Source organism: Eleutherodactylus coqui, chromosome 13 (genome assembly GCF_035609145.1).
Source record: "Eleutherodactylus coqui strain aEleCoq1 chromosome 13, aEleCoq1.hap1, whole genome shotgun sequence".
In the NCBI taxonomy this organism is placed as follows: Eukaryota; Metazoa; Chordata; class Amphibia; order Anura; family Eleutherodactylidae; genus Eleutherodactylus; species Eleutherodactylus coqui.
In genome coordinates, this window is record NC_089849.1 from 13,308,593 (window position 1) to 13,452,771 (window position 144,179).

A 144,179-nucleotide genomic window follows, 5' to 3' on the forward strand; every position below is an offset into this window, starting at 1 on the left:
ATACACTTTCTGCCATCCACGACCGGACCTGCTCACACTGCTCAGTTTCTAATAAGGGTCTACCGCGTGGACCCATTAATTGTGAGATGAATGTGGGGACCCCAGAAACTTGCCTCTCTCCTAATCCCGCAGCAGTCGGCTGCGATACACCTGGACCAGGAGCTCGGCCTGTGCCCACACCCTGACTTGGGCCTCCGCGTCCTCTCCCCCGTCCACGTCCTCTAGGCCTACACAGAACGCTGTAATTAAATGTGCCGCTTATTGGCCTGTGGTTGGAGGCTGACTTTGCTTACGGAACGCACAGCAGAGCCAGGAAACAATTATGCGCAAGGCTGGGTATTAATCACCGACTTCTCCCCCCAGCAGACACGCAGTAAACTGAAGACAGTCACAGGCAGGCCAAATATAGTATTTTTTTCCACTTTTTGGGAAAAAGCCCACTGCCTCTGATATATACTGTATTTGGATTTCCCTGTTGGAGGATGACTGTGGTTACTGAAAGCCCAGTGCAGCCAGGAAACAATTATGCGCAAGGCTGGGTATTAATCACCGACTACTCCCCCTAGCAGACACGCAGTAAACTGAAGACAGTCACAGGCAGGCCAAATATAGTATTTTTTCCACTTTTTGGGAAAAAGCCCACTGCCTATATAGCCAGTATACCTCTTTCCCTGCCTCACCAGTACTGCCCTTTACTCTGTAAAATGACTGCAGACTGAGGACGCTATGGTCTGCACGCCCGATATACAAAAAAAAAATAATTGTGCAACACTGCTAAAAGCAGCCTTAACAGTACTGCACATGGTCAGATGTGGCCCTAAGAAGGACCGTTGGGGTTCTTGAAGACGAATATAACACCTAACACTCTCCCTATAGCAGCTACAGCAAGACCGCACTTTCCCTGATCTCTCTCATCTGTGGCGAGCCGCGGGCGGGGCAGATTTAAATACTTGGGTGTCATCTGATCTCCCCAGCCACTCACTGCAAGGGGGTTTGATAGGCCTGGAATGTCACAGGAGGAAGTTGTAATGCCTTCCCTGTGTTTCTATTGGCCAGAAAAGCGCGCAAATTTCTTGGGGAAGGAAATGTAATGGAGTCGAGCACCGCGTGGTGCTCGCCTCGAGTAACGAGCATCTCGAACACCCTAATACTCGAACGAGTATCAAGCTCGGACGAGTACGCTCGCTCATCTCTAATAGTAATCCTTTCACAGCAATGGTGCCTGATTGTGACCCCCTAACTATAATAGTGCCCATTAGTGATGCGCTGATGTTTCTGGGTATCGCTAAAAAAGCCTTTGTGTCTCCTCACAGTAATAGCATCTGTAAGCAACCTTCTCACAGTACTAATGCCCGTAAGAGATCTCATAGTAACAGTGTCTGTTAGGGACCTCCTCACAGTAGTAGTGCCTGATAGTGATATCATACGTGTAATAGTGCTCATCAGTGCCATCCTCTCAATAATAGTGACCATTAGGGACCTCCTCAGAGTAATAGCATCCATTAGTTACACCCTCACCGTAATAGTGCCCATTACTGGCCACCTTAGTGTTGGTGGCGACTACTCAGTAATCCACACCAATTGTGTCTCCTCACAGTACTAATGCCCGTTAGTGACCTCTTCACAATAATAGTGGCCATAAGTAAATCACTAACAGTAACAGTATCCGTTAGTGAGCCCCTAGCAGTAATGATGCACATTAGTGACCCTCTCACAGCTAAAGTGTCCATTAATGAAATCATCAGTATCACTTCTCCATGTTGGGAAGGAATGCTCAGTACTACTTCTCCATGTTGGGCAGGAATGCTCAGTGCCACTTCTCTATGTTGGGCAGGAATGCTCAGTACCACTTCTCCATGTTGGGGAGGAATGCTCAGTGCTACTTCTCCATGTTGAGGAGGAACGCTCAGTATCACTTCTCCATGTTGGGCAGGAATTCCCAGTACCATTTCTCCATGTTGAGGAGGAATGCTCAGTACCACTTCTCCATGTTGGGCAGGAATGCTCAGTGCCACGTTTCCATGTTGGGCAGGAATGCTCAGTGCTACTTCTCCATGTTGGGGAGGAATGCTCAGTACCACTTCTCCATGTTGGGCAGGAATGCTCAGTGCTACTTCTCCATGTTGGGCAGGCATGCTCACTGCCACTTCTCCATGTTGGGAAGGAATGCTCAGTGCCACGTCTCCATGTTGGGCAGGAATGCTCAGTACTACTTCTGCATGGTGGATAAATGCTCAGTGCCACTTTTCCATGTTGGGGAGGAATGCTCAGTACCACTTCTCCATGTTGGGCAAGAATGCTCAGTACTACTTCTCCATGTTGGAGGAACGCTCAGTACTACTTCTCCATGTTGGGCAGGAATGCTCAGTACCACTTCTCTATGTTGGGGAGGAATGCTCAGTACCACTTCTCCATGTTAAAAAGGAAAGCTCAGTACCACTTTTCCATGTTGGACGAACGCTCAGTACTACTTCACCATATTGGGCAGGTATGCTCAGTACCACTTTTCCATGTTGAGCAGGAATGCTCAGTACCACTTCTCCATGTTGGGCAGGAATGCTCAGTACCACTTCTCTATGTTGGGGAGGAATGCTCAGTACCACTTCTCTATGTTGGGGAGGAATGCTCAGTGCTACTTCTCCATGTTGAGGAGGAACGCTCAGTTCCACTTCTCTATGTTGGGCAGGAATTCCCAGTACCATTTCTCCATGTTGAGGAGGAATGCTCAGTACCACTTCTCAATGTAGGGCAGGAATGCTCAGTGCCACGTCTCCATGTTGGGCAGGAATGCTCAGTGCTACTTCTCCATGTTGGGGAGGAATGCTCAGTACCACTTCTCCATGTTGGGCAGGAATGCTCAGTGCTACTTCTCCATGTTGGGCAGGCATGCTCACTGCCACTTCTCCATGTTGGGGAGGAATGCTCAGTGCCACGTCTCCATGTTGGGCAGGAATGCTCAGTACTACTTCTGCATGGTGGATAAATGCTCAGTGCCACTTTTCCATGTTGGGGAGGAATGCTCAGTACCACTTCTCCATGTTGGGCAAGAATGCTCAGTACTACTTCTCCATGTTGGAGGAACGCTCAGTACTACTTCTCCATGTTGGGCAGGAATGCTCAGTACCACTTCTCTATGTTGGGGAGGAATGCTCAGTACCACTTCTCCATGTTAAAAAGGAAAGCTCAGTACCACTTTTCCATGTTGGACGAACGCTCAGTACTACTTCACCATATTGGGCAGGTATGCTCAGTACCACTTTTCCATGTTGAGCAGGAATGCTCAGTACCACTTCTCCATGTTGGGCAGGAATGCTCAGTACCACTTCTCTATGTTGGGGATGAATGCTCAGTACCACTTCTCTATGTTGGGGAGGAATGCTCAGTGCTACTTCTCCATGTTGAGGAGGAACGCTCAGTTCCACTTCTCTATGTTGGGCAGGAATTCCCAGTACCATTTCTCCATGTTGAGGAGGAATGCTCAGTACCACTTCTCAATGTAGGGCAGGAATGCTCAGTGCCACGTCTCCATGTTGGGCAGGAATGCTCAGTGCTACTTCTCCATGTTGGGGAGGAATACTCAGTACCACTTCTCCATGTTGGGCAAGAATGCTCAGTACCACTTCTCCATGTTAGGGAGGAATGCTCAGTACTACTTCTCCATGTTGGAGGAACGCTCAGTACTACTTCTCCATGTTGGGCAGGAATGCTCAGTACCACTTCTCTATGTTGGAGAGGAATGCTCAGTACCACTTCTCTATGTTGGAGAGGAATGCTCAGTACCACTTCTCCATGTTAAAAAGGAAAGCTCAGTACCACTTTTCCATGTTGGAGGAACGCTCAGTACTACTTCACCATATTGGGCAGGTATGCTCAGTACCACTTCTCTATGTTGGGCAGGAATGCTCAGTACCACTTCTCTATGTTGGGGAGGAATGCTCAGTACCACTTCTCTATGTTGGGGAGGAATGCTCAGTACCACTTCTCCATGTTGGAGATGAATGCTCAGTACCACTTCTCCATATTGGGCAGGAATGCTCAGTGCCACGTCTCCATGTTGGGCAGGAATGCTCAGTACTACTTCTCCAGGGTGGATAAATGCTCAGTGTCACTTTTCCATGTTGGGGAGGAATGTTTAGTACCACTTCTCCGTGTTGGGCAAGAATGCTAAGTACCACTTCTCCATGCTGGGCAGAAATGCTCAGTGCCACTTCTCCATGCTGGGCAGGAATGCTCAGTGCCATGTATGCATGTTAGGCAGGAATGCTCAGTACTACTTCTGCATGGTGGATAAATGCTCAGTACTACTTCTCCATGTTGGGCAGGTATGCTCAGTACCACTTTTCCATGTTGAGCAGGAATGCTCAGTACTACTTCCCCATGTTGGGCAGGTATGCTCAGTACCACTTTTCATGTTGAGCAGGAATGCTCAGTACCACTTCTCCATGTTGGGCAGGAATGCTCAGTACCACTTCTCTATGTTGGGTAGGAATGCTCAGTACCACTTCTCTATGTTGGGGAGGAATGCTCAGTACCACTTCTCCATGTTGGGGAGGAATGCTCAGTACCACTTCTCCATGTTGGGCAGGAATGCTCAGTACTACTTCTGCAGGGTGGATAAATGCTCGGTGTCACTTTTCCATGTTGGGGAGGAATGCTTAGTACCACTTCTCCGTGTTGGGCAAGAATGCTCAGTACCACTTCTCCATGCTGGGCAGAAATGCTCAGTGCCACTTCTCTATGTTGGGCAGGAATGCTCAGTGCCATGTATGCATGTTAGGCAGGAATGCTCAGTACTACTTCTGCATGGTGGATAAATGCTCAGTACTACTTCTCCATGTTGGGCAGGTATGCTCAGTACCACTTTTTCATGTTGGGCAGGTATGCTCAGTACCACTTTTTCATATTGGGCAGGAATGCTAAGTACCACTTCTCCATGTTGGAGGAACGCTCAGTACTACTTCTCCATGTTGGGCAGGAATGCTCAGTACCACTTCTCCATGTTGGGCAGGAATGCTCAGTGCCACGTCTCCATGTTGGGCAGGAATGCTCAGTACCACTTCTCCATGTTGGGGAGGAATGCTAAATACCACTTCTCCATGTTGGGCAGGAATGCTCAGTATCACTTCTTCATGGTGGGCAGGAATGCTCAGTGCCACGTCTCCATGTTGGGCAGGAATGCTCAGTACTATTTCTGCAGGGTGGATAAATGCTCAGTGCCACTTTTCCATGTTGGGGAGGAATGCTTAGTACCACTTCTCCATGTTGGGCAGGAATGCTCAGTGCCACGTCTCCATGTTGGGCAGGAATGCTCAGTACCATCTCTCCATGTTGGGGAGGAATGCTCAGTACCACTTCTCCATGTTGGGCAGGAATGCTCAGTGCCACTTCTCCATGTTGGGCAGGAATGCTCAGTGCCACGTCTCCATGTTGGGCAGGAATGCTCAGTGCTACTTCTGCATGGTGGATAAATGCTCAGTGCCACTTTTCCATGTTGGGCAGGAATGCTCAGTATCACGTCTCCATGTTGGGCAGGAATGCTCAGTGCCACGTCTCCATGTTGGGCAGGAATGCTCAGTGCTACTTCTGCATGGTGGATAAATGCTCAGTGCCACTTTTCCATGTTGGGGAGGAATGCTCAGTACCACTTCTCCATGTTGGGCAAGAATGCTCAGTACCACTTCTCCATGCTGGGCAGAAATGCTCAGTGCCACTTCTCTATGTTGGGCAGGAATGCTCAGTGCCATGTATGCATGTTAGGCAGGAATGCTCAGTACTACTTCTGCATGGTGGATAAATGCTCAGTACTACTTCTCTATGTTGGGGAGCAATGCTCAGTATTACTTCTCTATGTTGGGGAGGAATGCTCAGTACCACTTCTCTATGTTGGGGAGCAATGCTCAGTATTACTTCTCTATGTTGGGGAGGAATGCTCAGTACCACTTCTCTATGTTGGGGAGGAATGCTCAGTAGTACCACTTCTCCGTGTTAGAGAGGAAAGCTCAGTACCACTTTTCCATGTTGGAGGAACGCTCAGTACTACTTCTCCATGTTGGGCAGGTATATGCTCAGTACCACTTTTTCATGTAGAGCAGGAATGCTCAGTACCACTTCTCCATGTTGGTCAGGAATGCTCAGTACCACTTCTCTATGTTGTGGAGGAATGCTCAGTACCACTTCTCTATGTTGGGGAGGAATGCTCAGTACCACTTCTCCATGTTGGTCAGGAATGCTCAGTACTACTTCTCCATGTTGGGCAGGTATGCTCAGTACCACTTTTTTCATGTTGGGCAGGAATGCTCAGTGCCACGTCTCCATGTTGGGCAGGAATGCTCAGTACTACTTCTTCATGTTGGGCAGGTATGCTCAGTACCACTTTTCCATGTTGTGCAGGAATGCTCAGTGCCACGTCTCCATGTTGGGCAGGAATGCTCAGTACTACTTCTTCATGTTGGGCAGGTATGCTCAGTACCACTTTTTCATGTTGGGCAGGAATGCTCAGTACCACTTTTCCATGTTGGGCAGGAATGCTCAGTGCCACGTCTCCATGTTGGGCAGGAATGCTCAGTACCACTTCTCCATGTTGGAGAGGAATGCTCAGTATCGCTTCTCCTTGTTGGGCAGGAATGCTCAGTACTACTTCTCCATGTTGGGCAGGAATGCTCAGTACCACTTCTCCATGCTGGGCAGGAATGCTCAGTGCCACTTCTCCATGTTGGGGAGGAATGCTCAGTACCACTTCTCCATGTTGGGGAGGAATGCTCAGTGCCACTTCTCCATGTTGGGCAGGAATGCTCAGTACCACTTCTCCATGCTGGGCAGGAATGCTCAGTGCCACTTCTCCATGTTGGGGAGGAATGCTCAGTACCACTTCTCCATGCTGGGCAGGAATGCTCAGTGCCACTTCTCCATGTTGGGGAGGAATGCTCAGTACCACTTCTCCATGTTGGGGAGGAATGCTCAGTACCACTTCTCCATGTTGGGGAGGAATGCTCAGTGCCACTTCTCCATGTTGGGGAGGAATGCTCAGTGCCACTTCTCCATGTTGGGCAGGAATGCTCAGTACCACGCGGGGATCAAAGAAACTCCTGCCACAGCTGTCACAGCTGTGGCAGAAGTCCGCGGCATTTTCCCTATGGTTTCAATGGGGCTAGCGCTGCTATCGCTGGCCCCATTGAAAGCACTTGCGATATGCCGGTTCTATACCAGCCTCTTTCTTGCGCTGTGAGGCGAGATTTTTCTCGTGCTTTCGCAGTGCAAGAGAGAAAATATCGCCAGTGGGTGGGAGCCCTAAGTAAGGATTAATGAGAAGCAGTACTGCTAATGAGCAGTCCTCCCCTCTAGTGGACGGGTGCAGTGCTGCAGATGCTGGATGATATGAACCTTCCCGCTTGCTTTCCCTCTCACGGCACAGGTTCTCCACTCCTATGTCCCTTACAGCCAGTTTAGTGTTGATGGGTAAATTAAAGACAGCTGAGGAACATGAACTTGTATGAAATAGCGGATATTTTACACCATGAGCTATAAACGACCCTTTAAGCACTAGATGTGTTGGGGAGTATGCAGCTGGTGCCACAATGATCTCTGAGAACAAGACTATTGTGGTGTCCTCCTTGGGTTTTACTTATGAGTAATAACATGAAGAGGAAGATATTTGTATCAGCAGATTTCATACATTAGTAAAGGAACCTCTGCCGCAGCACAATTGTGGTTTTGCCGGTGGCAGATGACGCAGCACCTTTTGCATAGGATCCCATATGGTACAGGGACTCATTAGTTGAGCTGTTGATGGCCACAATGGATTTATTCCTCACTATGCACACAGGGACAGATGGCCCCAAGGAAAAAATTAGGCTTTTGTCACCCCGTGCCAGTTTTATCTATTTTTGGCACGCTCGGTTCTCAGCCTTCCTACAATGCATTAGCTAAAAAAAGCAAAGGGAAAGCAAGAGAGAGTGAGGCAGAAGTAACAGAATTTCCCATTAAGTTGGTTTAGGACAGGTACTATTTCTCCTTGTGGAGAGTGCTAAGTCGTTGGAAGGAGACTTATGCACCGTGATGAAGTGATGAAAAAATCCATATGCATTCCAAAGTGGTACCAATAAAAACTACAACTCCTCAGGCAAAAAGCAAGCCCTCAAAGTGGTCCGTCCATGGAAAAATAAAAAGTTATGGGACTTTGAATACAAACTTTGTTTATCCGTCAGCAAGCTTTCGTATTCCCTCATTAAAAAGGTTTTACCTCGGGAGGTGGTGAGTTCTCCTTCAATGGAAGTGTTCAAACAAAGGCTGGACAGACATCTGTCTGGGATGATTTAGTGGATCCTGCACTGAGCGGGGGGTTAGACCCGATGACCCTGGAGGTCCCTTCCAACTCTACCCGTCTATGAGTCTATGGATTATTGCATAGGCAGAGCCATGGCTGATTTGAAAATGATGTGCAACCTAATTCACGGTCACTGGTCCACCCAACAGAATCAGTTCACGGGCACGTTTAATGTTGTCACCAGTCTTGGACGCGGTGTCCGGCTCCTTCTTCATGGCTTACACTTGTGCAACCTAACTTGAGCTTCTTTATCCATTCATACAAACGTCTTCACGACAAAACACTTTCTTCATACTGTGCACAAAGTCTTCTTTCGTGTAAATCACAAGTGGGGCAGCCATTTTTTATTGCGACCTACAACGGAAGGCGTTGATAAGACAGTGCGGCCAACAGTAAGTTTAATATAACTAGAGTGCAGATAATTTTTGACTCACACATGTACAGGAAGGAATAATACAGTAGTTTTCCTTCATTCTGGACCCATTTCTGGCTTTTTAAAAAAAAAACCTGCAGTGTTGTTTTTTAAAAAAGTGCTGTGTGCCCAACCATCCTCAGGGCTTATTCACAGGAGCGTATATCGGACGCCGTTTTCATGGCTGGCCAATATACGCTACAATCTGAGTTATCTTTCCCCTTACTGGCTATCTGCCTCTCTCCTCCCCTCTGGCTATTTGCAATGGGAGGGGGCAGGATGAGGGCGGAGCTTAGCTCTGCTCTAATCCTCCCATTGCTTGCTACGGACAAAAAGAGAGGGGGCTAAGCCCCGCCCCTTCCCATTGCAAACAGCTGGGGGGGAGAAGATCGGCAGAGAGCCAGTAAGGGGGAAAACAGCTCATATGGTAGTGTATATAAACAGCGGCTGATATACGCTCCTGTGAATAAGCCCTTAAAGGAAAAGAAATCCCCAGCAAACAGTCTTTAACCCCTTAACAGGACGTAAGTTAAGTCCTGGCTGCGGGGTACTTAACGCAACAGGGTATAAACTTCCACCATGTGGGTGGCGCAGGATCAGAAGCTGAATCCGCGCTAGCCTGCAGCGGATGTCGGCTGTTACTAACAGCCAGCCTCCTGCTGCAACAGCTGGGATACATAAGAGCAGCGATCCCCAATGTTAACCCCTTACATGCCGCGATCTGGCGTCCTGGCTTGCATTGCCTATGATCGCTATTGTAAGTGATAAGGCATTGCAGTACAGAAGTCCTGCAATGCATTATTGTAACGATCAGAGCTGTTATGGTTCAAGTTCTCTACATGGATATGAAAAAATGTAAAAAGAAAAACCTTTTTTATGCATTTTCCCCTATTTGTATAAAAAAAATTAAAATGTAAATAATCCCACATATTTGGTATCATCATATCCGCAACAACCTGTATAATAAATTGAAGACGCTATTTATTCCGCACGCCAAAAACCATTTTAAAAAAAGCAGATGCAAAATCGTTATTTTGTTCATTTTGCCTCCCAGAAAACGCAATAAAAGTGATCAAAGAACTCGTATGTACTCCAAAATTGTGCAAAGAGAAACTACAGCTCGACGCGCAAAACTCGAGCCCTCACAACGCTGCGTCCATGGAAAAATAAAAAAGTTATGGGATTTTAAATGCAGCAAAGTAGAAAAAATAATTTCCAAAAAGGGGGTTTTATTGAGGAAAAGTGGAAAAACCTAAAAAGATTATAATATTTTTGGTATTGTTGTTATCGTACCGACCCACAGAAAAAATGGATCATGTCATTTAGGGCTTTACACTAGCGTATATATATGCCGGCGTTTTAACGGCCGGACGATATACCCTTTCATCTGAGCATTCCCCCCCCTTCCCTCCCCCTTACCGACTCTCTGCCTCTCTCCTCCCTTCCGAGTGGTTTGCAATGAAAGTGGGCGGGGTGGGGGGGGGGGAGCTAAGCTCCTGTCACCTCGCCGCCCCTTGTCCATAACCAGCAATGGGAGTGGGCGGGACAGAGTTTGGCTTAGCTCCGCCCCTCCCATTGCAAACTCCAGAGTGGAGGAGAGAGGCACAGAGCCGGTTAGGGGGAGGGAAGGGGGGAACTGTCTAGATAGAAGCGTAGATTGGCTGGCCGTGAAAACACCAGCCGATATACGCTCGTGTAAATAAGCCTTTATGCTGTGTGATAAACACTGTAAAAAACAAAAGAATTGATGTGTTTTCTCTCCCTGCTTTGAAAAAACATAAGGCCGCTTCCACATGTGCGACTTTATCGCCCAATTTTGTAGCCTGTGACATTGCGAGACTACAAAGTCACGGCATGCTCTATACACCCGCATTTTGTTTGTAGCCCATGTTTGCCTATTAAGTCTTCCCTTCTGTTACATTGCATCACACGAAAACACGGTTTTCAAGCACTGCGATGCAACTTTTACTGGGGGAAATCCTACTGTAAAAGCCCTAAACTAAGGCTCGTTGAACCAATAACAGCTAGAGATGAGCGAACGTACTCGGATAAGCACTACTCGTCCGAGTAATGTGCCTTATCCGAGTACCGCTGTACTCGTCTTGAAAGATTCGGGGCGCTCCGCTGCTGACAGGTGAGTCGCAGCAGGGAGCGGGGCAGAGCGGGCGGGAGAGAGGGAGAGAAAGATCTCCCCTCCGTTCCTCCCCGCTCTCCCCTGCAGCTCCCCGCTCCGCAGCGCGTCCCGAATCTTTCAAGACGAGTACAGCGGTACTCGGATAAGGCACATTACTCGGACGAGTAGTGCTTATCCGAGTACGTTCGCTCATCTCTAATAACAGCCATTCAATGAAAACCAATCAGAGGCAGCGCTTCCTGGAGGCGGGGATCTTTAAATCCCTGACCAGGAAGAGATGTCTGAAGACAACTGCCAGGGACCGGAGAGAAGACGCGGCGGAGCTGACAGCGCTTCTTAGGTGATGCATGTGTTTTTGCAAATTTTTTATGCAGCTAAGGCTTAATTTTTGAGTAGGGCTTATATTTCAAGCTTCCCCTCGGAAATACTCGCAGGAGGTGCTACAAAATTACGCGACTTTGTAGCACCACGTGCGACTTTGTAGCGACACAAAACTGCAATATCGCCACGAGAAAAAGCAGGGATATTGCACAAACCACTGATACAATATTGCTGCGATTTTCTCGCGGCAATATCGTGTCGCCGTGTGGCAGCGGCCTAAAAGTTATACAATACATTATATGTACCCAAAAATGGTACAAATAAAAACTACAATTTGTCACTAAAAGAACTCGCCTTCATACGGCCGTGTCAACGGAAAAAAAACGTTATCGCTTTTGAAATGTGAAAATGAAAATCTTGCCAAAATCGTTGTGTCATCGTACCCCAAATAACTGCGTTTGGTAGCCCTCCTTCATGCAGTGTCCCAGGGTCCCTCATCGGTATCAGAAGTAACACTTGGACGGCACACTGAGGGGTCTTTAATTGTTCATGAAGTGTATTGGAACAGTCCAGATGTTCACATTAAGTACACAGTTGCAAGGTCTCGGGCCCAACGCCCTTTATCAAGCTGCATAGAAAGATACAATCATAAAAAGGAATCAGATTCATAACATGGTGAGAAAACCCCAAATCACGCCCAAAATAGGCTGTGCCACTAATGGGTGATATCTAAGCCCACTTTCGCACCGCCGAGAAAATCGTGCAAGATTTGTGTGTTGCGAGACGACCAAATCTCGCACGAATACGAACACACATGAGAAATTTTATTTTTTTCCCACATCATGGTGCTGGGAAAATCACCGCACAGCAGGTGAAGTGCGCGCCATGCAAGGCTTCCTCTGGAAAATGGCATGTTCACGAGCGCAATATTGGGCCGAGTTTCATGGCCCGATATTGCGGTCACCTATGTGAAATTAGCCTAACTCTTCTACAACTCTTAACGGCACACTTTATGCATTTTCTTCATTTATTACATTTATTAGATTACAGGACAGAGCGTAATGTCAACTGGATGAGGATGATGATGACGCATATGATGAAACTGGAGACTGAAACACATAGTATGAAACAGAAACAACAACCAGAGAAATCCTTTCTCTAACGCTAGCTCATCCTATGTCTTTCCATTAATTTCTTCTTGACACTGACCCTAACACCAGATAACACTGTCCCTAAGTAGCCCTCAGTGTAGGGTGTACCTAGGTAGGGCAGGAGGGGCATGTGTTCCCTATGCAGTCAGAACAGAGAGGAGGAGGCGTGCCAGTCTAGCAAATGCAGCAACCAAGGAACAGGCCCACGGCCGAGGAGATGGCGGGGTAAATAAGGCCTTGTCGCTCGTGATGCCACCGTTCTGTCCTCTGCGGTCAAACTAGTTGCAGGAAATAACTTGGTCCACACATAGGGATACTTTCTGGAGAAACCGGGAAAGGTCTGTAATGTCCATTTACTGTAACTTGATAATGGTATAACAGCAGAATCGGCACAGATACAACAGAAGCAGGTGGTGTGACAGGGAGGATACCCGGGGAAATCTGGCCAGTCCACGGTCTTGTTATCTGTGAGAGCCCGCTCCCGGTGACTCTCTTTCCCTCTCTCCAACTCTCTACCGGTCCACACTCACACTTTCCGTGCCATCATCCCCCAAGCAATGATCCCTTCCTCGCCCAGTGCTTAGTGGTGGCACCAGCACATCCTAGGCAGAATAATCCCGGGCCACACAAGAGGGAATCATTCAGCTTCCTCCATGCCTCCACACACGGACCGATCAGGTAGTGTCTGTGGGTGGGCAGACCCTCGCTCAAGGCTCAGACTCCTTGAAAACACATATATCTCACAAGGTCACATGATATACAACATGATACATTTCCCAGACATAACCCAGAAGTTAACCCATTCAGTGCTGCAGAAGTACAATACACATCAAATGCATACAACATAGAAGGCACTGACAATACAATTGCACAAGACAAACATCCAACGGTATGGAGGGGCCAGTGGCCACTACCAAACATTTAGCAGAACCAGCATATGTCTGTCCAAGCTCAGAGCGTCACCTTAAGAAATCTCATCCACATACAGTACTGTGCATAAATTTTAGGCAAGTGTGGAAAGCTTTTGGGTGCGCCCTTGGCTGAAGAGCTGGAGATCGGTACAATAATGAGTATCTGCAGGCAGCAGTGAAGATGGTGGAGACTCCTTGCAAGTTCGGGGCTGCATTTCAGCAAATGGAGTTAGGGATTTGGTGAGGATTAACGGGGTCCTCAAAGCTGAGAAATACAGGCAGACACTTACCCATCATGTGATATCATCAGGGTGGCCCACAGTGATTCCGCCATGTACGAAAGTGGCCTCTAGGAGTTGTACTGGAACAGGAAAAACATGGCTGCTTGCTTTCAGATATTGTGCCGCACCGTTCATGAGTTGTGTGGTATTACAGATCAGGTCCACTGAAGTGACTGAGGCTGAGCTGCAATATCACACGCAACCTGTGAACAGGGTGGCGCTGTTTTTGGAAGAAGGCAGTCATGTTTTTCTGCTTCCATAAACTGAAATTATTCATAAGACTGCATGCAGACAAATGCTTTAAAAGTTGAGCCGGAGATTCTGGACATCATGTGAGCGCCACATCCTTGTACTTTCTGATGTGCGGGACACCGCATTTGTACATGTACTCTTCTCATCTGAAAATGGACATAAAACGCTTCTGTTTGTACATCGATTCAAATGGATGGCCACTTTTGGACCAGAAAATTAGTCTGAAAATCAGACGGAAAAACCATTTGTGTGCATGTAGCTTAAGGGCTCTTTAACACAAGCGTAGTGATTTTTCGGTCGGCTGTGTCACGGCCACAGTGCGACCCGAAAACCGTGTGAACGGGCGCACAAATCTGCTGTTTGTGTGCCCCTTCAGATGGCCTGGGTCCAGTGTATATACGCTGAGCCTGGATTGCCGTTGGGCGGGGGGAGACAGTTTAACTCTGCTAAACTGCCTCCCCCTTTCCACCCCTCACCGTTTCTTGGCAAGGGAAGGAGGTGGAATAAGGCGGGAGCTAGTGTGCTAAGCTCCCGCCTCTTGTCGGCTGCCAGCAATGGGAGGGGTCAGGAGTTAGCACACTAGCTCCCGCCCCGTCCCACCCCCTCCCATTGCAAAGAGACGGCAAGGAGCAGAGAGAAGGAGGGAAGAGGGTTGGAGTTTAGCAGTCACACAACTAAACTCCCTCCCACCTCCCTTCTCCAGCAACTACCACAGGCTCCCATAAGAGTCTATGGAAGCCACTGCTGTATTCCGGCCAGGAAGATAGTTCCTGATCTATCTCTCCTGGCTGACATAAAAACGGTATCTTGGGCAGCCGCAGGAATATGCCCATCAGATGGACAGCGTATATCAGTCGGGTGTGAAAGCATGGCCGATATACGCTTGTATGCGTGAAGCCTAAAGCTTCATTCAGAAATGCGTTTTTTTGGTCACACTGTCTCCAAGAAAAAATACAATAAAAAATGGTCAAAAAGTCGTATGTATTCCAAAATGTTATTCAAAGGGGGTACTATTATTATTGGGGTCACTAAGGGGGATGCTAAACGTAAACCAAAACGGTACCAAAAAAAAGCGACAGCTGCCTCTGTAATGAATGAGCCCTCACACAGCGCCGACAGTGGAAGAAGAAGAATGTCTGGGGGTCATTATGTGGCGACAGAAAGTAGGTTTTTTCCAAGCTTTTTAGAAGGAGTACAACATAAAGTAAAACTATATAAGTTTGGTATCGTGGTAACATTTTATTTTCACCTACACCACGAATGCTGTAAAAACAAACCTGCCCCCTAATGAGGCAGCTTTTTTTTCTACTTTTTCGATGTTTCCTCCCCACTTTGAAAAAATCCTGACTCTTTTATTCACCCATCGACGTCGCTGTCCGGGTTGGTTGTTCTTTGCGGGACGAGTTGCATTTTTCAATGTTACTATATAATGTACTGAAAAAAATGTAAAAAATTTCTAAGTGGAGTGAAATTGGAAAAAAACGCAATTCTGCCATCTTTGGGAGGCTGTACACACTGCAGCAAAATGATGAGAGCTTTATTTGTGGGTCGGGACTAGAGATGAGCGACCATACTCGCTAAGGGCAATTTCTCGATTGAGCATTGCCTTTAGCGAGTACCTGCCCGCTTGGGAGCCAAGATTCGGCTGCCGGCGGCGGGCGGGGGAGAACGGGGAGGAACGGAGGGGAGATCTCACTCTCCCTCTCTCCCCTGCTGACTGCCGCAACTCACCTGTCACCCGCGCCGGCAGCCGAACCTTTTCTTCCGAGCGGGGAGATACTCACTAAGGACAATGCTCGATCGAGTAATTGTCCTTAGCGAGTATACTCGCTCATCTCTAGTTGGGACGATTACTACGATACAAAATAGGTTTTTTTTTGCTGTACTACCTTTTAAAAAATAAAATATTTTTGGAAAATCAAACTATTTTCTGCCACCATTATTTTTTTTAATTTTTCCGTCAACAAAGTTATGTGAAGACTCGTTTTTCGCAGGATGCCCTGTGGTTTCTATTGGTACCATATTGGAATTCACAAGGCTTTTTGTTATATTTTTTCTATAGATAGGGTGACTAAAAAAGCGCAATTCTGGTGCTGTGTATTTTTTGTTTCTGATGACGTTCATCGTCACCAAATATGTATTACAAATTTGGGAAAAGTTTTTTTTTTTACTTTTATTATCTTTTATTGTTTCTAATAATATATAACCCTTTTTTTTTTTACTAACTTTTACATTTTTTTGCAGTCACCTGTTCACTCATATAATATAATGTAATACCATAGTATTGCATTATGCCACATTGCAGAGGGAAGGCCATTCGAGACCACCAATCAGGGCATTGAAATTCCACGGTCAGGACTAACAGCAGCATTTAAAGGGTTAACAGTCACGATACAATCAGCGTAATCGCTGATCGCAGTTGTTGCGGGTGGGTGTTAGCCGTCAGAAAGCCAGCACCCGCCATGTATGGAGAGGGTTCGGCTCCGCCTCCATAGAAACCCTGTGCACCCAGGATGTTACTGTACTCTCTGGGGGTGAAGAGGTTAAACATTCTTCAGTACATTATAGAATATTTTTAGGGTAACACTGAAAAATACAAATCAACCCCCAACGAAAGCCCCAGATACGGTTTTGTCAACCGAAAAAGAATGAAGAAAGCCTTAGAAGAGTTCGGCTTGGTAGACCTGCGGTCACTCCATGTAAAAGCTCATGTGAATCTGACCTTGGGGTGTATGTAAACATTGCGGCTGGGCCACGGTTTTCGCTGTGTGGCCAAGAACTACATGGCAATAAACCCTTGAACAGAATTATGTACAGAAATCACTTGTTTTGCATCCAGAATTGCGCACGTGACTCTTAATTACACGTCCTCCATGTGGCCACCCCCTGGGGTCAGGCTCTACATAAAGCAGATATCAGATCTATAGATGATATCCGCGCTGCTCATTCCAGTCACCAGCTGATTCCCAAGAATCTCCGTCAATCACACTAATTGCAGCTGGATAATTAGTCTCTAAACAATCGAAAATCAAAGACAATTATCCGTTAGCGAGAACGTCTGATCAGCAAAGCCATTTACTACATCAAACTTATCTGACTGTTAAAGAAATATTACTATGTCATCATTAAGTATCACCATAAGTGGGCCTTATGTCATAGTCAGTGCAATATATACCATCATAACTCCAACATACATAATATAATAACTTTATTATACCGTATACCATTATAATACCACCATACAACATAGCCACTGGGCAGTATAGCACCGTACAACCTAGTGTTTGTACAATGTACACTATACATCCTACTGACCGTACAATGTAATACCGTACAATCCAGTAACTGTACCCCCACATAAATAAGTACACCTATAGAATCTAGTAATTGTCTAATGTACTATGATATAACATACGGACTATACAATGTGCCACCATACAACTTAAAGGGGTGGTCTCGCGAAACCAAGTGGGGTTATACACTTCCGTATGGCCATATTAATGCACTTTGTAATATACATTGTGCATTAAATATGAGCCATACAGAAGTTATTCACTTACCTGCTCCGTTGCTAGCGTCCTCGTCTCCATGGTGCCGTCTAAATTCGCTGGCAGCTTGCTTTTTTAGACGCGCTTGCGCAGTCCGGTCTTCTCCATTCAGCACGAGCCGCTTCAGTGTGCTCCCTGCTACAGCTCTTCTGCGCATGCGCAGACGAGCTGTCACTGCTCGGGAGCGCGCTGCAGCGGCCATTCTGTACCTTCCTCTGTTAGAGGAAGGTGCAGAAACTGGAGCTGCCCAGCGGAGAAGCCCAGCCCAGCCCAGCAGCCCCGAGAAGCCTCCCAGGTAAGTGATTTGTCGAGGGGGGGCTGCCGCTGCGCCGGGCTGCGCCGGGGGGGCTGTCGCTGCGCCGGGGGGGGCTGTCGCTGCGCCGGGGGGGGCTGTCGCTGCGCCGGGGGGGGCTGTCGCTGCGCCGGGGGGGGCTGCCGCTGTGATGGGGGAACTAGCGCTAGGCCGGGGGGGCTGTCGCTGCGATGGGGGGGCTGTCGCTAGGCCGGGGGGGGCTGCCGCTGCGATGGGGGGGGCTGTCGCTAGGCCGGGGGGGGGCTGCCGCTGTGATGGGGGAACTAGCGCTAGGCCGGGGGGGCTGTCGCTGCGATGGGGGGGCTGTCGCTAGGCCGGGGGGGACTGCCGCTGCGATGGGGGGGCTGTCGCTAGGCCGGGGGGGGCTGTCGCTGCGCCGGGGGGGGGCTGCCGCTGTGATGGGGGAACTAGCGCTAGGCCGGGGGGGCTGTCGCTGCGATGGGGGGGCTGTCGCTAGGCCGGGGGGGGCTGCCGCTGCGATGGGGGGGCTGTCGCTAGGCCGGGGGGGCTGCCGCTGCGATGGGGGGGCTGCCGCTAGGCCGGGGGGGGCTGCCGCTGCGATGGGGGGGCTGTCGCTAGGCCGGGGGGGGGCTGCCGCTGTGATGGGGGGGCTGTCGCTAGGCCGGGGGGGGGCTGCCGCTGCGATGGGGGGGGCTGTCGCTAGGCCGGGGGGGGCTGCCGCTAGGCCGGGGGAACTAGCGCTGGGCTCCGGAACCTAGCGCTGGGCTCCGGGGCCTTCACCTGGGCTGAGGGTCTAGCGCTGGGGAGCCGGGGGCTAGCGCCGGTTACCTGCTGCCTGGCGGTGGGCGTCTGGTCGGCGGCTGCGGGGCGTCTGGTCGGCGGCTGCGATGCGTCCGGTTGCCATGGAGACACAGCTGGCGGCATCTCGGGAGCGCGCACGTCGGGCTGCAGCGAGCGACGGGGAAAGAGCCGGCGGCCATCTTGAGGAAACTTTTATAAGTTGCTGAAACGCTGGAACGGTAAGTACGAACCAGCTAGAAATGTCATTTACAGGGGTAATTAGTAATGTATGTTTAATGGGGGGGACTGGGCAAAAAAAAAATTTAACTGCTTCCTCGAGACATCTCCTTTAACAGCTCTACAATATACAAGTGACTGTACAATGTAGCTCCATACATTTCAGTAAATGTACAGTTTGCCACCATACAACATAGTGACTGAACAATGTTCTGCCACACATCCTAGTGACTGTACCATAACCTAGCAACCAATGTACAACCACACAACCCAATAAATGCCCAATGTACCAGCCTATAGCCAAATAGCTGTACAATATACCACCACACAACCTAGCAACTCTAAAATGTAACCCCATGCAATGAATGATGAAACAATGAATACCACCATATAACCATGTAGCTGTACAATGTACCACCATACGACTTTATGACTCTACAATGTATCTCTTACCATGCAGGGCGGCGCTGGGTCCCGCGGCGCTCCGATGTCGGCTCCGGCGTCCTGGAGCTCTGCTGTCGGGGCTCTCCCGGCGGCGTGGAGCAGCCAGCGTGCAGCGGCGTGGGCGTGTCCGCCCGCAGGATGCCTCCCACTCTCCTCCACCTTCCATATGCAACAGTGGGAGAGTCGGCTCCTCCCACTCTCCGCCCCTGGGCGGAGGCTTTAAGTTAAAAGGCTGGCAGTGACCTGAGCTCACTGCCAGTTATTGGTTCGGCTAGCCTCTAGTCAGGTCTGTCTCAGTCTGCTCTAGTTGCTGGTCAGTATCCTGTCAGTTTGCCTGTGAGCTCCATCTCCAGCCTTACTCTGCTTTGTAAGTTTTGTTGGTCTGTTCCACCTGCCTCTTCTGTTGGCACTCTGTCCCCCGTTAGTGAGTTCTATCTAGGTAGTCGCCAGGTCCCTAGCCAGCGCAGGGACCGCCGCCCAGTTGTCCGCCTGGGGTTAGCCAGGGCCAAGGCAAGTAGGCAGGGACAGTGGGGTGCGGGAAGATCAGGGCACCCCACCTGGCGCTCGGGGGGCAGAGTGCCGTAACAGTATCACCACATAACCTAGTAACCATCCAATAAATACCACCATATAACCAAGTAGCTGTACAATGTACTACCATACAACCTAGTGATTATACAATGTGCCACCACATAATATAGTGACAGTACAATACACCACCATACAATCTAGTAACTATATGATGTACACCATACTTCATCCAAGTGACTGTACAATGTATCATTGCATAACCTAGTAACTATACAATGTGCATCCATGCAACCTAGTAACTGTTCAATGTACTACCACACATCCTAGTGACAGTACAATGTATCATCATATGACCTAGTAATTGTACAATGTGCCACCATACTACCCAGTAACTGTCCAATGAATACCACCATATAACCATGTAGCTGTACAATGTACCACCACACATCCTAGTGACTGTCCAATATATTACCATATAACCATGTAGCTGTACAATGTACCACCACACATCCTAGTGACTGTCCAATATATTACCATATAACCATGTAGCTGTACAACGTACCACCACACAACCTAGTGACTGTCCAATATATTACCATATAACCATGTAGCTGTACAACGTACCACCACACAACCTAGTGACTGTCCAATATATTACCATATAACCATGTAGCTGTACAACGTACCACCACACAACCTAATGACTGTCCAATATATTACCATAAAACCATGTACAACGTACCACCACGCAACGTAGTGTTGTGCCCCCACAAAGCACTATGGTGAGGGCTAACTTTATTATTTGTGGCTGGCAATTAATTGGGATTTGTTATGGTCGGACGCCGGTGCCCTTGGGCACAACTTGCAGTTGTGAGTGGTGAGGTGTGGAGTAATACACAGAGCCTGATATTTTGCTTAAATTGTTGTAACCACGATATTATTACATAAGGCAGTGAGATGAGGGGGTTTACTGCATCACATTCAGTGCATAATAACTGATACACAAGCTGCAACAATGTAGCCACCTGTGTCTAACTGATCCATACACGGGGAGCTTACTCTGGATTCCTTCTCTCTATCCTTCTTTGTATTTCTATCTCTTTCTTTCTTTATCTCCCTCTCTTCAGATTTACATCTCATTTATTTATTTTTTTATTCACTGTCAAAGCTGTCTCTCCTTCTCAGTTACTCACGGTTTCTCAGATTTCTCTCTTGTTTCTCTTCTTCTCAGTTACTTACGGTTTCTCAGATTTCTCTCTTGTTTCTCTCTTTCTCTCTCCTGCCTGACACTTTCTTTTCTCCTGCCAGGCGTTTTTTTTTCTGCCGCTCTCCCTCTGCCTGGCACCTCTCTTTTCTCCCTACTCTTTACTCTCTTTACTTATTGCTTTAACTTATTCTGCCTCTACTCTCTGGCACTTGCCTTGCCTGGTGCGTCTCACTGACTTTGGCTCCTGTGACCGTTGTCCGGCTATTTATCATCTCTGTCACCTGACCAGTTTGTCTGCAGCCAATCACAGCCTATCTGGTTGCTAGGCGACCTGCTTCACCTGAGTCTCTATGCATTTTTTCTATCTTGTGTAGCTGGATAAAAAAGTCCTAACTAGTTACTAGGTTACCTGCATCCCTTGTGTAAACTGACTGATTATTATATTACTGGTCCCAATAACAAAACAGTGCCATGTAGTGCCCATTTTCCAGGCCACTACACTAGTGACTGTCCAGTGTATCACCATATACCCATGTAGCTGTATAATGAACCACCACACAACCTAGTGACAGTACAACGTATCATCAGATAACCTAGTAACTGTACAATGTGCCACCATACTACCCAGTAACTGTCCAATGTATCACCATATAACCATGTAGCTGCACAACGTACCACCACACAACCTAATGACAGTCCAATATATCACCACATAACCATGTAACTGTGCAACTTACCACCACACAACCCTGTAACTGTTCAATGTATCACCATATAACCATGTAGCTGTACAACATACCACCACACAACCCCATAACTCTTCAACGTATGACCATACAACCATGTAGCTGTACAACTTACCTACACACAACCCCGTAACTGTCCAACGTATCACCATATAACCACGTAGCTGTGCAACATACCACCACACATCATAGTGATTGTACAACGTACCACCACACAACCCCGTAACTGTTCAACGTATCACCATATAACCATGCAGCTGTACAACATACCACCACACAACCCCATAACTCTTCAACGTACCACCATATAACCCTATAACTGTCCAACGTATGACCATATAACCATGTAGCTGTACAACGTACCTACACACAACCTAGTAACTGTCCAACGTATGACCATATAACCACGTAGCTGTGCAACGTACCACCACACATCCTAGTGATTGTACAACGTACCACCACACAACCCCGTAACTGTTCAACGTATCACCATATAACCATGCAGCTGTACAACATACCACCACACAACCCCATAACTCTTCAACGTACCACCATATAACCCTATAACTGTCCAACGTATGACCATATAACCATGTAGCTGTACAACGTACCTACACACAACCTAGTAACTGTCCAACGTATGACCATATAACCACGTAGCTGTGCAACGTACCACCACACATCCTAGTGATTGTACAACGTACCTCCACACAACCCTGTAACTGTTCAACGTATCACCATATAACCATGCAGCTGTACAACATACCTCCACACAACTGAGTAAATGTACATTTTACCACCATACAATCCAGTAACTGTTTAACCAAGGATCTGTACAATGTACCACCACACAACTTACTATTCGTACCATGTACCACCATGGAGTCTGGTCCATCGTGCCACCGGATGGGGTCTCTAATAAAGTAAGCATTCAGTGCAGCTGAAGGTCAACAAAAAAAATATTTATTTTCGGGAAATAAAATATGCAGTGAAAATGTTACCTCCATAAACCCAAGCAGGCGGCGCGGGCTTCTGAAGTGGCGCAGCATCGCCAGGAGATATTTGTGATCTGCGAGATAGAACAAGGTTATTTTTTATTAATTTGCTGGGACACGCAGCCCCCGGGGCGTCGTACCGGATTCCACAGATGTATGGAGAAGGTATAGCGATGTAACTGCTCATCGTACACAAGCAGCAATTAGCGGTGATGGGTTCAGCACAAAGTGTCTCCTCGCTGCAGTCTTATGACATGTAGACATTTCTCTATACCAGCAGAGAAGCCTGCCTTGTGCGTATTTATACAGGAGAGCAGCCAGCGTACAGAGGAGGGGAGCGGCGAATGACCCGCTGCGCAGGCTTCAGAAAAATGTTTAACATTTGAAATATAAAATTCGAAGCCGTTCAGCAGATGCCGGATGTGTATAATATCAGTATGCAATGCTAGAAGATATGTTCAGCTCCGCCATGTCCAAGAGGGACAACTATTGTCCGAAGAGTTATGTAAAATATTCGCTAAAGCGTGCGAATGACCATTGTTTGGGTGCTTTTGCGCAGAGCGAACGTTTCCTTGTTTGATTTCATGATCGCTGAATGAATTGTTGGGAACTTCTAGAGGGAGCAAAATATCATCCGACAACTACACCCATTGTAAGAAAAGGAGGCAAGCGCCTAGAAGTGGTCGGATGGATGGTGTGAATGTAACATTGATATAAGTAAGTAGCATTTACTGACCCCTTGTAGGGCGGCTCTAGTACCCTGTTGTACCGTCACTAACTTGGATACGAAATGTGATGTGGGTGTGCATGGTGTCTCTAGTACCCTGTTGTACCTCCTCTAGCTTGGATATAAGATGTGATACGGGGAGCATGGAGGCTCTAGTACCCTGTTGTACCACCTCTAGCTTGGATATAAGATGTGATACAGGCGGGCATGGAGGCTCTAGTACCCTGTTGTACCACCTCTAGCTTGGATACAAGATGTAATACGGGCATGGAGGCTCTAGTACCCTGTTGTACTGCCTCTAGCTTGGATACAAGAGGTGATACGGGCGGGCATGGAGGCTCTAGTACCCTACTGTACTGCCTCTAGCTTGGATATAAGATGTGATACAGGCGGGCATGGAGGCTCTAGTACCCTACTGTACTGCCTCTAGCTTGTATACAAGATGTGATACAGGTGGGCATGGAGGCTCTAGTACCCTGTTGTACCGCCTCTAGCTTGGATTCAAGATGTGATACAGGCGGGCATGGAGGCTCTAGTACCCTGTTGTACCGCCTCTAGTTTGGATACTAGACGTATTATGGGTGCGCATGGTGGCTCAAGTATCCTGTGGGTGGCCTTTAGCTCAAGTACAAGATGTGATACAGGCGGGCATGGAGACTCTAGTGCCCTGTTTGGCTACCTCTAGTTTGGATACAAGATGTGATACAGGCAGCATGAAGGCTCTATTACCCTGTTGGCCGTCAGGTTCCTTATTGTATCCCATGGCATATCAGGACACATTTGCTGTAACTGAGCCTCTTGATAATGCAAACTCGTAGTCTGCTGAAGTTGGCATCCCATACATGTTCATTGGCAATAAATCTGTTCACCAGGTAGCCACCAAAGTGTGACAATGTTGTGGGGGCTCCTGTGACCCCCTTGTGTGTGCGGCCGAGCATTATCCTGCTGGAAGCCTCCATGAGAGGAACACATGTGGCTGCAGGATGTCCTGAACATATCGCTGAGCTGTCATTGTCCCTCATACCACTACTAGGGGGACTGACTGTCCTATGTGATGACCCCCCAGACCATCACACCAGCAGGGGGCAGTGTGCCGCTCCACAGCAAAGGCAAGATTGAGGCGCTTACCCTGAGGTCTCCAGGGCATGAACACGGCCGTCGTCCGCATCCAAACTGAACTTGGATTCGTTGCTGAATACAACCCAGTTCCACTCCGTAGTGTCCAGTTTCATCGTTCACAACACACTGTGAACAGAGGTGATGGTGGGGGTCAGAGGCCGTACATGTAATGAGGGCTGTGAGACCCAATGTCCTTCAGCCTGGTGCCTGGAAATGGTTCTGACAGACACATGGTGTAATGATGACGCCCCCTGTCTCTGGATGGCGGACAATGAAACAGTTGGAGCTGCTGGTGCTTGTCGGTCAATTAAATGATGGTGGTCTGTCGAGGGCATCCTGAGCCCAGTCACCTTGTATGAGTGCCCCGACGCATCCACTGGTCCCAGCACCTCCTAACAGTCTGGTCAGACGCTCCTCTCTACTGGTGATCTGTAGGGGGCGTCCTGAGCCCGATCGCCTTGTGTGCCCTCACACATCCACTGGTTCCAACACTTCCTAACAGTCTGGTCAGATGCTCCTCTCTACTGGTGGTCTGTCGGGGGTCCTGAGCCCGGTCACCTTGTGTGCCCCCATCCACTGGTCCCAACACCTCCTAACAGTCTGGTCAGATGCTCCTCTCTACTGGTGGTCTGTAGGGGGCGTCCTGAGCCCAGTCACCTTGTGTCCCTTCACATATCTATGGTTCCAACACCTCCTAACAGTTGGTCTGATGCTCCTCTCTACTGGTGGTCTGTTAGGGACGTCCTGAGCCCGGCCACCTTGTGTGCCCTCACACATCCACTGGTCCCAACACTCCCTAACAGTCTGGTCAGACGCTCCTCTCTACTGGTGGTCTGTAGAGGGCATCCTGAGCCCAGTCACCCTGCGTGCCCTCACACATCCACTGGTCCCAATACCTTCTAACAGTCTGGTCAGACGCTCCTCTCTACTGGTGGTCTGTAGGAGGCGTCCTGAGCCCGGTCACCTTGTGTGCCCTCACACATCCACAGGACCCAACACCCCCTAACAGTCTGGTCAGAATGGCCGGTGGGGAACAATTCATCGATATGACCATCCAGCTTCTCACATCCCAATAATGCGCCCCCTCTGGTAACGGGGTGAAATCTCTTCTCTGTGTCATAGAGGCGTCTAGTGGCCAACAAGCTTTACACAAGCGGAAGAAGAGGTCACTGCACACAAGGAGCCTCCGAGAGCCTCTTATAGGCCAAGGGGGGAACCACTTTTAGGGCCTCCGGTGACAAGACCGTCCGTCTTATCACCACAACTCTCATCATTTACAGATCTGCCTGAGATGGAACTGCAGGACGGGTTATACCGCAAAACAACAACTTCTTCTCGGGGCGGATTGTTTTTGACAATGAGTATAGTTAGGGTGTGTGAGGTTCTTTGTGGACGTGTATTTGAAATTTCAACCCCTCTCCGTATGGCATGCTCCTTGATTACTGAATTCCCTGAATGCACATAAATACATGTGAACAGTCTTTGAGTGAACACTCACTGCATTGAGAGGTCGCTGCACCGAGTGTTCTCTTGTAGACCGAAACCAACCAGATGCCATAGCAGAGAGTGTTCTTTCGAAGACTGTTTAGTCAATGATCACGGTCATGTGTATTTGGGAGCATTAAAGGGGAGGACAAAATGTTCAAAAACAGTCAGCAGCCAATCAGCAGTCGGTAGGAGGGGCACACCGAACAAGCGCACACCTCCCTGCAAAGTTGTTGGCTAGTTGTTGAAAGACAATGATTAACTGATTACACTGGATGATAATTGATCAACCAGCCGCTGTCATTAGGTGAACTAAAACAAAGTGACTACAGAACAAATTCTAACATATCATTGGTGGCCGCGTTTACATGGAACAACCGCCGCTTTCATTTGCTCTATTGAGCAATTATTTGAACAATAGTTGTACAGTGTAAAGCCACTCTTAAGGCTGCATTCCCACGAACGTATATCGGCTCGGTTTTCACGCCGAGCCGATATACGTCGTCGTCATTTGCAGGGGGGGGGGGATGGAAGAGCAAGGAGCAGGAACTGAGCTCCCGCCCCCTCTCTGCCTCCTCTCCACCCCTCTGCACTATTTGCAATGAAAGGAGGTGGGACGGGGCGGCGCTAAGTTTTGAGAATTAGCCCCGCCCCCGTTCCGCCTCTCACCATTGCAAATAGTGCAGAGGGGCGGAGAGGAGGCAGAGAGAGGGCGGGAGCTCAGTTCCTGCTCCTGGCTCTTCCATCCTCCCCCTGCACATGAGGACAACGTATATCAGCTCGGCGTGAAAACCGAGCCGATATACGTTCGTGGGAATGCACCCTAAGGCCCATTAACACACAAAGAGGATCACTCAAAATTTTTATGTAAACTACTAATTGGTACTAATGCATATTAGTAAAAATTAGTAGCTTAAGCAATGCGTGTAAGCCACCAGGAGCTATATTCAGAGAACAGCGAGTGGGCTGTTCTCTGAATACATTCCCTTTGTTCTGCTGTGGGGATGACAGCTGAGACAATGTAGTCCATAAGTTTATGAAACAGCATCCAAGGGAATCTTCCTTGCTTTAAATCAGCTTTATTGTGCCCAGTATAATGACAACGTTTCGACCACAATAAACGTTCATTGTGGTCGAAACATTGTCATTATACTGGGCACAATAAAGTTGATTTAAAGCAAGGAAGATTCCCTTGGATGCTGTTTCATAAACTTGTGGACTATTGAGATTTACCGGTATAGGATCCATAACCGGGTGAGAAGCGTGCATCCGCTAAATACTTGGAATTCCACCCTCTTATTTGAGGTATATGTGTGTGCTGCGACCACAACCACAGATTTAGTCAGCTGAGACAATGTAATCAGTGCTCCCCGGGTAGAACACAGCATGCGGTCCTTCTTATCAGCTCTTCTGCTGAATGATGGATTTTAGGTTGAACTGAAAATCATTGTCCGGCAGAAAACTGAAAGATGGGCACATTTACACGCAACGGTTATCGCTCAAAAGATGGCTTTTGAGCGAATTTTGAGCGATAATTGTTGTGTGTAAAAGGGCCTTTAGATTCCAAGTATATAATGAGATGTGTAATCTTAGGTGAGTTGTTGGACTGAGGGAAATGTGACCTTTATTCAAAACCATTTCCGTAATTTACATGTACATGTTAGCCCAACTGGACTTCACTGGCCTCCATAGTCATGTAAATACCTCCTGCAAAGCTGAAGTTTTTTTAAGCAACCAATGTACCTGAGATGGCCTGGAGGCAATTCCAAAATCTCCAATCTCAGCAGCTCAGGTATTTATAGTACAAAAGAAATATCATGTAAGGTTTCCCCGACATAATCCATTTTCTGGGTAACGTCAGGGATAGGATTGTGCTCAGGGGAATCCAGTGAATTCCTGTGGTCCAAGCAGCAGGATTATGTGATACTGGGAACCCCCAAAACTCAATATTTATTTAATCAAGTGAGCTACTGTATGATACTTGTGGTTAGTACTGATAGATTGCTAAACTCATATACTGGAATATAACGGCCATAGAATCTTCCTACAGGAAAATTACACAATGTTGGCCCATAGAAGGGGATGAAATTCGATTTTCTTCACATTTTTCAGTCCGGTGTTGGGCCACCTTTGGCCTCCATGACTGCAGTAACCCTCCTTGGCCGCTTTCCACCAAATTCCCACAGATGTGTGGAGGAATTTTCCTCAATTCTTCGAGGAGAGCTTCAGATAGTGATGCGAGGGATGGTGGGGGTGTTGGCGCGCATGGATATGGCATTCTAGTTCATCCCAAAGATGCTCGATGGGATTGAGATCCGGACTTTGTGCAGCCAATGAAGTTTGCAGATGTTTTGCCCCTTAGACGAATCCTCAACACTGCCTGTTCTATGACATGGTGTTTGGTCATGTTGGAGACAAGGAGCTGTACCAGAGCATCGCCATGGGGCAAATGATTCTGCATTGTCCGGAATGTCTCTGTACCCATTGGTGGTGAGGGTGGACTTCACTATAACCAATGGCCCTCATCCTTCCCAGTAGAAACCCCCCATACTATAACAGAACCTCCAAACCTCTCTGTTGGGACGATGCAGTCAGGTAGAAACCACTCTCCAGGTAACTGTCACACCCAAGTGCCGCCATCCAGTTGGAAAATGGTGTCCTGTTGTTCAGCTGTTCACAACACTTGCTTTCCCTCACAGTCTGACTCTCCAAGCCCCATCGCAGGCGTTGCTGTGCATTCACTGCTGTGATGTTGTGTGCAGCCACTCGTCCATAGTAACCCTTCATATACCGTTCCTTACGGAGGGTCCTGGTGCTAATAGATGTCCCAATGTCCTGTGAGACCCCCTGAGCGAGGGCAGACGATGTGTGTGATGTCTTCACAGCTCGAACAAGGCTTCGTTGTCCACGTTCTGTCAGTTTACAAGGTCTCTCCAATGGCTGCACTGCACACACAGACCAGGATGGTCTCCATTTCCTAATAACATTGCTAAGTTAACAATTCTGTACTTGGAATTGTTCAGGGGGTATCTGCTGGTGGTTGCACTCAAGAGTGGGGAAAGCAAGAATTAGGCTCACTTGGGCCTGCCTCACTGTTGGCAATCCTCTGATTCAGAGCTAACGGCTATTGCTCCCCTTTCCCCAGGCACTTCTTCAGATAGGGCTACTAGGCAGCTCAACTCTGGAAACACTCTTGCAGGACTGCAATCACTTCACGTCTGTCATTAATTGCACATTTTTTGGACACCACTACTCCTAACTTCGCCTGTCCCTGTGAGGCTCCCATCCCTTATGTCACTCAGCTGTTAGCTACCATTACAATGTCATAGCAGAAAGTACAGCAAACATAACCAGATTGGGGAGGGAAATATGCAGCACTTAATGGGGTTTGGCATGATACCATTTGGCCAAGCATTGGGAAACGGTTTCCTAGATCTTCTGAGATCAAAGTTCAATATTACAAGTGAAGCTGCTATTACAGGAGCGTCATCAACACTTGGGTAATAGTGCTAATTGTCAGACTGGACCTGCGGTTTTAGCCTGGTAATTGTCAGGAAAATACAAGGGCTAGCAGCGGCTGCTAGTGCTCATGTAGTAGCACCCTCATGGTCACTGATATTAACCTATTGGGGACACATGAAATCACATCTACTTTCTCAAGTGTCCATAATTGTTTGCAGCCCAAATAATTGTTTTACAAATCCAAATTGAATTAGCCTGGAACAACATGGAGAAATGTGAATTCTTGCGCCTCCTATAGGTTAAAATTGGCAACCATAAAGCATGTAATATTTACCCTGGCTTTACCAACCAGCAAGAAGCTGTTCAAACGAGGAAACAATTGCTGTGTGGCTAGTTTAAGTTGAAGGGGTTGTACCAAAACAGACTTTTGTCACCTAAGTTAATCACCGCTGAGACCCTTATCAATCCCACGAATGTGCGGTCTGATGCCCCCTCCTCTCTGTGGGCTCACTGCATCACTGCACTTCCCATAATAAGGAGTTAATGGAATGGAGTGACAGTTGCACATGTGCGGTGCTGCTCCATTCATTCTCAATGGGACTGCCGGTGATAGCTGAGTGCTTACACTCGACTATTTCCATTAGTCCTATTAAAATGAATGGAGCAACTCTGTAAAGGCATGACTGTTGCACCATCCAATCTCCGCATCACTACAGGTGGGTGCAGTGAGCCCACAGAGAGAAGAGGGGTACACAGGACCCCCATTCTTGAGATTGGTGGGAGTCTCAAAGGTGAAACCCCTAAAGAATCAGACCTATCACCTATCCTTTAAATAGGTCATAAAGTTCATTCTGATACAACTTCTTTAAAGAGGACCTGTCTTGTCCTCCAGTCAGCAGAGCTGAATGCACCTCTTTGCAATCACGGCCTAGCTCACTCTTTCACAGCTTTGCTTTTCATTTTACCCCTCACCCCCTATTCCAAATCCTATTAGATTCAACTCCTGGTGATTTAAATCTGTCAAGTGGGCAGTTTTCACTCATCACTGCCAATCAAATCTGACATCACCCATTGACAATGAGCGGTGAAGACCACCCACTTGACACATTCCAAGCCGTGGGAGCTAAATCTAATGAGACCCAGTGTGAGGGGGTATAGAGTGAAAAGAAAGGTTGCAATAGAGTCAGCGGAGCTGCGGCTTCAAAGCTATACAGCCGGCCCAATGACCCAAGTACATGACAAGTCTTGTTTGAACCCGGTTTGAACTCCCAACAATCCATTGCTTCATCGTGTCCTGATATGAAAAGCATTAAAGGGGTTGTCCAGGGTTAGTAAAACATGTCTGCTTTCTTCCAAATGTGCTACAGTTGTCAATAGGGTTGTGTGTGCAGCTCAGATCCATTAAAGCGAATGGGAGCTAAGCTGCATTACCAGACACAACCCACGGACAAGGGTGGTGCTGTGTTTGGAAGAAAGGAGCCATGTTTTTCTAACCTTGGACAACCCTTTTAACTTTAGACTTCCCTGAATGCTCTAGACACGTTGGGGTCAGCATCTACGGAAAATTCAAAAATGGCTCTTGATCGTCTCATGGAAATTATGAAAAGCTACGTAAACCGCAAGTCACCGCCCACTTCGCAAAGAAAAATAAAAACAAGTGGTCAAGGTTGTTGGTAACCGTATTTTCTGACACAGTTATGCCAAAGTTCAGCGTAGAATTACTGAGAGATGAGCACAACTTTTCTATCATTAACCGTTTCTTATGCACTGAACTCCCACTCTTTGCATGACCTTTATCTCCTGCATCCTCCTCTTCCATGGCATCTTGCACCATTTTTTGCATTAACTCCTTCCTTTCCTTCATCAGTTTTTCCATGTCACCATAGCCTGAGATGCTTGATGTTGCTTCTATTCTGCCCTTGGATGGAAATCATTATAGCCAACACTATTAACCCCCTTCCCACTCAAGGGTTTAATTAACTCCTGAGCGGTCATAGAACATCATCAAGAGGTGCAGGATCCCCCCTAACAGTATCATTGACTTCACAGGTCTATGTCTATAAGGAAAGTCTCCTCTCCTCCCCTCCAGCCCAGGTCTGAGCCTGCTGCTTCCTCCTCTCCCATTGTCTGTATAGCATCAGCAGCACCGGGAGTTAATGCAGAATTCCAGCCCTGCTCTCTGCAGCCAGCACCCCCTCCCTCCCTGTGTCTGTGCTCCACTCCGTAGCATCGATGTGATTATCCCCCCTCTCCCTCCCTGGCCAGGGCTTTGCAGCTGTCTCGGTTTTGGGGAAGGAGGTATCATCATCATCATCATCATCATCATCATCAGTAGAGGCAACAGACTGAGGAGTAGGGAGACTCCAGACATCATATTACCTACCAATCAAGCCTGGGTAAGTCCCACCATCCCATAACCCCCTGAATCACCCCAGAGGTTGTGTTATCTCTGGGTACCCCTCCAACTCCCTTCTTCTGCCAGGCCTGCCTTGCTGTGGGATGCTCTGCTGTCATGCAGTCTGCACCAAGTGCAGGGATGCGTGGTGCAGTGCGAGTGCCAGGCTCTGCAGCAAAGAGACCCCAACTCTATCCCAACTTCTGCGACCAGCCAAGTGTGACCCTATACACTTCCACAGCACAGATGACCCCACATAGCATCCTCTGCATTGCATACACTCGGTCACCTATGGGGGATGCTCAGAGATTGCTTGTGCTGCTTCATAGGCTGGATTTGACAACCTGTGGCTTTGCAGCAGTTGAGGGAACTACAGGTTCCAGCAAGCTCTACCAGCAACAGGTTATTTATGTGTATGCAAATGTTGCAGAGGAGTGTGTGGATTTGTCTTCTGGAGTGTTGTGTGTAGGATTTGCTATATATAAACATTGTTGCAATTGTAGATTTGTTGCATATTGCATAATATTAGATGTAACATTGTATCCATTCTATGTAAACACTCTATTGGAGCATGTCCATAGAACTAGATATGATCCTATAGGTTTTTACAGCAGGGTTTGTACTGCAGAGTCTATGGATGTGCTGCAGATAGCAGTGTATGGAGTGTCACACAGCAACGTTCCCAACCCTGCAAAGGCCATTCACAGTACAGTGTATGTCAGTCTGCCCGTCCATCCGTCTTACCCTAGTGATACCTGGTCAGTAGAATCATTTAGTTTTCTACCACCAGACTATAGCAATGCACTGACCCCCTCCCATGTGATCACTGACCATTATTATGAAGAGATGTCTTCTGTAGAGTAACACTCAACATATGTGTGATACTGTGGGGTCTGAATGCAGATACTTTGTATGGTAGAGATACAGGAATCCCATGATGGAGAACCTATGAATCTGTTGCCAATTGATCTATCTATCTATCTATCTATCTATCTATCTACGGTATCTATCTATCTATCTATCTATCTATCTATCTATCTATCTATCTATCTATCTATCTATCTATCTCTGTTTCTCCTATCTATCTATCTCATATCTATCTATCTATCTATCTATCTATCTATCTATCTATCTATCTATCTATCTATCTATCTATCTCCTATCTATCTCCTATCTATCTATCTATCTATCTATCTATCTATCTATCTATCTATCTATCTATCTCTGTTTCTTCTATCTATCTATCTATCTCCTATCTATCTATCTATCTATCTATCTATCTATCTATCTATCTATCTATCTATCTATCTATCTATCTATCTATCCCATATCTATCTATCTATCTATCTATCTATCTATCTATCTATCTATCTATCTATCTATCTATCTATCTATCTATCTATCTATCTATCTATCTATCTATCTACTTATTGTGTGTATAAGAGCTTGCACTCTAATGAACTGCCTGGGTCACTTGCTATATGCCCCTTGTTATTGGCATCATCGGTCTAGTACATGTTGTTTTCCACCTCTTAGTGTATCCAGAGTTGCATCTTTGGACACATATTGATTGCATTTAAAAAGGTTTTACCCCCTGAGACATTTATCCCGTATCCACAGGCTAGGGGTTAAATGTCTGATTTCTGGGGATTTGAACACTGGTACCCCCAGCTATTCGAGATCTGTGCACCCTGAATGCCACATGTGAATGGAACCATGGTGCGCATGTGTGATCACCACGCCATTCGCTTCTATGGGACGAAGGAAGATTGCTGAGCGCATTGACTTCTGCCTGCCCCATAGAGGTAAATGGAGAGGTGGTCAAGCATGTGGACCGTGGTTCCATTCACATGGGGCAATCAGTTGTACTGTACTTGAGATCGCTGGGGGGGGGTTTGGAATTCCAGTGATCAGATATTCCCTATCCTGTGGATAGTAGATTAATTAATTAATTGTTTTTGGTGGTAAAGGTTGCATTTAGCAGCAGCAGGTACAACAACAAACATTTGTTGTCATGAGCTGTGAGGTTGAAGGAAACCTATTGGCCCCTCATAAGAGGCCGACCGTACTATACTGTTCTCCAATGGGATAACAGATAGGAAGTGAAGGAAACTTCCTGCCCCCTTGATCACTACTTAATGTCACATATTTCTAGTGCTGAGCGCCTCCAGCTCCATCTACATCGATATGTATGGCTGATATCAGCCGATCCTCTTATAATGCTCCTCCATAATTGTAAGCTGATGAATGTTTAGTGGCCCTTTAGCAGAAGACAATAGTATGGAAGCTTGAAAGTAACGAGGAAGGTATGGCACCGGTGAACAAAGAGGAACTGTTGGGTCCTTGTGCATGTTACACTGGAGTAGTCTGCCATCTTTAAAGCGTACATTACTTGCACTTTCAGACAAAACTTCAGTACAATCTGCTATGTGTATACATGAGGGACATTATATGACTTGCATCCTACATTCATCATCAGTTTCCCCCTCTACATATTTAAGGTCTCCGTCACACAGGCGTTTTTGTACAGTGTTTAGCGATGCGTTTTCAGCGCTGCGCTAAACGCTGTTCAAGGCTCCCATTCATTTCCCTGGGGCTGTTCACAATTGGCTGAATACGCTGCATTTCCAACGCTGCGATTTGAGAGCGTTGCATGTTCTATTTTTGTCCGCTTTCAGCTATGTGTCTCCCATTGAAATGAATGGGCTGCAGCAGCGCTGCGAACGCGTCACAACTTTGTTCTGCGTTTTTTGTAACAGTAAACGCAGGTTGCTATGCCAGCAAGTCTGAAAAAAAAGTTTCCAGCTTCCTGAAAACACAGCCAACGCTGCTGAAAATGCCGAAAACACAGTGTTTTTACAAAAGCCTGTGTGAGGGAGGCCTTAGGGCGGACAGTAATACACGCAAAAAGCGTGTCGTTCATGATGCAAGTGCGCTGTGCTTACGGGAACTTTTTTGTGCATACGCCTAAGGACTTACACAGATGAGCGCATGCACAAATACACTCGCCACTATGGAGCATATTTGTGCATGAACAAGGCAGAACTCTTCTTTTTTTACCATTTAAATTTTGCGCTATTGCACGGGAGAAGAAAAACAAAGCAGAAAGAAAGGTCCTGCCCTAACAGAAAAACTGTGTGCAAGAAAGATAGGGCAAGGCCTATCTATTATCGCGCGAGAATCGCGCTAGTCAAAACAAAACCATTGCAATAAATGGTTTAGTCTCGTCACATTTTGTGGGCGTAAAAAAAATCACGGGAAAAAGTCACGTTCATCTGGGTAAGCCCTAAGGCTGCTTGTCCACAGGCGATGCGATATCCCGCAGCGGATCTCCGCCGCCGAGGGGCAGGCGCCAGTTGACAGATCTTCACGGTGAGCCTATCTGACAGAGAATAGCGGTAATTCGCAGCATGCTATGATTCTCCGCTCGTGGACAGGGGGGCTGCGTTCACTGTGTTCCCCGCAGGTGGATTATTGCCGCGGGGAACACAGTGAAAATTCGCCCATGGAGAGGAGCCCTAAATCTCAGTTTTCCCTGAATAGATTGGTATAGACTGCTGATATGATGTCTCCTTACATTGCAGACATAGGAAAGGAGAATTTGTTCTCTATCTCTGAGCTGGTGGGTGTAGAGTGCTGCTATGATGTCTCCATACTCTGTACACACAGGAGAGCAGAATCTCTTCTCTATCTCTGAGCTGGTGGGTGTAGACTGCAGCTGTGAAGTCTCCATACTCTGTACACACAGGAGAGCAGAATCTCTTCTCTATCTCTGAGCTGGTGGGTGTAGACTGCTGCTATGATGTCTACATACACTGTACACACAGGAGAGTAGAATCTCTTCTCTATCTCTGAGCTGGTGGGTGTAGACTGCTGCTGTGATGTCTCCATATACTGTACACATAGGAGAGCAGGATCTCTTCTCTATCTCTGAGCTGGTGGGTGTAGACTGCTGCTATGATGTCTCCATACACTGAACACATAGTAGAGCAGGATCTCTTCTCTATCTCTGAGCTGGTGGGTGTAGACTGCTGCTATGATGTCTCCATACACTGCACACACAGGAGAGCAGGATCTCTTCTCTATCACTGAGCTGGTAGGTGTAGACTGCTGCTATGATGTCTACATACACTCCACACACAGGAGAGCAGGATCTCTTCTCTATCTCTGAGCTGGTGGGTGTAGACTGCTGCTATGATGTCTCCATACACTGTACACACGGGAGAGTAGAATCTCTTCTCTATTTCTGAGCTGGTGGGTGTAGACTGCTGCTGTGAAGTCTCCATACACTGCACACACAGGAGAGCAGGATCTGTTCTTTACTATCCCTAATCTGATGGGTGTAGACTGCTGCTATGATGTCTCCATGCAGTACACACATAGAAGAGCAGGATCTCTTCTCTATCTCTGAGCTGGTGGGTGTAGACTGCTGCTATTCTGTTCCCATACACTGCACACACAGGAGAGCAGGATCTGTTCTTTACTATCCCTAATCTGATGGGTGTAGACTGCTGCTATGATGTCTCCATGCAGTACACACATAGGAGCGCAGGATCTCTTCTCTATCTCTCTGTAAGTAACCACATCCTGAAGGACATTATACAGCAGTACTGAGAAGTGCATTTGTGGTTCCAGCAGCTGTGAGACACTAAACACTTACTGTTGAGAGAAAAACAGAGACTCACACAGCTGCAGCATCATTTGTGTGAGTCTCTCTCAATCTACAGCAGCTTCCTCCTCCCTTCTTCATAGAAGGATTCTTCACACTTACACAGGCAGAGAAGAAGGCCAATCGAGGGGAAGAGTCCGGTGTTACACTTTATGGCATGCTGCAGCATAAATCTCCTCTATTACTTCACTTTTGCTTAGGTTTTGTTGTAACTGAACGTGTTCTGTTAGTTTGTTGGACAGGAAATATGAGAACTTTCATGACTTGAGTATGGAGATGCAATGATATCTGACACTTAATTCAAGTTCCTTAATTCAAGTTCCTTAATGTTCTTTACAGACATTATCACATTTTAGACGCAACATCTTTGGAAGTAGCTTTTTATGATTGATTCTAAGAGACATGGTGATTTACACTGAATGATCACTGCATTAGGAACAACTCAGTAACAGGTTGGTTCACGTTTTTTGAGGTGATCACAGCTTTCAGATGTTGGGGAACGATTCCACAAGGCGGGGAACATCCCCCATACTCATCTCGCCCCATGCCCACTGCAGCGGCTCTATCAGTTGGTACCACATTTTGTGAATAAGTGGGAACAGATCTCACAGCCCTTTTCAGCAAATTCCAAACATGATCAATGGGGTTACAGCCTGGTGAGTTTGGGGACCAAGGCAGTATGGAGAATCCATTGTTGTGTTCCTCCGACCACTCCCTAGTGATCCAAGCTAAATGACACAGAGTGTTGTCTTGTTGAAATATGACGCTGTAGTCGGGAAAGACTTCTTCAAGATGTGGGTGCAGATGGTCAGCTAATAGGTCCATGTAGCGCTCACCATTAAAGATTGCAGTATGATGACTAACAATCCTAGTCCATGCCAGGAAAACACTCCCCAGACCATGACACCATCACCACTGGCCTGTCGAAGCCCAACAATGCACCCATGGGATAGGGTTTCATGCTGTTTACACCAGATGTAGGCCCGGCCACTCATATGGTTCAGCAGGAAAGGGGACTCATCACTCTAGCTGACCTTTTGCCACGTGCCTAAGGTCCATTGACGTCTTTCGCCCATGTAAATTATTGTTGGTCATGATAAATTGTCATTAGGGGCACCTTTGTTGGTCTTTGCCTACAGAGCCTCAATCGATAAAAGGTGCACCGCAAGGTCATCATAGAAATCTGTCTAACATCCTCGCTGTTGTACTGCTGGGTCAGTTGGTCCACTGTGGCACGTTGTTGTCGAGATACCAGACATGCTACCTGATGCTCACCTCTAGGATAAACCACGCATGGTCTGCCGCTGTGAGATCCTCTGCTAGATGTGTGTCAATAGTTCATCCAGTCTTGAAACTGCAGTTCGGGAACAGCCAACAAGTGTGACTGTATCAGAAGTACTGGCACCACACCTCCGAGCACCAAGAATCTACCCACAGTCCAAGTCACGCAAGTCACCACATTTACCCTGACTGCCAAATGTTGGCTTCTACTGTGCAGAGGAGAGGTCAGCACACTATCTGAGATCATTGGATGCCACACACCAGCTGTGATCATGTATAATATACTACTACTACTCATAATCTGCATACGGTATGACATGAACTCTGCATCCCTTATTGCATTTATTTGGAAAGTGGATTGGTGGTAACCTGATCATGGTGCCCGGCCCGGGACATGAAATAACCAAAACATTTACTCACACTTGTTAGTGTGTGCAGATGTGAGTTGGGAAGGGTACTTTTTCTTCGCCTACTAGGTATGAGATTTATAGGCCATGTAATGGTCCTCCAGAAAATGTCATATGCAAATGATATAATGCCTCTGCAGCGCCACCTTTTGGTGTCCCTCAATAGATGCCACTACAGAGGCATTATACTATCTCCCATTTGCACTGCAGATGTGAGGCACGGTCTAACGTTATAACGACAGCATGACACATTCAGCGCCCTTAGCACCTACTTTACATGGCAAAGATTTGTACGGCCACCTGATGGAACCGGCCAGGAAAGACTTCCACTCTAATTTTTGGTCTCTGGGCTCACTCTTCATGGCTTACCTTAGCAGATCCAACCAAGTGTCTACAGCTCTCCTTAAGGAGACACAGCATTTACAATGGACAAAATATCTATGAAGGCTGGCACTGCCCTGCAGCAACTATCTTCTCCCCTAACTTCAGCAGTGAGGCATCACTCTCCCCCCATGTGGCTTAATGCCACACTCCCCTTATATTGCTAATCTAAACTCCACCCTTCTTTGGCTACAAAGGGTGTCATCCTTGTACTGTCACCGAACTGCTAGCCTGCAAGGCGCCCCCAAAACAAAAGGAGCTGTTGGGTGAATATAGTAAAGTAAAACTTGTATGGAAGAGTGTTGTGGGCATGCTCTGTGACCTGTGCATGGAGGGGAGGAGGGGAGCTGTGACCATCATCTATAGGCTTCTATGGGGAAGTGTTGTGGACATGCTCTGTGACTTGTGCAGAGAGGAGAAGTTGAGCCTTGGACAACACTTATTGACTTCTAGGGAAGTGTTTTATGGGCATGCTTTTCGACCAGTACCGAGAGGGGAGAGGGTGAACTGTGATCATTATCTATAGACCTCTGTGGGAGAGTTTTTGAGCATGATCTGTGCAGGGAGGGGAGGAGATGAGCAGTGACCTTCACATACAACCTTTTATGGGAGAGGATTGTGGGCATGCTCTGTGATCTGTGCAGGGAGATGAGGAGGCGGGTTGTAACCATCATCTAAAGACTTCTATGGGAGAGCGCTGTGGGCATGTTCTGTGCAAGGAGGAGGTGATCTATAACCTGTCTTCTGACCGCCATAACTTCTTTATTTTTATGTCAACATAGTTGTGTGAGGGCTTGTTTTTGCGGGACGTCCTGTAGTTTCCATTCCTACCATTTTTTAATACATACAGCTTTTTGATCGCTTTGTATTAACCCTTTGCAATCCACTGTCTGACGTCTAAAGACATTCTTATTGAAGGCTGTACAGCTCCGATGTAGGAAGATGTCCGGCAGGGTATTCTCACAGTATATTACTGGTTGCTCGGTTGTCGGGGGCCTTTCCAGCATGTCCAACATCGCAGTACTGGCTCTAGCCAGTAGATGGTGCCATCGTATAATGGCAGAAAGAGAAAGCCCCCTAGGAAACCCTGAATCCAAAATTGGATTGCAAAGGGTTAAACTTTTTCTTGGAGAACGAGTGACCAAAAAAAGCGCAATTCTGGTGTCTTGCATTTCTTTTCTGACGTTCACCGTGTGGGATAAATGATACATTATTTTGATAGATTAGGCTTTTATGGACACAATGATACCAAATATCTTCTTCATTTTTATTACAAATATGGGAAAAGTTTTTTTTTAAACTTTTATTGCCTTTTATTTCATTTTTTTTTAATAATGATTGAAACTTTTTAAAACTGAGTGTTACATTTTTTTTGCCCCCTTAGGGGATCTGAACTTGTGATCGTTTGATCGCTCCTGCAGTATGATGTAATACTACAGTATTACATTACACTGCGACTTGACAGGCCCTGACAGATCAGGGCATCTGCAATGGAAGCCCTGGGAGCTTTTAGAAGGCCCCTAGCTGCTATGGCAACTCAACTGCACCCCACAATCTCATCATGGGGGGGGCTTTCGGGACTCCCAAACGCTGATCAGGGCATTTAAATGCCGCTGTCAGGGGTTAAATATAGTATAATGATTAAAGGGGTTTTATCACCAATGACATCTACCATCCACAGAATAAGGGATGAACATCTGACTGCTAGGACCCCAGTGATCCCAAGATTAGCGCACTTACAGTATCCAAGTGAATGAAGTAGTGGTACGCATGCGTGAGTATCGCTTCATTCACTTGATGCACTCAGTTACTGTATTTTCCTCTGTTCCAGCAGATGCAGAGGGGCTCCATAGACTTCCACTTGGATTTTTCAAAAGGTAAAAACTAAAAATCGCATCACATGTACATGCGAGTGTGACATGATTTTTTAACTTGCCCAAGGCAAATAATGGGTGAGTTTTCTTTGATCTCGTCAAAAATAGGACATGCTGCATTTTTTCAGGCTCACAGCATCGCTTTAAGAGAAAAACACGCATGTAAAAAGACCCATTAAAAATAATGTGTTTTGTTTCCGCGTGAATTGTTGGCATCTCATGATACACAAAGGCTGCATTCACACTGACAAGTTTCACACGCAATATCTGCCCGATTACGATATGGTCAGATACAGTGCATGAAAAGAACACATCTAATATAAAAAAGCCTGCAGGCTTTTTGTGCACCGCACTTTGGCCCCTTTGCGTGACCTTTGGTGGATGACTTTGGTGTAATTAGAGTTGTGACATTCTCACCACCACCGTAAAATCTTAAAATTTGAGTTTGATACATCGAGAGACCTGTGAGGCGAGGTCAAAGTTGCAATGTTAAGTCAAGCGGCGCGACAGAGAGAGAGATAGAGAAAGAGGGGGAGGGAGAGACTCTGTTGCACGCAGGCATATACACACTCTGCTCTGTTGCACGCAGGCATATACACACTGTGCTCTGTTGCACACAGGTATATAGTGGTCTACAGCTCAGTGACTGCATGCAGGTATATACATTCAGCTCTGCTGCATGCAGAACTAAGTAATCATGTTGTAGCGGTGTCTATGGGCTGACAGGCAGAGTACCCCGCTGTACAACCATTAAGATGCCAATATACGTATATTGATTATTTCTATGGAATAGGGAAGTCTAGTAGGCTATTCCATATAATAAAAGGTATATTATAATGTAGGAAACTCTTTTGGCCTCCCTCAGATGAAGGCCCTATGGATACAAGCAGCACGTATGTCAAGAGCTTTTCTATTATACATGCTAAGTGTAGATCATTACTGTAATATGAACAGGGCTTGAAGAGGTATTCAGGATAGGTCATCAGTAGTTAATCGCAGGCCACCCATCACTCGAGCCTTCTGGTAATTATCCGGTTGCCCAGCACTGATGTATTTATCAGAGTCGGAGCAGGAAGTCTCCAAGGCGGCTTCATTCCCATTGGAATCAATGAGAGTACTGCCTCCTATTACATTCCCTCATCTGACCCTGTAGGAGGCAGAAGTGTTGTAAGTGTAATAGGGAGCAGTGATGCCACTGATTTTAATGGGAGTGAAGCCACCTTGGAGATGCGTCAACCCCTGATGACGACGTCCAGCTTGCTGCACTGACAGCAGGCTGGCTGATCAGCTGATTATCCTCAAGATCAATAGAATTTGCCTGGAAAACCCCTTCAAAAGACAATAAAGGCAAAGAGGCAATAAGCAAACACTGCATTCTGTGCCCATTTGCCATTTATTGCTGCAGTAGTGTTCTTTGTTCCATAGCCCCACACAGTGCTGCACCGTAAGGGTGGACCCAAGAGGGGCAGTTACTCCCAACCAAAATCCACTAGTGTTTCCGCTACAGGGTGGTGGCCAGCGCCCCCTGGAACTGCATGGATTGCACATAGCTAGGGTCGGTCATGATTGTGGTGCAATCATTCAGGAAAAAGGGGGAGGTGTTAGGCGGGACTACAAGTAGAGCTGGTATCTGGAACCGCCCACTTGCCAACTAATAAGCTTATTGGATTAAACTTCATGATTTTGCGAGTGAAAAGGGTGTAAAGGACAAAAATGGTAAATCTCAATGTGCGTAAGTCCTGTGCCAAACACTGGCAGACGTTTGGGGCAGGGGGTCATAATTTGAATAACAGGCCACCCTTAAACACTTTAGGAATGCCAAACGACTATAATGTCCTGTGGTCCTGACATGTATATGGAGCGGGCTTGGGAGCCGAGTCCGCTCCATACTCAATGGCTGTAAGCCGTTTCTGATAGCTGACAGCCACCAGTAACTGCCATGGTCAGATTTAGCTATAATTGTGGCAGGTAACTGTTTAGATGCCGTGGTCAAAGCTGACCGCATAGCTAAACAGTGAGCAGGAGGGGGGGGGGGTGAACCCCCTCCTGCACCCCATCAGCAGCCCACTGCAGTGCGATTAAGGGACTGCTTATGGTCTAGCATGACAGTCCAGATCCTGGTGAGGACTTCCAGGGCTGCCACACATATATGCCTATGGCAGGGCTTGAAAGGCAACTTTAAAAATTGCTATACACTGCAATACTGTGGTATTGCAGTATATGGTACAAGTGGTCAAATGATCCCCATGGGTAGTAAATAAAAGTGTAAAAGAGAATGTAATGAAGTCTTTTAACAGGTAAAAAATATAAAAAAATTAAAAGTTCAAAAAAGTTTTTTTCCAAATTTTCCTCTTAAAAAGCTAAACAATAAAAAAAACACAACACAGATTTTGTACTGCCAAGTAGGTAAGAGTCCGAGCTACTTAAATATCACAATATTTATCCAGCACGGTGAAGGTGTAATAGAAAAGATAAAAAAAAGACAATTTAAAATTTAGATTTATTTATTTATTTTTTTTAATCCTGCCTCCCAAAAACGTGAATAAAAAGTTATCAAAAAGGTTTTTACACCAAAACTGCAATAATAAAAACTGCAGCTCACCTCACAAATAATGAGCCCTCACATAGCCCAAATGGCCAACAAAATTTAAAAAACTACAGGTCTCAGAATACGGCGACAGAAAGCGTTTTTTGGTTTAAGAAATTTTTATTTTAACTTTTTTAAAATAGAAAAACATTATAAAATTTTATACATTTTGCATGTACTTGTACCGACCCACCGAACAAAGTTCATATATCATTTTTACTGCATTGTGAATGCTGTGAAAACAAAACCTGCCAAAAAGGCGCAACGTCATTTTTTTTTTTCATTTCTCCCCGTTTAAAAATTTATAAAAACTTTTTTATTCATTATGGCCGCCTGCAGACGGCCGGGTCAGATCCCGCAGCGGGAAACGGTCCCGTGCTCCTGCACAGCCCTGCAGCTTACACGCTCCCGGGGGTACCTCTCTGCGCTGTGTGCCGGCTGCCGCCAAGCCGCCGCATGCGCAGAGAGGAGCTGGCCTGTCACCACTGACATTTCTGTGCGGGCCTCTGTGAGACCCGCAAAGAAATAGAACATGCTGCAATTTCTTTTTGTGTGTGTTTTCACGCGAACAAATCATAGGATTGCGCCGTGGAATTTCCGCCCGTGCGCAGAGGGCCTATGTAGTACAGTAAATGGTACTATTAAAAAAAATACAACTTGTCCCCGAAAAAAAAAAAAAAAAAACAAGACTCATACGGCCATATCAATGGAAAAATTAAAAAGTTATGGCTCTTGGGAGGCGGAGACAAAAAAACTAAAAAAAGGGCTAAATCTCTTGTACTACGGTGGCTGAGATGGACCTGACGATCACCGCTCTCCGTCCGACAGAGGAGCCGCATTCTTGGTGGAAGCCGGATGTAAATGATTAAGGAGCAGGTGGCACAAACTATGTGCTCAGTGACATTTCACTTTATGGCTCAGCACTTCTCCGGTGAGATGTTTTATTGCCACTCTTCCATGTTTAATGCATTAGAGCCGAGAACGGTGACAGAATCGCTTCAAGGTGATGAAATCTGTAATGTCTATCCCAGCTTAGCGGCCTCGTCCTGAACTTGTCTTCTTCTGTCCCTCAGGTCTCCGAGACAGATGGATTTCCCTCTGCCGGACTTGCCCTTCGAGGCTGCCTTTCTGAGAGAGTTCTTACGCAACACAAGCCTGAATGAAAGTTTCTTCAACGGGACCGGAGACCGCTTCCTACCGTTGGGCATCCAGGTCACCATCGTGGTGGTGTATCTGATTGTCTGTGTGGTGGGCCTGGTGGGCAACTGTGCGGTGATGTACGTCATTATTAGGTAAGATTGCAGCTGCTTGGGAGGTCGTTGGTTAATCTGTACGACTACCGATAGGATTCCAGGTTATGGCATTAATTATTCCTGTATTTTCCGTTATCGTCGGCATACAGCTGTGAAATAGAAGCTCTGCAATGAAATGACAAACATATTTGAGTCCTGGATGAAATGCATGATGGGATTACTGCAGGATGGCGAGAACCTCCAAAGAAATGTGCATTGTGTGTGTACTGAGCGCGTGACTTAGTCGTGACTTTGTTGCATGGCGATTTAACTGATATCATCATATTGTATTCCAAATGCTTTATTATATGGAATGGAGGTCCCGCCAGGAGGGGGCAGTATTCGTGTATATGGACATATACGTTGAACGGCCACTTTATTAGACCCCATCTAGTAGCGCATTGGACTTCTTTGGCCTTCAGAACGGCAGCAGTTTGTCGTGGCGTAGATCCGACTCGGTGATGGAATGGTTCTGCAGGAATATCGGCCCCTGCGGACAGGAAGCTTCTTGTAGTTGCCACAGATTAGATGGAGGTGCTGACATGTTCTGACCAGCTGACAGGTAGGGGTCAGCGATTCATGCTGCTTGTGCCAAATTCTGACCTTCCATCAGCAACAGAAATCTGGATCCATCTGTGCTAAGGAATGGCGAGTTGTGCTGCCCAACAGATTAGTTGGAGGGGCCGCTGGTATTCAGCCACTCCTGACTGTGCAGCCTGTTGGATAAACTGATTCCTGACATCCTCCTCTGACCCCTTTCAGTGATGAGTTGTTTCGGTCCACAGGATCCCCTTTTGCTGGACGTTTTCTTCGATCACGCCATTCTCGGTATACTCTCCACACCCATGTTGCCAGTGAGGCCCCAGCTAGTCTAGCACCGATGACCGGCCTCGTTGGAATCGCTCAGATCGCTGGATTTTCCCATCTAATGTGGATTCACACTGAAACTGATCCACCGAGAACTTGTGACGTGATTTTATGCCGCACTCCGGGGTCACGGGGAGAATTTCCATACAGGGGAGCGCCAATCGTGAGAGGGACAGGGACTCAAGCGGAAGCGGAAAATCACAGTTGATTTCCATTCATGGGCAGGGGAGGATCATCGACCACAGCATGTTTATGGATGGACATTGCTGCAGAATTCACGGCGGGTGTCTGACCGCCAATTCCACAGTGATAATCCGTCCGTGGGCATTGGGCTTTAGGGAAATACTATCTTTGCTGCCCATGGCAACCAATCACAGCGCGGCTTTCAGCAGTATAAGAAATGAAAGTTGTGCTGTGATTGGTAGCTATGGGCAACAGAGACAGGATTTCCTTTAGACAGCCTTCATCAGCGTGGGGTCCCGGCCCCCCTGTACACGCAACTCGTCAAGGGGGCTAAATCATCCCAGGTCCAACCATTTTTGGATGATTGTTATCAAAGTTGGTCTTTCTCATTATTTTGTGACTTCGTCCTCAGTAGGCGCGTGTGCCGTGACTTGCCCTGCTGTGGGTATCGGCCTCTCTGACATGACATGCATGCACCTAGTCCAGGATGTGTGGCGCACTCACTGTATGGGGAGCGCACTGCATCCATCCATACCCAAGGGGTGTAGTTTTGTAGCAATAGGCAGGACCAGGTTGTGAGAGCAAGGCCAAATTAAGGCTGCCCACAGTACAAAGCAGTCAATTACAATGACTCCCCCATGCCCTCCATCGTCTTACCTTCAGACATTTCAGGAAACTTGTGGCTTACATAAAGCGTTACACCTAATTTTAGGCCACGCCTTTTTACATTAAACCACGCCCTTTGTATCCCATCACAGTAATAGTGCTCACTGGTGACCCCTTCATTGTAATAGTATATCTTTAAGTAATAGTCAGTTAGCAGCTCTATATAGCTACATTTATTACAGTACAATCACCTTCAGTGATCACAGGTGACGTCATCTGCGATTAGTGTAGTTTTCTCTCCCTTTTCTTCTCTGTCCGCACCCAGACCATCACAATGACTCCTCCTGGCCACAACCTGTCTCTGCAGAGTTTTACACACACAAATCTTTGGTTTCTGCTTTTATATCACCCTTTATGTTTTCCTCAGTGCTACGCAATCCATAATGCCCTAGATAGTAATTAGGCTCCAGCAGTAAGTACCGATTTTAGTATGCTCCACAATGTAAAAGTACCCCCTTACTTGCCCTATTAGTAATAATGGTGCCTCCTCTGCCCCCATAATTAAAAATGTTCTTTTCTGGCCCCATAATAATGCCCGCCTTCTTCCCCCATAATTAGTAATGCACCTTTTCTGCCCCTGGAGGTAATAATTACAATTTTTCCACCTCCATGTTTAATAGTGCCACCTTTCTGCCCATTTTATTAATAATGCGCCTTTTTCTGCCCCCGTAATTAATAATGACACCTTCTCTGTCCATGTTATTAATAATGCCACCTTTTCTGCCCCAGGAGGTAATAATGCTGCATTTTCTGCCCCTGTTATTAATAATGCCATGTTTTCTGCCCCTGTAATTAATAATGCTGCCTTTTCTGCCCCAGAAGGTAATAATGCCACCTTTTCTGCCCCAGTTATTAATAATGCCACTTTTTTGCCCCTGTAATTAATAATACCACCTTTATCGCCCTGTTATTAATAATACCACTTTTTCTGCCCCATAATTAATAATGCCACCTTTTCTGTCCACGTAATTAATAATGCTACCTATCATGCTCCTGTTATTAATAATGCCACCTTTTCTGCCCCCGTAATTAATAATGTCACTACTTCTGTCCCTGTTATTAATAATGCTGCTTTTTCTGCCTCTGTAGCTAAAAAAAACCGCCAACTGCAATAATAAATAATGCCATCTCTTCTGTCACTACTCGTGCTAGTGAAACCCCCCCCCAAAAAACATTTTTATACGCCCCTCTCCCACAGCGCTCCCCCGAGCTGCACTGGACCGGTCTCCCATATATGCTCTTGTATATGATGACTCCATACAAAAGAATGTGGTTCATACTCGTGCGTCTCACAACGCTCAAATCCCGCACGAGTTTCTCGGCCGCGTGAAACCGGTCATAGAATAATTTTGTGGTTGAAGTTGTGATGACTGACTTCCTTTAAAGAGGTTTATCTCCTAACCACAGGATTGCTGGAGGTCTGACTGCTGGGACCCCCAGCGATCCCAATATCTGTACACCATGAGAATTGAGTGGTGGTCGCATGTGTGACCATCGGTCCGTTCACTTCTATCGGATAGAGGGAGATTGCTGATTGCATCGATCTCCGCCTGCCCCATAGAAGAGAATGGAGTGGCGGTCGCACATGTGACCGACACTCCATTCACCTGGAGAACGCGTGGTGTTCAGGTGTCAGGATGGCTGGGGTCCCCGCAGTCGGACCTGTAGATGGGGGATAAATGTCATAAATCCTAAATCTGAGATCACGTGGGGTAACTGCTGTTTTTTACCCCATGAGTCTGTTTTGAACACATACAATATAACAAGCGGCGCACTTCTGACTTTCCCGCAGTCTTCCGTTGACCATTCGCTAATAGCTAGGTATATAAATCTTAGTGTTGCTGCAATGCTGCCAATATAATTTGTCCGACTGCTTCGCTACCATGGCAACACCGACCACGAATAACTGCATCAAATCCGAGCTGAATGTAAAACGCACATTATAATGTAGATTGTGTACCCCAGGCGTCACGCGGAGGAAGGGGCGGGAAAAGGCACATAGCAACTTAGACCCATATACTCAGCAAGGCTCTAAAAAGTGATCACAAAGCAGAGAACGTACGACAAGGGCTCCCGGAGGACGCAGAAACTACTTGTTTGCTTCTAATGATGTAAAATGTGTAATTACAAACACGTTGATGGGTTTTGCCCCATAATTGCGGTTGATCTGCTGGTGCGACGTGGCGATATGCGACGAGTTTTACAGCGGACTTCACTCCCAATCCAATGATGTCACTAAGATGCAGAAGGGCGAGCGGCTCATTGGTGCAGTTTGGGCCGTCTGCCATGGCACTTTCATGTATGTTTCATGTATGTGAGAATCATACTTAGGAAAAAAACGTGTAAAAACACACGCACTTTTCGTTGTATACGACTCAAACGCTTTTTTAAATGAAGAACTTACGTGTTTTGTACTATAAGCTTGTTTTTTCTTCATAAAGTTTTATAACTTAAAGGGGTTGTCCCGCGCCGAAACGGGTTTTTTTTTTTTTCAATAGCCCCCCCGTTCGGCGCGAGACAAACCCGATGCAGGGATAAAAAAAAAAAAACAGATAGTACTTACCCGAATCCCCGCGCTCCGGTGACTTCTTACTTACCTTGTGAAGATGGCCGCCGGGATCTTCACCCTCGGTGGACCGCAGGGCTTCTGTGCGGTCCATTGCTGATTCCAGCCTCCTGATTGGCTGGAATCGGCACACGTGACGGGGCGGAGCTACGAGGACCAGCTCTCCGGCACGAGCGGCCCCATTCAGCAAAGGAGAAGACCGGACTGCGCAAGCGCGTCTAATCGGGCGATTAGACGCTGAAGATTAGACGGCACCATGGAGACGAGGACGCCAGCAACGGAACAGGTAAGTGTATAACTTCTGTATGGCTCATAATTAATGCACAATGTACATTACAAAGTGCATTAATATGGCCATACAGAAGTGCTTACCCCCACTTTGTTTCGCGGGACAACCCCTTTAACACTTTAAATTTCTTGATCACAAAAAACATCAACGTTAAACATATGGAAATGTACAATGTATTTCCATAAGTTTACCATTAACTGCAATGTTTAAAAAAGTATATGTTTCATTACAGAAAAACTTAGGGGGCGCTGTGTGAAAACATTTGTCAAGCTAAACACAGTGAAACAGATACATGCATAGTTTGAACAATTATAACCTACGTGTCCGTGAAACACTACACCTGCATCCGTTTTTTGATTATTTTTGGGGGGCAAAAGACACATGTTTCATGGATACACATATGCCAGTATACAGCGTAGATGTGCCTGGTGAGGAGTATACAGCGTAGATGTGTCTGGTGAGGAGTTTACAGTGTAGATGTGTCTAGTGAGGAGTGCAACAGACCGAAAGAACTTATTGTAGCACGTATGGCCAGAAGGCCTAGTTTTGTCACGGTGACGCCAACACTCCATTTGGTCCCTTGGGATGGTATGCCAAAGAAATAACAGAGTCGAATCCAGCAATAGTTTAGAAATCTGGGAGTGTACAGATTTACTAACTTTGATATTTGAGTTCACAGTTCTCTGTAAAAGTATTTGCAACATGCACACAAAGATGCAGCACTAAGCAGGCAAGTGAACTCTATGAGAAATGCAGTGATATTGATCTGATTAAGACCTGACTTCAACGCTCTCTTTTCCTTTGGATTTATTTGTAAGTCAATCTCCCCATTAGCTGCTTTAGATGAAGGATTGATTTAGTTTTTAGTGAAGTCTATATGAATCAGAGGGACAAGTGGCTGGAAGGCTAAACTTGGCTTTGAATTAACCGGGTAGCTATGACTCACTATTTGTAGAGGGCCGACCTCAGAAAGGCTCTCCTTCCCTTTACTGTGGGATGACAAGGGAGCGGGTTTACACCACGCTTGACCTTGTGGGAAACCGTGCTGCACTGCTGACTTGCCTCTGTACGTGTACCTCCTCCTTTCCGACATGACTCACTGCAACCTCTCCTCTTTCACGCCTGGCTGATTCTGCCTAACTGCTCACTGATTCCTCCTTTTATCTCCTCTGTTTCTTTCCCGCACTTTGTGGACTCCTCCCACTCTTGCATAGAGACTTGTGTTGTGGATTTCCTGCCCTTGGACTCTGAACCAGTAAAATTCAATCTGACAGTCAGCCAATGGGAGACCAGCTGAAATCAGTGGTAAGCTCTAGGCTTAGAAAAGAAGGGGAGACACAGGGTCTCTCCTACAGACGACACCTTCTATATCCATGGACGGCATATAGACAGGTGTGACAGGACAAATGCACTGTGAGTGCTCTGTAAGACCTGCTGGGTCACTACAGCTCCCCCCTACTTAAAAACACAGGCATCCTCGGTTCTACTGAGCTGCAAGGGACAAAAAGGTGTGTCTACCAAGTATGTGTGACAGTATATAAGTGGAGATTTTGGTATACCTGAGAGTCTGAGGGGTTTGGTTGGGTTAGGACGGAATCCTCGCTCCCAGCTTGGTACAAAGCACTTACATAGCTCTTCTCCCCAAGGGCACAGAGAAAATGCATAAACATTTAATGCAATAAAGACACAAGAGAAATGCAGTGAATGGTAGACCACCTTTAAGGAATGGAATTCGCGGTTAGACCACAATCAAGGCACAACATTACATTTTAGAGTCCTGTGCAAAGTTTGGCATGTATATTCTGGAAGAAAACATGCAGTAACAACAACAGCTTGACTCCTGGCAAACCTTCTGTTGATGGCATAACAGCGACTAGGATGTGCGAGAGTCCATGGGAAGCATAACAAGTCCATAATGCGATGGTAGCAAACTTCAAGCAGTCTCTTGGGGCAAATGTCTTAAACGTTGCAATAACTTATAACTTGGAACTGTAGGACACACTGAGTTGTCTCTCAGGGCAATGAGCTTGGTTGCTTCAAATGTTGCAATAAATAAAATAGTATTTTGAATCCATGGGATTGATAAGATGACACTTGCTTAACAAAGTCTATTGAAGAAATCTTGGGGGTGGTTGACAACATGTGCTTCTGGTAGATCTTCTGAGGATGGTGGGCAATTCAGGTAGTTCCCTTCTTGAAGTTGGTGATAGCTGGGGAAGCTGGTGTAGAGTTGGATGGGGTAGATGAAGTGGACGAACTTGCCGATGAAGATGTAACTGAAGGAGATGGTGATGCTTCTGCAGAATTGAGTGATGGTGCTTGATATACTAGACGAGAGAATGGGTTCAAATACCAGAGCAATTGGTTTTCCAGAGTAAATGAAGATGGACATTCTTTGACTGGTTGGGGAGTAGATTTGGCGATTCCTTCTTCTGTTTCTGAATCTATAGATGAAGTAGGTTGAGCAAGGCAAATTTTAAGGCGGTTCGGTGGAAAACCTGGATTTTTCATTCAGAATGGGCTATGCAGTAGAGTCCTTTTTCTGGGGATATGGCTGTGATGACTGTATAGGGGGTGAGTGCCCATCGGGTGTCCAATTTTCTGGTGAGGAGTATACAGGTTAGATGTGTCTGGTGAGGAGTATGCAGTGTAGATGTGTCTGGTGAGGAGTATACAGTGTAGATGTGTCTGGGGAGGAGTATATAGTGTAGATGTGTCTGGTGAGGAGTATACAGTGTAGATGTGTCTGGTGAGGAGTATACAGTGTAGATGTGTCTGGGCAGGAGTATACAATGTAGATGTGTCTGGTGAGGAGTATACAGGTTAGATGTGTCTGGTGAGGAGTATACAGGTTAGATGTGTCTGGTGAGGAGTATACAGGTTAGATGTGTCTGGTGAGGAGTATACAGGTTAGATGTGTCTGGGGAGGAGTATACAGGTTAGATGTGTCTGGGGAGGAGTATACAGGTTAGATGTGTCTGGGGAGGAGTATATAGCGTAGATGTGTCTGGTGAGGAGTATACAGTGTAGATGTGTCTGGGGAGGAGTATACAGCGTAGATGTGTCTGGTGAGGAGTATACAGTGTAGATGTGTCTGGGGAGGAGTATATAGCGTAGATGTGTCTGGTGAGGAGTATACAGTGTAGATGTGTCTGGGGAGGAGTATACAGCGTAGATGTGTCTGGTGAGGAGTATACAGTGTAGATGTGTCTGGGGAGGAGTATATAGCGTAGATGTGTCTGGTGAGGAGTATACAGTGTAGATGTGTCTGGGGAGGAGTATACAGCGTAGATGTGTCTGGGGAGGAGTATACAATGTAGATGTGTCTGGGGAGGAGTATACAATGTAGATGTGTCTGGGGAGGAGTATACAGTGTAGATGTGTCTGGGGAGGAGTATACAGGTTACATGTGTCTGGTGAGGAGTATACAGGTTACATGTGTCTGGTGAGGAGTATACAGGTTAGATGTGTCTGGTGAGGAGTATACAGGTTAGATGTGTCTGGTGAGGAGTATACAGTGTAGATGTGTCTGGGCAGGAGTATACAGGTTAGATGTGTCTGGGCAGGAGTATACAATGTAGAGGTGTCTGGGAGGAGTATACAGGTTAGATGTGTCTGGTGAGGAGTATACAGGTTAGATGTGTCTGGTGAGGAGTATACAGCGTAGATGTGTCTGGGGAGGAGTATACAGTGTAGATGTGCCTGGTGAGGAGTATACAGGTTAGATGTGTCTGGGGAGGAGTATACAGTGTAGATGTGTCTGGGGAGGAGTATATAGCGTAGATGTGTCTGGTGAGGAGTATACAGCGTAGATGTGTCAGGTGAGGAGTATACAGGTTAGATGTGTCTGGTGAGGAGTATACAGGTTAGATGTGTCTGGTGAGGAGTATACAGGTTAGATGTGTCTGGTGAGGAGTATACAGTGTAGATGTGTCTGGGGAGGAGTATACAGGTTAGATGTGTCTGGGGAGGAGTATACAGTGTAGATGTGTCTGGTGAGCAGTATACAATGTAGATGTGTCTGGGCAGGAGTATACAGTTTAGATGTGTCTGGTGAGGAGTATACAGCGTAGATGTGTCTGGTGAGGAGTATACAGGTTAGATGTGTCTGGGCAGGAGTATATAGTGTAGATGTGTCTGGGGAGGAGTATACAGTGTAGATGTGTCTGGGCAGGAGTATACAGCGTAGATGTGTCTGGTGAGGAGTATACAGGTTAGATGTGTCTGGGCAGGAGTATATAGTGTAGATGTGTCTGGGGAGGAGTATACAGTGTAGATGTGTCTGGGCAGGAGTATACAGTGTAGATGTGTCTGGGGAGGAGTATACAATGTAGATGTGTCTGGTGAGGAGTATACAGGTTAGATGTGTCTGGGGAGGAGTAACAGCGTAGATGTGTCTGGTGAGGAGTATACAGTGTAGATGTGTCTGGGGAGGAGTATACAGGTTAGATGTGTCTGGTGAGGAGTATACAGTGTAGATGTGTCTGGGCAGGAGTATACAGTGTAGATGTGTCTGGTGAGGAGTATACAGGTTAGATGTGTCTGGTGAGGAGTATACAGTGTAGATGTGTCTGGGGAGGAGTATATAGCGTAGATGTGTCTGGTGAGGAGTATACAGTGTAGATGTGTCTGGGGAGGAGTATACAGCGTAGATGTGTCTGGTGAGGAGTATACAGTGTAGATGTGTCTGGGGAGGAGTATATAGCGTAGATGTGTCTGGTGAGGAGTATACAGTGTAGATGTGTCTGGTGAGGAGTATACAGGTTAGATGTGTCTGGTGAGGAGTATACAGTGTAGATGTGTCTGGGCAGGAGTATACAGTGTAGATGTGTCTGGTGAGGAGTATACAGGTTAGATGTGTCTGGTGAGGAGTATACAGTGTAGATGTGTCTGGTGAGGAGTATACAGCGTAGATGTGTCTGGGGAGGAGTATACAGTGTAGATGTGTCTGGGCAGGAGTATACAGTGTAGATGTGTCTGGGGAGGAGTATACAGGTTAGATGTTTTTTGGTGAGGAGTATACAGTGTAGATGTGTCTGGTGAGGAGTATACAGTGTAGATGTGTCTGGGGAGGAGTAACAGCGTAGATGTGTCTGGTGAGGAGTATACAGTGTAGATGTGTCTGGGGAGGAGTATATAGCGTAGATGTGTCTGGTGAGGAGTATACAGTGTAGATGTGTCTGGGGAGGAGTATACAGCGTAGATGTGTCTGGTGAGGAGTATACAGTGTAGATGTGTCTGGGGAGGAGTATACAGTGTAGATGTGTCTGGGGAGGAGTATACAGGTTAGATGTGTCTGGTGAGGAGTATACAGGTTAGATGTGTCTGGGGAGGAGTATACAGGTTAGATGTGTCTGGTGAGGAGTATACAGGTTAGATGTGTCTGGGGAGGAGTATACAATGTAGATGTGTCTGGTGAGGAGTATACAGTGTAGATGTGTCTGGGGAGGAGTATACAGGTTAGATGTGTCTGGTGAGGAGTATACAGTGTAGATGTGTCTGGGGAGGAGTATACAGTGTAGATGTGTCTGGGGAGGAGTATACAGTGTAGATGTGTCTGGGGAGGAGTATACAATGTAGATGTGTCTGGGCAGGAGTATACAATGTAGATGTGTCTGGTGAGGAGTATACAGTGTAGATGTGTCTGGGGAGGAGTATACAGGTTAGATGTGTCTGGGGAGGAGTATACAGTGTAGATGTGTCTGGGGAGGAGTATACAGGTTAGATGTGTCTGGTGAGGAGTATACAGGTTAGATGTGTCTGGTGAGGAGTATACAGTGTAGATGTGTCTGGTGAGGAGTATACAGTGTAGATGTGTCTGGTGAGGAGTATACAGGTTAGATGTGTCTGGTGAGGAGTATACAGTGTAGATGTGTCTGGTGAGGAGTATACAGTGTAGATGTGTCTGGTGAGGAGTATACAGTGTAGATGTGCCTGGTGAGGAGTATACAGTGTCGATGTGTCTGGTGAGGAGTATACAGTGTCGATGTGTCTGGTGAGGAGTATACAGGTTAGATGTGTCTGGTGAGGAGTATACAATGTAGATGTGTCTGGTGAGGAGTATACAATGTAGATGTGTCTGGTGAGGAGTATACAATGTAGATGTGTCTGGTGAGGATTATACACTGTTGATGTGTCTGGTGAGGAGTATACAGTGTCGATGTGTCTGCAGGGGAGTATACAGTGTAGATATGACTTCTGCGCAGTACGCAGCTTGTATATGATGCACATCTCGCTGTGTGTTCCATTAGGCTGCGGTCTTGATATCCCATCTGGTCTTTGTTTCTCTCACTGATTGCTCAGTTTTGGGAAAACATAAGAGCCCAAGCAAATAAAACAAGCGGCGGCAGCAGAGCGCAGCGATTGGTATCATCACCTCTGCTGTCTGTCTACATTGCACCCGGCAGAGGTAGACGGCTCCGTACAACAATCTGTTCTGCGCCGGAGCAGAGCTTCACTGTACACTGATATATCATTAAACATTCAACATTACAGCAGCTCGGAGCAGTAACGGTCGTCAGTCCTTGCTGAGGTCCCTGAAAGCGAGCTATACCCACAGAGGATTTTAGGAGCATGCAGGCAGTTACACATTGCAAACGCTTCTAGGCACTTAGAACAGCAGTAATGTGTTCTTCATCTCGGGTAGACTCAGCAGAACAGAAGTATCAGGTATGATATAGAGCATTATGTCACCACCAATGTGTGTTCTGTGCAGGAATGTAACAACGTGATAGGGGGTGCAGAAGTTGCCATGCAACAGGTGGGGGCAAAAAAGAGACCCTCTGATATGAGGTGCTTTAAGGGGGTTTTCCAGCACTATTGATGACCTATCCTCAGCATAGCTGATCATGGTGAGTCTTCTGCTTGGGGTCCGCACCGGTCAGTCTCCGCTGTTTTACAGGTCAGGCATGCTCAGTGTCTGCAAGTTCTGTAATAATGACACAGTTTGTACAGTCGCAAATGCACACTCATCAGTAACTGGCAGTGGGGCATCATGGGAGATGTAGTTTTACACTCTCCGAGGCCATTCTAAATAATATTGTGCAAATCTGAAGCTAGCTGGAGTTCAGTCTGATGATTTAGATAGATGTCTGGAATAATGACAGTAAGGGCTAATGCACACGGACGGATTTATGCCATGTTCCCGGCGGCGTAATAATGCAACTAATAGCTCAGTTCTCACTTGTTGAAGTAAGGGTGGCTGGGACCTTAGGAGGCAGTGATCATGATATCCTTGAATTTTGGATAAAAAGGGAAGGAAGACCTGAGAAAACTCAGACCTCAAAGTTGGATTTCAGAAAGGCAGATTTCAATGAACTCAGAAAGAGGAAGAATCCAATGGCTGAATGTTCTTAAGGACAGAAATGTCCAAGAAGGTTGGGAAATACTGTGAAATGAGATTCTCAAAGCACAATTGTTACCAATCCCTAAAAGAAGGAAGAATGGGAAGTATTTAAAGAGACCAGGATGGATGAACACAGAACTTGCACACATGTTAAAAAGGAAGCAAAATATGTTTAGCAAATGGAAAGAGGAGGGAATAGCTAAAGAATATAATGCAGTCTTCAGAAACTGTACGGTAAGTGTCAGAAAAGCTAAAGCTAATAATGAAATGGGGCTTGCAACAAAGGCCAAAAGCAATAAAAAAGGATTTGGGGGTATGTCAAAAGCAAAAGAAAAGTCAAAGATGCTATTGGATGCTTACAAGATCAAAATGGTGAATTGGTTAAGAATGATATTGAGAAGGCCGAGCTTCTAAATTCCTATTTTGTATCTGTTTTCTCTCAGAAAGTAGATGGAACATCAACTGATCTTCCCTGTGCTATTGGGGGAATAAAAGAATGGAGACTATCTGTAAGCAGAGAGATGATGAGGGGACATTTAGCTAATTTAAATGAACTCAAGTCTCAAGGTCCAGAGGAATTACATCCTAGGATACTAAAGGAAGCAGCGGAGGTAATTGCTGAACCACTCGCCATTATCTGTAATAATTCCTGGAGAACAGAAGTCCCAGAAGATTGGAAAAGGGCAAATGTTGTCCCTATCTTCAAAAAAGGGAAGAAGGTGGATCCAGGAAACTACCGGCCTGTGAGCCTGACTTCTATACCGGGAAAGATCTTTGAATAAATTATTAAACAGTATGTATGCATGGACTTGGATAAAAATTGAGTAATTAACCAGAGGCAGCATGGGTTTGTAACAAACAAGTCATGCCAGACTAATCTAATTTCCTTCTATGATAGTATCGCTGACTGGGTTGATCAGAGAAATGTGGTGGATATAGTTTTTCTTGACCTTAGTAAAACATTTGACAAAGTATCTCATACTATACTTATTGAAAAAGGACCAGATATGGGATTGACAGGGCAACTGTAAGGTGGATTCACAACTGGCTGAGTGATCGTACACAAAGAGTGGTCATAAATGGCTGCACATCCAAGTGGAAGAATGTATCAAGTGAGGAACCACAAGGCTCTGTCCTAGGCCCAGTGTTGGTCAACATTTTTATAAATGATCTGGAGAAGGGAATTAATTGGAAACTGATCAAATTTGCTGATGACACAAAACTAGGAGGATTAGCTAACACTAGGGAAGAGAGAGGTCTCAAAAAGATCTAGAAAAGCTTGCACAGTGGGCAGCAACTAACAGAATGGTATTTAACAAGGAGAAATGCAAAGTCCTACATCTGGGCAAGAAAAATGAAAAAAGCACATACAGAATGGGAGGAATTGGGCTAAGCAGCAGCACATGTGAAAAAGACTTGAGTATACTAATAGTTCATAGACTGAACATGAGTCAACAATGTGATGCAGCAGCCAAAAAAGCAAACACAATTCTGGGATGTATTAAGAGAAGCATAGAGTCTAGATCACGTGAGGTCATTATCCCCCTCTACTCTTCCTTAGTCAGACCACATCTGGAATACTGGGTCCAGTTCTGGGCACCTCACTTTAAAAAAGACATAGAAAAACTGGAGCAAGAGAAGAGTTACCAAGATGGTGAGCGGTCTGCAAATCATGTCCTATGAGGAATGGTTAAAGGATCTGGGAAAGTTTAGCTTGCAAAAAGGCTGAGAGGAGACTTAATAGTTGTCTACAAATATATCTCTCTCCCCTTCTCTCAATTTCTCTCTCCCTCACTTTCTCTCTCAATACGGTGCAAGAAAAAAGCCCTGATGCTTCAGTGATTTGGTATACAATATAAACAGAGAGGAACTTACTTCCTAGGGGTGCCAGTAAGAATGAAACCCCTAAAATCCCGGCTGGCGTGTAGTTAAGCAGAAGATATGGTCGTAGTACTAGGATTCCAAAGAAGCAGTTTTATTTTTTATATGGACTGCAACGCGTTTCGGCTATACAATTTAGCCTTTATCAAGCATACAATATGGAAAAATATTGGAGCGCCACTAACCTCACATTCCTCACTTTCTCTCTCGCTCTCAATTTCTCTTTCCGATTCGCTCTCTCCCATTCTCTTTCTCTCTTCCTCCCTCTCTCTCTTTCCCTTTATTTCTCTCTCCACCTTTCTCTCTCTCCACCTTTCTCTCTCTCTCTCCCCTTTCTCTCTCTTTCTCCCCTTTATCTATCTCTCACCATTTCTCTCTTCATTTATCTCTCTTTCGCTTTCTCTCAATTTCTCTCTATCGCTTTCATTCTCTCTCTCTCCCATTCTCTTTCTCTCTCTCTTTCTCCTTTTCTCTGTCTTCCTCCCTCTCTCTCTTTCCCTTTCTCTCAATTTCTCTCTCCCCCTTTCTCTCTCTTTCTCTCCCCCTTTAACTATCTCTCACCCTTTCTCTCTCCCCCCTCTCTCTCTTTTCCTTTCTTTCTCTCAATTTCTCTCTCCCCCCTTTTCTCTCTGTTTCTCTCCATTTCTCTCTGTTTCTCTCCCCATTTATCTATCTGTCACCCTTTCTCTCAATTTCTCTCTATCCCTTTCTCTCTCTCCCTCTTTCTCTCCCCCTTTATCTATCTCTTACCATTTCTCTCTCCCTTTCTCTCTGTCTTCATTTCTCACTCATTTTCTTTCTCTTTTTTTCTTTCTTTCGCTCTATCTCACTCTCTCAAACTTTTTCTCTTTACCGTTCCCTCTCTCTCCCTCTTACTCTCTCACTTTCTCTCTCCCTCTTACCCTCTCACTTTCTCTCTTTTTTTTTCTATCCCTTTCTCTCTCTCTCTCTCTCTCTGTTTCCCTTTCTCTCCCCTTTGCTCTCTTCCTTTTTCACTCTCTCTGGTTCCCTTTCTCTCTCTCTTTCCTTTTCTTTCTCTTTTTTTTCTCTCTTTCCCTTTCATTCTTTCTCTCTCTCACTTTCTCTTTTTTTCCGCTATTTCCCTTTCATTCTCTCTCTCTCCCTTTCTCTTTACTTTTCTCTCTCATTCTCTTTCTCTCCATTTCTCTATCGCTCTCTTACTCTCTCTCTCTCTTTCTCTATTGCTCTCTTACTCTATCTCTCCCTTTTCTTACACTTAGCCTTTCTTTCTCATTTCTTTCTTTCTGTCTTCCTTTCTCTTGGTCTCCCTGTCTCTCATACTCCCTGTTTCTCTCTTTCTGTCTCTCTTTTCTGTCTCTTTTTCTCTCTTTCTCTTGCTCTCTTTCTCTCTTTCTCTCTCTCTCTTGTTCTATGTCTCTGTCATCCTTTCTTTTTCTCTCTCTTTCTCTATATCTCACTTTCTCTCTCTCTATTTCTCTGTCTCCTTTTTCTCTCTATTTCTTTCTTTCTCTTGCTCTCTTTTTTTATTTTCTTTCTCTCTCTCTCTCTTTCTCCCTTCTTTCTCTCATTTTCTCTTTCCCCCTTCCCCTCCCCTTTCTCTCTCCCTTTTTTTGTATTTTTTTCTCTTTCCCTTTCATTCTTTCTCTCTCTCTCTTTACCTTTCTCCTTCTCTCTTTGTCCGAATTTCTCTCTCCCTCTCTCTCTCCATTTCTCTCTTTATCTTCCTTTCTCTCTTTTTTTCTTTCTCTCCCACTTCCCCTCCCCTTTCTCTCTAATTTTCTCTTTCCATTTCTCTCTCTCTGTCTCCCTTTCTCTCCCTTTCTCTCTATCTGTTTTTCTCTCCCTCTCTCTATTTCTTTCTTTCTCTCTCCCCCCCCTTCCCCTCCCTCCTCTTTCTCCCTTTCTCTTTCTTTCTCTTTCCAATTTTCTCTTTGCATTTCTCTCTGTCTCCCTTTCTCTCTCCTTTCCTCTCTCTCCCCCCCTCTCCCTTTCTTTCATTCTTTCTCTCTCTCTCTCTCTCTACTTTTATCTCTTTCTCTCTCCCTATTTCTATCGCTCTCCTTCACTCTCTCCCTTGTCTTACTCTCGGCCTTTCTTTTTCTTTCTTTCTCTCTTTCTCTCCCTTTCTCTCTCTCTCTCTCTCTGTCTCCCTTTTCTCTCTATCTGTCTCTTGCTGTTACTCTTCCTTTTCTCTTTCTCTCTTTTTGTCTCCCTTTCTCTCATTTTCTCTCTCTCCCCTTCCCCTTCCCTTTCTGTCTCTAATTGTCTCTCTCTGATTCCCTCTCTCTCTCCCTCTACCTTTCGTTCTCTTTTTTCCTCTCTTTCCCTTTCATTCTTTCTCTCTCTCTCTCTCTCTCTCTCTCTCTCTCCCCCTTTTCTTACTCTCAGCCTTTCTTTCTCTTTTATCAATGGTGGATCCCTGGAGTCAGGATCCTATTCGGGCTTTGCATGGTACCTTGCACTTGTGGTGCTTTGTAAATTTGGAGTGCTGCTGCTAATCTTTTTTATTTCCTTTCTTTCTCTTTCTCTCTCTCATTTTTTTCTGTTTCTTTCTCTCCCTCTTTCTGTCTCTTTCTCTCTATCTATTTCTCTTGCTCTCTCTCTCTCTTTCTCCTTCTCTCTGTGTGTCTCTCTCTCCCTTTCTTTATCTTTTTCTCTCTCTTTCTTTCTGTCTCCCTTTCCCTCTTTCTCTCTCTCTCTGTCTCCCTTTTCTCTCTCTCTTTCTCTCTCTACCTTTACATAGTAACATAGTATGTTAGGCTGAATGAAGACAATGTCCATCTAGTTCAGCCTATTTCAACCCCTAGTTGATCCAGAGGAAGGCACAATCCCCAAGAGGCAGAAGCCATTAGCCCATTTGGGGGAAAATTCCTTCCTGACTCCGTAATGGCAATCAGAATAATCCTTGGATCAACCTTTGATAGTTCCTACTTAAATATAAGACCCGGAACTACAAACCCGCTGGTCACCTTATGTCTATATCCTGTAATATCCTTCTGCTGGAGAAAGACATCCAGTCCCCTCTTAAACTCCTCAATGGACTTTGCCATCACCACGTTCTCAGGCAGAGAGTTCCACAGTCTCACTGCTTTTACAGTAAAGTACCCCCTTCTGTGTTAGTGACGAAACCTGCTTTCTTCTAGACGTAGGGGATGCCCTCTTGTTACCGACGCAGTCCTTGGTATAAACAGATCATGGGAGAGATCCTTGTATTGCCCCCTAATATATTTATACATAGTTATTTGATTGCCCCTTAGCCGTCTTTTTTCCAGGGTGAAAAGTCTCTCTGGGTATTCCAGTCCTCTCATTCCATGTATTAGTTTAGTCGCCCTTCTTTGAATCCGCTCAAGCACTCCAACGTCTTTCCTGAGCATCGGTGACCAGAACTGTATGCAGTATTCCATGTGGGGCCTGACAAGTGCCTTATATAGTGGGAGAATAATGTTCTCGTCCTTCACCCCTATACCTCTTTTAATGCACCCTAAGACTTCTCTCTCTCTATCTCCCTTTCTCTCCCATTCTCTCTCTCCCTTTTTTCTCTCACCCCCTTTCTCTCTCCTTTTCTCTCTATCTTTCTTTCCCTTTCTTTCCTTCTCCCTTTCTCTATCCTTTTCTCTCTCTATCTGTCTCCTTTTCTCTCTTTTTCTGCCTCTCTCACTTTCTCTCTTTCTCGCTCTTTTTCTCTCTATCTCCCTTTCTCTCTCTCTGTCTATCCCCCTTCCCACCCCCTTTCTCTCTTTCTTCCTCTCTCTAATTTTCTCTTTCCCTTTCTCTCTCTCTGTCTCCCTTTCTCTCTCATTTGCTCGCTCCCTTTCTCTTTCTCTGGTTCCCTTTCTCTCTCTCTCCCCCCTCTCCCTTACTTTGTCTTTTTTTCTGTCTTTCCCTTTCATTTTTTCTCTCTACTTTTCTCTTTCCCTTTCTCTATCTCTCTCTCACTCTCCCTTTTCATTACTCTCAGCTTATTTTTCTCCTTCTCTCATTTTCTTTCTCTCTTTCTCTCCCTTTCTTTCTGTCTCCATTTCTCTCTCTCTTTCTGTCTCCCTTTTCTCTCTATCTTTCTCTTTTGCTCTTGCTCTCTTTTTCTTTCTCTCTATCTCCCTTTCTCTCTCTCATTTTCTCACTCTCCCTTTCTCTCTCTCTCTCTCTTTCTTTCTCTCGCTCTCTCTATTTCTCTCTCCCCCTTCCCCTCCCCTTTCTCTCTCTGGTTCCTTTTCTCTCTCTCTTTCCCTCTACTATTCATTCTGTTTTTTCTTGCTCTCTCTTTCTCTATCGCTCTCTTACTCTCTCTTTCCCTCTTTTCTTACTCTCAGCCTTTCTCTTTCTCTCTCTCCATTTTTTTTATCTTTCTCTCCCTCTTTTTCTGTCTCCCCTTCTCTCTATATTTCTTTATTTTTCTCATTCTTTCTCTCTTTCTCTTGTTCTATAGCTCACTTTCTTTCTCTCTCTATTTCTATCTCCCTTTCTTCATATTTTTTCTCTTTCCCTTTCATTCTTTCTTTCTCCTTTTCTGTCTCTTTGTCTCTCTCTCTCACGCTCTCCCTTTCTTTCTCTTTTTCTATCTCTGTCTATCCTTTTTTTCTTTCTCCCTTTCTCTGCTTTTCTCTTTCTCTGTCCCACTTTTTTTCTCTCTTTCTTTCTTTGTATTTCTCTCCCTCTTTCCCTTTCTCTCTCCCCCTTTCACTCTCTCTTTCTCTCCCCCTTTATCTCTCTCACCCTTTTTCACTCTCTCCCTTTCTCCCTCTCACTCACTCACTTTCACTTTCTCTTTCTCACTTTCACTTTCTCTTTCTCACTTTCACTCTTTCTCTCTCCCTTCCTTTCTATTTTTCTCTCCTTTTCTCTCTGTCTCATTTTCTCTCTCTCTCTTTCTTTCTCTGTATTTCTCTCTCTTTCTCTCTCTCCATCTCCTCCCCCCTTTTACCTTTCTCTCTCTCCCTTTCTCTTGCTTTCCATTTCTCTCTCTCTCTCTTTCTCTATGTCTCTCTCCCCTTCCCCTCTCCTTTCTCTTTCTGTTTATCTCTCTCCCTTTCTCTCTCTCTCTGGTTCCCTTTCACTCTCTCTCTCCCTTTCCATTTCTTTCTCTCTTTCCCTTACATTCTTTCTCTCTCTCCCGTTCTCTCTCCACTCTCTTACTCTATCTCTCAGCCTTTCTTTTTCTTTCACCCTCTCATTTTTTTCTCTCTTTCTTTCTCTCTCAATCTCCCTTCCTTTTTTTCATTCTCTCCCTTTTTTTCTGTCTTTTTGTCTGTCTCCCTTTCGTTCCCCCCTTTCTCTCTCTCTACCTTTTATCTCTCATACCCTTTCTCTCCCCCTCTCTCTCTCCCATTCTCTTTTTTTATTTTCTTTCTCTCACGCTTTCTCTCTTTCTCTCTTCCCTTTTCTCACTCTTTCTCCCTTTTTCTCTCTCTCCCTTTCTTTCTGTCTTTCTTTCTCTCTCCCTTTTATGTCCCTCTCTCTCCTATTCTATATTTCCTGTTCTCTCTCTCTCTTCCTCCCGCTGTCCCTTTATTTTACTCTGTCTTTCTCTCTCCACTTTTTATGTCCCTCTCTCTGCCTTTCTCTCTCTTTCTATTACTCTCCCTATCTCTCCCATTCTCTCACTTTATCTCTTTCTCCTTTTTTCTCACTCTTACTTTTTTCCTCCCTTTCTTTCTGTCCCTCTTTTACTTTCCTTTTCTCTCTCTCTCTCCCTTTCCCTCTCTCAATCTCTCTTTCCTTTTCTCACTCCCTTGCTCTCTTCTTTTCTCTCTCCCCCTTTCTCTCTCTCTCTCCCTTTCTTTCCATCTCCCTTCCACTCTCCTTTTTTTCTCTGTCTCCCTTTCTCTCTCTTTCTCTCTCTCCCTTTCCCTCTCTGCCTCTCTCTCTCCTCCCTTTCTTTCTGTCCCCCTTTCTCTGTCTACATTTCTCTCTCTCTCTCGCTCTCTCTCTCTCGCTCTCTCTCTCTCTCCCTCCCTTTTTCTGACTCACTTTCTCTGTCTACTTTTCTCTCTCTCTGTTTCTCTCTTTCTATTTCTCACTCTTTCTCTGCTTTTCTTGCTCGTTCTCTCTCTTTCACTGTATCCTTTTCTTTTGTTCTCTCTCTCTCCCTTTCTTTTTCTTTCTCTGCTTTTTCCCTCTCCCTTTCTTTCTCTTCTTTCTTTTCTCTCTCTTTCTCCCTCTTTAGTGTACACAAGTCTAGCTTCAGGTTTGGTGTACACAAGTCTAGCTTCCTGCACGTTTTTAAACTGCTGTGTCACTCTCTCCATCCCTTTATTTCTATTTCCCTTTCTCTCTGTTTCTTTTTCTCTCTCTCTCTCTGTCTTCCATTCTCTCCCTTTCTCTCTCACTCCTTTTTTCTCTCTCTCACCCTTTCTCTCTCTCTCTCTACCCCTTTCTCTCTCTCTCCTCCCCCTTTCTTTCTCCCTTTCTCTGTCTCTCTTTTTCTCTTTCTCTCTTTCCCTCTTTCTTTCTGTCTCCCTTTCTTTTTTCATTTTTCTCTGTCTCCGTTTCTCTCTATCTCCCTTTGTCTCTCTCTTTTCCGTTCTCTCTCTCTTTCTTTCTCTCTCCCTCTCTCCCTTTTATGCCTCTCTCTCCTATTCTTTATATCCAGCTCTCTCTTTCTCCCTCTCTCTACTTTTTATGTCCCTCTCTCTCAAGGGGCGTACCTAAAGGCTAAGGGGCCCGGGTGCAAAACTTCAGCTGCCCCTCCCCTCCATCTGTACCCGTACCTATGCCTAAACCGTGCTAATTTACATACATGATCTAGCTCCTTGACGTAATCCTTCTAATTATGACTCCTTTTCTCGACTCCATAAACATCTGTTAGTAACGTCTTAGGCTGCTTTCACACGGTCGCGAAAATCGCGCGATATTTGTGCATTGCAAGACGCACAAATCACACATGAATATGAACCCTTTTTTTTTTAAATGCGATCATATACATGAGCGATTTTTGTTTTTTTTTTCTCTGCATCGCACGAAAGTATGATGATGTGATGCGAGCTGGTTTTAACACAACAACCCCTCACATCCGTGAGGACAGCACACTTTAGTGAGTGTGATAAGGGGCATAGTGTCATGACCCAATATCAGACTCACTCGTGTGAAATAAGCCTAAGGCCGGCTGTACACGGCTGCATTTGCATCGCGGAATATGGAGCGGGCATCGGCTAACGGATTTCGCAGCATGCTATGGAAAAGCATTTTTTCCTTTACACGAGCAGAAATCAATTGCAGTTTTCCTCTCACGGAGGAAAAATCACGGCATGCTCTATTTTAGCGCAGATTCTGCACGGAAGGTCTCCATTGAACTCAATGCAAGCCGTGCGACCCGCCGCCCTGACATTACGGAAAAGTCACGGGCACCCGCGTCATCTCCTAGCGATGGCGCTGGAAAGTCAGTGATTAAAAGAAAAAGAAAACTGTACTGTGCAAGTCCGACCGCTCGGAATCCGACCCAGTAGTGTGCATACATTTTGTTGCATTTTTGAGCCACAATTAAAATCACATCCAAAAACTGCGTGCACTATTAAAGACCGCACGTTGATTTAATCAATATATGTGGTTTTTAAACTGCATGTCGGTTTCTAAAGCGTTTTTCAGTTGTGTGTAAAGTGTTCAAATATACAGTATTACACCCAGGTTATACTAGCTGTACATATATAATTATATACAGTATATACCCAGCTTATACAAGCTATACATATGTAATTGCACTCCTTCCTCTACTCACCTCTGTAGCAGTGTCTAGGCAGCCTGTAAATGAAAGTCCCAGTCCCTTGATCACATGACCAAAGCTGGCTCATGTGATCTGTAACCAAAGGTCCTCCTGCACTTTCATGTACAGGCTGTGCATCCATCGCTGCGGAGGTGAGTAGAGCCGCACTAGCCCCTCCCCCTGGTAATGACTGGCTAGCTGTGACTGATAGACTGCAGTTTTGACCACTTACAGCTGCAGTCTATCAGTGGGAGGACCATGCGCCGTGGGAGTCTGTAGCCTGTAATTGGCTGCTGACTCCATGTGTAACAACCCTCCCCTCTGCGTGTGCAGATCTGTGGCACTGCCTCCTGCCTCCCGCTACAAAAACAGTGTTGGCCGCAGCGATCACACGGCCGACAGTGCTGGTATTGCACGCACTGTGCATGTTGAATATAGTGGGGCATCTGGGCCCCGTCAGCGCAGGGGCCAGGTAGCTATTGCGACCCCTGCGACCCCTCATGGTACGCCAGTGTCTCTCTCCCTTGCTCTCTCTTACTCTCTCTCCCTATCACTCTCCCTTTCTCCCTCTCTCTCCCATTCTCTCTCGCTTTATCTTTCTCTGCCCCTTTTTCTCATTCTCTCTTTTTCCCACTCTCTTTCTCCTCCCTTTCTTTCTGTTCCCCTTTCATTCTCCTTTTCTCTCTCTTTATCTCTTTCTCTGGGAAAAGAAACTCGGGCGGGTTCTGTTAGATAAGCTCCTACACGTAACAGGCTAGTAAATCACTAGTCTGTTTATGTGATAGCTAAAGAAGCAGCAGATTGGTGAACGGGGTGTTCTCTATAGAGAAGCAGGGGGCTAATGCTTCTCTCCTTTTCCTCACCTGGGGATATGTGTCCTGAATAAGCACAGGCACAAAAACCCTTGCGATACCGGCTTAGCGTCCCAGTATGCATATTGCATAGGACGAACCGGCTATCCAATCTCTGGACAGAGACGGATTGCTCCAATACTACTTTACTCACAGCATAATACTGCATCCCTATGGTATGTTTCTGTGAGTAGTAGCAGCTTGAACATTCCCGTATCAGTCCTGAACACCCCACGCCAGACATTCGCATTCAAGGCTGATTTGGGTCATTAGGATACGCTATCTCTGGCAAATCTCAAATTATTGCTTTTGTCAATAAGAGAAATTTGAGTATCGAACTTTCTACCCAGGCTAGACCCGATCCTTTGAGAAACCTGCTGCATGAACAGGCCCTCCAAAAATTAAGATATTCGTTTCTTTATCAATTGGTCTATTGGTGACCTCATGATATCATCTATACTGTCTCTACTCAATCCCGATTTATAATGCTCCTGATGATCCACGAGAATTGAAGTGGTGAAACGCGTCGAGCAATTAAATACGAGAATCAGCATACTTAAAAGGGAAATTCGAATACGCTTGGGTCAAGTATTTACACTACGACCCTTATTTATAGAGGCGAGGCCGTCCTATACTAACCGGGAGACTCTCTCTGGAGGTTGGCATCATACATATCTAGCAACCTCGGGAGATGATCCCTACGGCCAAGGCCAATTCCGACTATCCATTTAGGAATTGGTCAGGTACCTCTACCCTCCTTTGAAAAAAAGGGGGGGGGGGCAAAAAAGAATTGTGAAGAAACGAACGTTCAAATCACTAAAAATTGCATCCATCTACGGTGTGTGGGCTTTATAAATAAAAAAGACCAAAACAACTGGGGATAATCTTACAAACCCCAAGTACCAATATACCCCTGCCTCATACATTACCGGCTTTAAGCAGGACAAAAAAACTTCGTGGTCGCCGGTGACCAGATCACACAAACACCCACACACACAGCACAATTGGATGCCCATCTTTAGTGACGGTGTGGTTGGATGGTATTTACCACGCCCCTTACTTACTTTTTTTGTTTTTGTTGTTTTATGTGTTGTGCCCCTATATGTGCATTTTTAAAAAGTTCAAAATAAAAATTATATTTTTTAATTCAAGTCACCACTGTGAAAGGGCTACTCAAGTTAAATTTGGAGACTTTTTGCTCTGCCTACTCTGTGAAATACCACTTACAGCTGCAGTCTATCAGTGGGAGGACCATGCGCCGTGGGAGTCTGTAGCCTGTAATTGGCTGCTGACTCCATGTGTAACAACCCTCCCCTCTGCGTGTGCAGATCTGTGGCACTGCCTCCTGCCTCCCGCTACAAAAACAGTGTTGGCCGCAGCGATCACACGGCCGACAGTGCTGGTATTGCACGCACTGTGCATGTTGAATATAGTGGGGCATCTGGGCCCCGTCAGCGCAGGGGCCAGGTAGCTATTGCGACCCCTGCGACCCCTCATGGTACGCCAGTGTCTCTCTCCCTTGCTCTCTCTTACTCTCTCTCCCTATCACTCTCCCTTTCTCCCTCTCTCTCCCATTCTCTCTCGCTTTATCTTTCTCTGCCCCTTTTTCTCATTCTCTCTTTTTCCCACTCTCTTTCTCCTCCCTTTCTTTCTGTTCCCCTTTCATTCTCCTTTTCTCTCTCTTTATCTCTTTCTCCTTTTCTCTCCCCTCTCTCTCCCATTCTCTTTTCCTTTTCTCTCTCTCATTCCCTTTATCTCTTTCTCTCTCACGTTTTCTCACTCTTTCTCCCTTTCTCTCTCCCTTTTATGTCCCTCTCTCCCTTTCTCTCTCCCTCCCTCTCCCATTGTCTATTTCCTTTTCTCCCTCTCTCTTCCTCCTTCTCTCCCTTTATCTCACTCTCTCTTTCTCATTTTCTCTCTCTAATTTTTATGCCCCTCTCTCCCTTTCTCTCTCTCTCTAACACTCTTCCTTTCTCCCGCTTTCTCCCATTTTCTCTCAATTTATCTCTTTCTCTTTCCCTTTCCCTTTCTCCCTCTTTGGTGTACACAAGTTTAGCTACAGGTCTGGTGTACAAAAGTCTAGCTTTCTGCACACTATAAAACTGCTGTGTCACTCTCTGCCTCCCTTTCTTTCTATCTCCCTTTCTCTCTGTCTCCTTTTCTCTCTCTCTCTTCCATTCTCTCTCTTTCTCTCTCACTCCCTTTTCCTCTCCATCTCTCTCACCCTTTCTCTCTCCCTCCCTTTCTTTCCTCATTTCTCTGTCTCTGTCTCCTTATTTCTCTCTATAATCTCCCTTTCTGTCTGTCTCTTTCCCGTTCTTTCTCTCTCCTTTTCTACCTCTTTCTCCCATTCTCTATTTCCTTTTCTCTCTCTCTTCCTCTCTGCCTTTATCTCACTCCCCCTTTCTCCCTCTCTCTCCCATTCTCTCTCGCTTTATCTCTTTCTTTCTCCCTTTTTCTCACTCTCTCATTTTTTCCTCTCTCTCTTTCCTTCCTTTCTTTCTGTCCCTCTTTCACTCTCCTTTTCTTTCTCTCTCTGTCTCCTTTTGTTTTTCTCTCTCTCCCTCTGTCCCTCTCTCTTCCTTTCCCCCTCTCTCCCATTCTCTTTTTCCTTTTCTCTCTTTCCCTTTATCTCTTTCTCTCTCACTCTTTCTCCCTTTCTTTCTTTCTTTCTTTCTTTCTTTCTCTTTCTTTCTTTCTCTCTCCCTTTTATGTCCCTCTCTCCCTTTCTCTCTCTCTCCCATTGTCTATTTCCTTTTCTTTCTCTCTCTTCCTCCCCCTCTCCCTTTATCTCACTCTCTTTCTCCCTTTTTCTCTCTCTACTTTTTATGTCCCCCTCTCTCTCTTTCTATCACTCTCCCTTTCTTCTTCTCTCTCCCCCATACTTTCTCGCTTTCTCTTTCTCTCTCCCTTTTGCTCACTCTCTTTTTTTCTGTCCCCCTTTCACTCTCCTTTTCTCTCTCTCTTGGTCTTCCTATGTCTCTCTCTGTCCTTCTCTCTTTCTCTTTCCCTTTATCTCTCATACCCTCTCACCGTCTCACTTTGTCTCTCTCTCTCTGTCCCTCTCCCTTTCTCTCTCTCTTTATCTCTCATACTCTTTCTTTTTCTGTCTCTCAGCTTTTCTCTCCCCCTTTCTGTCTCCTTCTCTGTCCCTCTCTCTCCCATTCTCTCTCTCTCTTCCTTTATCTCTTTCTCTCTTCCTTTTTTTCACTCTATCCCTTTCTCTCTCCTTTTCTCTCTCTAGCTCCCTTTCTCTCTGTGTGTGCCTCTCTCTCCCTTTCTTTATGTCTCTTTCTTTCTCTTTCCCTCTCTCCCTTTTATGTCCTTCTCTCTCCCTCTCTATTTCTCTCCCTTTCCCCCTCTCTCTCCCATTCTCTTTCTTTTTCTGTCTCTCTCTGTCCCTCCCTCTCTACCTTTATCTCTTTCTCTCTCTCCCTTCCTTTTTCTGTCTCCCTTTCTCTCTATCTACCTTTTTCTCTCTGTCTCTCTCCTTTTCTTTCTCTCTCTCTCTCTCTCTCCCTTTTTCTGACTCGCTTTCTCTCTGTCTTTTTCTCTTTCTCTCTCTCTTTATCTTTGTTTCTCACTCTTTCTCTCCCTTTCTTGCCCGTGCTCTCTCTCTTTCTCTGTTTACTTTTCTGTGCTTCTCTCTCTCCCTTTCTTTCTTTCTTTCTTTCTTTCTCACTCTCCTTTTTTCTCTCCCTTTCTTTTTCTTTCCTTTTCTCTCTCTCTCTCTTTGGTGTACACAAGTATAGCTTCCGGTCTGGTGTACACAATTCTATCTTTCTGCACATTATAAAACTGCTGTGTCACTCTCTCCCTCACTTTATTTCTGTCTCCCTTTCAGTCTCCTTTTTTTTCTGTCTCCCCTTCTCTGTCTTTCGCCCTCTCCCTCCCCCCTCTCTTTCTCCTTTTCTCTGTCTCCCTTTTCCTCTCTTTTTATCCACCTCTCTCTCTTTTTTCTGTCTCCCTTTCCCTCTCATTTTCTCTCTCTCTCTCTCTCTCTCTCACTATTTCTCTCTCTCCCTGTCTGTCTTTCTCATTCTCTCTCTTAATCCCATGCTCTTTCTTTCTCTCTCCCTCCCTTTCTCTCTCTCTCTTTCTGTCTCTCCCTGCCTTTTTTGTCTCCCTTTCTCTCTGTCTCCTTTTTTCTCTCTCTCTCCTTTCCCCCCTCTCCGTCTCTGTTTCTCTCTCTCCCTTTCTCACTCACTCTTTCTCTGTATTCTTTTCTTCTCTCCTTTTCTCTCTCCCTTTCTTTCTCTCTCTCTTTTTCTCTCTCTGTCTATTTGGTGTACACAAGTCTAGCTTTCTGCACATTATAAAACTGCTGTGTCACTCTCTTCGTCCCTTTCTATCTCCCTTTCTCTCTGTCTTCTTTCCTCTCTCTCTCTCTCTCCCTTTCTTGCTTGTGCTCTCTTTCTCTGTATCCCTTTCTTTCCTTCTCTCTCTCTTTTTCTGTCTTTCTCTCTCTCTCCCATGCGCTCTCTGTTTCTCTCTCCATATCCCTTTCTTGCTGTCTCCTTATCTCTCTCTGTGTGTTTCTCTCTTTCTATCTCTCTCTCTTTTTCTGTTTCTCTCACCCTTTATTTCTTTCTCTCTGTAAGGAGAATTTATGTGTTTACCAGAAAGAAGACCATCTCAGATCTCGTGTAGAAGCATGGGCCCTTAGGAGAAATATAAATCATACCAGCCTGTTTTAGTATCAAATGATTTCTAATGTATTCAAAGGTGCATGTTGTTTATATATCATAAATGACATCACAAGAAAAGTACATACCTCCAAAACTACTAAGAATACATGATGGGCTATAACTAAAATGATTAACATAAGTTCACACCTTTTAAGGTGTAACTATAACATACAAAGAAACCATTATTATTTCATTAGGAAGGTAAGCAAGGGAGGGGGTCTGGAGGACTTCCTTATCTCTGTCCTATACACTCACTGGTATATAGAAATGGTTACATTTAACCCCTTCACTACTTATACTAGCAGGATGTTATATCTTTCTAGTCTACAATCTAATAGCAAAAGCAATTAACTTATATATTGATCTACAATTTGTTTAACGCTCTCTCTCTCTCTCCTTTTCTCTCTCTTGTGTACACAAGCATAGCTTTCTGCTCATTATAAAATTGCTGTGTCACTCTCTCCCTCCATTTCTTTCTGTCTCCTTTTGGTCGCCTGCAGACAGCCGGGTCGGATCCCGCTGCGAGAATTCTCGCAGCGGAACCCGACCCGAGCCCCTGCAGGGATCAGTGCGGCGCTCACCTCTCCAGCAGCTACGTCTCTTTGATGTGCCGGCCAGCCGGCGCATGCACAGAGTAGAGCCGGCGGCCCGGGAGTGACATTTCTGTGCAGGCCTCTGCGAGACCCGCACAGAAATAGAGCATGCCACAACTTGTTTTCCGCGTGTGATTTCACGCGGACAAATCGCAGCCGTCTGCCTAGGATTACAATCCTATGGAAGCTTCCACAGGCGGAAATTCTGTGGGAAATCCCGCCGCAGAATTTCCACCCGTGGCCTTTCTCTCTTTCTCACTCTTTTTCTCTCTCTCTCTCCTTTTCTTTCTCCCTCATGTACACAAGTCTAGCTTCCGGTCTGGTGTACACAAGTCTAGCTTTCTGCATATTCTAAAACTGCTGCATCATTCTCTCCCTCCCTTTCTTTTAATCTACCCTTCTCTGTCTCCTTTTCTCGCTCTCTCTTTCACTAGGTTTCTCTCTCTCTCTTTCCCTTTCTCGCTCATGTGCTCTCTTTCTCTGTATACCTTTCTCTCTCTCTCTCTCTCTCTCTCTCTCTCGTACATAAGTATAGCTACAGGTCTGGTGTACATAGGTCTAGCTTTCTGCACATTATAAAACTGCAGTGTCACACTGAACCTTGGAACAGAACCTTACTTTCATACCGAGTCCTTCAGCCAATCAGTGTGCAGCTGAGAACCTGTCAGTCCATAGCAACAAAAGTCAGAGTGAAGAAAGTCATGTGACCTCTCTCTGAAGGTCCTGGCAGCATTTTACTGAAGGGACATGTGGGGACTTTATTAGGGAGTTTCAAATGCAGGCGCTTAATAAATTTGAGAGGGATGCCAAGGAACACTATTACTGTGAGTGGATCATTGAGGAGCACAATTACTGTGATCAGGACTCTAAACGCAATCATTGGTGTGAGGGCATTATTGAGAGGGCACTATTACTGTGAAAGGGCACTGCTTAGCATAAAAGAGGCATGGCCTAATGGGAAAAAATGGACAGCGTACTAAATGCACAGCAACACTTATCCCTCTCTTCATTATTCAAAAATCAGGAGATCTGGAAGTCCCTGCTACAGATTTTCCATTGGGGCCAAAGACCTTTTAATCAGCTATCAGCTGTTCTCCTGGGAGGAGACAGTCAGAAAGTGGGGGTTGTATTTGCTGGATAACCCGATTACTAGAACCCAGCAGTGGAGTCCTGACTGAAGTATAAACAGATCATAGTCTACGCCATCTTTAATGATTGGCTAAGGATCTCTCATCAAGTGACATCATATGAGTGGCAGCAGTGACATCACCAGCATGTGCGGCCGGTCTCAGTCACTTCCTGCATTTCTTCAATCAATTTCTCTAGCACAGCGTTTTCATTGTGTATTCCGCAGGATATGCAGGAACATGAATCTTCCTCCATGTGCAACTCTAATGCAGCTTTATTCTAACGGGTGAAGGCATTTAAAGGGCTCATTTTTAAGGGTTGTAAATGGTAATAAAGTCAAGATTCACTGCCAAATGATGCTACGCCCACCTGCAAAGGGATTCAGTGAGCTTCTGTGGAACTTCAGAAAACAGCCAACATAAAGACTATGAGCAGAGCATGACTCAGGAACATCACCCACTGCTATAAATCATCACTTCATCGCTAAATAAGGATACACATCCCTCCATCCAATTATTAGAAGCATCGTCTATAGCCCACGGCCGGGACATTCAGAAGAGGAATACATTACAGCCTGATTACAGCAGCCTTATATTCAACTGATTGTCACTCCCATCATGACTCAGGAGAGAGCACAGATTTAGTATATTTTGTACTATGGGAGGTGATTTACTCTGTTTATTGTCATCCCTGCTGAATAATTGAATAATTTACCTTACTCTGTACCAGCTGCCAGAGGAAGTAAGAGAAGGAAGTGACAACAGCTTTTAGCATATTTTTGGAAAATACTGGTTGTCACTTTTTAAGTCTATTCAACCATTGGTATGACAAACTGAGATGACTACCATTATTAACTACTATGATAGTGCCCACTATGTACAGGAATATAACTACTATAATACTGCCCCATATGTACAGGAATATAACTACTATAATAATGCCCCCTATGTACAAGAATATACTATAATACTGCCCCCTATGTACAAGAATATAACTACTATAATACTGCTCCCTATGTACAAGAATATAACTACTATAATACTGCCCCCTATGTACAAGAATATAACTACTATAATACTGCCCCCTATGTACAAGAATATACCTACTATTATACTGCCTCCTATGTACAAGAATATAACTACTATAATACTGCCCCCTATGTACAAGAATATAACTACTATAATACTGCCCCCTATGTACAAGAATATAACTACTATAATACTGACACTATGTACAAGAATATAACTACTATAATAATGCCCCTATGTACAAGAATATACTATAATACTGCCCCCTATGTACAAGAATATAACTACTATAATACTGCTCCCTATGTACAAGAATATAACTACTATAATACTGACACTATGTACAAGAATATAACTACTATAATAATGCCCCTATGTACAAGAATATACCTACTATTATACTGCCTCCTATGTACAAGAATATAACTACTATAATACTGCCCCCTATGTACAAGAATATAACTACTATAATACTGCTCCCTATGTACAAGAATATAACTACTATAATACTGCCCCCTATGTACAAGAATATAACTACTATAATACTGACACTATGTACAAGAATAAAACTACTATAATACTACCCCCTATGTACAAGAATATAACTACTATAATACTACCTCCTATGTACAAGAATATAACTACTATCATACTGCCCCCTATGTGCAAGAATATTAGTACTATAATACTGCCCCCTATGTACAAGAATATAACTACTATAATACTGCTCCCTATGTACAGGAATATAACTACTATAATACTGCCCCCTATGTACAAGAATATAACTACTATAATACTGATCCCTATGTACAGGAATATAACTACTATAATACTGCCCCCTATGTACAAGAAAATAACTACTATAATACTGCCCCCCTATGTACAAGAATATAACTACTATAATACTGCCCCCTATGTATAAGAATATAACTACTATAATACTGCTCCTATGTACAAGAATATAACTACTATAATACTGCTCCCTATGTACAAGAATAAAACTACTATAATACTGCTCCTATGTACAAGAATATAACTACTATAATACTGCCTCCTATGTACAAGAATATAACTACTATAATACTGCTCCTCATGTACAAGAATATAACTACTATAATACTGCCCCTTATGTACAAGAATATAACTACTATAATACTGACCCCTATGTACAAGAATATAACTACTATAATACTGCTCCTATGTACAAGAATATAACTACTATAATACTACCCCCTATGTACAAGAATATAACTACTATAATACTACCCCCTATGTACAAGAATATAACTACTATAATACTGCCTCCTATGTACAAGAATATAACTACTATAATACTGCCCCCTATGTACAAGAATATAACTACTATAATACTGCCTCCTATGTACAAGAATATAACTACTATAATACTGCTCCTCATGTACAAGAATATAACTACTATAATACTGCCCCTTATGTACAAGAATATAACTACTATAATACTGCTCCCTATGTACAAGAATATAACAACTATAATACTGCCTCCTATGTACAAGAATATAACTACTATAATACTGCCTCCTATGTACAAGAATATAACTACTATAATACTGCTCCCTATGTACAAGAATAAAACTACTATAATACTGCCCCCTATGTACAAGAATATAACTACTATAATACTGCCTCCTATGTACAAGAATATAACTACTATAATACTGCTCCTCATGTACAAGAATATAACTACTATAATACTGCCCCTTATGTACAAGAATATAACTACTATAATACTGCTCCCTATGTACAAGAATATAACAACTATAATACTGCCTCCTATGTACAAGAATATAACTACTATAATACTGCTCCTATGTACAAGAATATAACTACTATAATACTGCCTCCTATGTACAAGAATATAACTACTATAATACTGCCCCCTATGTACAAGAATATAACAACTATAATACTGCCCCCTATGTACAAGAATATAACAACTATAATACTGCCTCCTATGTACAAGAATATAACTACTATAATACTGCCCCCTATGTACAAGAATATAACTACTATAATACTGCCCCCTATGTACAAGAATATAACTACTATAATACTGCCCCCTATGTACAAGAATATAACTACTATAATACTGCCTCCTATGTACAAGAATATAACTACTATAATACTGCTCCTATGTACAAGAATATAACTACTATAATACTGCCTCCTATGTACAAGAATATAACTACTATAATACTGCCTCCTATGTACAAGAATATAACTACTATAATACTGCCTCCTATGTACAAGAATATAACTACTATAATACTGCTCCGATGTACAAGAATATAACTACTATAATACTGCTCCTATGTACAAGAATATAACAACTATAATACTGCCTCCTATGTACAAGAATATAACTACTATAATACTGCCTCCTATGTACAAGAATATAACTACTATAATACTGCCCCCCTATGTACAAGAATATAACTACTATAATACTGTCCCCTATGTACAAGACTATAACTACTACCGTATAATACTGCCCCCCCTATGTACAAGAATATAACTACTATAATACTGCCCCCTATGTACAAGAATATAACTACTATAATACTGCCTCCTATGTACAAGAATATAACTACTATAATACTGCCCCCTATGTACAAGAATATAACTACTATAATACTGCCTCCTATGTACAAGAATATAACTACTATAATAGTGCCCCCTATGTACAAGAATATAACTACTATAATACTGCCTCCTATGTACAAGAATATAACTACTATAATACTGCCCCCTATCTACAAGAATATAACTACTATAATACTGCCTCCTATGTACAAGAATATAACTACTATAATACTGCCCCCTATGTACAAGAATATAACTACTATAATACTGCTCCCTATGTACAAGAATATATCTACTATAATACTGCCCCCTATGTACAAGAATATAACTACTATAATACTGCCTCCTATGTACAAGAATATAACTACTATAATACTGCCTCCTATGTACAAGAATATAACTACTATAATACTGCCCCCTATGTACAAGACTATAACTACTATACTACAGCCCCCTATGTACAAGAATATAACTACTATAATACTGCCCCCTATGTACAAGAATATAACTACTATAATACTGCCTCCTATGTACAAGAATATAACTACTATAATAGTGCCCCCTATGTACAAGAATATAACTACTATAATACTGCCTCCTATGTACAAGAATATAACTACTATAATACTGCCTCCTATGTACAAGAATATAACTACTATAATACTGCCCCCTATGTACAAGAATATAACTACTATAATACTGCCTCCTATGTACAAGAATATAACTACTATATTACTGCCTCCTATGTACAAGAATATAACTACTATAATACTGCCCCCTATCTACAAGAATATAACTACTATAATACTGCCTCCTATGTACAAGAATATAACTACTATAATACTGCCCCCTATCTACAAGAATATAACTACTATAATACTGCCTCCTATGTACAAGAATATAACTACTATAATACTGCCCCCTATGTACAAGAATATAACTACTATAATACTGCCTCCTATGTACAAGAATATAACTACTATAATACTGCCCTCTATGTACAAGAATAGAGCTACTATAATACTGCCCCCTATGACTTTATCATTTTCAGCACTTTGACTGATATTGGTTATTTTGTACGTTTGGTCGTCCTTCTGAGTGTCTTGCTGAATTCTGGTTATTCTTTGTAGCTCTATAGATGCTTCCTGACCCCATCACTTATACAGTATATTCTGTTTGCATGTGAAACCCCTATCTCTTCCTGCTGACCAGCACTAATATCCTTTGTATGTGTGTAAAGAAGACCACTATCTCACAGCACCACCTAAAGTTTAAGAGCAGTACTGCACCCTTTGCAGGACAGTTTAGTGATATGTTCTGGGCATTCGCATTGCATAATGTTCTTCAAGTGCATGAAAACATAATTGGATTTCTCCTGCCTTGGAGGAAGCGGTGAAATAACAAAATTACACGGGATAGTGACCTTCCAGCATTATTCTCCACAGGTTAACAAGCTAAATGTCAGTGGGAGATGGGAGGGGGGGGGGGGGGGGGGTGTCTGGCGTGCGGTGTGTTCTATCCCCCTCTGTTGCAGCTGTTGTCAGTTTTGTGGTCCCCTTGATTGTCAGGCGTGCAGACATATCCGTATGATGTACGCACACGGGCTGGGACATTTATTACTGAGAGCGTCCTGATAAGCTGTTTGATGGCGGTGACAGCAGCGGTAAATGGTTTTGACGTTAGTTAAGCATAACTGAGCTGCGGCGTGCGTTAGAGATGTTGTCAGGAATCAAAAAATTGGTCATATAGATAATTAGTTGGCCTTAGCAGATAAGATGACTGCGGAGAGAAAATAATCTTTTAACCCCTTCAGCATGTGTCAGGTTTTTACAATTTGTTTTTCCTCCCCACTTCTTAAAAGTGGTAACTTTACTGTTTCTCCACACGGGGGCCGGAGCATCGCACAGCGGGGTGCAGGTCTTCTGTTGATGAGTTGCCTTGGCACTCTAGTGAGATGTTCCAGCTAATGCTGGGGCAAGGTTTAATAGGTCAACACTGAAAACACAATACACTGTAATACAGAAGTATTTCAGTATATCATCCAAGTGATTGCAAGTACAAGTCCCCTATGTGGACAAAGAGAATTACATAGAAGAAACTTTTAAAAAAATTAAGAATATTCAAAGTTCAAAAAGCCCTTCTATTTTACCACAAAAAGTCAGAGCAAGAAATAATAACATACCATAACTGTTATCACCCTGCCTGCAAAGGTTAAAACTGAAAATACTGCATGGTTAATACCACATATATGGGTTTTTTACATTTACTAGTACAAAATAAAAACCCCATAATTAAAAAAAAAAAAAAAATAGTTTTTAGTTGCCATATTCTGAGTCCCGTAACTTCTTCCATTCTTCATCAGCCGAGCTGAATGAGGGCTTGTTTTTTGTAGGGCATGCTGTAGTTTTTATTGGTATCTCTTAGGGGTGTATATATACCCCCAAATTCTATCTATCTATCTATCTATCTATCTATCTATCTATCTATCTAACTGACTGACTCGCCACTAATTCTTCAACTTCCTGATGTCATAGAAACATGAAATTTGGCATGAGCATAGATTATGTCTGAAATAGGAAAAGTAAAGGGGTTCCAACTCGATTATTCAATTCTAGCGCGAAACAATTAGTGTCCACATTTTACGTACGGAATCTAATTCTCTCACTTCCGGATGTCATTTTATATAAAGGATGGAAGAATAAAACGTTACTGGATTCAGAATATGGCAACTAAAAACTATATACATTTTTAAATAAGAGTTTTTATTTTGTGATAGTAAAGATATATAACATTGGCATCTCTATAACTATAATGGTCCACAGAATAAAGCCAACAGGTAGAGATGAGCGAACGTACTCGTTTCGAGTACTTACGCACCCGAGTACCGCCATTTCCGAGTACTTCCGTACTCGGGCGAAAAAATTCGGGGGGCGCCGTGGCGGCACGGGGGGTAGCAGCGGGGAACAGGGGGGAGCCCTCTCTCTCTCCCTCTCCCCCCCCCCCACTCCCCACTGCTACCCCCCGTGCCGCCACGGCGCCCCCCGAATTTTTTCGCCCGAGTACGGAAGTACTCGGAAATCGCGGTATTCGGGCAAAAAAGGGGCGTGGCCGAGCACATTCGCTCATCTCTACCAACAGGTCATTTTCACTGTACCGTGAATGCCATTCAAACTAAACCTATAAAACACTAGTGCATTTGTGTGTTTTTTTTCCCTTTTCACCCCATTTAGACGTTTTTACGTACATTATGTGATACATTAAATGGTATTAAGAAAAAAAAATACAACTCGTCCCGCAAAAAACAAGCCTTTATACGGGTGATAGAAAATCAAAAGTTATAGCTCTTGAAAGGCAGAGATAAAAAAATGAAAAATGGCCAGCCCCCAAAGGGAGAATATCACCTGTATATTTTACTAATTACAATTAGTGATCAGCGATTAGCAAAATATTCGGTTTGGGACTGTCTAATCTGGTTTTTAGAAAAGTATCATGAATGGGAACAGCTGATTCCAACTCCCACTGAAATCAGTATTGGTAAAAATTCAGCGGCACTATCGTGTGTGAGTGCCTTTCAGTCCTGAGGTCCTAGATTCAAATACCATCAAGGATAACCTCTGCATGGGCAGCCAGTGCAGTGACTGGCATAGTGCGGAGGCGTGGGAGTAATGGCTGTGTAGAAAAATTAGCCTAGCTGCCACATGTAGTATGGATTGGAGAGGAGCGAGTCTGGTGCGGAGAAGGCCAATGCATAGCGAGTTGCAGTAGTTGAGTCGGGTGTGGATGAGGGCGACCACGAGTGTCTTTAGCGTGTCCGTGGTGAGGAATGGACGGATTTTAGCAATATTTCTGAGATGCATGTGGCATGTTTGGGCCAGAGATTGGTTGTGGGGGATAAAGCAGAGTCAAGTGTGACCCTCAAGGCAGCAGGCGTGCTGTCTGGGGATAATGGTGGTGCCAGATACCAATATGGAGGTGTTAGGGGGAGGTCGGCTACTTGAGGCCAGAAAGCCAAGGAGGACAGTTTTTGAGATATTAAGTTTGAGAAAAAGGGAGGACATGGTATTAGACAGTGGACAGACAGTCGGTGATGTTTTGGAGGAATGGTTCAGAGATCTTACGGTAGGAGGTGTATAGTTGGGTGTCGTCAGCGTAGAGATGGTATTGGAGGCAGAATTTACAGATGGTTTGTCCAGTTGGGGCTGTGTAGATAGAGAAGAGAAGAGGACCGAGCCCTGGGGTACCCCAACAGCAAGAGGAAGTGGAGAGGAGATAGAATTAGCGAGGGAGACACTAAAAGAGTGGTGGGAGAGGTAGGAGGAGAACCAGGAGAAAGCAGTATCCTTTAGCCCAATAGGGTGGAGCATAGTGAGAAGGAGATTATGGTCGACAGTGCCAAATGCAGCAGACAGGTCAAGGAGGATTAGTAAGGAGTAGTCACCTCTAGACTTTGCCGTCATCAGGTCACTTGCTACTTTTGTGAGGACGGTTTCAGTTGAGGGTAGAGGGCGGAAACCGGACTGGAGGGGGTCGAGGAGAAAGTTGTCAGAGGGAAAGCATGTGAGGTGGGAGTAGACCAGGTGCTCTAGTAATTTGGAGATGAAGTAATTTAGAGCCAGGTCGGTAGTAGGCGGCATCGGTCGGGTCGGTTGTTTTTTTTAGCAGAGGAAATATTATGGAGTGTTTGAATGAGGAGGGGAATATGCCAGAGGTTAGGGAGAGGTTGCAGATGGCGGTGAGCTGGGTAATGACAGCTGGGGAAAGGGACCGGAGGAGGTGAGAGGGGAGAGGGTCGCTAGTGCAGGTGGTGAGGCGAGCAGCAGAAAGCAGCCTGGAGACTTTTTCCTCTATCATTGGTTCTAACGTAGAGAGTGAGTAAGTGCTGGATGCAGTGCTGAGGAGACTGGGATCGGGGCTAGCCTGCAGTTTTCGGAGATTTCTATTCGGATGTTGTTGTTTTTTTTTCTTCTTTGAAATAGGCGGTTAGTTTTTCAGCACTGAGATCCGTCACAGCAGGCCTCTTCTTTGGGGCTGAGGAGGGAGTGGAAGGTGTTGAAGAGTTGTTTGGGGTTGTGAGGAGACAAGGCAGGTGAAATAAAAACTTTTTTGGCATGGTGAAGGGCTAGGTTTTACGTTTTAAGCATAATTTTGAAGTGGAGGAAGTCTGCGGGCAGCTTTGGTTTTCTCCACAGCGGCTTGGCACACCAAGAGCACCGCCGGATGAAGCGAGTTTGGGATATGAGCCAAGGTTGCTCGGATCACGGGTGGTGCCGCTTCATCCAGGGCACGTCTGAGGGTGGTGTGGTAGTGTTCGGCTGCCAGGTTAGGGCAGAGGAGGAGGGAGATAGGGGACAGGGAGGACTCGATGGTCTCGGCAAAATAATGGGTGTGAACGGACTGGAGGTTCTTAGAGGTGTGAGAGATAGGAGGGTCAGGGGAGATGCTAGGGTGCCTGATGGAGAAAGAGAGGAGGTAGTGATCTGAGAGTGGAAGGGGGGAGTTAGTAAAGTGAGAGACAGAGCAGAGAGGGAGGAAGATTAAATTAAGAGTGTTGCCATCTCTGTGAGTAGGGCAGTCAGAGATTTGTGATAGGCCGAGGGAGGTGGTGAGCATTAAAAGCTGGGAGGCAGATGAGGAGCTGGGGTCGTTAGTAGTGATATTGAAATCACCAAGGATGAGAGTTGGGATTTCACAGGATAGTCAGTGGGGGAGCCAGGCGGTGAAGTGGCCTAGAAACAGGCGGGTGGGACCTGGGGGCCGGTAGATAACTGCGATGCGCAGGGATAGTGGGAAGAAGAGTCGCAGGGTGTGGACTTCGAATGACTGGAAGGTAAGCGAGGGAGCTGAGGGAATGACCTAGAAGGTAGAGTTAGGCGAGAGAACGACGCCTGCTCCTTTGCCGCGCCTGTCGTCCAATCTGGGGGTGTGGGAGAACTGCAGGCCATCATAGGACAATGCAGTGGGGGCGGTAGAATCGGACTGCTGTACCCAGGTGAGAACGAGCAGGTTGAATTGTTAGGTGGTGAAGAAGTCGTGAATAGTTGGGAGTTTGTTGCACGCAGATCGGGAGTTCCATAGGGCTTATTTGAATGGGGCAGGGGGGTGCATGGGCTAGTGGGGTGGTTTGGTATGATGGGGGGGATTTCATAATTCAATGATGAGACGGCTGAGAAGTTTTTTCCACAGAGCCGGAAATGTCAAACTATTACTAGGCTTATTGGTCAGTGTGAGAAATACAGAATATTGTTTTTTTTAGCCCTAATACACACAGGCGGATTTTTGCTGCGGGTTCTGCAGCAATGTCTGTCCATCGGATGCAATGCAAAAGGGATTGCTCCATGAACATGAGCGGAAATCAACTGTGATTTCTGCTCATGAAGGAAAAATGGCAGCATGCTCCATTTCGGAGCATTTTCCACACGGACAGCTTCCATTGAAGTCAATGGAAGCGGTCCGATCCACGGCCTATCCGGAAAGACATTTCCAGGAAGGTCGCGGATTCTGCATCATTGCTTAGCAATGGCATGGGAAAATCTGTACTGCGCCAGAGCGACGGCCCCCATATCCGCAGTACAGAAGAAAGAAGCTACGGACAGGTACACAGGGTTGCCGGCCGTGGGCACAGGCGGATTCTATGCAGGATTTCCCATGCGGAATCTGTGAGGGCCCGTGTGCATTCGGCCTAAAATGTAGATTGTGACATGGAAAATGAAACAAACTGCACATTTTTAAAAAAATATTTAAAAAAACGTTTAACCTAAAAACTTGATTTATACAGGAGGCCGTTTCCTGATATCACATTTCCTTTAATGGTTTCAATTTATATAAGGAAGGGAGCAGAATGTCTTGTTCTCTTCTGCCCGACCAAACTCAATGCACTGTAGATGCTAATAGATCTTCTGTTTCCTAGAAGCAGCTTTCTTTAGTGTTGCCTATACCTTGGTATGTGCTGGAGAGACCTAAGATGGGGATTTAGGAGCGCCGCTGAGCAGACTTCTTCTTTAGGATTCTTCTTGTCAGTTTTGAAACCCATTCAACCATTGCCCATGTATATTAAGGAGGTGCACATATCTGAGATGGAGACTCATTTAGGAGTCTCTGTCACTGATTCGGTCACATTTGATGGAAAAACCCCAAAACTTGTATATAGCATATCATGTGAGGACAATGTGTGTGCCCTCCCTCAAGGTCCACTGCACGCACTGAGCTCCGGCAATGGAGCAACAGGGATGTGGGACCCCACAAAACGGGTAGATTAAGAGATGGAGCACATGTTGCCGTAAATAGTAACAGTCTTTAGGCCCCCTGTCCACGGCAGTGTATTCGCCGGTGGTAAACCGCTGGCGAATCACACCGGCCGACGCGTCACATAGTATTGCTATGGAAAGCTCCGGCACTTCTCCATGAACGGAGAATCATTGCGATTCTCCGCTCGCGGCGGGCAATTCGCAGCATGCTGCGAATTGCCCCCATTCTCCGCGGTCAGCCTATCTATTAGATAGGGCTGACCGGGGGAGACTCGGCGGCGGCTCCCGCGGTGAAGCTTCCCCACGGGATACCGCATCGCCCGTGGACAGCCGGCCTTACTTAGTGGCTGAATTAGCACTCTCCAACTTGCCACACTGTTTCAGAATGTTGCAACACAGTTTCAATGTTTGGTCATTTTTGACTGTAGAACTTGCCAATAATGATCCAGCTAGTCAACCCTCATGGGATCAAGTTACAGGGGGTGGATAAAAATATGGAAACACAGTTTGAAATGCATGCCTTAAGTTACTTGATGAAGTAAACACAAATTTGGCGGGAAAGCTCTCAGCTAAGCAAGGGTCAAAAGGGCAGCTCAGTGCTAATGATTAAAATCCCATTCATTTTATATGGTGTTTCCATATTTTTGTCCACCCCCTGTACAATCTCTGTTTTTACTCAGCAGGCCAGGCGTGGCTCTGTGGACACACTTGACAATTTACACTCACAGTTTCTATGGTGAACTCTCTAAGCCATGTAGCAGGTCGCAGACTGAAGCTCCCTCGGCTTGATGGTCCGGTCTGATCGGACACTCGGTTTTGATCAGGAGGTTCCAGGGCTCTCCACACCCAGCCTCCACAACATTCTCCTTATGTGCTCCACCCCACCATGCTGAGACTTCCTTACCACCTGTCCAACGGATGTACATGCCCTGCCCATCATGGTGATTGCTGATGCATGGTCCATCGTGGTAGGTGCTTAGCGGCACAGGTACCTGGATATGAAGCCGACGCAAGTTACACATTTTTATTATAATGAATAAACTGCAAAAAGGAAAATGTTTATGTAGATTTTAGAAAGTAGTAAACACGTAAACTTTATGGATCCCTTACATGAACCTGACCAGCTCTACCGAAAGGTCGAACAACATCTTACACAATACACCACGTAAGAACTATTAATCTGCAATGTCAGCAATACACCCCTGATTTAGAACAAGAAGTAATTCAGTACAAACTAGGAATTCGTAATTGCGGTTTACCGCACGCAGTCCACTGATTCAGATTCCAAAGGATGTTATGACAAATAGTTCTTAGTCCTGTTTATCTAGCTAAATTCATCAGCACACTCAGTCCTTTGTTTCGGTTAGACGCACTTTACTGGAATCAAAGCACAAGTCCTAAATTCATATTTTGTAGAACTATTAAGTCTATAGAACATTGCTTTCAATGTGTGCTCTTTTTGATGTTTTATGAGGCCGCCCTCACTTACTGTACTGTTGCAGGAGTACTGCTGTTTCTGTTCCGGACACCATGTTGGCGCACTCCCATATGTGCTATATCCTTAGAAGTAGATCCTGAAGAATTTCGATGTTCCTTTCCAGATTGAGGCAGAAGGAACTATCAGTTCCACAGATCTTTAATTCTCTTTTAACCAAGCAGCTGCTCTTTCTTAGGCTGACCTCTTGAAGCTTGGAGAGTAGTACACTTTTTAAACAGTTATAACTCTCTCTTGTGGTTCTTTCCTTTCCCGAACTGCAACACCAGAAAGATTGCCGACATCCTCTTAAGCTCTATAGCTTCCCTGCACCGCGGTCTCTGGCTTGTTTGTGGCCTTTGAGGTGCTCCCACAGCTCCTGTCCTGCATGTCTATCACTGCATACACTCTCAACTGGTGGCACTGGACTCCTTTTATGCCCATCCAGAACATTCAGACTGATTCTGGAAGGGGTTGGGGGCCAGTCCCTATTCATCCCTATCATCAGGGCAGTCCCGGGGCAGTGATGCTGTAAGAGAAAGGAGGGAGCCTCCTCCTCCTGAAGCACTAGCTGTTCTTTGCTGATGCAGAGGACTAGAACATACATCAGATTACAAAAGTGTTACATCTCCCCTCTCCGTTTCCCGGCCTATTCTCAGATTAAGAGGACGGAGTGTGGCCAAGTCCCAGCAGTAGGCGGTTTTGCCCTAAAACATCGTAAGGTGGAGTGTAGCAGTGCTATCCCCATAATGTCCAAACGGGCCACGACAGAGACTGTTACATCAACCAGACCACACATTAGCATAGTACAAATTAGCAGTTATAGCATTTTCCTGATTACAAAAAGTTAACACTTTCATGCCCTTTACAGGAAGGCAGTAGTATAATAATTACACCCTGGACTCAGCGGTCCCTGTCTTATGAGCCCATAACTTTAGTTTACAGGCTCATAAGACGTGAGAGGTTCCCTTTAAATGTCCCTCTATGTGAGAAGACCTTGCATTCTTTCGGCTCTCCATAGAGCGCGGGATGCAGCTAGAGACCTGTCCTTTGATATTTAGGATTGGGACGCGAATTCTTTGCTCTCATGACTCACTGTACTTTAATGAAATGTAGATATCGATCGCGCTCGCTGTAAATCAATCACGGTTTGTTCAGATTAATTAGCCAAAACTGAGTTCCCAGCATGCTTCTGCTGCCTGATCCCTACAAGACACAGAGGCGCAGCGGTGATTGTTAGTGAAGCCGCTGAGATGAGAACATTCAATGACGGCAATTCCCCCTGATGCGCCATTATATCGGAACTTCATGTCTCTGCAGTCAGGTCTTTTTTTATCTGACCGTGAAGCACATAATTATCTGTAGTGACATTATATTGCCCGCCGCTCACTGGCTACACGTTCACTCCCAGTCACGAGATATCTACTGTGTGGTCCAGTCTCCGGTCACTTGGATTGGATAAGATGTGTCTGTACTGTGCCTATCGCCCCGTATGAGCGTTTATAGGAGATAGACAGACTACATTTCCAGTGGCGTTGCTGGTGTGAGTTATGTCACCAGTGTTTAGTGGATATATGGGCTATATTATGAGTGATGTCACCAGTGTTTAGTAGATATGTGGGGTAAAAATATCAGTGATGTCACCAGTGTATAGTGGATATGTGGGCTGTATTATCAGTGATGTCACCAGTGTTTTGTAGATATTTGGGCTATATGATCAGTGATGTCACCAGTGTTTAATGGATATATGGGCTGAATTCTCAGTGATGTCACTGCTCTCTAGTTATTGGATGGACTGCATTCTGAGTAATGTCAGTGCTGCTCTCTAATAATTGAATAGTTTACATTCTGAGTGATGTCACTGCTCTCTAGTGATTGTATAGGCTGCATTCTCAGTGATGTCACTGCTCTCTAGTGATTGGATAGGCTGCATTCTCAGTAATGTTACTGCTCTCTAATGAATGGATAGGCTGGACTCTTATTGATGTCACTGCTCTCGAGTGATTGGATAGGCTGCATTCTCAGTGATGTCGCTGCTCTCTAGTTATTGGATGGACTGCATTCTCAGTGATGTCACTGCTGCTCTCTAATAATTGAATAGTTTACATTTTTAGTGATGTCACTTCTCTCTAGTGAATGGATAGGCTGCATTCTCAGTGATGTCACTGCTCTCTAGTTAATGGATGGACTGCATTCTCAGTGATGTCACTGCTGCTCTCTAATAATTGAATAGTTTACATTCTGAGTGATGCCACTGCTCTCTAGTGATTGGATAGGCTGCATTCTCAGTAATGTTACTGCTCTCTAATGAATGGATAGACTGGACTCTCATTGATGTCACTGCTCTCTAGTGAATGGATGGACTGCATTCTTGGTGATGACACTGCTCTCTAGTGATTGGATAGGCTGCACTCTCAGTGATGTCGCTGCTCTCTAGTTATTGGATGGACTGCATTCTCAGTGATGTCACTGCTCTCTAGTGAATGGATATGCTGCATTCTCAGTGATGTCGCTGCTCTCTAGTGATTGGATAGGCTGCACTCTCAGTGATGTCGCTGCTCTCTAGTTATTGGATGGACTGCATTCTCAGTGATGTCACTGCTCTCTAGTGAATGGATATGCTGCATTCTCAGTGATGTCGCTGCTCTCTAGTTATTGGATGGACTGCATTCTCAGTGATGTCACTGCTGCTCTCTAATAATTGAATAGTTTACATTCTGAGTGATGCCACTGCTCTCTAGTGATTGGATAGGCTGCATTCTAAGTGATGTTACTGCTCTCTAGTGAATGGATAGGCTGCATTCTCAGTAATGTTACTGCTCTCTAATGAATGGATAGACTGGACTCTCATTGATGTCACTGCTCTCTAGTGAATGGATGGACTGCATTCTTGGTGATGACACTGCTCTCTAGTGATTGGATAGGCTGCACTCTCAGTGATGTCACTGCTCTCTAGTGATTGGATAGGCTGTATTCTTTACACTGGATTCCCTGCAGAAGAGAACTGGGAGTTGGGGATGCATTAAATTGTAGAGCCTTGCGTGGTGCAGATTGTTAGGGCAGCAGAAATGCAGTCCTAAGCTCTCGCTCACGACCTGAAGGTTGCGGGTTCAGTTTCTGGGTTAAGGTAGACGGCTCAAGGTTGACTCAACCTTCCATCCCTCTAAGGTTGGTAAAATGAGCACCCAACTTGGTGGGGGTAATAAATAAATTGCTTGAAAGCGCTGCGGAATAAGTTGGCGCTATACAAATAACAAGATGTATTGTTATTCTTTTAGTTTCAGTGTAATTCCATATATCGCTCTAGTCCAGTATCTGTCAAGGATTTACAAGTAATGAGATACACAGACGTCAGGCAGGCAGCTCTCCGGTCTTCAGGGTAACAGTATATATATTCCGTAATCCTCCTTCTCATTAAACTGTTTGGAGAGTTGCCGGTGTCTTAAGCAATCTGCCTGTAACTTTCACAATAGAGTTTAATGCATCATAATAACGGTGACACAGATACTACAGCTCTCACCTGTCCAAAAGTATATACTCTTCTTGTCACACTGACTGCTCACATGAGCGTCAGCATCACTGTGACCTATATATGTGTGTAGGTATCTGTCTAAGCGCAGCAAGTGGATGTAGGGCTGTAGGACATAAAATAACACTTAGCATCGATTTGCTTTGTGGAGATGCATATCTATAGCTTGCAATGTATGCAGGTTGGTTTGTACTGAATTTATGTACTGAGCTTGGTTCTGGTGCAATATTTATGTATTAAAGGAGATGTCCCGAGGCAGCAAGTGGGGTTATACACTTCTGTATGGCCATAATAATGCACTTTGTAATGTACATTGTGCATTAATTATGAGCCATACAGAAGTTATAAAAAGTTTTTTACTTACCTGCTCCGTTGCTAGCGTCCTGGTCTCCATGGTGCCGACTAATTTTTGGCCTCCGATGGCCAAATTAGCCGCGCTTGCGCAGTCCGGGTCTTCTGCTGTTCTCTATGGGGCTCCGTGTAGCTCCGTGTAGCTCCGCCCCGTCACGTGCCGATTCCAGCCAATCAGGAGGCTGGAATCGGCAGTGGACCGCACAGAAGAGCTGCGGTCCACGGAGGAAGAGGCCATCTTCAGCGGTGAGTAGAGAAGTCACCGGAGCGCCGGGATTCAGGTAAGCGCTGTGCGGGTGGTTTTTTTAACCCCTGCATCGGGGTTGTCTCGCGCCGAACGGGGGGGGGGTTTAAAAAAAAAAAAACCCGTTTCGGCGCGGGACATCTCCTTTAAGCTTGGTTCTGGTGCTGTATTTATGTTATGAGCTTGCTTCTGGTGCCGTATTTATTTACAAAACCATTCTGGTGCTGTATTTATGTTATGAATTTGGTTCTGGTACTGTATTTATGTTTCAAACTTGTTTCTAGTTCTGTCGGTCAGAGGAGGATGTCAGGAATCATTCTGACTAACACGCACTGCACAGTCAGCCGAATACAACACTCGTGCTCCAAATTGCATGAATGAGCAACTTACCCTTTCTTTATGGTGGATGGGCTATAACAGTAGATGACCGGTTCCAGCGCCATTGTGTCTAAGAGAAACAGAAAGATGAGACAGCGGGCAAAAGAGCGCAAAACTTTTAACACTGAGCAGCAGGAAAACATCTCCTGGTCAGATGGATCCAGATTTCTGTTGCCCCGTGCTGATGGGAGTCAGAATTTGGTGCAAGCAGCATGAATCGCTGACCCCTTCCTGTCAGCTGGTCAAAACATGTCAGCACCACCATCTAATCTGCGGCAACTACAAGAAGCTTCCTGTCCGCAGGGGCCGATATTCCTGCAGAATGATTTAATCTCCTTATGGAATCTACACCACGACGAATTGTTGTGGATCTGAAGGCCAAAGCAGTCCAACGCGGTACTAGATGGGGGTCTAATAAAAGGGCTACTCAGTGTATATGAGACCCCCACCACCACTGCGTTTTATTTTTCCATATTGCGTCAGGGCTCCCCCAGATTGTTCTTTCTCAGCAGGTGAGTGGGGGGGGGGGGGGGGTAGTACCTGCGATCATACCTGTAACTACTGTTTGCCTTACCTTGCACCACACTGTAGGATCAGAGGGCCTTCTTATCATGTGGCATTGTCCACACCTGCCGCGAGATCCCTCATAGTCACTGGCACATTCGTTGATAAAGTTCCCCTGATAAATGATTGTTTGATTGAAATTGGTCATTTTGATCACCTTTAGACTAATGTGCATGGCCGATTATGGGTTAACCGTCTTTTACTAGACGTATCACTAATTTCGCTGTACTGCCTATCATTACTTGCTGACATATGTATTCTGCACTTTCCTTGTATGTGTTTCGTCTTCTATGTTATATCCTCTTCTGCACAGATCAGCGGGGACGGCTCAGCGGGTAACTTCTGCGTTGGATGCATCCGCTCTGCGCCAGTCCTCATTTCCATGTCATTTTCAATAATTCACAGCCTTGGGGCGGAAGTAGCTCGAGGGAAATCAAGGGTCCAAGCATATGCACAGAGATACCTTCAGCTTAAACCACTACCAAATTGGAAGAGCAGCTCCCTAGGTCATAAAGTGGTGCTACACTGTGATCCCGCAGCACCGCCGCCCGTAAGCGGATTCTTGTAGGACAGGCCCTTACCTGACTCAATGCCTTCTATTAACTTTACAATTGGGGTTCAACAATCCAGAAATTGAGGTTATAATATGAAGAATTTGCTGTATATCATTACATCGAGTCCACAGAGCTTTGCCGTGCGGGCTGGAGATAAAGTGTCATAGTCATGTATCCGAGCCGGTGGGATATGTGCCCTGGCTTCATCCTGGTGCAATTATCTTTATTGATCTTTATGGGCATTTCTGGTTGCATTTTACCGGAAGTATAACCATAGGACTCTGTGGGCTGGGTCACTGTAACAGGCGGCCAAGCTCGGACTGAGCAGTAAGGAAACCTGTGAATCCCCTGGTGGGCCCTAAGACAGGAGTGGGCCTCCAACTACCCAAACCCTGCATGAGTTGGGCATGGCATGGTATACTTGCTGCACTAGATACAGATATGCTGCGGAATAAGTTGGCGCTATACAAATAAAGATTATTATTATTATTATTATATATGCTGCATCCCAGCCACCTATATACCCATGTAACACACCATCCAACTTTGGAGCTATGAAAAAGGGACAACTTATGTGCCTACGACAATTTTGTGTACATTTTTAGGCCATACCCCCTTTACACTAAGCCACAGTCTACTGTATATGTCTTCTTACAGTAATCGTGCCCCTCAATTACTTTCCTATAGAAATAGCGCCCCTTAGTGACCCCCTCACAATAATAGTACCCCTTGGTGACTCTCTCACAGTAATAGTGCCCCTCAATGACCCCCTCACAGTAATAGTGCCCCTCAATGACCCCCTTACAATAACCGTCATATAATCATAGAATGGTAGAGTTGGAAGTGACTTCCAGGGTCTTTGGGTCCAATCCCCTGCTCTGTGCAGGATTCACTAAATCATCCCAGACAGATATATTTGTCCAGCCTCTGCATGAAGACTTCCATTGAAGGAGAACTCCCCACCTCCCGTGGTAACCTGCTCCACTCATTGATCCCCCTCACTGTCTAATATCTAATCTGTGTCTCCTCCCTTTCAGTTTCATCCCATTGCTTCTAGTCTTTCCTTGTGCAGATGAGAATAGGGCTGATCCCTCTGCACTGTGACAGCCCTTCAGATATTTGTAGACAGCTATTAAGTCTCCTCTCAGCCTTCTCTACTGCAAGCTAAACATTCCCAGATCCTTTAACCGTTCCTCATAGGACATGATTTGCAGACCGCTCACCATATTGGTTACTCTTCTCTGAACTTGCTCCAGTTTGTCTCTGTCTTTTTTAAAGTGGAGTGTCCAGAACTGGACCCAGTATTCCAGATGAGGTCTGACTAAGGAAGAGTAGAGGGGGATAATGACCTCACGTGATCTAGACTCTATGCTTCTCTTAGTACATCCCAGAATTGTGTAACAAATGAAAAAGATTCAGCTCACTTTTTAGATCATTCTGAATCACTTTGGCAAAGCCTTTCCTTAGATCAGCTTCACCGCCCAGTCCTGGCGGTATTTGTAGGCAAAAAATATCCACAAAGAAAAGAGCTGCTTTGTGTGAAAAATTCTTTTGCCTTTATTTCAACTGTGCCACGTACGCCAAGATAAAATAATGTCTCTCCTACAGCAATAGTGCCCCTCAGTGACCTCCTTACAGTAATAGTGCCCCTCAGTGATTCCCTCACAATAATGGTGCTCCTCAGTGACTCCTTCCCAATAATAGTGCCTTTCAGTGACCCCATCACAGAAATAGTTTCTCTCAATGACTCTCCCACCGCAATAGTGCCCCTTAGTGACCCCCTCAAAGAAATAGTGCCTCTTAGTGACCCCCTCACAGTAATAGTGCTCCTTGGTGACCTCTTCACAGTAATAGTGCTTTTCAGTGGCACCCTTACATTAATAGTGCCCCTCAATGACTTTCTCACAATAATAGTGCCCCTCAGTGAATCCCTCAAAGTAATATTGTCCCCCAGTTAATCTCTCACAATAATAGTGCCCCTCAGTAACTCCCTCATAATATTTGCCCCTCAGTGACCCCTCTCATAATAATAGTGCCCCTTAGTGACTCCCCCACAATATGTGTCCCTCAGTGATCCCCTCAGAATAATAGTGATCTCTCCACAGTATTGGTGCTCTCCAGTGACCTCTTCACAGTAATAGTGTCCCTCAATGACTTTCTCCCAGTAATAGTGCCCCTCAGTGACTCCCTCACAATAATAGTGCCCCTCAGTGACCACCTCCCAGTAATAGTGCCCCTCAGTGACTCCCTCCAAATAATAGTGCCCCTCAGTGACCACCTCACAGTAATAGTGCCCCTCAGTGACCACCTCACAATAATAGTGCCCCTCAGTGACCACCTCACAGTAATAGTGCTCCTCAGTGACTCCCTCACAATAATAGTGCCCCTCAGTGACCACCTCACAATAATAGTGCCCCTCAGTGACCCCCTCACAGTAATAGTGCCCCTCAGTGACCCCCTCACAGTAATAGTGCACCTCAGTGACCCCTTCACAGTAATAGTGCACCTCAGTGACCCCCTCACAGTAATAGTGCACCTCAGTGACCCCCTCACAGTAATAGTGCACCTCAGTGACCCCCTCACAGTAATAGTGCCCCTCAGTGACCCCATCACAGTAATAGTGCCCCTCAGTGACCCCTCACAGTAATAGTGCTCCTCAGTGACCCCCTCACAATAATAGTGCCCCTCAGTGACCACCTCACAGTAATAGTGCGCCTCAGTGACCCCCTCACAGTAATAGTGCGCCTCAGTGACACCCTCACAATAATAGTGCCCCTCAGTGACCACCTCACAATAATAGTGCCCCTCAGTGACCACCTCACAATAATAGTGCCCCTCAGTGACCCCATCACAATAATAGTGCCCCTCAGTGACCACCTCACAATAATAGTGCCCCTCAGTGACTCACTCCCAGTAATAGTGCCCCTTCTGCCTCACAGGAGATAAAGTATGTGCGCTATTCTTTTTTTTAGGTAATTAAAGTTAAATCACAACTCCCAGCTCACCGTGCCAACTGCGGACCTTCAGGACATTCTGGGAGTTGTATATATTTTCCTACAGATTGCATTCCGCAAGCCATCTCCTGAAAAGTGAGGCCGCATGAAGCCCGGATTTACTGTGAATTAGCGCAGCTTTTAAATGGGTTATTATTGGTCACACAATTTTGCGGGTAAATCTGCTGTTCACCCCCGCAGCCGTTACGGATCAGTCTGACAACTGTGTTGCTTTATGATATGTGCGATCCCACCCTTTGTCATAAATGTCAGCTCTACAATTCGCACCTGACAGGTGAACGGGAGTGCGCCAATTCCAGGTCACTGTAATCTCCATAGACGGGGCTTCATGCAAATGCAGCCACTGTTCCAATGACGAGTGCGGAGAATTTGGTGGCCGGGTCTTAGCGAATAAGGATCAGGAAGTTGCTTGTATGTAGTTGTGCAGCCTGAAGAATACATTTTAGGGTGCATTCACACGGGCGAGTACTAGAAACGCAGACCGTTATCATGCTTGTAAAAGCGAGATGTTCACTGCGAGTGCGGAGCAACTTGCGAGAAAAACCGCAGACGTAAATATCCCGGGTGGTAACAAGGGGGATATTTCAGTGTGAGTTTTGTGCATCTCGCACTGCACAAAAGTTGCGCAAAAAACTCGCTTGTGTAAATGCAACCTTCCTGTTGGGCCCTAAGTAGCTCACAATGGGCCCCAATTCTTTTTTTTTTCTTTCTGCGTCTCTTAGCACATTTATGACAGCGTTTGAGTGCTGTCCGTTTTTTCAGCATATAGACTTTTTCCGGCAGGTCAGAATAGTGTACGCTGCAATTTTTTTTCACACGGACTGTGTGTCTTTGTGACAAAACGGACCATTATGGCCCCGTGTGCTGTCAGAGACCTTGTAGACCCAGACGGCACACAGACCCGTAAATACGCTCGTGTGAATTGGCGCTACTCGTCACTACGTCATATGCCCTTACAGGAAGACATGAGCTAATATGATGAGACATTTCTCTGCCGTACCCTAACAAGGGGTTAATGGAGGAAGTTGAAGAACCGTAATCTGTTCACAAAGGTTCCTCGCCGCGCCGTCCAGCACCTCGGAGCGTTAAGCTTATCCAATGCAAAGCTCCTCTGCGCAGCCTAGATGGGTATTATGCACGTGTGGCAGTCGCCGCTGCCAAGGCCGACTGCCATAATCCAAGACTCTGGCAGCAAGGGCTCTGCGTTGGCTCATCCCTGGAAGGTTCTGTTCCCCGCATTTACCTTTGCCTTAGTTTAACCCATTCATTGCCTGGAGGATTTGTGAGCAAAACGGGAACATTTATTTTTTGTTTGTAAGTTTACCCAAAATTATTATTATTTTCATTTTTTTGGACTCACATGTTTTTCTTGTAATTTAAAAATTGGCGCATGAGCCGGTGCCATCCGCAGCAGGAGCCAGCTGTGACTGACAGCAGGCCTCCCGCTGTAACAGCGGGGATCAGTGAGAACACCAATCCTCACTGTTAACCCCTCACATGCTGTGATCAATGTTGATTATGACATGTAAAACGTTTACAGAGGGAGGATGCCCCATCTGTGATGTCATCACCCCCCCCCCCCCCCGCAATCGCGGAGGGCCGATCGATTGCCATGCAATCGGGCACCAATCTGGGTCTGCCATGGTCTGTGATTGTTATGATAAGCCATAATGCATTGTAGTATAGAAGTACTGCAGTGTATTATTATAGTGATCATAGCATTACAGGTTCAAGACCCCTGCAGGGAACAAAAATGTGAAAAAGTAAAAAAGATGTAAAAAAATAGTAAAAACAGAAAAAAAAAACAACCTTTTTTCTGGGCACTTTCCCCTCTTTTCTTTTCTTTTTTGATTTAGCATGGTCGCATCCATAACGGCCATGCAATAAATTGAACACACTTTTTTTTCGACCGCATGGCAGACACTATAAAAAAACAAGCAAAGAAGGTTCCAAAATCCTTTTTTGTTCACTAGGTCTTCCAATAAAAAAAAGCGCAATAAAAGTGATCAAAAAAGTCATATGTACTCCAAGATAGAACGAATGAAAGCTACAGTTCATCACGCAAAAAAAAAAAAATGATGAAAAATGTAAGCAGTGATGCAAAACAAAATATTATTTTTTTTTAATTAATTTATTTTTTTTTAAAGAAGGGGGTTTTATTGTGTAAATATAGAAAAAAAATGATGTATGTAATTTTGGTAACATCGTAACGTACTAACCCGCAGAAAACAATGTATCACATCATTTATGCTGCATTACCGCTGTAAAAAAAAAACTATTGCAGAATTGATGTTTTTCTCCCTGTTCCCCAAATGAAAATTAATAAAAGTTCTATAATACATTATATGTACCAAAAAATGATGCAAATAGTACAAACCCCTCGCCGTACAAACAACAAGCCCTCCTACGGCCGTCTGGACAGAAAAATAAGAAAGTTATGGCTTTTAAAAAGTGGAGATGAAAATCTAATAATAATAAATGTAATATAAAAAAACGTACATCTTCCGCCGCCCCTCCGGCCTCTGTGTACTGCGCCCGCAGCGTGATGTTGGTTGTTTACCCACGTGACTGCTGCAGCCTATGGAACGTCTCCAGCAATGTCCCATAAACCTGCCTGCAGCATTCTACATTAGAAGCCCCTGTGACAGGTTTATGGGCCGTCACCAGACCTTCGGGCCGGGTGATGTCACCTGTCAGATGTCATGACGGTGGACCGCCGGAGCAGCAGTGTGGCGCCACAGTGAGTCAATTACTTTTATATAGTTTGGGCATGGGGGACTGAAGACTATATAAGTAATAACTTGGAAAACTCCTTTAAAGATTTATTGTATATATCCAATGCATTTCTAGAACAGCGTTGTCACTCCATTGCACCTCTGGGCAAATTACTGGTCACAACCTGGTACCTCTGGGCATATGGCTGGTTATTATACTGTACCTCTGGGCATACTGTAATAAAGGTCACTACATTGTACCTCTGGGCATATGACCGGTCACTACATTGTACCTCTGGGCATACTGTAATAAAGGTCACTACATTGTACCTCTGGGCATATGACCAGTCACTACGTTGTACCTCTGGGCATACTGTAATAAAGGTCACTACATTGTACCTCTGGGCATATGACCAGTCACTACGTTGTACCTCTGGGCATACTGTAATAAAGGTCACTACATTGTACCTCTGGGCATATGACCGGTCACTACATTGTACCTCTGGGCATACTGTAATAAAGGTCACTACATTGTACCTCTGGGCATATGACCGGTCACTACATTGTACCTCTTGGCATATGACCAGTCACTACATTGCACCTCTGGGCATATGACCGGTCACTACATTGTACCTCTGGGCATATGACCGGTCACTACATTGCACCTCTGGGCATATGACCGGTCACTACATTGTACCTCTGGGCATATTACCAGTCACTACATTGTACCTCTAGGCATATGACCGGTCACTACATTGTACCTCTGGGCATATGACCAGTCACTACGTTGTACCTCTGGGCATACTGTAATAAAGGTCACTACATTGTACCTCTGGGCATATGACCAGTCACTACGTTGTACCTCTGGGCATACTGTAATAAAGGTCACTACATTGTACCTCTGGGCATATGACCAGTCACTACGTTGTACCTCTGGGCATACTGTAATAAAGGTCACTACATTGTACCTCTGGGCATATGACCGGTCACTACATTGTACCTCTGGGCATACTGTAATAAAGGTCACTACATTGTACCTCTGGGCATATGACCGGTCACTACATTGTACCTCTTGGCATATGACCAGTCACTACATTGCACCTCTGGGCATATGACCGGTCACTACATTGTACCTCTGGGCATATGACCGGTCACTACATTGCACCTCTGGGCATATGACCGGTCACTACATTGTACCTCTGGGCATATTACCAGTCACTACATTGTACCTCTAGGCATATGACCGGTCACTACATTGTACCTCTGGGCATATGACCGGTCACTACATTGTACCTCTGGGCATATGACCGGTCACTACATTGTACCTCTAGGCATATGACCGGTCACTACATTGTACCTCTGGGCGTATGACCAGTCACTACATTGTACCTCTGGGCATATGACCGGTCACTACATTGTACCTCTGGGCGTATGACCAGTCACTACATTGTACCTCTGGGCATATGACCAGTCACTACATTGTTCCTCTGGGCAAATGACTGGTCACTATGTTGTACCTCTGGGCATACTTTATAAAAGGTTACTATACTGTACCTCTGGATGCATGACTGATCACTCCATTGTACCTCTGGTCACTCCATTGTACCTCTGGTCACTCCATTGTACCTCTAAACACATGACTGGTCACTACATTGTATAATCTGCTGCTCCTATGATTATATTTTGTCTTTTATTCTAGATATACCAAGATGAAAACCGCCACCAACATCTACATCTTCAACCTGGCCTTGGCGGATGCCTTAGTGCTGATAACGCTCCCATTCCAAGGGACTGACATCATCATGGGAATCTGGCCCTTCGGAAACGCACTTTGTAAGATGGCCATCGCTATTGACTACTACAACATGTTCACCAGCACCTTCACGCTGACCATGATGAGTGTGGACCGCTACATTGCCATTTGCCATCCTGTGAAAGCCCTTGACATCCGCACTCCGCACAAAGCCAAAGTCGTCAACGTCTGCATCTGGGTTCTGGCGTCCTTTATTGGAATCCCGGTGATGGTGATGGGATCGGCCGAGATGGACAATGAGGGTCAGTATGGGAGTCAGAAGGGAGATGGAATTATCTGTAGTAATGCCTATAAGAGTTACAATTACTGTAAGAGATGACATTCTGTTACTTATAGTCACTATCAGTAGGAGATTAGGAGCGCACTGCAGGCTTGAACTTAATAGTAAAACGATGCGCAGTAAGCTCCCCCTAGTGGTGGCTGCAGGCAGTAGGAATTTAGTCTCTGAAGAGGATTTGGAATTCTGTATCAGATAACTATCTCATTATTATGAAAATATCCATGCATCCCAAAGTGCCGATTCAGCGGGACAATCCTGATTTGTGGCCGCTGTCCCACCATCTCGGAAGGTACGTAGAGTCCTGATTTCAACTCTATCTGTGTACTCAGAATGCAGATACAATTGCGTACAGTCAGGGTTATTCACAAGGGCAGAGGACTCCCGCTGATATTAGGCAATGTGTCAGAGTCCATAGCCAGCTTGACTCCTCCCCTGTCTCCTGCTCCGATGGGAATACTGAGAGCAGGAGACGGAGGGAGGAGTCGGACATGTTCTGCACTGAGCTGCGCTGTGTTCTGCAGCTCTACAAGAAAGTTTGTCCTCTGCCAGCTGCAGTTTCAGGGTAGCGGGTTAGCTGTGGACGGCAGGGGGCTCAGAGTAGCCCTATTACTTTGAGGGGCCATTATTACTTTGATACGGCAGAGAGGGAAACTACTACTTTGGGGGGCTGAGAGTGTCATTATTGCTTTGAGGGGCTACAATATGGCACTATTACATTAAAGGGGCATACAGTGTCACTATATCACAGAGGGGCATTTTATTTTGAAAGCGGCACCGAGTGTGTTTATTTGAGAGCCACATTATTACTTTGAGGAGGCTGAGAGTGGCATTGTTTTTTTGAGGGTCTACAAAGTGGCACTATTGCATTGAAGGGACATAGAGGGGCACTGTAGTACAGAGGGGCATTATTATTTTGAGCAGTATAAAGGTGCATCATTACTTTGAGGAGCTGAGAGTCGCACTATTATTTTGAGAGGGCACAGAGTGACACTATTTGAGGGGGTACAAAGAGGCATTATTTCTTTAAGGGAACGCAGAGGGGATTATCACTCTGAGGAGCTTAGTGTGACACTATTACTTTGAGGGGGCATATAGGCACAACTATTACTTTGAGGGGGCACAGAGGGTACTTTAAGGGCTCCGAAGTGGCACTAAAGCACAGTGGGACATTATTGCTGTGAAGGGGCACAGAGTGGCACTCTTTGAGGGGGCACGGAAGAGCAGAGTAACAGGTCTTGCCTAATGTAAAAAAAATGGCTAAGTGTAACACAGGAATTCATACCGGCATGTCCGCTGTATCCCTTCCACGGTACTAATACCCCCGCTCAATAAGGCTCCCTTTTATGCAGTAAGATTTAAAAAAATAGCCTATATTCACCTCTGTGGCCCCCGTTCACTGGGAACCCCTGGGTATTGCGTTCACGTGATTGCTGTAGCCAATCGCCGGCCTCAGCATTAGTATGGCCGAGTCACGTGTTAGGCAATTGTACTACCTGGAAGTGAGCGGCAGACCGGAGCAACAGGGGGGCGAAAGGGGCGCATATAGGTTGTACTTTATTTACATAATTTCTGGCCGCCCCATACGATACTCGTCTCCTCTCTCCTGGGATGGGGGGACAGCGCCCCACATCCGGGACTCAGGGACGGTTGGGCCTTGTTCCTCTCCTCATACTTTGGGAGGTATAGATCCCTGAGCGGTTGTCCAACTGAATAATATTTCGTGACCTGGCAGTTTGTATTGACTGATCGGCTATCATGGATTTTGGTTTTAGCGCACAATATGGCCGCTTCCTGTCTGGCCTTTAACCAACAGTCATTGTGTGTAAGGGTTAATGAGTCCAGCAAGGAACGGGTCTGTGTGACAGACTACAATTAGACCTAATCCGTAGGCTGAGAAATCGGTCTTTCCAGCAGCGAAATATTATTATAATTAAGGTTGATTTGAAAAGAAGGCTCGTTTCGCCAAGCGTATAATTACCGGAGGTGAGCGCAACACGGTTTTTATGATTCTGCAGGAAAAAAAAATTTTTTTTGATCCTAAATGACCCAATTTTATTCTTGAGGTAGTAATGAATGTGGTTGCGTACTGCCTAATGTGCGCACACCGCGGACTGTGGAAGAGGCATTAAGGAGAGACAAAACAGAGGCTCCTGAAACTGATCCGCGGGATTTAGCGCTGCCACATCCGTCGCTGTCACTGTAATATCACAGAGCATTCAGTCACATCTATAATTCATGTCCTCGGCTCGTACTGCAGGGCGCTCGCTTCTGGGGAAAACGGAAGAATGCAAATGTGGCCAGGTGCCGTGAGCGTTCGCGCCGTGACTGGAGAATCGGATGCGAAGTATAGACTTAAGGCTGCACAAACAACTCCGCAAAGCTGGAATGACCTTTAATGATGGCGAGTGCTGCTACGGGTGGAGGAGGGGGCAACGGAAGGGGGTAGATTTTAGGCATTGGGGATAATGAAGTAAAAGGTGGATTCTATGAGGAACGGAAAACCGCAGCGGTTAGGAGTCACCGCCTCGGGTTACAGCAGCAGAGGCCGAATGGGACCTAGAGAGGGAGTGAGATACTTGATAATGTGGGTTTGCTGCCCAGAGTTTCAGGATGGGGAGGGCACAAAGAGGGGCCTTAATGCTATTACTATTGGGGGCACTATTACTATTGGGGGCACTACTTGAGGCATCATTACTACTAGGGTTGCTGTTACTACAGGGGCCACTACTGAAGATGCTGTTACTATTAGAGCTCTACTGGGGACACTATTACTATAAGGGCCACTACTGGGGGCACAATTACTATTAGGGACCATTACTGGGGACAACATTGCTATTGGGAGCACTATTACTATTAAGACTACTACTGGAGACATTATTGCTATTAGGATCACTACTGAGGACACTATTACTATTGTGACCACTATTCGGGGCACTATTACTACTGGGGGCACTATTACTACTGGGGGCACTATTACTACTGGGGGCAGTATTACTATTAGGACCACTACTGGAGGCATTATTACTACTGGGGCTGCGGTTACTACAGGGACCACTACTGAGGGTGCCATTAATATTTGGGCCACTACTGAAGGTGCTGTTATTATTGGAGCTCTACTGGGGACACTATTACTATAAGGACCACTACTGGGGGCACAATTACTATTAGGACCATGACTGGGGACAATATTGCTATTGGGGGCGCTATTACTATTAAGACTACTACTGGAGACATTATTACTATTAGGACCACTACTGAGGACACTATTACTATTGTGACCACTATTCGGGGCACTATTACTACTGGGGGCACTATTACTATTAGGACCACTACTGGAGGCATCATTACTACTGGGGTTGCTGTTACTACAGGGACCACTACTAAGAGTGCTGTTAATATTGGGACCACTACTGAAGGCATTGTTACTATTGGAGCTCTACTGGGGGCACTATTGCTATTAGGACCACTACTGGGGACACTATTGCTATTGGAGGCACTATTACTATTCTGATCACTACTTGGGCATTATTACTATTGGGGCCACTGAGGGGGGCACAATTACTTGTTGCAATCACTAGAATGACAGAGATAAAAACAAAAATGCCACACCCCTAACCACACCCCCAAACCACACCATTTTTTTTACCTTGACCAGTATTTTTTGTGACAAAGGTAGCAAAGAAAAACCGCATGTGTGACTTAAAAACACCTCTAAAAATCACTAGATGCATAAAAAAAAAATTACATTTTTCTGACATTTTTTTTTCATTTGTTTAAAAAAGACATCTTAATTCCCGCAGGTACGAGGTGCGTCAAATGTAAGCAGAGACTCATGCCGTCCAGCATTTAACTCACTCAGTCTGCAGCTCTGATCCGGCATCTGCTGCAATCAGTCTGTGACCTCTGATGTTACCGCCCCCAACATTTGCACTGCATACAGGACGGCGTTTGTGTGCAGGAACGCAGACACCGGGTGGAGAGGTCACATACTGATTACAGCAGTAGCGACCGCCAAACCAGAGTTACAGAACGAATGAGTTAAATGCTTGATGGTGTGGAGTTGCTGGCAGCTGGCAACTATTTTTTACTTTTCATTTTTTATTATTACGACCGGTAAAAAATCTATACCTGCACTGGCCTCTAGACATAATTACCTACCAGGCCGGTGATTTATTGGCCACATGGCAACCCTAGCACGGCTCCTCTGAGGCCATTCAGATTGCTGCCTGAGGTGATAGGCTCTGGTGGTTGCCTCTTGGTAGGGGAGCCGCTGACACTTATACTACATTTTTGTCATCAGAAATGTCTTGTTGGCCTTGACTTTCCCTGGCAAAATCAGCTGTTTGCCGTGTGTGCCAGAAGCCGGACCCGCGGGACTCGCACTCTGAAAATGGTTGTACGTGTTGTCACAACCCCTTTAATGCTGTTTCCATCTGGTATTGCTGGTAACATCCTGTTATAACGATTTCTTCACCGGCAATGTGCTTTATTCTCTTTGTATTTCTCTGCTTTTCACTTGCATTTTTCGGCGGTCTGTAAAAACAAAGACATCAGGTGGTGATATAGCGATCTCACACTTGGATGTGGGCAAGAGGTGGGGGAGCGACAGGCGTCTCTGGGGAAATAAGATCTTATTAAGCCGGTATCATTGTAGACTTCTCTCCCTGCTGTGATCAACACAACACATACGGAAGACCGAGAGGAGGCGAGGATAAAATCCATCCTTCACCGCTGCCTGAAGAGTGAATGGCGCTTTTGTACGAGTAAATTGCCCAGCCTGGTAAACACATCCCTATGTATACTATATCCTGCCAGCTGTCCTCGGTGACAGTTGCCTCTCGCTTCCTTAGCAGTGACTTTATTCTTACGTTCTCCAAGGGTTCTTACATTCTGCTACTCGAGAACATTATTAAAGTTATATTTCACGAGCCCAAGTTGGCCGCTCGGCCTTCGGAGAAAAGTATGAAATAAGTGATGATTAATCGCCATGGAATTAGTGTCTGGATCCAACTGGCTGTGATTTGCACTCGGCTACTGGCAGATGAGTCTCCCCGAGAGAGGAACTGGCTTCCAAAGTCATTGACATGCACTGATACATTCAAATAAGGATGTCATGGGCTTTCCGTAGAAACTAAGCCTTAAAGGGGTGGCCTGGGGAGCAAAAATTAAAGTGAAATGTGCTCAAAGCTGTATAAAAGTAATACTAAACTCCTTCAATCCCCCGCAGCTCCTATTTCAACCTTCGTGGTCCCCCACTGCACTCCAAGGCGGGGACAAGATGATTTGGTGCCCTAGGCAGATTAGGAGATTGACACCCTCCTCTAAGAACCTACTGAAAGCCAATTTACTCTAATGAAAGAGATTTAAACTTATTTTAAAAGAAAGAGATGTAGGCAGAATAAATATTTAATCTGGTGACTCGCTTTACTTTTCTTCTCCATATGGCCCAGACTGTCCTGGTGATTTCTCCCAAAGATTGCAGAGTTTGCTGCCAAAACATCTCCAGTTCTCTGGTCCTCCTCTGCTACAGGCGCTGCACTACATCTTGAAGCTGATGCACAGTACATCCAAAGGTGGGCAGTGTGGGACACCTGAAACAGAGGAAGACCAGCTGAGACAGAGGATTGATGAGCAACATGAAAAATGCTTACTTTTCCTAGGGATTCCTGAAATATTGAGCTATTCCATCACTTTAAAGTGCTTATTGTATAGCTAGTTAAAGGGGTTGTCCCGCGCCGAAACGGGTTTTTTTTTTTTTAAACCCCCCCCCCGTTCGGCGCGAGACAACCCCGATGCAGGGGTTAAAAAAACCACCCGCACAGCGCTTACCTGAATCCCGGCGGTCCGGCGTCTTCATACTCACCTGCTGAAGATGGCCGCCGGGATCCTCTGTCTTCATGGACCGCAGGGCTTCTGTGCGGTCCATTGCCGATTCCAGCCTCCTGATTGGCTGGAATCGGCACGTGACGGGGCGGAGCTACACGGAGCTACACGGAGCCCCATTCAGAAAAGAAGAAGACCCGGACTGCGCAAGCGCGGCTAATTTGGCCATCGGAGGGCGAAAATTAGTCGGCACCATGGAGACGAGGACGCCAGCAACGGAGCAGGTAAGTATAAAACTTTTTATAACTTCTGTATGGCTCATAATTAATGCACGATGTACATTACAAAGTGCATTATTATGGCCATGCAGAAGTGTATAGACCCACTTGCTGCCTCGGGACAACCCCTTTAAGTCTTGCTAGAAAAATGATTTTTACTAAAAAACATGTGCACGCACCTGTAGCAAGGCAGCGCCCGTCTTCCATTTGATCTTATGCAAATGATGCATCAAATTCCTGGCAAAATCTGTATCAAAGGTGTCTCTTTCGTTTGAATGGGAATCGGCGCGGTAGTCGGTACGGTTGAGGGGAAAAAAGTGACATGTCAGGTTTACTGCACGTAAATGACCCTGACTGAAGGAGACTAAAATCCATGTAAAGGTTTGTGGCATCGAAGATGCAAATCTGCTTCGAAAATTCACATTAAATGTGCAGATTTCTGCCGCAGCGTTCCACTGAAATCTGTGTCATATTTCTCCAGTGTACAGGGAGGGTCCGGAAAGTCTTCAGACCCTTTCAGCTTTTTTTTTTTTACATTTTGTTATGTTGTAGTCTTGTTTTCTCCCATCATTCTGCGCTCAATACTCCATAATGACAAAGACAACAGAATGTTAGAAATCTTTGTAAATGTAAAAAAAAAAATAATTGAAAAACTACCATTTTGCATTGACATGACCCTTTGGTATGACCTTTGACCTTTAGCTCTGGGGTCTTCCATTACCCTTGATCATCTGCAGCGTCCCATGAGGAGACCCCAGACACCTGACATACATGGGATGCTGGGAGGGTATAGTGCTGACGTGTCACGGCGGCACTTACCAGACTTCTTCTCGGAGGGACACACGCAGCCAAGGCCAGAGTATCACTGCAGGCCACCAAACACAACCCCTAGGATACGGAGATGCCCACCAAACAGGATAAGGGGGGTTGTAGTTGTCATGGGTGACGCCACCGGTTCTATACACACCAGTATGACCCTCGGCGGATAATAAACTCAGTCTCAGACAGTTTCTTAGTTCCATGGGTCCCTAGGAATGGTTAGAGCCCGGCAAACTTTACTTGAAAAATTTGGAACAATTCTTACAAGGCAGTTCACTTATTGACTTCACAGTGCAGGTAAAAGGCTAGTCTTCAGAACCTAGTACCTCCACACGGCTCTCACAAGCTCAAAGACGCACATGTGTGAACAGTGATTTATTTCTCTTGCAGTACCTCCACCCAGTCTGGAAGATGCATGGGTGTGACAATTAAATGGTATACCTCTACGCGGTGATCCAGGCTCAAGACGGCTGTGTATCAAAATTAGACAGTGAAGCAGTACCTCTGCACTGCCCTTGAGAAGAAATAGTTACTTACAATTGCTCACTCTCTCTTTCTCTGGAGCTCACTCCATTAACATCCAAACATACTTGGCACGGGAAATCTATCCATCTTCTCCATGCTTCAGTACATGAGGACTAAAGGTGTCCCCATGTACCTGGACCTCCTGTATCACCAAACTCCTGAAGACATGGAGTAAATCTGTTCCCGGTCTCATACACTTCCTTTTAGAACCTCCTCTCACACCATATGACATGACAGACTTGATACATTTACATACAAACTTTGGATTTTATTGAACACTTAACCCTTCTAGCGCTGCATCTGTGCAACACACATACTGGAAACAACAGGAAAGGTTTGTACAATGCATCAACATAGGACATACATGTATGACATTTATGGAGGGGACCAGGATGATGTACTGGGTCACTACACATCTTTGAGGTGTTTCTTTACCTTGCGTGGAGTCACTTGTGGGAAATTCAGCTGATTGGACATAAGACACCCCTAACTGTCTATATAAGGTCTCACGGCTCACAATGCATATCAGAGCCAAAACCAAGCCATGAGGAGGTAAGATCTGCCTGTAGAGCTCAAAGACAGGATTGTGTGGAGGCGCAGATCTGAAGAAGCTACAAAACATTTCTGCTGCACTGAAAGTTCCCCCATAATGCTTACATGAAAGAACAACCAGGACTCTTCCTAGAGCTGCCGACCCACCAAACTAAGGGGGAGAAGGACCTCGGTAAGAGAGGTGACCAAGAACCCAACGGTCACTCTGGCTGAGCTCTAAAGGTCCTGTGTGCAGATGGGAGAAACTTCCAGAAGGTTAACCATCACTGCAGCCTCCACCAATCTGGGCTTTATGGCAGAGCGGCCAGAGAGAAGCCTCCTCAGTAAGACACATGAAAGCCACCTGAAGTTCGCCAAAAAGCACCTAAAGGCCCTCAGATTGCGAAAAACAAGATTCTCTGCTCTGATGGAACCAAGATGGAACTTTTTGGCCTCAATTCTTAGTGTTCTGTCTGGAGGAAATCAGGCGCCGCTCATCACCTGCCCAATACCATCCCTACAGTGAAGCCTGGCGGTGGAACATCATGCTGGGAAATGAAGGGGGGGGGGGGGGCGATCAGGGTTGGTGGAAAGCTGAATGGAGCAAAGTCCAGAGATAGTGAAAACCTGATCCAGAGAACAAGGGACCTCAGACTGGGCAGAAGGGTCACCTGCCAACAAGACAATGGCCCTAAGACCACAGCCAAGACAACACAGGAGGGGCTTAGGGAGAACTCTGTGAATGTCCTTGAGTGGCCCAGCCAGAGTTCTGACTTGAACCAAATCGAACATCTCTGGAGAGACCTAAAAATGGCTGTCCACAGTCAGCCCCCATCCAACCTGTCAGAGAGCAGAAAATCTTCAAACCTTGTGGCATCATCCCCAAGAGGACTGGAGGCTGCAATCGCTGCCAAAGGGGCCTCAACTAAGTACTGAGTACGGGGTGTGAATACTTATGTCGATGCAAAATGAGTGTTTTTCATTTTTTTTTTTTTTTAATTTACAAAGATTTCTACCAGCCTGTTGTCATTATGGGGTACTGAGTGCAGAATGATGGGGGAAACAAGGCCACAACACAACAAAATGTATAAAAGTTCCAGACTCGCTCTAAATTGCCTATGGAAAACCACCAGACACGAAGCATGCATGGATTCTGAAAAACAAACAGAACGTCATGGACTCAAAAAATGCAGGAAATGAGAAGCAATGTGACACATTTATTACTGGCGTCGCTCTACAATTCTGGAGCACCCTGCACCTTTTTTGACGCAAATTGGTTTTCTATTCTTGGTACAATAGTGTTTAAATAAGACCGTGTCTAACGTGAAGAGAGGGTCGATGGAAGAACGGCTACTTCAGTGGAGGCACACGTATTAATGGAAGCCCCCATGATGCCAATGCACAATGCCAAGTAATTGGCGCAGCTGCATCACTGATGGGACTCTGAATTATAAATCAGTCGCTTGTGAGACTCAGATGTGATACATGTGTGACAGTAGACTTCTATCACTCATAATTCTTTTATGTCCCAGTTGACATAGGTGCATGGAAATAATTTAGGGACGTATGCAAAACTTTTTAAATAACTCCCATAGAAGTCAGAGTGTGCCACGCAAACACTGGAGCACAACGAGCTGCAATTTACCATAAATCAAGAGCTGGGGAAACAGAATGGCTGCTTTCTCTTTCTCTCTCTCTAAGGGCTAATGCCCGTGGCCGGATTTCTGCCGCGTTGTAATCCGGCGGAAATCCGCGGCGTTGCTGCGCAGCTATTATGGTCTATTGAACCTAACAGCTCAATGTTCACGCTGCGAAACTCCACCATGGAATTCCGCAACGGGAAATAAACAGCAGCGTGTTCTAAATGCTATGGGAATACGCACGGCCGGCTTCCATTGTAGTCAATGGAAGCCGGCCGTCACGCCGGCCACGTCATCTGACACGGCCGGCGTGTCATGCGCTGTACTGCGCATGCACGCTGGCCCTCCATGCAGGACGCGTATGGAGGATCCGGAGTGGTAAGTAAATATGAGGGTTGGGGGGGGGGGGTGCCGTGGCGGACTCCGCTGCGATATTCCGCTGGCAGATTCCGTCACGGCCGTGGGCATGAGACCTAAAGGCATATTTGTGCTAACTCTCCCATGGGTGGTGGCTGAACATCCTGTAGCAACCTGTTCACACCCTGCCTTCATTTGGGGAATACTACTTTACGTTTTAGGCACATGACATAGAGATAACATCCCACCATCCCCCACACATGATATTTCAGGGTTCTTCCGAAACACATCATCGGCAATATCGTCCTTAGACACATCCTCATCAAGTGCCCATTCACATTGTGCAGCTATTACTATTCCATCCTGCATAGAACCCCAGCAGGACTCTTTTAGGCAATCTCTCTTGACCACCGCCATCTTGGGTGCACAGTTCAATATAAACAGACACAAAACAAGTACACCAACTTGCCTCTTAGACATCCTCAAACTAGACCTTAGTTACCCCTGAGGCAACTGCATTTTCAGTTTTCTGCCCCTTTAAATGCTGCCTGCAAACTTTTGTCACCCCTCAGCAACAGCAGTTTTGGTCTCCTGGCCCCTGTAACTGCATCCAGTAGCATTGCTTGTGGCAGACTTACATTTTACACACCACTTGCACTCTGTAGTTTTGTGTGCCATTCTATGCCAGCACATTCTCCACCATATGTGGGAAGTTGGGGTACTCGCCTCTTGGATCGCTGATCTCTCCAACCAGAATGGGCACCACACATGTAGAAACACTCCAGAGACTTGCCTTTCTTTAAATCTGGTGTCTGCGAGTTTTATTCCACATTGCAGCAAATGTGAAAGATGCAACAGCAAAAGAATACAGCACACAATGTCCACAACCCACAGGGTCTCTGTCACTAACCCCGCTAAGGGCATCTAGAGGGCGTCCTCCTCTATCAGACAGGTTATGGGCCACAAACTGGTCCGTGATGGACCTCGGGCTCCTAGTACTGGTGGCTGCTCCTACAGCCTCTCTGGCTAGCAGCCAGCTTTCTTCTTCTGAGTGTGGAAGGAACTGATCTTTTTATCTAGTTCCTACCACACCCACAAGTGTTCTCTCACGTCTCAAGTTCCAGAATGCCTGTCTATTCCCCTCTGCAGGCCATTCTGTATATTGCACTCCTACAGGGGTTACTGCATCCCCCACAGTGAGGAAGAGACTGGATGGAGCACTGGTCACGCAAGCACACTAGCCCTCCATTCACTTTCAATTGGACTGCAGAGATACCCGGGCGGAAAGCTTCAGGGCATTTCTGTTAACCCCGTTGAAATTAATGGAATGCTGACTGTGTATACTCGACCAGCACTTCATTCATTCTGATGTCACTGAGGGGAAAGAAGTGACCCTGCAACGACAGGAAGAGAAGAGCATGGGAGTCATGTTCTCAAACAAGCAGTGAGACCTCCACCGATCAGCAGGTTATCCCCTATCCAGAAGATGTGCAAATTGTGCCAGAAATCTGTTGTACATGCTTTGCACCATATTTGCTATTTGCTTTTAGACACTTTCGGACACATTTTCAGACTTGTCCAAAATAGGAGAATGGTCAAAGTTGCGTCAAAAATCGTGCCGAATTTCTAAAAAGTATACAAAACTTCTGGTGAAATTTTTGGCGTAAACTAAGCCAACTAAATGGTACTCTGAACGTAGACTGTCTAGTCTTAAAATGTGTACTGATTAGAAATGAGCGAGTATACTCCCTAAGGCACATTACTCAAAGGAGTAGTGCCTTAGCCGAGTATCTCCCCGCTCGTCTCTAAAGATTCGGGGGCCGGCACGGGTGACAGATGACTTGCGAGGGGAGTGGGGGGGGGAGAGAGAGATCTCCCCTCCATTCCTCCCTGCTCTCCCCGCCGCTCCCCGCCCCCCGCATCTTTAGAGACGAGCGGGGAGATACTTGGCTAAGGCACTACTCGCTCATCTCTAGTACTGATTCATCATTCTGCTAAGCTACTGTGATAAACCTGGTGACTTTTAAGACAGTCTAGTGTAAGGCCGGTCTTACACGACCAGATTTGAATTGTGGATTCATTGGAGTCCTCGCGGACGATCCGTGCCTCCTTGGTCATACGCAATACTTGCCGTATGCAGGGTCCGCATGTGGAATCCGAGCCGCTTGTGTGAGCCCGGCCTGGGTTTACAGTGTGTAACTTTTAGACAATACTAGTAAATAATTTGTAGACTAATATGACTCAACCTCTAGTTTTCCTGAGTCCATTGTGTGTGAATTATTTGCATGTCTAGGTAGGTTTTATGACTCCGCAGTCACCATTATGTCCTTAATAACATGGTATCCTCTTTCCCTCCAGATATCGAGTGCATGGTGCAGCTTCCGGATCCAGAACACTATTGGGAGCCTGTCTTTGGCACTTGCGTTTTTCTATTTTCTTTCGTGATCCCTGTTCTTATCATCACCATCTGTTATAGCTTAATGATAAGGAGGTTAAAGAAAGTCCGAGTATTGTCCGGATCCAGGGAGAAGGATCGAAACCTGCGTCGCATCACACGACTGGTCCTGGTGGTGGTAGCTGTGTTTATTATCTGTTGGACCCCCATTCAGATTTATGTGCTGGTGCAGAGCCTTGGAGCTAAACCCAACAGTGATGTCAAGGTGGCCATCCTTCATTTCTGCATTGCTTTGGGCTATATCAACAGCAGTCTCAACCCTGTCCTCTACGCCTTCTTAGATGAGAACTTCAAAGCATGTTTCAAAAAGTTCTGCTTCCCCTCTGCCTTCCGTGCCGAGATGCAGATGTCCAACCGCATGTGCAGCATTGCCAAAGACGTTGCCTATGCCTGCAAGAACTCAGACGGGCCGAATAATCCGGCATGACTAGGCATGGAACTGCCCATGCTGGGCGGGGAAGGAGACCAAGTGGGAAATAATCCACAGGCGGAACTGACGCAGATCACCGCTTTATGACCAAGATGATGGAGGTGTACTGAGAAACACCTCCTTTTGGTTGCAGTTCATTGATACAATGGAAATGCAGTGAAATTCCATTGATTGTTTAATGAGACTTGCCAACTTCTGGTAAGAGCAGAGGAAGGACGCTCACTTCAACTAGAGCTTTGCCGACTAAACTCCCAAGACTGTAGAAACCTAAAGTGAGGGCAATGTCTCAATACTGAAATTGAAACCCTCTTTAGGTCTCTTTTATCTACAGTCTGTACAGAAATCAAAGCTTTTTCTAGAGTCTTAAGTTATTTTGCTCCAGAGGAGCAGAAATCTCCCTACGGGGATAGTTTCCCCTTCAACTCCACCTCCCCCATGTACAGCCTATAATTATCTGCCTACTGATTCTACAAAATTGCCCCAAACTGTAATGGTCTTGTTTCCCACCATAGTTGTTCCTGAGGGACTTCCTTGCAGATCTGTCTCGTGAAATACATACAGACATCTAAAATATAGCTACGAATTATGAGTTTTGGATGAAAAAATAAAACCGTTCCCACTTAGGCCATGAGGATTTACCATTACTATCAGCCAGGAGCTCCATTTTTGAAGACCTCAGCGATCAGGTTCATCAATGTGGTCAACGTCCTGTGTGACTTGTCTACCATTTGGTGATGTTACTTCACCTCTTACACTCTTCAAACACTTCATACCGAGCTGCACTTTTTAACTGGTCTCAAAAAACACTCCTATCATGAGTGACTAGCCGATCATGTAGAGGAAGGCACGACATTTTGCAGGACTAGATGGCGACATTCTGCCCAACTGGACGAACAAACCTGTTTTTTTGCTCTAGAACACACAGTCCAAACTACAGATAAAACGTTCCTTATAACTTCTGCCAGACTCGGGGATGATATTTTATGATGGATACTTGGCAGATCTTTGCCCATGTATCCATCCATATCCAATTATTCGGAAGGTTCAATTCATACGGCCTTAACTCTTCTCCCTTCTGACGTTGCCCTTACGTAAAGCCTTTCGGATTTGTATATAGACACTGTTGCCTGTATATACCCTATGTACATATACATTATATATTTATATATACTCACATACATTTTCCAAGCCTCAAATAATATATAAGCCTTTCTTCACTGGGGATCTACTCCAGCAAGCAAGGAATAGGAAAAACAAACAATTTGCTGTAGCCAAAGGCAGACGGTGACTGTAAGAGTAATGACTTGATATTAGTCCATGGAAGCATCCCATGTTTAGAGCTTCTGACATGGATATCGATGCCTGCCTACGTGAACAAACATCAGTGAAGAGTAAAGTGTCCTTTGGACTGGAGGATGGCGAAGACGTAGAGAAGCTTTTGACTTTTTTAAATGTAGCTGTGATCACTTATTTTGTGCCCTACAAGATGCTGTATGGATCAGGAACTGATGCCTGCTGAGAGGATAGACTGAATAACCACAGTAATGCGAAAAGTACAGAGGATGTTGTCCTTCGCTGGTCCTCAGAAGTTGTGGAAATGTAGGACATTTTAGTAGCTAGGACTACTGCCTCTTCTTCTAGCCTTGGAAACGGGAGATGTTGTATGATCAGGAGCATAGACAAAGGAATTTGGAGTTGTAGCGAATGTTTATGTGCCACTTGCTGACCTCAGTTTTAGTGTTGTGTGGATGAATCTGGTGAATGAGTGTGAGTGGAGGCCTTCAAAATGTTTATTAGATAAGATGGTGCGCTCAGTCATGGGTATAGTAAATGGAGAGCTAATGGAGAACTATGCCCCAACTAACTAAAAAAAGGCTGCCCCTCCACTTGTAGTACGTTTAGTTGTCATCTCATTCTTCATTGATGATGGTCTCATTCTCCTTTCGCTGCCAAGTAGTGTTGAGCGAACTGAACCCCTACTGTTCGATTTGGCACGAACTGAGCTTTTAGCAATGTTCTACCTGAAACAGGATTCTACTGGTTCGCTGGCTCAACACTAGTCCTGAACAGTGGTGTATAACATGAAGAGCCATAAAAGCCCTATACAATACTCTCAGAGTGTTATACTGGGCTTTTAGACAGTGTTATACACCAGTTTTAGGGGTATTGGTAAAGTTCCGGTTCACTTTGAACTAATTGGACTGAACTGAACCTTTTGCAAAAGTATGGTAACACAGCTGAACTGAACTTTTCAAAAGTTCGTTCATTACTAGTCCGAAGCTAAGAGACCGCATTTTAGTCGCTCACAATTTCCAGATATCAATCCACTTGTAGCCATAGTTTGGGGCTTCGAAAAAAGTTCCTACTATTTATAAGGGAATCTCATCTATAAGTGAAAGCATTGTGAATAGATGGATTACCTATGGGGGTGCCAATGGGATGAATCACCCAATAATGTGCACAGTGTTGATGAGAATTATAAGCTAATTGGGGGGTCTAAGAAACGGCATTAAAGTGGCAGCCAACTTCTGATGAAAAATGCTAGTGTTGAGTGAACTTTTGAAACAAATTGATCCTTCACCATTACCCTTAAAATTGGTGTATATCAGCAATTATGTGGTGGTGGTCCTGCGGCTCTGTGTTCTTCTGACCAAGGACAACATCTGCATGGAGTTTGCATGTTCTCCCTGTGGTTAATAATAGTCACCTTTATTTATATAGCACATATTACATTACTTGATATTTTCTGTCCCCGTTGGGGCTCACCATCTATATTCATCTATTAGTATGTTTTTGGAGTGTGGGAGGAAACCCAGAGAGAATATACAAACTCCATGCAGATGTGGTTCTTGATCAGAATTGAACTTGGGACCCTAGTGATGTATGGCAATAGTGTTAACCACTGAGCCACCATGCTTCTTCTTCTGCCTTCTCAATAAATATATGCACTATAGAAATAAAGTTGATTATTATGAAGAAGAACTCCCCACAAACACCGGGAGAACATACAAACTCCACACTGATGTTGTCTTTGATTAGTTTTGAACGCAGGACCCCAATTTTACAAGGCAATAGTGCAAATCGTTGGGCCCAAGGACCACCACTTCTAATGGCTTCAGTCAGGATGAACCACCCGAGGTTGCATTCGCTCTGAACCAAACGTTTAGCAAAGTTCAACCCGAAATAGCGTTCCACTGGTTCGGTTTGCTCAACACTACCAAATGCTCTAAATCAGTGTTTCTCAACTCCAGTCCCCCAACTTGTGCTTTCAGGATCACTTTAGTATTAATGCACAGGTGATGTAATTAGCAATGATGCCTCTGAAATTACCCCAGGTGTTCTCTCTATAGGAGGTCCTCAAATCATGACCTGTTGGGTGGTCTTGGGGGTTGGCGTTAAGAAATACTTGTCGAAATCACACGGCGGCCACCTAGTGAGTTGATGGGCATCGTTTATCTTGCCAAATGATTGGCTGATGCTAAGGGGCAGTGACATAATTATAGTGGTGGCCCGAGACCTATGGATTGGAGGCCATGGGCCTGTATAGAGACCCTGACCTATCTGGCTAATTGCACAATGACATCATCATGCCTGACACCAGGTATATGATATTGTATATAGGTCTGGCACAGTGTGACATTGTCATATACGGACACATGTCATTGGAAAGTAACGGGGGGCTAGGAATAGTTTTGTTTTTTTTTAACTGGATCCCATATCAAGGTATGAGCCGGCTGACTTAGAATAACCAGCCGAATTATACAGGTAGGTGCCCAGGGACCAAGTGTCTGATCATGTGACACTTTGTTGCATTCATGTCACGTGCCACTTTCTAGACCTTGGAATGCCCCAAGTAAGGGTCTTGGTTTTTCCCAACTTCTTGCAACCTCCTTAAGCCTTATACACTTGGCCATAGCTGTGTGCTGCCCAAGAATTCAGACTGACGCCATCCGTGTGTCGCCCCGTACACTGGATGCCCAAAACAGACCAGAATAGGACACACCATTTTTTTTTTCACACGAGCCATTAGTTTGGATGAAAAAACGTCCATGTGGATTGCCTCCCTGGCGGCCGGACGATGAACGCGCTCCTCTGCATAAACTCTTATTCGGACGAACGTGTGATTTTGGCCCGCCTGTACTCCGTGCGTCTGTATGTCATTCGTATGCGTTTCACGTGTCCTTTTTTTCACTTTAACGGGTCATGTATTTTTCTGGCATGCAGAAAAAAAAGTTGTCCCATTTTATTTTTTGTTCGCATCGTTTAGCAGTGATCCGTGAAAAACAGAGCGCACATAAATGTCATCCATCCGTGCTTCGTTTTATTTTATTTTTTGCAGCCGTTGACTTCATTGAGTGACCGTCATCTGAGAAATCGCATCAGAAAGGACGCGCTGCAATGTTTTGGGGGGTTTTTGGGGGTTTTTTTCACAGGGACCACTGGTGCCTGTAAAAAATACCTATCTGAAGAACTGTAATGGCTCCGTGTTATTTGCACACACGGATGAGAATCCCACCCGTCTGAGTAAGCCCTTATGTTGTGCAACCATTGGAAGAGTATAATATGGGGTACGCCGAGGGATTATTTATTAGGGGAACAGTGCAATCTGCTTGCAGGAGTGCCTTATTGCTAACTCTATTGTAACTCGTATTGTGCGTCTGTCTGGAGCGCGGTGCGGGCTCGTCTGGATGAATGGCTCCGGTGTGGATGTCTCTCAATGGCCAGCATTGGATCTCCACGGTTCCTCCTTTTTGTGACCCCCCCCACCTCCTGTACAGATTTCCTGTGCTTGCTCTAGTGTTCTCCGTGACCTTAACATGCTGCTTTGCGGGACGCAGGTTCATGTCCCACATATTTTTGTGCTACCAGAACGACTCATTGAATGTCTGCCAGGAACACGGCCGGTTCTGGGCGCCCTCACTCACCTGTACAGGAATGCTCTTTGTCTTCACTGACTTTGTGTTTGATGTTGCAGTAAGGTTTATCTCATGCTATGAGACGATTATTGGGAACGCCAAGTCATTTACCCCTGGAATGGAAAGTCATGGCAAACATAGTCCCGCACGAAGCCTTAACGGGGTTTCCATGGGCTGAAAAGCAATTCTATGGGCAGGGAATGTAAAAAAAAAAAGGAAAAATAAGTCCTACTCACCTCCTTAAAGGCGTTGTCCAGTTGTAAACTATTGGTGGCCTATCAGCAAGATAGACTACTAGTTATAGATCGGCAGGGGTCTGCCACCTAGGATCTCCACCAATCAGCTGTTTGCTGTGTCTGTTTGCTTAAATGATGAGCTAATTTCCGCAGGCAGCAGAGAGCTCCGTTTTCACTGTAGTGGCCAGGCTTGGTATAGTAGGCCAAGTTCCCATTCACTTTAATGCAGGACTGGTCACTACAGAGAGAACAGAGTTGTTTGCTTCATGCAGAAATCAGTACAGTGCACACGTCTACAGACCCGGGTGAACAACTGATTGGCAGAGGTCCTTGGCAATGAACCCCTGTTGATCTACTAATGATGACCTATCCTGAGAATAGGCTATCAGTAGTTTACAACTAGACAACCACTTTAAAAGGCCCCCCGATCCACTGCAGGAACACTGGAGCTTGCCACATGATGATAAGTCCAGGGGTAGGACAGCCGGACTTGGGTGGTAGCGGGGATAGCATGTGGCAGGGCATGGGTATAATGGAGACTATACCACAGAAGCATGCAATTCTACCCCTCCCCACAGTAGGGAACATGCAATGCGGTTGTTACTGGACGTACCGGAACAGACCACATCTCGCACTGATGGTTGCAAAACCATAACAGAGGCTTTTATTAGCTGACTGGACAGCCGACAGTGCAGGCAGCGATGGGTCAGAGGAGTGCACTGACATGGCCACGAGTTGTAGAACTTAGTCTTTCTCGTTAACCAACAGAATTGATCAGCGGGTCTTTCCAGTGAAGCCAATTTCTGCTTAGCGACTACCAGGTCCTGTATCTGTAGCCAGAGGCGTAACTTGAAGCTTCTGGGCCCCGGTGCAAAACCTGTAACAGGGCCTCCAACTATAATGCTTTACTCATAGTACTGGGCTCCCTATATGGAGAAGAGAGGCCCTATGGGCCCCCTAAGGCTCCTGGGCCCGGGTGCAACCGCATCCCCTGCATCCTCTATAGTTATGCCCCTGTCTGTAGCCATTGGTTAGGCGTAGACCTGGGGGGAAGGAACCCACAACACCAACACTGCCTAAATCTCACCCTCCTCTGTAGCTTCCGAGAACTGGCAAAAACCCGAAGAAAACCACCTTTATCCAGTTTACTTAAAGAAACAGAACCTTATATAAGATATCGGAACAACTCTATAATATATATATATATATATATCTCAAACATGGCAACAAACCCCGTTACCCCCTTACACATGAGCCATGGACTTTGACATTCTGGTCCTGGAAAAAACTGAAAACGATCAGGTACCGTTCATTGGGCACATGACCGCTCAGTCAGGCACAGGCTTCATGGTGAGACTCCCATGAACGCCCCATGACTGTTGCAGCTTATTCCAGGCATGGAGTGTTGGGTTCTGCCAGGAGGCTGCAAAGGACCGGGGCTCCTGTGCTGGACCAAAGGGCCATTTAAGGTGGTGAAGATGGCTTATTTTTCTACTTTACTACATTCTCTGTGTATAGAAGGTTTTTTCAGTGCTGGACAACCCTTTTTAAGGACCAATAAAGAACCCTCCAACCACTAAAGAGGGAGGAAATCCCGGACAGCAACAGGGATTCCTACATATTTAAAGGGGTTATCCAGGGAGAGAAATACCCAATCCAGACTGGATCTGGTGGTGCCGGCACATCCATTCCTGTCCCGGTTACGTGCTATGAAGTCTTCCTCCCCTCTCTCATTGTTGGAGACATCATTGCAGAACTCTAGTGGTTCGGGTCATTACAAGGACTAAGCCAGCCCCTTCCTCGTTCTCTGCATCGGCCATAATAAAGAAGGGGCTGGTTTAGATAAAGAAATAATCCAAACCGCCAGCCACCTGCAATGACGACAAAAAAAGGGGAAGGAAGACTCCATACCATATGACCCAGTGTCACCACTAGGCCAAAAGTGGGAGGTGGTGGACCACTGGACCAAGACTACATCGCTAGGTATGTCCTTCCCTGGCTAACCCCTTTAAAGAACAAGTTCACACTGCCCCCCCCAGCTCCATCTTCTAGTCTATACATATACAGCTGAGTATTATAAAACTTCCAGCTTTGTCTATAGGGGGCATTATTAAGGTCATATCATGGTCCATAGGGGGCAGTATCATTGTAGTTGCACAAGGTGGACATGAAATGATTTAAATGGAACCCGTCATCAAGTTTTTACAATGCAATCCACGCTAAACCTTTACCAGTGCTGCAAATGAGATTTCCTTATGGCTATTTGGTTTTGTACTCCATGCCCCGGTACCTTTACAATCTGCTTTTGAAGTTTTCCTGCTCTGTATTCTAATGAGCTGAAAAGATTCAGATTTTTCCCTCCACACCATGCCAAGCTCACCCCCTATGCCATGCATAATGATTTCTCTGCTGTAATCCTGCGCAAGCGTTGGTGCAAACCGTGCCCGCGCATGTGCACCTCAGCTGTAACTTCAGTAGTGTACTGCGCATGCGCCTTGAGGATCGTGACTCGCACTGTGTCAGAGATCAGATGACTGGAAGTAACGGCCCTCAAGGCGCCTGCGCAGTACGCTGCGAAAGTCTCAGCAAGTAAGGGAGAGCTGAGATGCGCGGGCAGGGTTTGCTACGGCGCTTGCGCAGGATTACCACGACAAAGAAAAATCAGTATGCGTGTCAATCACGAACAGAAGCGAGCCCGTCGCAGCGCTGAGGAAGATATCTGACTCTCCAGTATTTTAGTACAACACACACAAACTTCAAAAGCAGATCGTTAAGGTACCGGGGCACCTATAGCAAAACCAATGAGTGATAAGGAAACCTCGTAGGCAGCGATGTTAAGTGGAGGGCATTGCAAAAGCTTGATGACAGGTTCCCTTTAACCCTTTCCAATCCACTGTCTGACGTCTGAAGACATTCTGATTGAAGTCTGTACAGCTCCGATGACAGAAGACGTCCAGCAGGGTATTCTTACTCTATATTACTGGCCGCTCTGTTGTTGGGGGGGCCTCTCCAGCATGTCCCATACTACAGTTCTGGCTCTATCCAGCAGATGGCGCCATTGTATAATGGCAGAAAGAGAAAGCCACCTAGGAAACCCTAAATCCAAAATTGGATTGCAAAGAGTTAATTTGAAAAGTGGCAACCATTTCTGTGAGCCAGAATCCTCATCCAAGCAGATGTCACATCATTTTCATCCATTTCTGCAGGGGGCGACAATGATCCCGGTCCGGGGGTAAAGAGAATATGAAATCTGTGCACCATGCTATAACATGATGTGAAGGACGTTCAGGAATGCTTTTGCCAATTCTATGTTAAATGCAATGTATCAGTGATTAGCAGACTGGGTTTGCTCTTTAATACACACATTTTGGAATAAATATGGCAAATATGTGATTTCCCGGTATATCTCCATTACCGGCTGCCGGGGAATTGTTAGGATGTTTTCCAATGATTATTCCTTCTGCATTGTAATTTTGCTGCTTTTGTTGGTTGAGGTGAGATCCACTTTACTGTAATCATCTCTTCACCTTGTATCTGTGACAGCAATTCAATATGATGTGACTGAGCAGTGAATGGACTGTGATTGGTTCCCTGCACGGCGGCGGTATAATCACGCTCTATAAGCCTGGTGGTACAATCAAGATTCGTAATTGCGAGCATGATATATGATTGCTCTAAGGTCTCCAGCCTATGGCTCTCTACAATTCCCAACATGCCATGGGAGGTCCTCAGTACCTTTTAACTCCTTCCCGTAAATATACGCCCTGGGTGAGAAGGGGTTCCCGTGAATGCACGAACACTTACCCGCTGTGGATAGTGCGGGCTCAGAAGCTGAGCCCATGCCATTCGCAGTGGGAGTGGGCTGTGATTGATAGCCAGACTCATGCTGCAACAACAAGGATCAGTGAGAACACCGATCCCCGCTGTTAATCCCTTATAGGCTGCGATTTATGATGATTGCGGCATGTAAAGTGTTCACAGAGGGAAGATGTTCCCCCTGTGATGTTATCAGCCCTCCAATATATAATTGCCAGTCAATGGCATCCAGGACTGCCATGGTCTGTGATCGTTGTGATAAGCGATAATGCATTGCAGTACAGAAGTACTGCAGTATATTAACAGAGCAATCAGAGCATCGCACAGAAAAATGGAAAAATCCAGGATTGGGTTAAAAGCTTTCAGCCTTTATGGAATGGAGCAAAGGCTGTGCATGTTCGGTGCCGCTCCATGGGACTGCTGAAGATAGCTATGTGCAAGCGCTCGACTATTTCCGTCAGCTCCCTTGCAATGAAGTGCTGACCATGCATGCGTGGCCATCACTCCATTCCATGTGTCATCAGTGTGGCTGGGAGAAGCATCTCCACAGTGATGAGAAGAGGGGGATGAAGGATCCCTGTTCTCAGTATTGGTGGGACTGCCACCTTTCGGACTTTTATCATTTACCCTATGGTTAGGTGATGAATGGTAATTCTGGTACAACACCTTTAAGTTTTAATTATTTTTTAAGATCTTGGCCCAGATAACCCAAAGTCCTACCATAGATAACATCCATACCTAAACCATTTGGGTGTTAGGTCCAACATTTTGTTCTGATTAATTTCATGAAGGGATTGTGCTAAGATGGCATCTCCTGTTCATATGCCATATTAGGACATATGAGCATCATAGGTCCCCCCTCTATGTGTCATTCAGAGCAGCGCCCTGCATACTGGCGTCCTGAAAGGTGGAGCAAGGTTTAACCAGAAATGGCTGAGGCTTAACTGAAAGGAGGCATCTATCATGTGCAGCTCTTTGAAGGCGGTTTGGCTGGAGGCGGTGTTGTCGATGTTTGTAATAAAAGTATCAAAGACACAAAATGATGATAAACGTGTCGCATCTAAAACCAGTTTTGATTAATGGGTAAGTTGTGCCAAATTTTGCGACTTTTAAAAAGCTGAAAATGATAAATCTGCCCCAAACCTCTCTCCACCCAAACCCTGCCACATTTTCTAGACGCTTATGAAAAGTGAAGCGAGAGGCTGGTCCTTTTTGGCACAACTCAGCAGTCAAATCTGTCTAAACTGAATTGCAGCAAAAAGAAGATGCAACTTATGCCAGAATCGTGCTGCAACACCAATAGTAAATGTACGCCATAGTGCGCCAGTTGCACCAATTTTGGCATAAAATACTTCTGCAAGGTAGACCAACCAGTAGGTGGTATCATTTTAATGGGGTTATGATCATTAGGTTTCCCACTGCATAGTTATCTCCTCCTGTTAGGGCAGTTGTTCTGACTCGTTGGAGGAGATCAGTGGACCATCCTGCTCAGCCTTGCTGCAGAGAGGAGAGTCTGATTGGTTTGACTCTCTGTAAATACTTTTGATTTCTGCAGTATGGTGCGGTTGATTGCTGGGAGAACAAGTGTTGCATTCAGTATTCTTTGTTCTAGTTCCTAGTTGTAGTCCTGCCCTGTCTAGTTTGCCCAGTTAGTGTGTCTTGCTTCTTCTTGTTCTAGTCCAGTGCTGACTAGCTTGTCTCGTTAGAGTGTCTTGCTCCTTGATTTTCTAGAGTAGTCTATCCAGTCAGTATGTCTTGCTCCTTGGTTGTCTAGTCCACTCTTGTCTAGTCTGTCTAGTCAATGTCTCTTGCTCCTTGGTGTTCTAGTCCAGTCTTGTCTAATCGGTCCAGTCAGTGTGTCTTGCTCCTTGGTTGTCTAGTCCAGTCTTGTCTAGTCTATACAATCAGTGTTTCTTGTTTCTTGGTTTTATGGTCCATCCAGTCAGTGTGTCTTGCTCATCCAGTCAGTGTGTCTTGCTCCTTGCTCATCCAGCCTATGTTTCCTAGTTTATGGTTTGTCTAATCTTTCCTTGTTTTTTTCTGTTAGCATTGGGTCATTTCAATGTTTGCTTCTTGAGCCTCTTGTCTTGCCCGTAGTAGTACCCTACTGTTCCCAGGGACAGTATTTTAGACAGTGTTATACCTAAAGACAATTTACGGCTGCTTAGGGACAGTGTAGTATGGAGTTGAGGCATAGTGGAGAAAACAAGGAGACAGCAAGAGGGATTAGGGGCATTTCTCCACTACCGCTTTAATCATCATCATCATCATCTGGTTACCATCAGCCTCTGCCCTGTCATCTAATGGTGAGTTCCTAGTTTAATCTGTGTTTTACTGTGTTCATACATGCCTCGTGTCAATAGTTCTTGTGAGGTCTGGTTGTTACACTGTTCGATTCTACTGGAAGTACTGGGGGTACCTGAGCATTGGGAGACATGGTTAGCACCAAGGAAATGCGAAAGCTATAGATGAAGTTGAGTTCTGCTATTTAGTGTCCAGCCAGCATAGCTATACACACATAGAGAGATAACTGAGATAGGAGGTGAGACCCACCCCGATTTAAACAGTTTCATCCCACGTTATACTTTTTTCCCACAAACCCTTTTTTGTTTTTACATTTTCTTTTCTCAACACTTTCAAAATAAAAGCAAACTAAAAATCCTAATCTTCTTAGTTTTCCGGTAACGCAGCTGCATGAGGGCTTGTTTTTTGTGGGACGAGTCATATTTTTCAATGGTCCTATTTAACGAAAAACTTCAAAAAAATTCTAAGCAGAGAGAAATGGAAAACAAATGGAAACTGCGCCCGTTTTTTGTGCGATAACCTGTAGTTTTCATGAATACCATTTTGGGGAGCAAACAACTTTTGGATCGCTTTAGTCAACTTTTTCTTGAATATGGGGTGATCAAAAAGAGCGCAATATTCTGACAGTGTTAACTGTGTGGGATTAAATTATTTTTTTTTATGAGTCATCTGGGCAAAGTTTTTTTTTTAAAACTTTTGCTACCTTTTTATTTTTCTAATATTGAATTAATTTTCTACATTTCCTTTAGTTCCCATAGAGGACTGTTTGATTGCTCATGCCATATATTGCAATGCCACAGTATTACATTATACCGCATTCTAACAGACAGGCAATTAAAAACAGCAGGGCTGGTGGCCTTCAGTAGGCCCTAGGCTGCCATGACAACCAAATGGCACTCTCCAATCGCATTGCGAGGGAGCCCCAAACATTGATCGGGCCACTTAAATTATGCATGTTGTAGTTCTCTTTTGCAGACTACACAGCGCTCGATGACCACTATGTACAGGATAAAGGAAGTGGTAGGGCTGTGTGCTGCATGAGACCTGGCGATCACATGATCGTCGGTGATCCTCGGATTGTCAGAGCTGCATGGTCTTAGCAGACTTCAGAAGAGATCTCACATTGACTACTGTCACTACATGGGGATGTTTTACCCCGTAACTGAGGCTCGAGCCCCAGCTACACAGATGGATGGATATATATATATGTATATATACACACTGTGCATACCACCCATCGCCCACATCAACCTAAACCTTCAACCTAAACCCTAAAAATAAATAACTATGAATTTTTAAAAAATTCTAATTTTTAAATACTTTTTTCGTACCTATTACCCCTAATAAGACGTAAAGACAAGAAAATAAATTAATTGAAAAAAAATATTAAAAATAGTCCATTGCGTCAAAAAAAAAAAAAAATGCAGCAAGAATAATTTTGGCAGACCAGAAAAAAAAAAAAAAGAGGGCCATAAAACCACCACATCGTTCATGACCGAAACACTAAGGGGTTACATTGTAGAAAGGATAGATGTGGAGCTGCACACTGTGTAAATAGCCCTGTGCACAGGAAACATGTACTTAGACCGCTCAGCGACCGCGCCATTTATCAAGGTCACCGTCTAAACTGTAGTGCTTAAGAGAAACTGCTTCCCTGGCAGACAATTTTGCTTCAATTATCAAGAACACGAATCGCGCCAATGTTATGCAGAACAAATGAGCGCAATTATCCTGTTTTCTTCTTAATAGAATTAGCGATGGTTCATGTGTAAAATTCGCAGAAACCATTAATCTTTTCAGCGGATTCGCTCCCCCCCCCCCCCACCTTATATCATTGCCGCTTCCTCTGCCTTTGCCTCTCCTCGCAAGCGTTAAACTGATTATTGGAAGCGGTGAAATCCTACGTCTAGACTTGGCGCAGCGAGGCAGCAGCGCCCGCTCACCTCCAGACTCCCCAGCAGATCCAAGACCTTTCGATAAAGTACAGACTGTAAGAGAACGTGTCGCAGGAGCAGATAATCTCTTCAGTTGACATTAAGTGGTGACAAATTTAATCAAGAATGTTAAGGCAAAATTGGAAAATCTTCCGGAGGGAAAGTCAGCGGCACTTAGCGGCGCCCCTCCCCCCCCCCCCCCCCATGTTAGAATCAAGACGTCCTCCGATGCTAAGGGCAGAGACGGCGCCCTAACAGACTGTAATCATCTAGATAGCGCTGCTCTCTGCAGTGTAACAACCTGTTCAATGTGCGTTTCCTTGGAAGTCAGAGGATTTGCACATATTAAACATAGTGCGCAACATGTAGCAACCAGGGTTCTAGAAGCATTTAAAGTGACAGGGGCCCTTTAACCCCTTAAGAACGCGGATCATTTGTTTCATTTTGGATTTTTGGTTTCTCCTCCCCACATTCAAAACATCAACTCTTTTATTTGTCTGCGAGACGAGTTGTATTATTCAATGATACTATTTAGGCCTCGGTCACATGGGCGTATTTTCCCGCGATTTGCGCGTGCGCATGCGATCCGCATAGATATAGACCCAATGCTTCGCAATAGGATCGGTCACATGTCCGCTTTTTATGTCAATGTGCAATTAATTATAGGACACGATTCACAGAACGCACCTATCTGCGTTCTGCGCATCGTTGTGTTCTATATATACGCTCAATGGGGCCGGCGGCAGCAGCGCCGACCCCATTGAGAACATATACTTTAAGATCGTTCTACTCTGCCACAGCTGTAACAGCTGTGGCAGAGAAGAACGATGTTTGACCATTGAATTCAATGGATCCGGCAATACAGCTGGCTCCATTGAAAGCAATGGGCTGCCGGCGAGCGCGGGATGAATTTTCGGGAAGGGCTTAAAAATATAAGCCCTTCCCTGAAAACCATCCTAAAATGTGTATACTCACCTTTTCCCTGCAGCCGGAGTTCAGCCGCGTACGGCCGGCAGTTCTCCTGAACTGTTCTGTGTAGTATTCAGCAGGCTGGGATGGGCTGCCTCTGATTGGTCACAGCCCTCACCAATCAGAGGCAGCTCTCACTCACCCATTCATTAATGGGTGAGTGAGTGCTGCGTCTGATTGGCTGAGCGAAGGGACCAATTAGAGGCAGCTCTCAGCTATTGAATGTTTTGGCTTATTTCTTTTTTGGCGCACTCCAGGAGTGTAGCCTGTCCTTTATCTTCTCCCTCAGATGCCCCGCGCTCACAGTGGTCTCTGTCTTTGTCTTTACTTGGTGACAGCTCCCCAGCATGGGAAATCTACCGACAGCGTGGTGCCAGTGTAAGGGCCGCCACCATGATCTGCTGTATGCTCCTGGGGCTGCTCTCACGGGTGTGCAGAACCCGCCTTATAGTGCTGCTACCAGGGACAGGAGGAAATTGCGTCCCCATCACATTTACATAATTTCCCACCTCCTTGTTTACCAACACTGTAGCATCTGTTAGTTATGATCAACAGGAATGCTCCTGCTGTGTCATCATCTGCTGTCTACTAGTTTATTGTTTTGGCAGTAAGTATGTAATTATCTTACATCTGATTCACTAGAATGGGTTAGTTGACCATATTGCTGCTAGTTTGAAGCGGAGATTCTGAAAGTGCTGCGGAATAAGTTCGCGCTATACAAATAAAAATTATTATTAGTATTGGTTAACCTCATTTTAGATTCCTGGCTTCTGCAGTGTGTCTCTGGTTATGGTGCATATGTGCATTTATATCCAGTCTTCCTTGTTGGCTTCTAGTATCTAGTTTCTAGTCTAGCTTATTTTTTCTTGACAGTGCAGTTTTGTTCCTGTGGCTATTCCTACTCCAGTCATTGCTTCCTAACTTTGTAGTTGTTTGCTTTTTACTATCTTTTTGTTCTATCTTTTTTTTTGTCTTGCATTTTAGTTCATCTCTGCTTGGTTTGCTTTTCCTGCATTTGGGTCTTAGTGCTCTCATTATTTATCACAGTCAGTGTTTGAGATAAGGTTTCCATTAAAGATTTCTTTAAGGATCCTCAGGGACAGTGGTGTCTGGTGTTAGGGTCAGCATCAGGGATAGATTAGGCGATGACTTAGGGTAAGTTTGTTATATCTGTTCACTATCAGCATCTACACCATTATCTGACACCCATCATCCTTCTGCTCCATTAGCTAACTACCATCACCATCATCTGTTTGTGCCATCACCGTTCTGTTCTTGTCATCTATTGGTGTGTTCCCATTCTTGCATCTTTGCTACCTACTACTTTTAATACGAGTTTCCTATAATTGCTCATCTGACTGTCCACTTGTTTTATTATTCATCCCTACTTATGGTCTTATGGTATCTGAGTACTAAGAAACACTGTTAGTCTAGTTCTGTTGCCTTGAGACAAACTGACATCGTTGCACCGCGGAGACACGTTCCTGTGAAAGTTCTCATCCCTCATTAAAATGGGAATACGTGACACCTGAAATGGGCCAAGTGCCCAATGGCGCCTCATGGGGCGTCTTGGTGGCACATACATGCTTTTGTTCTCAATGAATCTCAGTATGAGTTCAGCTATCACAACTAAAGCAACAAATTAATAAACCTAAGGGAAGCTTACCACTTTTTTGGCAGCATCCATTAGCAAGCGCTAATTACCACAACCCATGATGTCTTGCTTGTAATTGCTTAAGGTGAATGGGCAGAAAGTAGACATCACCCCCCACCCCAACATTACCTCATCTGGCCAGATGCTAATTTTCTTCCAAGCTGCGGTTCGAAGAGACGGATTTGAGAATCCCAGGAGCAGAAGATTGGAGATGAACCAGATAATGTTATTCTTGTTAATTAAAGTCGGAAACTGCCCGCTGACTACCAGATAAAATCTTATCACTGCTCCTTCACACCTCAGACTTATTAGCTTGCTCTGATTAGCCTCTTACATACTGTAGATACCCATTGCCTGCAACCATTCCTGTCATGAGTCTTCACATTCATTTCCTCTCCACTGAAGCGATATCCGCCCAAGTGTGCGCATCTGTAGGGCAAGATACTAGGATAGTAATAAGTTAATGATAGAAGAACTAAAACCTTATGTTATAAAAGTCACGCACTGGGTTATTAAAGGTATGATCTCACCAAAATCGCCTATTCTCAAGATAGGTAATAAAAGTAAGACCGCTAGGGGTCTGACCACTGGAACTCACAAGAGTCATCAGAACAGTGCACCCTTACGTCCTCCTAGTAAATGGAATGGTGGTCCACCGGTCCATTTACTGTCTGTGGAAATAGCCAAACGATGTGCTCGCCTATCTCTTTCAGTCCCATAGAAGTGAATAGAATGGTGGTCATGAATGTGCAATGCCATTCCAGTCACTAAGGGGATGTAGAGTGCACTGTTCTCATAGTCCCTGTCGGTTCCAGTGGGCCACAGGATAAGCCTTGAAAGTCTGTTAGATACAGGTCCCACATCTTGGACTTGTACCTATCTGTAGTTATGATCTTCATTGCAACTGATCCAGTTGAGTACGGTGGTTGGGGGTGGTTGTGACTTATGGAAACAGTGTAGCAGGCTTTGTTACATTGTTTCTTTACCTCTCATAATAGTAAATAGGAGGTATCCTAATATAGTGTAAGAGCAGTTACAATTGGTGTAGTCGTCAGGATGGGACCGAAGAAGGTCAGGACAACTACTGAGTCACCAGCTGCTGAGACTTGTGAAGGGGTAAAGGGTGCAGTTGCTGTTAGCAAGGAGACTTGTGCATAAAAGTGAGAAACTGGTAGAGCAGAGTATCAGATAGCCAAGCTACGCTTTTCTACACCCATAACAGATAGGTGCAGCAGGCTCTACATCTATCAGACTTTCATGGTATATTCTGTGGATATGCTATGAAAGTCTGGAATGGGGATACTACTTTAAGGATTTGCCGTAGAATAATCTTTTTGACTTTCAGGGAAAATTAGATATGGAAATGTTCCACTAGAGCCTAGGCTCTCAACCTGTGGTATGACCTAGGGTATATGCCATGTCCATAGGTCAACCCTCCATATGCCATGTCTATAGATCAACCCTCCATATGTTATGTCCATAGGTCAACCCTCCATATGCCATGTCCATAGGTCAACCCTCCATATGCCATGTCTATAGATCAACCCTCCATATGTTATGTCCATAGGTCAACCCTCCATATGCCATGTTCATAGGTCAACCCTCCATATGCCATGTCTATAGATCAACCCTCCATATGTCATGTCCATAGGCCAACCCTCCATATGTCATGTCCATAGGCCAACCCTCCATATGCCATGTCCATAGGCCAACCCTCCATATGCCATGTCCATTGGTCAACCCTCCATATGCCATGTCCATAGGTCAACCCTCCATATGCCATGTCTATAGGCCAACCCTCCATATGCCATGTCTATAGGCCAACCCTCCATATGTCATGTCCATAGGCCAACCCTCCATATGCCATGTCCATAGGCCAACCCTCCATATGCCATGTCCATAGGCCAACCCTCCATATGCCATGTCCATAGGCCAACCCTCCATATGCCATGTCCATAGGCCAACCCTCCATATGCCATGTCCATAGGCCAACCCTCCATGTGCCATGCCTATAGATCAACCCTCCATATGCCATGTCCATAGGCCAACCCTCCATATGCCATGTCCATAGGCCAACCCTCCATGTGCCATGCCTATAGATCAACCCTCCATATGCCATGTCCATAGGCCAACCCTCCATGTGCCATGCCTATAGATCAACCCTCCATATGCCATGTCCATAGGCCAACCCTCCATATGCCATGACCATAGAGCTCCATGTTATGTATCGTATTTATGGAGATAATATTGCCTCTAGGGGAAAATATATATGTGATTTGGTATTCCATTGAGTGTGCCATATATGCCACTGTATGAAGTTAGGTGCGTATTCGGGGACAGTATAACATAGTATGTTAGACTGAATGAAGACAGTGCCCATCTAGTTCAGCCTGGTTTAACCCCTTGAGTGGCACGCCCGGAAATTTTCCGGGACGAGCTCCACTGCTCATAGCAACATAGCCCGGAAGATTTCCGGGCTATGTATCACTATGGGAGCTGCAGAGCACAATGCCACAAGCTGTGGCAGTGTGCTCTGCCTGCACAGACCCACAGAGAACAAAGCAAGGGCTTTGAAAAACCAGCAGAAGATATTGCTGACATGCCGGCAATCTCCTGCACTGGTTTGTTTACAGGTTGCCATAGAGACCATCGGCTTGTCAGAAGCAAGCCGATGGTCTCTGTGGCAGGGAGAGCTGGTTGTTAGCTGTCAGAGGACAGCTAGGTACTAGCTCTTACAGCAGAGATCAGAGAAAACCTCCGATCTCTGCTGTGTTAACCCTTTACATGCTGCAGTCTATGTGACTGCAGCATGTAAAGGGCTGTCACTGTAGCATGTAAAGGGCTGTCACCATCGGACCCCCGGAATGTGATCAGGGGTCCTGATGGGTCCCTGTGGAAGTTACCTAAAAGGGACAAAAGAAAAAAAAAAAAAAAAGTAAAAAAATTATAAAAAAAATCATAAAAACACTTGTCTCCCTTTACTTTGTAAAAAATCAAAAATACAATCACACATGTGGTATCCGTGCGTCGTAATGACCCAGAGAAGGAAGTTAATACATTATTTAACCCCTTAATGACATGGCCCCTTTTTTTCTTTTTTCCCCATTTCTTTTTTTCCTCCCCCCTGTTTAAAAAATCACAACTTGTCCCGCAAAAAACAAGCCCTTATATGGCCATGTCAATGGAAAAATGAAAAAGTTATGGCTCTTGAGACGCAACTGCAAAATTAGTTGAAATTCAATGATTAGACCATTTTAAAAAACCTGCCCTGGTGGGCACGACAGGGTGGTAGGAAACCCGCCACTCAAGGGGTTAACCTCCCTCTTATTGGTCCAGAGGAAGGCAAAACAAAAACCCTGCGAGCCAATTAGCTTCGATGAAGGAAACATTTTCCTTCCTGACTCCATATGGCAGTCTCACTGCTCTTACAGTAAAGAACCCCCCTCTATAGCTCCACGTTGTAATACTACCAAGTTCATGGCAGCTAAAAATGTAAAAACAGACACATTATTGTGTCACTTCTATTAAAATATACAAAAATAAAAAGGCGCAAACAGTAGTTGGATGACCGGACCTTAGTTTTGCTAACCGCTGAGCCACCATGGCATCTTATGATCACCTACCTCTAATGCCAAGCATTGCACTGGGACATGTTACACTACTATGTCTGCATGAGCTTTACTCCGTCATCAAACTACAACGAAATCTCCCAAGATAGAATTGTAATTCCAGTCTTGTTTTCTGAAATCTGCCGATCTATTGTTCGTACAGGGAACCAATCACCGCTGGTGACAGTGAAGTAAAAGTCAAAGGTTAACTTGTGAAATGGGCCCCGAAGGGCCAATATTAATGATGCTGTTAATGGTTTGGACTGTACTGTTTAGAATGTTTGTATATCTTACACATAGCACTTTTTCTACTTGTTTCAGGTGGGAAGATTGTAAGCTTCTGGTTCAATGAAATGTCCTGGTGCCATGGCTCCACAACCCACGCATGCTGGCTCTGTGGGCCATGGAGGTGTATGCTGCACGCTTGCCCTGCTGCAATAAATGCACTTTAGTAGAGCCTGCAAACCTCCCCTAGTTGTATACATAGTACATGTAGAATAAGAATAGATGACATATCTTCAGAAATGTCAGGGTCCTGACTATGTCGGTGCTGACTACAGTTCTACAGCAGAGTGGTTGGGCCTACCCAAGAGACAGAATGATGTCACTTTTGGTGCTTTTGTTTCACGCATCTGTTGTTTAAGCCAAGATCTGCATTGGTCATATAAGGCCCCCCTGCATGGTAGCTGCACATCAGGTGGATTTTCCATAGTGGATCTGCAGCAAAATCTGATTATGGAGCGGATTGCTCCCTATGTGTTGCAAAGGTGGAATCCACAGTGATAATCCGCAGAAACACTCGATGTGTTGCAGATTTCAGAATCCGCATCACAGGATATTTTAGGAGTAGAACATATCCCCAGTGTTTGTGGGATTTCTTAAAATCTCATCCCCTTTGCTGCGACTGTTTTCAGCTGTGGATTTTTCGTTGCAATGCACATTTATCTAGATGCTCCCCAAATAAGCTACATGCGCCTGGTTTGGGCTCAAAATGCATGAAAGAGTGGCACTAAAATGCACTGCGTGAAGAAGGACTAATGGTGTGGATTGTTGATAGGACTGTGTGACTGTAGTAATACCGACTACCATTATAGGACTGCGAGTGACTGTACTAATGCTGACTACCATTATAGGACTGAGTGACTGTAGTAATGCTGACTACCATTATAGGACTGTGAGTGACTGTACTAATACCGACTACCATTATAGGACTGTGAGTGACTGTAGTAATACTGACTACCATTATAGGACTGTGAGGGACTGTACTAATACCGACTACCATTATAGGACTGTGAGTGACTGTAGTAATGCTGACTACCATTATAGGACTGCGAGTGACTGTAGTAATACTGACTACCATTATAGGACTGTGAGTGACTGTACTAATGCTGACTACCATTATAGGACTGTGAGTGACTGTACTAATACCGACTACCATTATAGGACTGTGAGTGACTGTACTAATACTGACTACCATTATAGGACTGTGAGTGACTGTACTAATACTGACTACCATCATAGGACTGTGAGTGACTGTACTAATACTGACTACCATCATAGGACTGTGAGTGACTGTACTAATACTGACTACCATTATAGGACTGTGAGTGACCGTACTAATACTGACTACCATTATAGGGCTGTGAGTGACTGTAGTAATGCTGACTACCATTATAGGACTGTGAGTGACTGTAGTAATGCTGACTACCATTATAGGACTATGAGTGACTGTACTAATACTGACTACCATTATAGGACTGTGAGTGACTGTAGTAATGCTGACTACCATTATAGGACTATGAGTGACTGTACTAATACTGACTACCATTATAGGACTGTGAGTGACTGTAGTAATACTGACCACCATTATAGGAGTGTGAGTGACTGTATTAATACTGACTACCATTATAGGACTGCGAGTGACTGTACTAATGCTGACTGCCATTATAGGACTGTGAGTGACTGTACTAATACTAACTACCATTATAGGACTGTGAGTGACTGTACTAATACTGACTACCATTATAGGACTGTGAGTGACTGTCCTAATACCGACTGCCATTATAGGACTGTGAGTGACTGTCCTAATACCGACTACCATTATAGGACTGAGTGACTGTCCTAATACCGACTACCATTATAGGACTGTGAGTGACTGTAGTAATACCGACTACCATTATAGGACTGTGTGTGACTGTAGTAATACCGACTACCATTATAGGACTGTGTGTGACTGTACTAATACCGACTACCATTATAGGACTGCGAGTGACTGTAGTAATACTGACTACCATTATAGGACTGCGAGTGACTGTACTAATACTGACTACCATTATAGGGCTATGAGTGACTGTAGTAATACTGACTACCATTATAGGGCTGTGAGTGACTGTACTAATACTGACTACCATTATAGGACTGTGAGTGACTGTCCTAATACCGACTGCCATTATAGGACTGTGAGTGACTGTCCTAATACCGACTACCATTATAGGACTGAGTGACTGTCCTAATACCGACTACCATTATAGGACTGTGAGTGACTGTAGTAATACCGACTACCATTATAGGACTGTGTGTGACTGTACTAATACCGACTACCATTATAGGACTGCGAGTGACTGTACTAATACTGACTACCATTATAGGACTGAGAGTAACTGTACTAATACTGACTACCATTATAGGACTGTGAGTGACTGTACTAATACTGACTACCATTATAGGGCTGTGAGTGACTGTACTAATACTGACTACCATTATAGGGCTGTGAGTGACTGTAGTAATACTGACTACCATTATAGGGCTGTGAGTGACTGTACTAATACCGACTACCATTATAGGGCTGTGAGTGACTGTACTAATACCGACTACCATTATAGGACTGTGAGTGACTACTAATACTGACTACCATTATAGGACTGAGAGTGACTGTAGTAATACTGACTACCATTATAGGACTATGAGTGACTGTAGTAATACTGACCACCATTATAGGACTATGAGTGACTGTACTAATACTGACTACCATTATAGGGCTGTGAGTGACTGTACTAATACTGACTACCATTATAGGGCTGTGAGTGACTGTACTAATACTGACTACCATTATAGGACTGTGAGTGACTGTACTAATACTGACTACCATTATAGGACTGTGGGTGACTGTAGTAATACTGACTACCATTATAGGACTGTGAGTGACTGTACTAATACTGACTACCATTATAGGGCTGTGAGTGACTGTACTAATACTGACTACCATTATAGGGCTGTGAGTGACAGTACTAATACTGACTACCATTATAGGACTGTGAGTGACTGTCCTAATACTGACTACCATTATAGGACTGTGAGTGACTGTACTAATACTGACTACCATTATAGGGCTGTGAGTGACTGTACTAATACTGACTACCATTATAGGGCTGTGAGTGACTGTACTAATACTGACTACCATTATAGGGCTGTGAGTGACTGTACTAATACTGACTACCATTATAGGGCTGTGAGTGACTGTACTAATACTGACTACCATTATAGGGCTGTGAGTGACTGTACTAATACTGACTACCATTATAGGGCTGTGAGTGACTGTACTAATACTGACTACCATTATAGGGCTGTGAGTGACAGTACTAATACTGACTACCATTATAGGACTGTGAGTGACAGTCCTAATACTGACTACCATTATAGGACTGTGAGTGACTGTACTAATACTGACTACCATTATAGGGCTGTGAGTGACTGTACTAATACTGACTACCATCATAGGACTGTGAATGACTGTACTAATACTGACTACCATTATAGGACTGTGAGTGACTGTACTAATACTGACTACCATTATAGTACTGTGAGTGACTGTACTAATACCGACTACCATTATAGGACTGTGAGTGACTGTACTAATACCGACTACCATTATAGGACTGTGAGTGACTGTACTAATACTGACTACCATTATAGGACTGTGAGTGACTGTACTAATACTGACTACCATTATAGGACTGTGAGTAACTGTACTAATACTGACTACCATTATAGGGCTGTGAGTGACTGTACTAATACTGACTACCATTATAGGACTGTAAGTGACCGTACTAATACTGACTACCATTATAGGACTGTGAGTGACTGTACTAATACTGACTACCATTATAGGACTGTGAGTGACTGTAGAAATACTGACTACCATTATATTACTGTGTGTGGTTATACTGACTACAGCTATTGCATTGATTGATGGTACTAATAGGGACTACAGTTATAGGAATAAGTGACTGTACTTATGTTGACTAGAGTTATAGGACTAAGTGACTGTACTAAATAATACTGTCTACAGTTATAGCCCTGAATGAGTGTACTGATACCAACTACAATTATAGGTTTGAGCGATTGTAATAATACTGCTGATACTGACTATAGGTCTAGATGGGACTGAGTGACTGTACTGATACTAGCTACAGCTATAGGACTGAGTGACCTACTAGAACTGACTACAGCTATAGTACTTAATGACTGTAGTACTAATGACTACAATTATAGATAGGACTGAGTGACTATATTGATACTGACTACAGGTAAAGGACTGATTGATTGTAGTCAGTATTAGGATAGTTATCTGACTGAGCGACTATACTAATACTACTGATACTGCCTATGGCTATAGGTATGACTTACGGTACTAATACTGACTATAGCTAGGGGTATGAGCAACTGTGTTAATACTACTGATACTGACTATAGCTATAGGTATGACTTATTGTACTAATACTACTGACACTGACTATAGGTATGATTTACTGTACTAATACTACTGATACTGACTATAGCTATGGGTATGAACAACTGCTGATACTACTGATAATAGCAATAGGTATGAGCGACTCTGCTAATACTACTGATACTGACTATAGGTATGGGTATGAACGACTGTGCTAATACTACTGATAATAGCTATAGATATGAGCGACTGTGCTAATAATACTGATACTGACTATAGCCATAGGCATGAGCGACTGTACTAATACTACTGATCCTTACTATAGGTATGAGCGACTGTGGTAATACTACTGATACTGATTATAGGTATAGGTATGACTTATTGTACTAAAACTACTGACACTGACTATAGGTATGACTTACTGTACTAATACTACTGATAGTGACTATAGCTATGGGTATGAACAACTGCTGATACTACTGATACTGACAATAGGTATGGGTATGAACGACTGTGCTAATACTACTGATATTGATAATAGCTATAGGTATGAGCAACTGTGCTAATACTACTGATACTGACTATAGCCATAGGCATGAGTGACTGTACTAATACTACTGATACTGAGTATAGGTATAAGCGACTGTGGTAATACTGCTGATACTGACTATAGGTATGACTTATTGTACTAATACTACTGACACTGACTATCGCTATGGGTATGAACAACTGCTGATACTACTGATACTGACCATAGCTATAGGTATGACAGACTATACTAATACTACTGATACTAACTATAGCCGTAGGCATGAGCGACTGTACTAATACAACTCACACGGACTATAGGTATGAGCGACTGTGCTAATACTACTGATACTGACTATAGGTATGACTGTCTATACTAATACTACTGATACTGACTATAGGTATGGCTGACTATACTAATACTACTGATACTGACTATAGCTACAGGTATGGGTGGCTGTGCTAATACTACTGATACTGACTATAGGTATGAGCGACTGTACTAATACTACTGATAATGACTATAGGTATGAGGGACTGTACTAATACTACTGATAATGACTATAGGTATGACTGATTGTACTAATACTACTGATACTGACTATAGCTATAGGTATGACTGACTGTACTAATACTACTGAGACTGATTATAGCTATAGGTATGAGTGACTACTAATACTACTGATACTGACTATATGTATGAGTGACTACTGACTGCACTGATACTGACTATATCTATGAGCGACTGTACTAATACTACTGTTACTGACTATAGGTATGAGTTACTGTACTAATACTACTGATAATGACTATAGGTATGAGCGACTGTACTAATACTACTGTTACTGACTATAGGTATGAGCGACTGTACTAATACTACTGACACTGACTATAGGTATGAGCGACTGTACTAATACTACTGACACTGACTATAGGTATGAGGGACTGTACTAATACTACTGATACTGACTGTAGCTATAGATATGAGCCACTGTACTAATACTACTAATACTAACTATAGCTATAGGTATCACTAACTGTATTAATACTTACTATAGGTATGGCTGACTATAATACCTGAGTGATTGCACTGATACTGACTATATCTATGAGCGACTGTACTAATACTGGCTATAGCTATGAGCAACTGTACTAATACTACTGTTACTGACTATAGGTATGAGCGACCATACTAATACTACTGATAATGACTACAGGTATGAGCGACTGTAGTAATACTACTGACACTGACTATAGCTATAGGTATGAGTGATAAGCAACTTTGCTAATACTACTGATAGTGAAAATAGCTATAGGAATGGATGACTATACTAATACTACTGATACTGACTATAGATATAGGTATGACTGACTGTGCTAATACTACTGATACTGACTATAGCTATAGCTATGAGTGACTACTGATACTACTGATACTGAGTATAGGTATGAGTGACTACTGTGACTGCAGATACAGGCCTGAGTGATTGCACTGATACTGACTATATCTATGAGCGACTGTACTAAAACTGACTATAGCTATAGCTATGAGCGACTGTACTAATACTACTGTTACTGACTATAGATATGAGCGACTGTACTAATACTACTGATAATGACTATAGGTATGAGGGACTGTACTAATACTACTGATAATGACTATAGGTATGAGCGACTGTACTAATACTACTGATACTGACTATAGCTATAGATATGAGTGACTGTACTAATACTACTGATACTAACTATAGATATAGGTATGACTAACTGTACTAATACTTACTATAGGTATGGCTGACTATACTAATAGTACTGATACGGACTTTAGCTATAGGTATGAGTAACTACTAATACTACAGATACTGACTATAGGTATGAATGACTACTGTGACTGCAGATACAGGCCTGAGTGATTGCACTGATACTGACTATATAGCTATGAGCGACTGTACTAATACTGACTATAGCTATAGCTATGAGCAACTGTACTAATACTACTGTTACTGACTATAGGTATGAGCGACTGTACTAATACTAGTGATACTGACTATAGGTATGAGGGACTGTACTAATACTACTGATAATGACTATAGCTATGAGCGACTGTACTAATACTGACTATAGCTATGAGCGACTGTACTAATACTACTGATACTGACTATAGGTATGAGCGACTGTACTAATACTACTGATAATGACTATAGCTATGAGCGACTGTACTAATACTACTGATACTGACTATAGGTATGAGCGACTGTACTAATACTACTGTTACTGACTATAGGTTTGAGTGACTACTGACTGCAGATGCAGGCCTGAGTGATTTTACTGATACTGACTGCAGATATAGGGCTGAGTAGCTGTAGAACTCTTGCCTACAGTTATATTACTGATTGACTTTAGCGGTAAGATGGGTTCGTCCACAATGATTATAAGACTGGTACCAGACACATAACCGTCCCTGTAGCTCCCCTTCCCTGCAGTCTCACCTCTGTGGTGTATGGAGTCCGGACTCTCCCTTATCCGGAGGTCGCTGCCATACTGCACACTCCTATATGTGTCCATACGCCGCTGATGACCGCTAAGAGCATCCGTCTCTATTTATCTACTAAACTGCACTTATGCAACTCTAAGGGCTCTCTCTCCTTGCTATGCAGGTGCATTGTTCTGCATTTGGGTTATTATGGGGCCCCTGGCCGGATGCCCCTCTGTATTGTATGGTGAAATATGTAATAAACATGTAATGGGTCTCGTTGGGCCGTGTCGTTTGTTGAATATTTCCATGTGACCTTTCCATCTCTAGACGTGAGCCTGAATAACACAATTAATGGGGCCTAATGCCGGGCAAATAGACACAGTGACATTTTCAAGCTACTGCGGGGGTGCTGGGAACACGGAACGAATTCTGAGAAATGTCACTTTGTGTCCTCGCCTGACTATCTTATATTATGATGATGCATTCATAGACTGTCAGACATGTATTAGATCACAATTTGCCTACAATGCTAAACAGAGCATGAACCAAAGATTACAGTCAGTCGTTCAGGTGAAACTACAACTCTCAGCAGGCGCGGTACTACAACTCCCGGCAGACGCGGTACTACAACTCCCAGCAGGCACGTACTACAACTCTTGGCATGCACAAAACTACAATTCTCAGTACGTTCTGTACCACAACTCTCAGCATGCACGGTACTACAACTCTCAGCAGGCGCGGTAATACAACTCTCACCATGCGCTGTGCGGCAGAAAGTAATCTGCACCTGATAAAGGGGCAAAAAGGCCACGAGGTTAAAGATCATGCATCAACTTAATTATCCTTGCAGAGGCATAAATCAGCGCGACTCCTTTCACTTGGAGCACTTGTCACGCTCAAGGCCCTGTAAATAATAGCTGCGCGGCTGATCGTGCGTTATTACAGCGAGCGGCGGCATTTATTTATGGCGCTATAATTTAGCATTAAGTAGATATATGTTTGCAGCTCATACAATTTGCCCCCGAGCAGCAGCAATATATCTAATGACAGAGGTGGCCGGGAAACAGATAGATTTGCTTTCCATAAAAATGCTTTTAGCGCAAATTACATGGAAGAATATTCGCACTTGGCTTTCTGGCTTAACTCTTTAATAACCAGGCCCGGTCCTAAAGGGAACCTTCATCAAGTTTTCTTCAATGGAATCCACAACAAGCCTTTACCGGCGCTGCTAGTGCGATTTCCCTTTTTGGTTCTGTAATTCGCTTCCCGTACCCCTAAAATCTGCTTTTGAAGTTTTCCAGCGCCGTATTCTAATGAGCTAAAGTCAAATTTTGCAGAAAAAAAAAAATCAGATTTCCCCTCAGCCGGGCTCACCCCTGTTCTTGATTGGCATGCATGCTGATTTTTCTTCCTTACTGTAATCCTGCGCAGGCGCAGTAACAAACCTCAGCTCTCCCTTACTAGCTTCAGCCCTTGAGGATCGTTACTCCCGCTGCATCCCAGGTCAGATAACCGTGGGAGCAACAACTGTCATGGCGCTTGCGCAGTACACCACTGAGATCTCAGCAAGTAAGAGAGAGCCGAGGTGCGCATGCGCGGGCATGGTTTGCTACGGCGCCTGCATGGGATTGCAGCAGAGAAATCAGTATGCGTGCCAATCAAGAACAAGGGCGGCCGGCGCAGCGCTGATTGGAAAATCTGGCTCTCTTCAACTCCTTTTAATACAGCGTGGCAAAACTTCAAAAGCAGATTTTAAAGGTATCGGGGCATGGATGGCACAACTAATTAGCAAAATCTCATGAGCAGCGCTGTAAAAAAGATTTAGGGTGCCCTCATACTGGTGATAAAATCGCACGATTTCCCAGCGCTGCATGGCATCGCAAAATTAGGAAGCCAATGGCTTCCAATTGCTCCATGCACGTCCGATGTTTTAACGCTTGCAATGCAGCGTGAAAACAAAATCGCGGCATGTCCATTCTTTTTGTGATCTCGCCCATTGTTTCCAAAGGGACTGGCGGCAGCAGCGCCGGCCCCATTGAAATCCATGGGAGATGATCGCGATCCTCTGCCACTGCTGTGACAATCAGAGGCAGCGCTCAGCCATTCATTCAATGGCAGCTGAGCGCTGCCTCTGATTGGTCACAGTGCTCAGCCAATCAGAGGCGGTGCTTTCAGGGGGCGGAGATTTTTAAATTCCCTGCCAGAAGAGAAGCTGAAGAAGAGTGTCGGGGACCTGCTAGAAGATGCGCCAGAGATTACAGAACTTCTAAGGTGTTGTATTATTTATTATATATTTTTTTTTCTACAGTTAGGGATAATTTTCTGGGTATAGTTTATATTTCAAGCCCCCCAAAAATCCTCGCCGCAGGGATTCCCCTGCCACTGCTGTTACAGTTGTTATCTCAATCTTCCCCTTTGAATTCTAAAATGAGATCATCCACCAATGCCCATCTGATGATATATGAGATGATAGATATTAGGCAGGTAGATAGACACCAGAGAGATAGATATATGTTGTGATGTGGAGGCTGTAGCCTGTCAGACATTCTCTGTGTCTCAGCGCCCATTGTTATGTTAGCCCATGCTGTATGATGTGGCTACCTTAGTCCCGCATGGTTTTGCAACACTGCTGGAAAGGAACTTTGAAGTAGACTTCAGCAAAGCCTGTCCTACAGCCCTGCTAAACCAAAGCTAGAAAATGTTTTCAAAAACAGAAGTTGGCCCTTCCCGAGCCAATAAGTTCTCCTCCTCCTCGTGTGGCTGGTTTCAGGTAGTCCTGATAACGTTTGGAGCCAAAATTTGAACAAAGAGACTTTGCTCTGGACAAAGGAAAAAATGTAATTTGGAAATGATGACTGATCTGTACGTCGCAGCCCACTGACAATGAAGATTTAGCAAAATGTCGCACCACCACGAATAAAATGCAGGGACTCCCATCTTTGCGGGCTGCGCAGAACACCCAGAACCGCATATCTGGGACAGGATATACCCGGGGATACTGGTGTGTAGACTCAAACCATACGTAAAATCATGAGAGGAAACTTCACCATCATATTGTCTTTGTGGGTCCCATGGGCATTGCAGAGCTCTGGAGTGCGTTAGAACCATCAGGGCATAAATTGAGCTTTTGCTTTGCATGCGTGCAGAAGCTCGGAAAAGCTGAGTGACAAACCAGCTGGTATTCTAATGTCTTCAAACTTGCAATCTCAGCGATATTGAGCACAGGGCGGCTAGGTGGATTGCTCTGGAGTTGTGACAGAAGGTGATGGTTGTTTGTCCGCTTGGCGTGCAGAGCCCCAAAAGTTGGGTACCAATCACTCCACAATCTACATCTCCCCCTTGCCATGTGACAGGTGGTGGTGCGACACAGGTTCAGGATGGCAAGACGATGACAGAGTAAGGCAGAGGCGGAATATTTTTACAAAAATATAACCTACGCTGCACGGGGGGGGGGGGGGGGGGGGTTGTATAACATTCCGTAATAACATACAACCTGAAACTCTCACAAAGCAACAATATTTAAAGGGGTTGTCCCGCGCCGAAACGGGTTTTTTTTTTTTCAATAGCCCCCCCGTTCGGCGCGAGACAAACCCAATGCAGGGGTTAAAAAAGAAAACCGGATAGTGCTTACCTGAATCCCCGCACTCCGGTGACTTCTTACTTACCTGGTGAAGATGGCCGCCGGGATCTTCACCCTCGGTGGACCGCAGGGCTTCTGTGCGGTCCATTGCCGATTCCAGCCTCCTGATTGGCTGGAATCGGCATGTGACGGGGCGGAGCTACGAGGAGCCGCTCTCCGGCACGAGCGGCCCCATTCAGAAAAGAAGAAGACCGGACTGCGCAAGCGCGTCTAATCCGGCGATTAGACGCTGAAAATTAGACGGCACCATGGAGACGAGGACGCTAGCAACGGAACAGGTAAGTGAATAACTTCTGTATGGCTCATAATTAATGCACAATGTACATTACAAAGTGCATTAATATGGCCATACAGAAGTGTATACCCTCACTTTGTTTCGCGGGACAACCCCTTTAAGCTTCTCTGCAACTGGGGTCTCTTGCCGACATAAACACCTCCGTACCTCATTTGTTCCTTCTGGCATCAGAAAGGCAGATGGCGTTCTCTCATCACTTCTTCCCATAACTATCAACTGTTACGGTACTAGTGGGGTGCTTAGCTTAGCGGGGCGCGGGGCTCCCTGATCTACACCCACGCCACTGTCCCTTCCTGGAGATAGCCCTGATGGTGGACATGTCCATGCTGCCAACTCTGACCCTACGCTTACCAGGGGGGACAGGCAGGGACTGCAGTACCTATGCAAGAGACAACTACCCACTAGCACCAACAGGAAAGACAGATGACAAGAACCAAGACGAAACCATACAAACAGAACAGAGGCAGATGGTAAGGCCTGGCTGATAACAATGCAGTCTAACAGACAAACTGACAGAAGCAAGATGCAAACAGAGACAGACTGGAAAACCCTGGCTGATAACAGCGAGGTCTAGATTACCAGCAGGTCCGAGTAGCTGGACAACTCAGCAGACACTGAAAACTGAAAATAAAAGCAAGGGCTGGCGGACAGGCCTGGCAGATAACAGAAAGTTAAGTAGACAATAGCTAGGTCCAATGGACAAGAGAATCAGAACAATAATCAGCCCCTCCCAAGCATTATAGGAAAGCTGGAGGAGCCGATAGGTGGATAGACCTGTCAATCACCAGCACACCTATCAGGCACATAGTAGGGTAATTAACCTGACTGGAAGGCGCAGGAGATGTTAACCATAGCTCATCTGGACAGAACAAGGTCTGCTGGCAAGATTAACTACCCTGTTTCCCTGAAAATAAGACATAGCATGATTTTCCAGAATTTTTGAGGATGCAAAATGATTTTTCAGGCTTTTTGAGAACGCTTGAAATATAAGCCCTACTCCAAAATTAAGCCCTGCTAACAGGTAATTAAAAAAGTCAATTTAAATAGTGTCCAGGCAGCTATACATGTAAAAATGTTAAACTTTTTTGAACAAAAAGTAATATAAGACACTGTCTTATTTTTGGGGAAACACGGTATGAGCAGACAGGCGTAACATCAACATCTTTTTGACACTTCTCATTACTGCAGTGTAACATCACCATCTCTTTGGCCAAAGGCCTTGGCCTCCAATAGCCCGTAGGAGCAGCGTTCCTTAACTACTGAACCCGTCACACGTCTTAGTCATCATCCATATCTCCAGACGTTGTCACATCATCATTATACTAGTGGTTTCACTCCCGCATTGCTCCCTTTGCTGCTGTCTCTGCCATGTGCCTCACAGCGTCATTACACTTACTGCATCACTGACAATACACATTACACATCAGGTGTGCTGCAGATAATGTATTC

At 45.1% G+C, this 144,179-nt stretch overlaps 1 protein-coding gene across 2 annotated transcripts; it reads left to right on the top strand.

Annotated features, from left to right (window-relative positions):
* Positions 1-44,020: 44,020 nt before the first annotated feature.
* On the top strand, positions 44,021-111,622 carry OPRL1 (opioid related nociceptin receptor 1). Of its 2 annotated transcripts, none has more exons than XM_066586122.1 (3): positions 44,021-44,226; positions 98,374-98,729; positions 111,099-111,622. In XM_066586122.1, the coding sequence occupies exons 1-3, from the start codon at positions 44,021-44,023 to the stop codon at positions 111,620-111,622; spliced, it is 1,086 nt and encodes a 361-aa protein (XP_066442219.1). The 2 variants fall into 2 exon arrangements, with proteins under 2 accessions (XP_066442219.1, XP_066442220.1); XM_066586123.1 differs by lacking the exon at positions 44,021-44,226 and adding an exon at positions 94,370-94,386.
* The last annotated feature ends 32,557 nt before the right edge of the window (positions 111,623-144,179 follow it).

Coding starts and splice junctions, on each gene's coding strand:
- OPRL1 (XM_066586122.1), top strand. CDS start 44,021: ATGGATTTCCCTCTGCCGGACTTGCCCTTCGAGGCTGCCTTTCTGAGA. Junction 44,227..98,373: donor GTGATGTACGTCATTATTAG/GTAAGATTGCAG, acceptor CTTTTATTCTAG/ATATACCAAGATGAAAACCG. Junction 98,730..111,098: donor GGCCGAGATGGACAATGAGG/GTCAGTATGGGA, acceptor CTTTCCCTCCAG/ATATCGAGTGCATGGTGCAG.